We start from the raw sequence: 144179 nt of genomic DNA, 5'->3' as shown, positions 1-144179 counted from the left end.
GTTCGCAGGAAAATTCGATTTTTCTCCTTTCAAATATTGAGTGGAGGTATTTTCCATGCTCAAATAGAGTTTGAACATACCCACTTGAGATTATCTTTGTGATAAAAGACTGCATTTGCTGCGAACAATTATCTGTGGAATAGGTCACAGCTGGCTCTTCTTCCAATGACGTATTTTCTTCACTTAATATCATACACTATTTCCTGGTGACCACCAGCTAACACAAAACGAAAATCAGCATCAGGATCATCAAAAATGTCATCGTCGTTCCCATTTTCCTCTTCAGCGTAATTGCTATTGCACCCAAGCTCCAAAATCTGGATCAGTTGCAGAAATCTTATTCTTCTTAGGAAATCGCTCAATGCTATAGCTGAAACTAGCGAATTCAGGCATATAATAAAACGCTATGAATAAAAAAAATCCGAAATATCAGTTGAAAGGAAAATATGTAGTAATTAGAAACATGTAGACTATTGGACTTACCTAATTATCACACGTAATAAGAAACTTACGGTCAAACAGGCACCAAATTTCGTGCTCAGTTCTAAATAATATACTTTATCGTTTGACAAACTCACACTGATTATTGAATGTTGCTTTACACACGGCAAGCATTAAAGCGAAGACACTGAAAAAGAGAAAGGGTGGTTTTTTGCAGTGTTATCACAGTGTTTAAAATGAATTATGGGTCTGAGAGACAGTTGTTTCGGGTTAAGGGTTAAAATGGAAGCAAGCCATATAGATTCTAGGGCCATGTTCTGGCAGCCATCTTTAAACTGTTTTCGAAATGAATTATTGAAAGGTATTAACTGGATTGCGAACTTTCAATGAGCTAAATTTAAGTCAGCAAATGGAAAAATAAAGACAACCAACATAGAGCTTAAATTTATCATTTTGAATGGTTTGGATTGTTAGCATTGTATTCTGAAGTACTAAATTCTGAAAACATTTTTACGATTCTTAAGATCGTAATTTTTATACAAGTTCATATGTGTGACAGTAGTTGCGTCATCAGAACGGTGGTGGTCAGTGATCCTTCTTCACGTCTCTCATAAATTAATACACGCCAAGCAACAAGGCACTGCCCAGAACCATTGTTCCAGCGGGAGCCATGACTCACAGATTTTCATGGTGTCCAACTCCGGAAATTCTTGCATCTGCGACCAGATGATATCAGAAACGACTTAATAGCGTGTACGTGAAAAACCACACCATTCTCATGAAATTTCAAAGCATTTTTTACCACCACAACAACTTTACATCTGCGTCCATCGACAAAGCGTCCACACACTTCAGTGACTCTCCCTGTCTGTCTTCCCTTTCCTGTTGCGCATGTCACTTTGGAGCTCACCAAGACAATCGCCGAAACCGATTACTAGATTTTCGCAGAATGAATTTTACTTTTAAGTAAGTCGCTGTTTAAATCGTTGGAGTAGAGCAGTCGCTTACAATTAAAGATGTGTGTGCATATTGTGTGTCTATTAAACCGGGGACCTAGAAACGATGGAGAGGCTTCGTCTCGCCGTAGCACTCAGTGGTTCACAATCCCACGACAGGCCACAACAGCAGTCTACCCACCCCACCGCCGCCCCACATCGAACCCAGGGTTATTGTGCGGTTCGGTTCCCATTGAACCTCCCCCCCCCCCCCCCCCTCCCTCTGGAGACAGTGTTTGTGCAGCAATCGCCGACATAGTGTAACTGAGGCAGAATAAGGGGAACCAGCCCGCATTCGCCGAGGCAGATGGAAAACAGCCTTAAAAACCATCCAGAGGCTGGCCGGCACACCGGACTTCAACACTAATCTGCCAGACGGATTCGTGTCGGGGATCGGCACGCTTTTCCGCTCGGAAAGCAGTGCGGCTAGCCGGGCGGGCTATTAAAGATGTAGTATCTTTATCTTTTCATTTTAAAATAATGCATGTGCAACGCCTGCACTAGCAGGACAGAGCGGATTAGGTTGTGGAAAGGGGCCAAAATATGCTGCAGTCAGTTTCACTCAACATACAAACTTTAAACTTTATTCACCAACACACAATATTACAACAAGGTTGCAAAACACTCAAAACCTTAATCGACCTCCTTTGATAAACTTTAGGTTGGCTGAAGGCCACACTCAAAATCCAAGACACAAGGCCTAAGCAAGAAATTGAAATACTAGGTCCTTCTGGAGGTTTCACCCAAGAATATTTTCTAAATATTCATTATAAACAGGCTGAAGGCCTTAGCAATTTAATTTTAATGGAACTTGGTTGGAGGCCGCATATTAGGCAATAAGAAGAGTTTCAATCAAAAGGCAGAATGCCTTATCTTAAAACAAAAGCATAACAATCTTATGCCTTAAGGGAAAGACAAGGACATTAATTTAAGAGACATTAAAACTCGGCTGAAGGCCACGCATCAACCAAATAACTAAAATCCAAACAGGGAAATTACTACATAACACACAAGGAACAGCACACAGAAGTTTCCAAGGCTCGGCCTGGGATTGTAGCACTAACGCCCGTTTCGGTGAGACAGGCAGCCTGTCCAACGACTTCTTAATCTGGAGGCAACCCAGCCGACAATAGCCAACCGACCAATCAACCAAATCAGTTTCGCTCCACGCAACCAGCAAAACGACCACAAAATACACGACACACAGAATATTGGCACCCACACCGACCAACAACGCCTGAGCTGTCGAACTACACGCTGCACTGGACAGCAACAACACGAAGAGGAAAATAAACAGCCTAAATTTACGTCAACGACCAGGGCGGGTAACTGGAACAAATGGTTCAAATGGCTCTGAGCGCTATGGGACTTAACATCTGTGGTCATCAGTCCCCTAGAACTTAGAACTACTTAAACCTAACTAACCTAGGAACATCACACACATCCATGCCCGAGGCATGATTCGAACCTGCGACCGTAGCGGTCACGCGGTTCCAGACTGAAGCGCCTAGAACCGCACGGCTACACCGGCCGGCGGTAACTGGAACGTCAACAGCCACAAGGCAGAAGATGCCGCTGGTGAAACTCCCATAACAAGGAATAATTTAAGTTAAATTTCACAGGAAGACAGTTGGAATCTTAGCCGACTTAAATACACACACGTTGTTGCTTGAGGGAATGTCCCAAAAGCGACAACCAGGATCAAACGAAGAAATGTAAACAGTTGAGGCTCGATTGTATGTTAAGTGAGGGCTACACTTTCACGTACAAGATCGGTGGGCGACGAACTTCGAAATGTAAACAGTTGAGGCTCGATAGTATGTTAAGTGAGGACTAAACTTTCATGTACAAGATCGGTGGGCGACGAACTTCGTAGCACTCGCAAGCAGCACCTCACACTCCAACCGCGCATGTACACCACTCCCTGACTACCCGACACACGACGACCCGGAATTACTATCAGTCGCTCCAGAGGTGGTACAACAGTGCATTTATCGATACTCGCTGCTGCTGCCACTCACGGGCAAGTAAGGGAGGATGTTAGTGACACCAGTAAATGGAATAAGAAAACAAGGTGGCACTACCGTAATAGAAGATGACAAACAATTAATGAGATGAACACGAGCCGTGCACGGCTCAGCATGTATAAAAAGTAATACATTTCACAAGTCTGCAAACGTATCAAACTGTTTCATGATTAAACGATCGATAGTTGTATCGAAATAGATTTTGAAAAAAAAATTTTTTTAATGTGTTTGGGTGTAGTTCCGTTACATGCTAAGTTGTTACCAATAATCTAGTCATCACTTACACCCTTCTGCCTTCAAGGACATCACTTGCTCACTTGCATCCCTTTGACTGTCATTAATTTGACCTTTGGAATGACCCACAACGATGTAACGCAACATTCTGTCCCATTTTCATATAGTACATTAATCAATACAAAACTTTTAAAGATTATAATTCTAAGACAAAAAACGACGCACGAATTATCCTAATTGGACGGAAAGTGGCAGATGTTATGTACATGCACAGACGAACAATGATTATAATTTCAGAAAATCAGGATAATTTATTCAAGAGGAAAAGCTTCACAAACTGAGATAGTCAATAAAGCGTTGTTCCACCTCTTGCCCTTATGCAGGTAGTCATTCGGCTTGGTATTGGTTGACAGAATTGTGGGTCTCCTCCTGAGGGATATCGTGCCAAATTATATCCAATTAGCGCGTTAGATCGTCAAAATCACAAGACAGTTGGAGGTCCCTGCCCATAAGGCCCAAAACTTTCTCAACTGGAAAGGAATCCGGCGACTTTATGCCCAAGGTAGGGTTTGGCAAGCACGAAGGTAAGCAACAAAACTCTACCAATATGTGGGCATAGATAATCGTCGACATACCGCTGTGCTGTAAAGATGGCGCAGATGACAGCCAGAGGGGTCCTGCTATGAAAGGAAGTGGCACCCCAGACCATCGCTCCTGGTTACCAAGTCATCTGGCGGCGACATTCAGGTTGGTACCCCATTGTTGCCTGGGGCATCCCCAGACACATCTTCAGCCTGGAATCTCATTGATTGGAGTAGAACTGTCTTCACTTATGAGTCCCACTTGTAACTGAGCCCTAATAATCACTGAAGACATGCATGGAGAAACTCCAGATATTGGAGGGTTCCAAACAGACTTTGATATAAATTAATCTGCCGCGTGCAACATAGGCCGCAAGATGTTGCCTTTTGTAGCATACAAGATGATGCACGCCTCATTTCCGTAGCATGCCACAATGTTGCAAGATGTTGCCCCAGCATAAACGAGCCTTTACGCCTCGGCTGGGCCTGTCAAGACTGACATTGGGTTGTTGATGACTGGAAACGTGTTAGCTGGTCAGTCGAGTCTCGTTTCAAATTGTATCAAGAGGATGGACCTGGACGGGTATGAAGACAACGTCATGAATCCATGGACCTTGTATGTGAGTAGGGCAATGTTGAAGCTGGTGGAGGCTCTGTAATGGTGTGGGGCGTGTGCAGTCGGAGTGATATGGGACCCCTGATACGTCTGGATGCGACTCTGACAGATGACACGTACGTAAGCATCCTCTCTAATCACTGCATCCATTCATGCCGAGGGACTTGGGCCATTCCAGCAGGACAATGCGATACCCTACACGTCCAGAATTGCTACAGAGTGGCTCCAGGAACAGTATTCTTAGTTTAAACACTTCCGCTGGCTACCACACTCCCCACACATGAAGATTATTGAGCGTATCTGGGATGTCTTGCAGTGTTCTATTCAGAAGAGATCTCTATCCCCTCGCACTCTTACGGTTTTATGGAGAGCCCTGCAGTATTCAGTGTGTCATTTCCCTCGAGGGCTACTTCATACATAAGTTGAGTGTTTACCACACCGTGCTGCAGCACTTTTGCTTGCTCGCGGGGACCTTACACGATATTAGGCAGGTGTACCAGTTTCTTTGGCTCTTCGGTGTTAACCAGATCTTTAAAACAAACGTTATCGAGCTTTAAAAGTGAAATGTTTGATACAGTTGACGAGATTGTAAGTTTACACAGAATAGGACACATTTAATTGTGTTTATATCTTTCCATTTCATCAAATTCATTGAAAACCTTATGTTATGAACATCTGTTTGTTCGACCTACCTTTTAGCACGCGTGAATATTTTTGATTCCTCGAGAGCATTCATAACCTTTCCTTTCTCGCTTGTGTGTCGAATTTGTAGTCCTTTTGGTGGCCTCTGAAATAGTGTGGGCGATCGCTTTCAGATGTGTCGCCACCTTGGACTTGTTGCCCTCAGTCAACGTAGTGTGGACTTTAAATCTGGTGTTGAACTTCCGAAACTTTTGGCAATCGTCACAGCTAATTTTGTAGATTCCAGGCCTTGATAAAGGATCGACTTTGTTCTTTGTGTGGTGCGTATGCTCAGTACGGAAATTGGTATTCATTTTCGTTTTTATTAAAATCCCGAGCGATTCTGTCCGAGATTTTACCAAGCCACAGTGGTGAGGCGTGTTTCGTTTTCTTCACTACTTCATTTTCTTTAGCCAGGGTGATTTTGACGTCAGTTGACGTTCTGCTTTTCTTTAATTTATCTGCATCTATTCTGTGTACTGTCTGTGGTACTAAACCGTTCTTTTAAGCTACCTGTCGCAAATTTCCCAATGGTTTATCTACCTTATGGCGTTCTAATAGAATGCTGTAACTCGAAACAGCATGGACTTGTTCTAGACCGTATTTTTGAGAGTGTAGGAGTATGTGCTTGAAAATGGCTAACGGCCGAAACAGCTGACCAGGGTGTAAATGAGAGTGATTCTATAGCGGCCAGAGTGGAAAACGGAATTCTCCTTCATTGAATGGTAAGTCATTTTGCGGGATCTGGAAAATTTTTTTTCATTCTAGTTTTCCGAAAGGTGTTCAACACCGTACGAAATCGTCGATTAATAATCAGGATCATTGGTAGTATTTTCGCAGATATGTGGTTAGGTCCAAGAATATTTGACTAATAGAAGCCAGTGCATTTCACTGGAAGGCGAGTGTTTGGCAGACACGAAAGTAACATAGCGTGTGCTCAATGAAACGTAAATCGACCTGTTATGTTTTCAGTATACACAAACGGTTTGTGACATGGGATCAGCAGCACTATGAGACTGCTCGCTAACTACTGCTGTCTGTAGGAAACTACACCGAGGTGACAAAAGTCATGGGATACCTCCTAATTACCGGCCGGTGTGTCCGAGCGGTTCTAGGCGCTTCAGTCTGGAACCGCGCAGGTTCGAATCCTGCCTCGGGCATGGATGTGTGCGATGTCCTTAGGTTAGTTAGGGTTAAGTAGTTCTAAGTTCTAGGGGACTGATGACCTCAGATGTTAAGTCCCATAGTGCTCAGAGCCATTTGAACCATTTTGAACCTCCTAATATTGTGTTGGACCTCCTTTCGCTCCACGTTGTACAGCAGGTCGACGTGGCATGGACTCAACAAGTCATTGGAAGTCCCTTACCGAAATATTGTTTCACGGTGTGTATGTGGCGTCCATAACTGTGTTGGTGGTTCAAGATTACGTGCACGAACTGACCTTTCAATTATGTCCCATAAATGTTCGCTAGAATTCATGTCGCATGATCTGGCTGGCGAAATCATTCATTTGAATTGTCCAGGATGTTCTTTAAACTAGTCACGAACAATTGTCACTCGGTGACATGGCGCATCGTTGTTTGGGACCAACAATTCCAAGAGCGGATACAAATGGTCTGCAAGTAGCCGAACATAACCATTTACAATCAATGATCGTCTCAGTTGGACCATAGGACACAGTACATTCCATATAAACACAGTCTATACCGTTATGAAGCCACCACTAGCTTGCACAGTGCCATGCTGACAACTTGGATCCATGGCTTCGAGGGATCTGCGTCACACTCGAACCCTACCATCAACTCCTATCATTGAAATAGGCAGTCATCTGACCAGGCCACAGTTTTCCAGTCGTCTAGAGTACATCAGATATGGTCACGAGCGCAGGAGATGCAACATTGTGTTGTTAGCAAAGACACTTGCATTGGTTGACTGATTTCTCCGGAACGTCCTAATGGATACGTTCATCATTCGTTCCATATTAATTTCTGAGGTTATTTCACGCAGTGTTGCTTGTCTGTAAGCATTGACAACTCTCGGACCTTAAGTGAAGGCCGTCAGCCCTTGGTGAGAAGTAATTTACGATATTTCGTATTCTCGGCACACTCTCGTCACTGTGAATCTCGGAATATTGAATTCCCTAACGATTTCCGAAATGGAATGTCCCATGCGTCTAGCTCCAACTAGCATTCAGAGTCTGTTAAGTCCCGTGGTGCAGCCGTAATCACGTCGGAAGCCTTTTAACATGAATCATCCGAGTACAAATGACAGCTTAGCCAATGTACTGCCCTTTTATACCTTGTGTACGCGATACTCGGTTCAAATGGTTCAAATGGCTCTGAGCACTATGGGACTCAACTGCTGAGGTCATTAGTCCCCTAGAACTTAGAACTAGTTAAACCTAACTAACCTAAGGACATCACAAACATCCATGCCCGAGGGAGGATTCGAACCTGCGACCGGAGCGGTCTTGCGGTTCCAGACTGCAGCGCCTTTAACCACACGGCCACTTCGGCCGGCTGTACGCGATACTACCGCCTTCTGTAGATGTGCTGTCCCATGACTTTTGCCACCTCAGTGTACAGTCTTACACATAAAAAATGAACGCCGGCTGGCCGCCACAGGGAAAAAGTCCGAGTCGTTCACTTAAGACGGCCAATAAAACCGACCGCCCCTGACAACACTAAGTCCGTCCATCTGCACAGTATGGCAACACTGTACGATGCGAAAGTGTCAGGAAGAAGTGTTGTCTACTTCGGAAATGTTGTCGCGTTGCGTGACCATATGGTCTATTGGTAATCGTCGTGGATTCTAAACTTATAGTCGCGTGTTTGCGTCCAACCGTATACAAAAAAATGGTTCAAATGGCTCTCGGCACTATGGGACTTAACATCTATGGTCAGCAGTCCCCTAGAACTTAGAACTACTTAAACCTAACTAACCTAGGGACACCACACACATCCATGCCCGAGGCAGGATTTGAACCTGCGACCGTAGCGGTCATGCGGTTCCAGACTGAAGTCCACACCGGCCGGCCCAAACGTATCACTTTCCTTTTTAACCACATATCAGGCCTCGTATAAAGTTATGAGCATGATTGAACATCGAAGATAATTCGCTTCATATTCTACTTACCAGTAATAACAAATACTTCCAGAAACATTTGCACAGGACACCTCGTGGCTGCGTCGCGATCACAACAGCTTACGATCGAGAGTTTCCTCGCGCTACAGCGGCTACCGTCCACCGGCCAGACGCCACCCGCCGCCTGAAATCGCGCGCCGCCCAGGTGAACGCGGCGCGACGCTGTCAGTGAATGTATCAACTGTCATTTTCAAATTTGAAGTTCTAGTTATCATCTTGCAGTTAAGCATTGGATTTTGCATACTTGAAAATCATGAAATATGGTTAAGCGTCGTAAAATCAGGTCGCAAGTGGAAAAGGTGTAACATCTGCAACACAATATTTACTTTTGGTATATTAGAGGGGTGAATGCAGAGGAGGCAGCTGGAAAGATTTGAACTGTGTGTGGAGCGAATGCTTTTGGGAATAATACGCCAGAAAAAGATATTCTTGTTTCAATAAAGTTTGTTCTGGCATGAATGATTTTCCACATTAAGGAAGTTTCGACTACTGATATAATTAATGGATTACCATTTAGCCATCATTAGCCATCATGCGACATTTGCATTCAATAGGAAAGGTTCAGAAGTCCAGTGTAAGAGTATTGCATGCTCTAATTCGAAACAACAAAAATCAATGGAGTGACTATTATTGCAGTTTTGCTTGAACGTCATCAAGTCGCTCACTGAGTATTCCCATGCAATACTGTTACTGGTGACAGGTTATGATGCCTTTATCGTTAACTTCCTAAGAAGAGCCCTACCAAGAGACGTAATCTCGAGCAAATAGTAGTGTGAACAGAATATTTTCCATCTGATAGCTCCAGAATTGTGTTTGACACTGTGGATTCTTCCCCAAGCGAGTGTCCATCACAGCTGGAATTTGTTGCCTACAATTCAGACACCTTTCGGTCGCAGTGTAAGAAACTCGACCAACAAACCTACATCACGTGTGCTACTGCATGATAATGCACTCTGTTCATTTGAGAAACAGAAGTATCCAGGAGATTGATAGGGAAGTCATCTCTCAGGCACTTGTCGCTCTGATCGTATACTCGTAAAATTTTGCCTTTTCCACTCTTGATCAATCAACCGTCAAGGCAATTCATGTCTAGACATAAGTGCTCTTCAAACTACACTGGTTTAATGACATCGTTAAAACCGGTAGGTTTCTACAGGCGTAGAATTTGTAAACTACTTTAGCATTGTCAGATTTTTTTCAGATATTGTGAAAGATTATACTGTTGCTGATTAAATTCTCTTTGATGATTACTGTTGTGTTCAATAAACTAATGTAAAACGCAATTAAAATATTCACTGTACTAATACAAATTAAATTCAGCTTACTATAGAAACATCACGACGGCAGTCTATCTTAATAGAGCATTAAGTGTGTATTAGACGATTGTGCCTATTTTAACACTATTTGGTAGGATATTAACGACTTTTGACTTCGAAAATGTCTGTATTTACTTCATGTCCTATATCATACTCAATCATTATGAAAATTTGACAGTTCATAGATAAAATTATGTATTCACAACAACAAAATGTATTTCGAAAGAAAACAAGAGTGGTATTATGAATTCTGCAGTCCTGTAAGGTTTTTGTTCTGACACTAAGGGGTACTTAAAGTAGCAAGAATTTTGCTTGAGTGTTGTCTTACGATTCTCTTACTGTGTTTCTATCTGCCTGATTGTAGCTCTGCTACAAAAGAATTAAAAATCTGGTTTTCAGCGAGTCTCGAAAGGCGAACGAAAGCAGCTTGCACCTGGTAGGCAAGCACAGACGTTCAATGAATTCTGTAATTTCAGTTCGATACCAGATCGTTCTAATCGGATTCAGCCAGGCAGTCTTAATGTGGATTTTCGACTACGCCCCTCATCATATGATAGACTCGGTAAATCACATTTCTAATCGGACTGATGAATCTACATCACTTATCTATGACAGGGCCTGAATTCTTATACGCTATGGAAAATACTAATACAATGTGCTTATTACAGATATTTAATTTAAGTATGATTATATGAAGTAAAGAGATAACAATTTATTTACAGGACCACAGCCCCATCCATCAGGGCCAAGGGAGGATAAAGTTGTTGCCGTTTGCTCCCCAATCACCGGACATCAACTTGATAGAGAATATGTGGGCAGAGGTAACGTGGTTATTGCCGTGTGGACCTACAATTGTAAGCGACCTTTTGACGAATATAGAAAACCAATGGTGGGAAGTAAACCATCACGCTGCGCTATCAATGCCCCGACGCCTTCGAGAAAGCTTACGTACTGATAGTGGGTGGGTTGGTTACTAAAAGTGTACTCGTCCACAAACCCATGTAGACAATCATCCGATATCCAGGCAAGGTTTGCTTTGTCGCAGCTCTTGAGCATACAAGTCCATTTACTTTCAGTCTCCTCCTCACAATTCTTACAATGCAAGGTAACTGGAAAATCTCGTCCATTCGACGCCAATCAAGGAACTGATTGGCGCATGTGTTGCTCAACAGGCAGCAGTCGTCACCCTTACTGGAATCAATAACTGTGTGCGTGTTTTCGTGTTCACGCACAATCTGAATCATTCAAAAATGGCTCTAAGCCCTATGGGACTTAACATCTGAGGTCATCAGTCCCCTAGACTTAGAACTACTTAAACCTAACTAACCTAAGGACACATCCATGCCTGAGGCAGGATTCTGAATCATTACTACAAACATTAGAGAGGCAAACAACAGTAAGTATTGCATCAAACATAACTGTAAAGTATTTTAATGCAATGGATAGTTACTACAAACTGAATTTTTACCCAACCCATGTTCTGCATATTACGTTAAGTAAGTAAGATCTCTGAACTCCATAATATTGTTAGCAGAGACAGTGCGCTCTTGTTGTTGCGCCTCCCGACAAGTGCAGCGATCAGCAGTGCCCAATGCCGCCGTGATTTGTTTATGCTGGCAGAGCGTGGACACTGTAGCAGACGCTTCGCCATAAACAGAAAGAAATCACCTTGGCTCTGACTGCAGTGAGCGGACATCACTGCCCGCATGTTCTTACAGTAAGAATCGTGAAGCTCTACTCACAGGTGCCAGGAGCAATTGGAACGGGTATCATGTCGTTAGTCATTAGAATATTAACCAATGATGAAATGTCCACTCTGTTTGAATCCCAAGAAAGTAGGAACCTTCTCACAAAGTAATGTGAGGTGATCTCAAAATATATCCAACTCACAAAAATTAACTGCAGAGCTTTCACGCACGCAGTATTAGCACATAAGGACATATTGTGTCTTGCAAACGTATACTTCATTTTCTGCTTTCACATCAACGCCCTCTGCAAGGCAGTCTGGAACCGCGCGACCGCTGCGGTCGCAGGTTCGAAACATGCCTCGGGCATGGATGTGTGTGATGTCCTTAGGTTAGTTAGGTTTAAGTAGTTCTAAGTTCTAGGGGACTGATGACCTCAGATTTTAAGCCCCATAGTGCTCAGAGCCATTTCAACCCTCTGCCAGGCAATTAAATGTGATTTACAGAGTATCCATGTAGATATAGTGTTGGTGTTGTTGTGGTCTTCAGTCCTGAGACTGGTTTGATGCAGTTGTCCATGCTAGCCTATCCTGTGCAAGCTTATTCATCTCCCAGTACTTACTGCAGCCTACATCCTTCTGAATCTGCTTAGTGTATTCATCTCTTGGTCTCCCTCTACGATTTTTACCCTCCACGCTGCCCTCCAATACTAAATTGGTGATCCCTTTGATGCCTCACAACATGTCCTAGCAACCGATCCCTTCTTCTTGTCAAGTTGTGCGACAAACTCCTCTTCTCCCCAATTCTATTCAATACCTCCTCATTAGTTATGCGATCTACCCATCTAATCTTCAGCATTCTTCTGTAGCACCACATTTCGAAAGCTTCTATTCTCTTCTTGTCCAAACTATTTATCGTCCATGTTTCACTTCCATACATGGCTACACTCCATACGAATACTTTCAGAAATGACTTCCTGACACTTAAATCAATACTGGATGTTAACAAATTTCTCTTCTTCAGAAACGCTTTCCTAGCCATTGCCAGCTTACATTTTATATCCTCTCTACTTCGACCATCATCAGTTATTTTGCTCCCCAAATAGCAAAACTTCTTTACAACTTTAAGTGTCTCATTTCCTAATCTAATTCCCTCAGCATCACCCGAATTAATTCAACTACATTCCATTATCCTCGTTTTTCTTTTGTTGATGTTCATCTTATATCCTCCTTTCGAGACAGCGTCCATTCCATTCAACTGCTCTTCCATTCCTTTGCTGTCTCAGAGAGAATTACAATGTCATCGGCGAACCTTAAAGTTTTTATTTCTTTTCCATGGATTTTAATACCTACTTCGAATTTTTCTTTTGTTTCCTTTACTGCTTGCTCAATACAGGGTGTGGTAGATAAGTAATGAGACTGGCCGCCGCGCGGCGCCTCAGTCGCTCGCAGGGCGGTCTCCACCTGTACGTCACGTGGTGGGGGATCTGAGCTAACAATAGAACCGGTTCGCAGTCGCGTCGGAGCTCTGGTGCAGTGAGGGTCGAGCTTCGCGTATTACGTTGTTTGTGTGCCCGTGACACTTGTGAAAACGCTGAAGATGGATCGCTCGATAGAACAGCGGTATGCAATCAAATTTTGCTTTCGCTTGGGCAAAACTGCTTCGGAAACTTTTGCTATGATTACGGAGGCCTACAAAGAAGACTCCCTATCAAGAGCTCAAGTGTTCCGGTGGTTTAATGAATTTAAAAACGGGAGGGAATCCGTTGAAGACATGGAACGATCTGGACGCCCTTCAACGAGTCGTGTGGATGAAACGGTGGCCAAAGTGAAAGAACTCCTGGACTCCGACCGTCGTTTAAGTCTCAAAATGATCGCCGATGAGGTCTCCGTGAATAAATTTACGGTTCACCAAATTGTTACGCAAGATTTGATGATGAGGAAAGTTTGCGCAAAATTGGTTCCCCGAGTGCTCACCGCCGAACAAAAGCAACAACGAGTGGACGTTTGCCGTGAGATGTTGAATGATTTGGAAAATAATCCACACTTTTTAGACAACGTAGTAACAGGCGACGAATCGTGGACATTCCAGTACGACCCGGAGACGAAAGCCCAGAGCTCGGAGTGGCACACACCGGCATCCCCGCGGCCAAAGAAAGCAAGAATGTCAAAGTCCTGCATCAAGACAATGCTGATTGTGTTTTTTGACAAGCGGGGGTTAATTCACAAAGAGTTTGTCCCTCAGGGGAAGACTGTCAATGCCGAATTCTACGAAGAAGTCCTTCAGCGATTGCACAGAGCCGTCAAACGGAAGTGACAGGACCTTGCTCAACGCTGGCGTCTCCACCACGACAACGCTCCGGCGCACACAGCGTTCCTCGTGACCTCCTACTTGACCCGAATTGGAGTTGAAGTTTTGCCACAGCCACCATACAGCCCTGACTTGAGTCCTACTGATTTCTTCCTATTTCCGAAGGCCAAAAGATGCCTGAAGGGTCATCGTTTCGACGATATTCCGAACATCCAACGTGCTGTCACGAAGGCACTAACTGGGATAACTCAAACGGACTACAGTGGGGCCTATGAAGCTTGGAAAACGCGCTGGCAACGTTGTGTCGACGCCCAAGGCGAGTACTTTGAAGAATATTAACGTTTTGTACAAATTGGATCAATAAATTTGTTTTTCTAGACTGAGTCTCATTACTTATCTACCACACCCTGTATACAGATTGAATAACATCGGGGAGAGGCTACAACCCTGTCTCACTCCCTTCGCAACCACTGCTTCCCTTACATGTCCCTCGACTCTTATAACTGCCATCTGGTTCCTATACAAATTGTAAATAGCCTTTCGCTCCCTGTATTGTACCCCTGCCACCTTTAGAATTTGAGAGAGAGAGTATTCCAGTCAACATTGTCAAAAGCTTTCTCTAAGTCTACAAATGCTAGAAACGTAGGTTTGCCTTTACTTAATCTTTCTTCTAAGATAAGTCGTGGGGTCAGTATTGCCTCACGTGTTCCAGTATTTCTACGGAATCCCAAATGATCTTCCCCGAGGTCGGCTTCTACCAGTTTTTCCATTCGTCTGTAAAGAATTCGTGTTAGTCTTCACTTAAAACGTCCGGGCTGATAGGCCGTGGTCGTAGTATAAAACTCTCCCCTGACGTTTCGTCTCCGACTGCGAGAGACATTCTCGGAGGTACAGCGACGAACTGCAGTTCGAATGAAGTCAAAATGGTTCAAATGGCTCTGAGCACTATGGGATTTAACATCTGAGGTCAGCAGTCCCCTAGAAGTTAGAACTACTTAAACCTAACTAACCTAAGGACATCACACACATCCATGCCCGAGGCAGGATTCGAACCTGTGACCGTGACGGTCGCGCGGTTCCAAACTGAAGCGCCTAGAACAGCTCGGCCACTGCCGCCCGCGTATGAAGTCAGAAAATAAACACAAAAAACTAAAGTTTCTGAGAAGCATATAAGTAATTTCCTCTTCTGATATCGTAACTTTTGTTTTAGTATTAAGTGAAAAAATAAACAGTTTAGGGTCCGAAGCATAATAGGACATCTGACTCTTATCTTAGGCCCTATCGGAAACACAAATAGCAGGGAGCTCTTCCTTCTCTTCTCTAACAGTCTGTTTCCTTTCATGCATCACTACCGCTCATAGATTCTTATTTAAGAACTTGCGGGCTTCAAGTTCTTCAGCAGAATGAACCTTATGTCACTGTGCTAATTACGGTATGGAAAAAATGCAACAAAGACCGGCTCCCCTAGAGCAGTGAAGATATTTGCACATGTCTGTATTCAACAATGACTGACAGCTGCCACAACACTTAACATAATTCATGCTGCAGGCAACACAACTGTGAGTGAACTTCAGACTTCATTTAGTAAGTCGTCAGGAGACGGACAGAAACATAAAATTAACGTCGCTTTCCGAGTCATATTCAATCCAAAATGAGGTGATATTAAGGTACTTGAGTGCTCTAGCAATTACACTTTGATAATTCCCATATCAGTATTCCGACAGCAAAAAGAACCCGTTAGTGTGAAGCCATCAGGAACTACATTAATATGAAACTGCAAGAACTCGAGACAATACGCGGACTCTTCGCTGGGTAACCTCTTAGTGATATTTAGAAGTCTCTCTGTCCTAGGCGTAATGCAAATGAGACTTCACATTCATGAGGCGCTTTCTGCTGTTCTTGACAAACATCAGCAACTTATAATCACTGCGAGTAACAATTGTGTGATGATAATGGTGCAGGTTGTCAGTGGATGTGGCGGTGTTACGCTTTCAAACTACTTACAGTAGCGTTAATTGTGGCGCACATAAGTAACTGAAATGACTTACTACACAGGTACTCCATGTTGCACTTGGTTAAGTGATCAACTCGCTGCAATCCTGCTTCTACTGTTCGTCAATACCTGTATACAGACTATTCGTTATTTGACTAAATATACAATACAATCCGATTGGCATGTATATGACGTGAGTTAGTGTCATTACAAAGCAATGACTAAGGAATGGATGCCGTTGAAGTCCCATTACATTGATGGCAATGTTCGCAAATCACTTGTATTGCCTCAAAAAACAATTGCATCTTAAATATAGAAGGACCGACGCACACTGTCACAGGGCGTTGAAATACAGCAACGGCGGCAGACGAAAATTTGTGACCGACATGGGTACGAACATGGACCTCCTGCTTATTAGGCAGACGCGCTAACCATTTTTTATTTATTTATTTATTTTTAAACTATCTTCATTTTGTTCGGCATTGTTCATTGCGCTTGGTCTGGGCAGACGTTACATGGCATCCGTTCAAGTTGATCGTTGATTCTTTTACAGTTTTTTTTATTACAAAGGGCAACCAGCCCTCTGACCGAACACGCTTGGCTACCGTGGCGGCAGCCATTGGACTATCGGGACATTCCAGTCAGCCTGCCTGCAGGATCTATCTACACACGCTCCTCGTCAGACGCAAATTCCCATCTAAGCCGCATATCACATACGCGGTACCTCCCGTCCATTATTCCATTCGTTGCAGCCACACTGTATTCCCGCGAGGGTTCGGACGATGACGTGCGTGTAACACTGAAAACTTTCGAAGTCCCGTCGAGACCTGAATAATTACAAAAATGGTTCAAATGGTTCTGAGCACTATGGGACATAACATCTGAGGTCATCAATTCCCTAGATTTAGGACTATTTAAACCTAACTAACCTAAGGACACCACACACATCCATGCCCGAGGCAGGATTCAAACCTGCGACCATAGCAGCAGCGCGGTCCCGGACTGAAGCGCCTAGAACCGCTCGGCTACAGCGGCCGGCAGCGAATAATTACACAGGATGTTTCAGGAGTAATAGTAAATATTGTAGGAGGTAGTGGTATTGCAGAAAAAATGCCGTATAAAATGTGTCCAAATTTTATTGAGTACATACAGCTGGGTTCGCATTGTTGTTAGGTTCATTTGGATACGAGAATGTGTATGTTCCTCCAGCATGACGGGGCTTTTGCACATTCTAGTCGTCAGGTGACACATCATCCAAACCTAACATCTTCCGGAAGATGGATTAGTAGATATGGGCACTTTTCTTGCGCACCAAGGTCCCTTTGGATTTTTGCCTGTGGGGATAGTTGATAGCGAAGTCTACATAGAAAAAGTAAACCCAAGAGCCGATTTGATCGTTCGGATTATGAGTAGTGCAGCCCTCATAAAAGAGCGCAAGGACGGCCTCAGAAGAGTTACACGTGGTGTTTTCAAGAGAAGTCAAAAGTGCATTGAAGTTGGTGTTGGAATTTTTGGAAATCAACTTTGAAAGTCCTCATTTCCCTTTGCATTGAGTTTGTTAGAAGAAAGAAAACACAGACACACACAGACACACACACACACACACACACACACCACACACACACGTATTTCTAAAGTGCTATTCGGAAAATGTTTGGTAACTCAGTGATAGTGACGGACCGGAACTGCATTAACCTACGCATTTCACTAGATGTAGTTGTAATTTTCTGAACAATTCATGTTTAACAAGTGACAGCAATTTGGAAAATTTACGTTCGCGAGATGGTTACTTTATGTGTTAATAGCAGTTTCTCTCATCTTTTACTTTGTGGGAAACCTGCTTCTTTCTGCCCTAGCCTACACTAAAACGATGAGTGAATCCTCACATTCTTGATACATCACTGGACGTGCTACTGCATCTGTAGCCAAACATTCAAATCCCGCTGGAAAAGTATATTTCGTCAGATGGTTTTGATCCTCTTCTACTGTCATTGAAAAGGATCACAAGGAAATTAAGTACAGGAATCCTACGAAACCCTTGAGTTCATACTGCGGTGCTGTGCAGATGAAAAAAGTAGTTTTTCACAATTATCAGATGACAGATGGAGTTTGTCATTTCCACTAATTATGACTGCATTATTAATTGTTGGTTCACAGGCGCTTTTTTTGCAGCTTATTGTAATTATTTTTCTAATGATAGAGCTGGAAGAACAGAATCATCAGATTTTAGCCATATGAAATATTCGAATTCACCTTAAGTCTTCACGTTTCGAGCATTGGCAGAATATCCGTCAGAAAAGCTGACAACAGGGAGCTAGGTCATGCCTCTCTTCTGTCGGGTGTGCCAATGACAATGATCTCAATAACAATATTGTACAGCAAAAATACGTTGACAACTCAACCACTGGAGAAGCTCCAAAATTGCGAATGCACTTTCCCGGTTTTGGTCTGGTTAAGACAGTAAAACACAAATAATTGGCGCTGTTATTATTTTAAGACGTTTCGTTTGCACTCAGTGCATCGATGTATTACACGTAATACACTCCAGCCCCTAAACCAGGTTACAGAAATGCGAATAAGACTCTTTGCCATGCAATGAGGATATTCCGACCCTTGCCACCCACAACTTTCAGACGAAGCTATAGTCACTTCTGGGACCACTCACACTACACATCAGCTGGTATCTTTCCTGGTTGTCTAACTGAAACTTGGCAACAGCGCAGAATATGTCTGGCACCTCTGTGACCGACGAGTTACTTCCTTGATATTATCGTGTCATTTCAGTTGAATAATGTGAGTGATTTTCTCTTGAGATATGATATAGGGATATCAGTTAATGCTTTTGAGTCCACGAAAGTCGTTCCACACGGAAAATACAAATACTCTCGTCTCTTACATTGCGATTTATCTGTCATACGGCCTACTGGGCCAGTAAGTGCGATACATTCACTAACTTCGGGATAGCCGGCACGGTAACTCAGCGTGTTCGGTCAGAGGGTTAGCTGCCCTCTGTAATAAAAAAAACTCAGTTAATGGATCAACGACGAACTGAAACGGGTGTTTTGCGACGTCCGCCCCGAGCAGAGACAACGAACGAAAACGAACTAAATGAGAAAAAGAAAGGTAACGTTCTTACCCACCTAATACAAGCTGCTTTCGCTCGGCTTTCGAGACTCGCTGAAAACCAGATTTTTAATTCTTTTGTAGCAGAGCTACAAGTAGGCAGATAGTAACTCAATAAGGGTATAGTTACACAACGCACGAGCAAAATTCGTCTTGCTACATTCAGTACCCCTTAGTGTAATAGTGAAAACCTTATGGGACGGCAAATTTCATAATGCCACTCTTGTTTTCTTCCGACATATCTTTTGTTGTTGTGAATACATGATTTTATCTACGAACTGTCACATTTAAATAATACTTGAGTATGATACAGGATATGAAGAAGATACAGACCTTTTCGAAGTCAAAAGTCGGTAATATCCTACTAAATCGTATTAAAATGGGCACAATCGTCTAACACACAATTAATGCTTTATTAAGATAGACTGCCGTCGTGATGTTTCTGTAGTAAGCTGAATTTAATCTGTATTAGTACAGTGAATATTTTAATGGCGTTTTACAAAATGGCTCTGAGCACTATGCGACTTAACTTCTGAGGTCATCAGTCGCCTAGAACTTAGAACTAATTAAACCTAACTAACCTAAGGACATCACACACATCCATGCCCGAGGCAGGATTCGAACCTGCGACCGTAGCGGTCACGCGGTTCCAGACTGAAGCGCCTAGAACCGCACGGCCACACCGGCCGGCAGCGTTTTACATTAGTTTATTGAACACAACAGTAATCATCAAAGAGAATTTAATCAGCAACAGTACAATCTTTCACAATATCTAAAAAAAATCTCACAATGCTAAAGTAGTTTACAAATTCTACACCTGTAGAAACCTACCGGTTTTAACGATGTCATTAAACCAGTGTAGTTTGAAGAGCACTTATGTCTAGACATGAATTGCCTTGACGGTTGATTGATCAAGAGTGGAAAAGGCAAAATTTTACGAGTATACGATCAGAGCGACAAGTGCCTGAGAGATGACTTCCCTATCAATCTCCTGGATACTTTTGTTTCTCAAATGAACAGAGTGCATTATCATGCAGTAGCACACGTGATGTAGGTTTGTTGGTCGAGTTTCTTACACTGCGACCGAAAGGTGTCTGAATTGTAAGCAACAAATTCCACCTGTGATGGACACTCGCTTGGGGAAGAATCCACAGTGTCAAACACAATTCTGGAGCTTTCAGATGGAAATATTCTGTTCACACTACTATTTGCTCGAGATTGCGTCTCTTGGTAGGGCTCTTCTTAGGAAGTTAACGATAAAGGCATCATAACCCGTCACCAGTAACAGTATTGCATGGGAATACTCAGTGAGCGACTTGATGTTCAAGCAAAACTGCAATAATAGTCACTCCATTGATTTTTGTTGTTTCGAATTAGAGCATGCAGTACTGTTACACTGGACTTCTGAACCTTTCCTATTAAATGCAAATGTCGCATGATGGCTAATGATGGCTAAATGGTAATCCATTAATTATATCAGTAGTCGAGACTTCCTTAATGTGGAAAATCATTCATGCCAGAACAAACTTTATTGAAACAAGAATATCTTTTTCTGGCGTATTATTCCCAAAAGCATTCGCTCCACACACAGTTCAAATCTTTCCAGCTGCCTCCTCTGCATTCACCCCTCTAATATACCAAAAGTAAATATTGTGTTGCAGATGTTACACCTTTTCCCACTTGCGACCTGATTTTACGACGCTCAACTGTATTTCATGATTTTCAAGTATACAAAATCCAATGCTAAACTGCCAGATGATAACTAGAACTTCAAATTTGAAAATGACAGTTGATACATACACTGACAGCGTCGCGGCGCATTCACTTGGGCGGCGCGCGATTTCAGGCGGCGGGTGGCGTCTGGCCGGTGGCCTGTAGCTGCTGCAGCGTGAGGAAACTCTCGATCGTAAGCTGTTGTGATCGCGACGCAGCCACGAGGTGTCCTGTGCAAATGTTTCTGGAAGTATTTGTTATTACTGGTAGGCAGAATATGAAGCGAATTATCTTCGATGTTCAATCATGCTCATAACTTTAGACGAGGCCTGATATGTGGTTAAAAAGAAAAGTGATACGGTTGGATGCGAACACGCGATTATAAGTTTAGAATGCACGACGGTTGCCACTAGACAATGCGCTCACAATTACGACAACATCTCCGAAGTAGACAACACTTCATCCTGACACTCCTGCATTTACATTGTTGCCAGACTGTGCAGATGGCCGGACTTAGCGTTGTCAGGGGCAGCGCTTTTATTGGCCACTGTGAACGATTCGGACTTAGTCTCTGTGGCGGCCGGCTAGCGGTCAGTTTTTATGTCTAAGACTCTAGCTCCAAATGTTTGTGTAAATTAACGTTACCTTGTACAGCAGCAACTTCTCTGACGATGACATTAGGGTTATCGTCAACTGCACGAAGAATTGCCTCGTCCATTGCAGCTTGAAACGTCCCCTTTTTGAACAATTTATACAGGACTGTGCTTAAACTGACACACAATATTTTGTTTGCGCAACGCAATCTGACTTTCAAAATTCCCTACAGAAGAATGGCCCTGACTAACATTAAACTATACCTTTCACAAATCACTTACCTCACAAAAATCTTCGCTGCTCAAGCTACTGCAATACAGCGAGCGCCACTACTGCCAGCTAAATAAAAGATTCAAACTATGGAAGGCACTAACTACTGATAGGGATAGTTAGCAAATGAAAGATATTAATAGAGAACGAACAATGTATTTACCTTGATATCATCATATATAAATATAGCAGTTCATGACAAATTTCAAAACTCCGCCATCTCTCTCCCCACATCCACCACTGCTGGCGGCTCACCTCCAACTGCGCAACGCTACGCGCTGTTCACATCCAGCTGCCGCTGCCCAACACTACAATGGCGAGTATTACAACAATGCAAAGCAGCCACAGACTGCACAAAGCACAGCCAGTGATTTTCATACAGGGGTGGCGTTACCAATAAAAAAACCTAAACAGCCTACTTACATGGAGAGGTGACGTTACCAATAAAAAAACCTAAACAGCCTACTTACAAGCTGTCCTCGTCGTTCTAGGTCTTCCCCAGTCGCGAGTCATAGGCTGGAATGTTCCGTGCTCCCTAAGACGCCGATCAATTGCTTCGAATGTCTTCCTGTCGGGACACCTTCGTTCTGGAAATCTGTCTCGATACAAACGTACCGCGCCACGGCTATTGCCCCGTGCTGATCCATACATCAAATGGGCATCTGCCAACTGCGCATTTGTAAACATTGCACTGACTGCAAAACCACGTTCGTGATGAACACTAACCTGTTGATGCTACGTACTGATGTGCTTGATGCTAGTACTGTAGAGCAATGAGTCGCATGTCAACACAAGCACCGAAGTCAACATTACCTTCCTTCAATTGGGCCAACTGGCGGTGAATCGAGGAAGTACAGTACATACCGACGAAACTAAAATGAGCTCTAACATGGAAATTAAGCATTTCCGGACACATGTCCATATCTTTTCTTTATTTGTGTGTGAGGAATGTTTCCTGAAAGTTTGGCCGTACCTTTTTGTAACACCCTGTATATATACTACTGGCCATTAAGTCTGCTACACCAAGAATAAATGCAGATGATAAACGGGCATTCATTGGACAAATATATTATACTAGAACTGATATGTGATTACATTTTCATGCAATTTGGGTGCATACATCCTGAGAAATAAGTGCCCAGAACAACCACCTCTGACCGTAATAACGGTCTTGATACGCCTGGGCATTGAGTCAAACGGAGTTTGGATGGCGTGTACAGGTACAGCTGCCCATGCAGCTTCAACACGATACCACAGTTCATCAAGAGTGGTGACTGGCGTATTGTGACGAGCCGGTTGCTCGGCCACCATTGACCAGACGTTTTCAATTGGTGAGAGATCTGGAGAATGTGCTGTCCAGAGCAGCAGTCGTACATTTTCTGTATCCAGAAAGGCCCGTACAGGGCCTGCAACATGCTGTCGTGCATTAGCCTGCTGAAATGTAGCGTTTCACAGGGATCGAATGAAGGGTAGAGCCAGGGTCGTAACACATCTGAAATGTAACGTCCACTGTTCAAAGTGCCGTCAGTGCGAACAAGAGGTGACAGAGATGTGTAACCAATGGCACCCCTACCATAACGCCGGGTGATACGCCAGTATGGCAATCACAAATACACGCTTCCAATGTGCGATGTCGGCAAACACGGATGCGACCATCATGATGCTGTAAACAGAACCTGGCTTCATCCGAAAAAATGACGTTTTGCCATTCGTGCACCCTGGTTCGTCGTTGAGTACACCATCGCAGGCGCCCCTGTCTGTGATGCAGCGTCAAGGGTAACCGCAGCCATGGTCTCCGAGCTGACAGTCCGTGCTGCTGCAAACGTCGTCGAACTGTTCGTGCAGCTGTCTTGCAAACGTTCCCATCTGTTGACTCAGGAATCGAGACGAGGCTGCAGGATCCGTTGCAGCCATGCGGATAAGATGCCTGTCATCTCGACTGCTAGTGATACGAGGCCGTTGGGATCGGGCATGGCGTTCCGTATTACCCTCCTGAACCCGCCGATTCCATAATCTGCTAATAGTCATTGGATCTCGACCAACTCGAGCAGCAATGTCGGGACACGATAAACCGCAATCAGCCGGCCGGAGTGGCCAAGCGGTTGTAGGCGCTTCAGTCTGGAACCGCGCGACCGATACGGTCGTAAGTTCGACTCCTGCCTCGGGCATGGATGTCTGTGATGTTCTTAGGTTATTAGTTCTAAGTTACAGGGGACTGATGACCTCCGATGTTGAGTCCCATAGTGCTCAGAGCCATTTGAACCAAACCGCAATCACGACAGGCTACAATCCGACGTGTATCAAAGTCGAAAACGTGATGGTATGCATTTCTCCTCCTTACACGAGGCATCACAACAACGTTTCACCAGGCAACGCCGGTCAACTGCTGTTTATGTATGCGAAATCGGTTGGAAATTTTCCTCATGTCAGCACGTTGTAGGTGTCGCCACCGACGCTAGCCTTTTGTGAATGCTCTGAAAAGCTAATCATTTGCATATCACAGCATCTTCTTCCTGTCGTTTAAATTTCGCGTCTGTAGCACGTCATCTTCGTGGTGTAGCAATTTTAATGGCCAGTAGTATATGCCGTCTTCTGGAGAGTGGAAATGAGACTGGAATAGGATATAGGGTCCCAAGTGGTTGTGGTATTACGATGCCGAAAAATAAAATACAGAGTCGAGGTCGCTCTGTCACGCTGACGTCGTATGACGTAACGACGGCGTCATCTCACGTACTTCGAAGCGCGACCGATTACGGAATTCCCATAAGATTGTTGAGCATGCGTCGGTCGCTGAGTGCAGTTAGCCGACGAAGAAAAGTGCGGGCGCTGGGCGTCAGTCGTCTGCGAGATGTCGAGGAACGCGCACTCCTTGTTGGTTGCGGTGCTGGTGGCGGCAGCGGCGAGCTTGCCCTGCGGCTGCCTCGCGCAGTGCACGGCCTCACAGACCACCGCCTCCGGCACCAAGGCGCCCGCCACCATCTGCAGCGGCGACATGATCTTCGCCGACGACTTCGACGACTTCGACCTGAGCGTGTGGCAGCACGAGATCACCATGTCCGGCGGAGGGGTGAGTGTCGAGCGAACGTCCCTGCAGTGCGCGTAAAATGATGCACGCAGTGAATCTCCACACTAGCAAGACGACATTTCTAACATCTTACTGCAACGACCACTAGCACCTACTCCTTTCTGGTAGCAAGACGGAATCCTGCTTCTACATAACGCTTCGCAACCGTTTTTGTTCTTCTGATTTTTGTTATGTGAAACTAGTTTTCCGATTAGTGGGCCATTTTCAGGGAACAACTGACTGATTTGATCCATTATAAACAGTTTTGAAAGCCTGAGACTGTGGAAATAATAGGTTTGTTTATAAACAAATCTTCCGCTACCAGTCACGATTTTCTTTATTTACTTTTCACACGACGCGTTTCGGGAAATGATTCCCATTTTCAAGTGCGTTTTTTGTGTATATTATGCCATTTCTGTGTGGTGTTGTCGGTGTGTGAGAGTCTGCCTCATTTAGTTGACTTCACTGCAATAAACACGCGATTTTTTAGTTGGTTATCACTCTCTTTGTGAAGTTAGTGGCAAAATTTAGAATAATTTGTACTTACAGTTTTCTAATGCTCCATTTGTGCAGAGTCTCACACACACTAAACATCACACACGACTTGCTGTACATTTTAAACATCGAAAATATTTTACATAAGCAAAACAGTTACAAAGATGCTCTTATCTCTGTGGTCTATTTGCAAGAACATCTTCGTAACTGTTTTGTTTGTGTAAGATATTTTCGATGTTTAAAATGTACAGCAAGTTGTGTGTGATGTTTAGTGTGTGTGAGACTCTGCACAAATGGAGCATTAGAAAACTGTAAGTACAAATTATTCTAAATTTTGCCACTAACTTCACAAAGAGATCGATAACCAACTAAAAAATCTCGTGTTTATTATATGTTGCAGTAAAGTCAATGAAATGAAGCAGACTATCACACATCGGCAACACCACACAGAAATGGCAAATTACACACAAAAAACGCACTTGAAAATGGGAATCATTTCCCGAAACGCGTCGTGTGAAAAGTAAATAAAGAAAATCGTGACTGGTAGCAGAAGATTTATTTATAAACAAACCTAAACAACTGACCAGTGTCTCAAAACGACACTTTTTCTTGGGTAACCAAACATTATATGCAAAGATATTATGCACTTGCGTAGAGCATTGCGCATTAAGCTTGTTTCTTAATGTTGAAATTCACTACACTGCACACCCCACACACACACACACACAAACATACACACACACACACACACACACACACACACACACACACACACACACACACACACACATTACATACATGTAGTACTAAAAGTATTGTAATGGAGCAAGTTGTAAATAAATAAAAAAACATTGAAATTACAATTTACACAATGGACAATGTAAAGCACAATTGTATAATTTAACTACACAGTATGAAAGGCTAAATGATTAAAATGCTAACTTTTGTGATGTCTTAACATTGGCTGAGGAACTGATAAACTGACCACTGTACTTTCATTTTATGCAACAAACAAGTTTTTTTTAAGAATGAGATTTTCACTCTGTAGCGGAGTGTACTCTGATATGAGACTTTCTGGCAGATTAAAACTGTGTGCCGGACCGAGACTCGAACTCGGGACCTTGGCCTTTCGTGAGCAAGTGCTCTTCCAACTGAGCTACCCAAGCACGACTCATGCCCCGTCCTCACAGCTTTACTTCTGCCGTTTCGAGTCTTGGTCAGGCACACAGTTTTAATCCGCCAGAAAGTTTCAAGTATTTTTAAGATTGAAAATTAAACTTTAGACAATGGACGGTATTATACGAATTATTAAAATATACAATATTACATGTTATGTGGTTATGATGGCATAGTTCGTGAGGTCGTGACATTGCTTGAGAACTACTTAAGTTCACTAGTAACTTCCTTTGTGCAACAAACATGTTTTACATTGTGAATTACATTTTTATGTAATGCGCAATGTTAACCACTGTACCCACTTAAAATACGCAATGTTAACGTATTACAAGTTATACTGATGAAGTTTGTGAGATAAGCAAGGTAAGGAATCGGATATTCTATTCTGTTTTAATTTTATGTAGCAGTATGCGTAATTGTGACGGTTTGTGGGTGTGTGACTGGTTGATTGTATCACGTGACACTTACAATTAAAGATGTGCTCAGCTGTAATTGATCATGCCCACACTAACTGCTACACAAAATTAAAACACAATAGAATTTCCTATTCCTTACCTTGATTACCTCACAAACTTCAACAATATAAATTTTAATACTTTAATAGTGAATATTTTAACCAAGTACTGTGTTTAATATTGCCCATTGTATAAAAATGTAATTTACAACGTAAAACATGTTTGTTGCACAATGAAAGTTACTAGTGCTCAGTTATAGTGCTCATCGATATGGCACACTCACAAAGGGAAAATATAAGACGATCGAAATCACTTGTTATGAAAGCTTTATTTATCCTGGATTTTGGCTGGAGCAATTTTCAGACCTCTTCACCTCAGAGAGGCACTTGCCCTCAGCGGCCTCAATTATTTGTTGAATGTCTTCCAATCTTTGCCTTACAGCTCCCTGTGCTACTATGGAAGTTATTCCCTGATGTCTTAGCACATGTCCTGTCATCCTGTCCCTTCTTCTCGTCAATGTTTCCCATATATTCCTATCTTCGTCGATTCTGCAGTGGATCTCACCTTTACTTATCTTATTCGTCCACCTAAAGTTTTAGCACCCTTTGTAGCCCCACATCTCACACTCTTCAACTCTCTTTTCCGGTTTTCCCACATTCAGTGATTCACTTTCATACAGCCCTGTGCACCAAAAGTACATTCCCAGAAGTTCCTTCCTGAAATTAAGACCTGTGATTGATACTATTATACTTCTTTAAATCAGGCATTCCCTCTTTGCCTGTGTTAGTGTAATTCTCATATCCTCCTTGCTTCGTCCATGATGAGTTATTATGTTTCCAGGTAAGTGGAATTCCTTCACTTCACCTACTTTGTAGTCACCAATTACGTTTATTGCTAACCTCATGTCTGCTGCCCTAATTATTTCTGTCCTTTTTAAGTTTACTTTCTGTACATATCACGTGATCATTACAACGTTCATTTCATTAAACAAGTCCTAAAATTACTGCTCGCTTTTGATTTAGGATGGCAAATCTTATCATTTCTAAATGATGGAACCATTTAAAAAAACACTGTAGGCTATGATGCCTGCATTGCATTTTTCAAATTTATTGCGTTGGTGATGCGTGTGTCCCATTTAAAACCTGTTTCGCGCTATGTGGTGACACATACGTGAACGTTTGTATGTGTGGTGTTGCACATCACAACCTGCTTCCGAGTACACATAATGTAAGTAAAAACGCTGCTAAGAAGCTAGCTCCCATAGGGGCCGCCAAGACATGATTAGACTCACAGCAGTGGGTGCGCGCAGAAACATTTGAGAAATATTCCCTCTCTGCAATCGCATATGGAATGGGAAGAAATCATAATACGCAGTAAAATGGGCAGCTCCCCTTTGCCATGCACTTCGCATTGGTTTTCAGATTGTTTATTGTGACATGCCACTTTCAGTAAATGGATAAACTTCCACTAACAAATATAACTACAGATATGCGCCGACTTTTGCAATTGTAAGCACTGAAACGTTCACGTTAAATATTTTTTGAATATCGTAGCTGATTTTATATGTTGGCTCCATTGTCTTCGACGTGTGGTTGTTGTCTCTGTATTTTGCTCTACGAAGAACTCTGAAACTTTTCAGGACTGTAGCAGTTCGACGGTTCGCTAACTCAGAAATAAGAAATGGTCACACATTTCACTCCTGCATATGTAAACATTTCAAACGCCAGGCTGACAAAGTAATTGCTATCTGCTCCCATGAATTACAAACTACAACCATATACAAAACATGTCTACCCTTTATAGACGCCTTCAGACCACTCTCTCTTACAACCACTATCAAACCCAAACGTGAATGACTAACGATTACATTTGTAGGCAAAGAATCTAATTATATACGTTACTGGCAAATATGGTATATAAACTAACTTATACACATTTTTTACATAAATTTAGCGAACTTCAGTGTGATAGTTTCTTGTTTAATAAGTACCAAATTATTCTGATCACATAAAACGTAAGCAGCAATGCATGAATTATGCGGTTTGTACACAAGTACTTCCGTATGGGGCCTTGTCTTACAAATGAAAATACCGATACTGACTGTATATGAGTGTTCATAATATTCATTAGGATTAATTACATTACTATATGTACATGTAGATGTTATAATGAAATACTAATAGCCTCTGTGGAAGAAGGCTAGTGGAACAGATCAAAACATCATTATATGCACTGGACACCCGAGTTGCAGTAACGTATCTTATTTGTACAGCTACTGCATGCTAAAGACATAAAATGTTACTCTAACAGTCGAATGGCAATATTTGTTTTTAAAAACATAAATCCTTAAATTTTCGATGCATAAGGAAGAACATTTCTAAAGTCATTACTAAAAGACCTTTATTTTATATAATTCTGAAGCTCACAGCTTTCTTGTGCTGAATAGAAAACCAGTTTTCTTGTTAAATACGCCGTTAACTGCTGTCGCCGACTGTTTGAACTTGACTTAGTTGTATGTACAAGAGTATATATACTATTGACATAGTTTATATGCTATTTCGGAAAATACTGTTTTGCTCATCTGGATGACTTGAAAATGTATTCAGGCAACCTGGAACTAGTCTTTAATTAAACAAAATGTGAATCTTGCATCTTTAACTGTTTCTATATCGAAATGCGTTTTCAGTTTCACTATTTTGTAGGGGATATCAGCAATAAAATGTTTTGAAAAGGTTTTAAATTATTTGTAAAGTATATTGAATATCGCTAAGTGCTACCATCCTCAAATACTGGATGAATATAGTCAGGGTAATTTGCACGGTTTGAGTTTTGCTGCCTCAATAGACACCAGGTGTAGAGATATGAAACTGGAACTTGCTATAGGTTGTGCTAGCCGTAAGCGTAGGGCCCGTGAGACCGCGTCTGCAGCGCCATCTGCTTCCTGTAAGGGCCGTCGACGAATGTCAACACACAGTAACCCAAGCCCCATACATCGGTATCTGTTTCAAACCCGTAAACATGTCGGGTCTTGTGGCTGCGAACTACGGTTTGCAGACAGCATTGGTTTTCTGTTATCATTTGAAGAAAACTGCCGCAGAATCGCGTCGAATGCTTGTCGAAGCTTTCGGCGAACATGCTCTTGGGGAAAAACAGTGTTTCGAAAAACTCAAAAGTGGTGATTTTGACGTGAGAAACGACGAGCGCGGGAAACTACAGAAAACGTTCGAAGACAACGAATTGCAGGCCTCATTGGACGACGGTGATACTCAAACTCAACAGGAACTCGCGGAACAATTGAATGTGACGTAGACGGGCGTTTCTCTTAGGTTGAAAGCTGTGGGAAAGGTGCAGAAAATGGGAAAACGGGTTCCGCATGAACTGAATGAAAGACAGCAAGCAAATCGAAAGACCGCTTGTGAAATCTGCTCGGCGGATACAAAAGAAAGTCGTTTTTCCATCGAATACTGTGATGCAAAACGGATAATTTTGAGAAACCGAAGCGTCGTAAATCATAGGTGAATCCAGGCACACCATAGACATGTACTGCAAGACCAAATCGCTTTGGAAAGAAAACAACGCTTTGTGTTTAGTGGGATCAGAAGGGTGTCATCTGTTATGAGCTGCTAAAACCTGGTGAAACCGTTAACACTGATCGTTACCAACAGCAAATGATCGATTTAAATCGAACATTACGTGAAAAACGGCCGGAATATGGAAAACAGCAACACAAATTCGTGTTGCTCCATGATAACGCCCCATCACACAGCAAAACGGATCAGGGAAACGATCGAGTTGTTCAGTTGGGAAATACTACGGCATGCGGCTTATTCTCCAGACTTAGCTCCGTCCGATGATCATCTGTTTGCTCACTGGGACACGCTCTCGCTGATCAACGATTCAGATCGAATGAAAATGCACGAAAATGGCTCGCTGACTGGTTCGCTTCAAAAGAAGAATCGTTTTTTTGGTGTAGCATTCATAGCCTGCCGGAGAGGTGGGAGAGATGTATAAATAACAATGGAGATCAAACAACAGACATGTAATTAATGAAACCAAATTCCGGATTCACATTTCTACACCTGGTATATGGCTTTGAACTTAAATATAAATATATAAATATGAACAATATGCCGGCCGAGGTGGCCGAGCGGTTCTAGGCGCTAGTCTGGAACCGCTCGACCGCTACGGTCGCAGGTTCGAATCCTGCCTCGGGCATGGATGTGTGTGATGTTCTTGGGTAAGTTAGGTGTAAGCAGTTCTAAGTTCTAGGGGACTGATGACCTCAGAAGTTAAGTCCCATAGTACTCAGAGCCATTTGAACCATAAACAGTATAAAAATATAAATATAACAATATTAACCCCTAAACATCATTTTATACATCTTAAGTAGCTTATGACACCAATTTAAATTTTTAATTTTCTTTTTAATTGTTAAATTCCGACAGTAATTATGTGGAATACTGAAAATCAAATTCGTGTTACTCCTAGCTGTTCGATATTCAAGTTGCAGCTGTGACCGAGTGACTGTTTTAGCTATTTACTGATGCAGAGTCTGTTATGTTCATTGCTGAAGTGGCTGTTCTTAATTTTATAAAACGTTTTTGCGTTTTCCTCGATACTAGCCTGCGTGGAAACGAGTCCTTCTGGAAATGAGCCGTTAATATCAAGATGATAATTAAGACCACTTTTCTTCCATATACGAGACCAGTGTATAAACAATTAGGTCGCAGCTCTGTACTACCCGGCGTACAGTAGTAGTCGTACGACGGGTGGCAGGCCGCCAGCTGTTAAAAGATCGAGACTATGAACGGCCATGTGCGCTTCCGTGATGCGGCAACCACGTGACAAGCGCAGCCGGTCTTCCTAGCGCGGACCTTGAGTTCTAACGCTGGAACCATCGGTAAAGCTACGTTTTCCTTGTTGCGGGAATTACCCGCAACGAGCTGCGTATAACGCTTGGGAGGCCGTGCTGCCCACTCTGTCCCGCACGTCGCAGCTATTTGCTCGGTTGGAGGAGTGGGGGAAGTCGAACTGAGCATCGGCGTACTTCTCGGCGAACGCTGCAGTATTTGTTCCGCACTCTCGGGCAGCAACAGAGAAGCTAATTGTTCCGATCTAATTATTGAATCATTCACCGGAAATGTCGGTTGACCGCTTCTCTGTCCCAGAGGACGAGCAGCTTATCGAGTTAGTATCCGAACAGCATATTTCACGGAACATGCCTGACTCCGAGTTGAAAAATCAGGTTTGAATTGGGCGGAAACCCGGAGAAAAATGCATGAAATAAGCAAGCAGAATTGTATTATTACATCCAATACGGTACATTTCATTTACATCTACATGGATACTCTGCAAATGACATTTAACTGCCTGGCAAAGGGTTCGACGAACCACATTCACAATTCTCTACTATTCCAATCTCGTATAGAGCGCGGAAAGAACGAACACCTATATCTTTTCGTGCGAGCTCTGATTCCCTCATCTTATCATGGTCATCGTTTCTCCCTATGTAGGCCGGCGTCAACAAAATACTTTCGCATTCGGCGGAGAAAGTTGGTGATTGGAATTTCGTGAGAAGATTCCGCCGCAACGAAAAACGCCATTGTTTTAGTGATGTCCATCCCAATTCCTGTATCGTTTCAGTGACACTCTCTCCCCTTTTTCGCGATAATATAAAACTCCTTAGTAGATCTGTTACATTTTCTAAGTGTCTTACCAATATTACGCAGTCTTTGGTTAGCCTTCCCAACAAAATTTTCTATGTGTTCCTTCCAATTTAAGTTCTTCGTAATTGTAATTCCTAGGTATTTAGCACACATTTAAGTATCTAGGCGTGGACATCACTTCGAGAAATGAGATTTAATCCGAACTGATGAAGAGATTACGGGCGGGAAATACGTGCTACTTCTCACTGAATAGATTACTTTCATTACGGATATTGTCTAGGAATTTAAAGATTAGAATATACAAAACTATTATTCTACCAGTTATGCTGTATGGGTGTGAGGCTTGGTCTCTCATTGTGCAAAATAAAAAGCCATTTCGAGTATTTGAAAACAAAATTTTGAGGAAAATTTTCGGAGCAAAAAGGGATGAAATTAGCGGAGAGTGGCGAAAACTGCATAACGAAGAGGTTCACGAACTCTATTCAAGCCCGACATAATCAGTATTATTAAATCACGTAGGCTGCGATGGGCGTGTCACGTAGCTCGAATGGATGAGGGCAGGGCAGCGCGCAGAGTACTGGTAGGGCACTTAGAGGGAAAACGTCCTGTGGGGAGACCGAGGCGTAGATGGGAGGACAATCTGAAGGCTGGTTTGAGGAGTCTAGGTATTGAAGGTGAATGGAAGGAAATAGCCCAAGACAGGGACAGATAGCGAAAATACGTTGCTGCGGCAATGGACTCTCGAGTCCGGTATGACCAGTGAGTAAGTAAGATATTTAGTTGAAATTACGGCCCTTGTATTCGACCGATTTATCGTGTAACCGAAGTTTAACTGATTCCTTTTAGCACTCATGTGCGTGACCTCACACTTCCCGTTATTTAGGATCAATTCCCAATTTTCGTTTTGCAACTTGTTTCGGTCATCTGATGACTTCACTAGTCGATAAACGACAGCGTCATCTGCAAACAACCTAAGACTGCTGCTCAGATTGTTTCCCAAATCGTTTATATACATAAGGAACAGCAGAGGGCATATAACACTACCAAGAGGAACGCCAGAAATCACTTCCATTTTACTCGATGACTTTCTGAACTTTCTGAACTTTACGAACTGTGACCTCTCTGACAGGAAACCATGAATCCAGTAACATAACTGAGACGATATTCTATAAGTACGCAATTTCACTACAAGCCCCTTGTGTGATACAGTGTCAAAACCATTCCGGAAATCAAGAAATACGGAATCAATTTGAAATCCCTTGTCGACAGCACTCAACACTTCATGCGAGTAAAGAGCTAGTTGTGTTTCACAAGAGCCATGTTTTCTAAATCCGTGTTGACTGTGAGTCAATAGCCCGTTTTCTTCGGGGTAATTCATAATGTTCGAACACAATATATGTTCTATAATCCTGCTTCATATCGGCGGTAATGGTATGGGCAATGTACTAGATTGCTCCTACCACTTTTCTTGAATATTGGTGTGATCTGTGCAACTTTCCAGCCTTTGGGTAAGGATCTTTCGTCGAGCGAACGGTTGTATATGATTGTTACTCAGAAGGGAACCTAATTTGTATACAGTCTGCACCAGAAGATATGCTTTTATTAAGTTACACTCCTGGAAATTGAAATAAGAACACCGTGAATTCATTGTCCCAGGAAGGGGAAACTTTATTGACACATTCCTGGGGTCAGATACATCACATGATCACACTGACAGAACCACAGGCACATAGACACAGGCAACAGAGCATGCACAATGTCGGCACTAGTACAGTGTATATCCACCTTTCGCAGCAATGTAGGCTGCTATTCTCCCATGGAGACGATCGTAGAGATGCTGGATGTAGTCCTGTGGAACGGCTTGCCATGCCATTTCCACCTGGCGCCTCAGTTGGACCAGCGTTCGTGCTGGCCGTGCAGACCGCGTGAGATGACGCTTCATCCAGTCCCAAACATGCTCAATGGGGGACAGACCGGAGATCTTGCTGGCCAGGGTAGTTGACGTACACCTTCTAGAGCACGTTGGGTGGCACGGGATACATGCGGACGTGCATTGTCCTGTTGGAACAGCAAGTTCCCTTGCCGGTCTAGGAATGGTAGAACGATGGGTTCGATGACGGTTTGGATGTACCGTGCACTATTCAGTGTCCCCTCGACGATCACCAGTGGTGTACGGCCAGTGTAGGAGATCGCTCCCCACACCATGATGCCGGGTGTTGGCCCTGTGTGCCTCGGTCGTATGCAGTCCTGATTGTGGCGCTCACCTGCACGGCGCCAAACACGCATACGACCATCATTGGCACCAAGGCAGAAGCGACTCTCATCGCTGAAGACGACACGTCTCCATTCGTCCCTCCATTCACGCCTGTCGCGACACCACTGGAGGCGGGCTGCACGATGTTGGGGCGTGAGCGGAAGACGGCCTAACGGTGTGCGGGACCGTAGCCCAGCTTCATGGAGACGGTTGCGAATGGTCCTCGCCGATACCCCAGGAGCAACAGTGTCCCTAATTTGCTGGGAAGTGGCGGTGCGGTCCCCTACGGCACTGCGTAGGATCCTACGGTCTTGGCGTGCATCCGTGCGTCGCTGCGGTCCGGTCCCAGGTCGACGGGCACGTGCACCTTTCGCCGACCACTGGCCACTGGCGACAACATCGATGTACTGTGGAGACCTCACGCCCCACGTGTTGAGCAATTCGGCGGTACGTCCACCCGGCCTCCCGCATGCCCACTATACGCCCTCGCTCAAAGTCCGTCAACTGCACATACGGTTCACGTCCACGCTGTCGCGGCATGTTACCAGTGTTAAAGACTGCGATGGAGCTCCGTATGCCACGGCAAACTGGCTGACACTGACGGCGGCGGTGCACAAATGCTGCGCAGCTAGCGCCATTCGACGGCCAACACCGCGGTTCCTGGTGTGTCCGCTGTGCCGTGCGTGTGATCATTGCTTGTACAGCCCTCTCGCAGTGTCCGGAGCAAGTATGGTGGGTCTGACACACCGGTGTCAATGTGTTCTTTTTTCCATTTCCAGGAGTGTATTTAAGTTGCTTCACTACTCCGAGCATATCTACTTCAGTGATACTCACCTTGGCAGCTTTTCTTGATTCGAATTCTGGAATATTTACTTCGTCTTCTTTTGTGAACGCATTTTGGAAGGCCCTTCTTAGTAACTCTACTTTGGCAGCACTGTCTTCGACAGTATCTCAGTTGCTATCGCGCAGAGAAGGCATTGATTGTTTCTTGGGAGCATTGTCTTCGATAGTGAAATATTAATTTATTACTTCACTGTTACTGACTCTATCGGCCAGAAAGCTTCCACATGCTTTCGTCATATACTACTAAAAGCAACTACAAAATTATGTTATTGTACGACACATACTGAAGGAGGTACGGCTTGATAAATATTGAGTAGTGCTAAAAATCAACCTTTCTGAAAAGCCCCGATATTTCTCTATTTCAGTAACACAAAATTTTCACTGAATTAAGAAGAGGTGTCAGAAGGTAGTTCTAGTATCACTGTACCATGCACACTGGCGAGCCAGAACATTATGACCACGTGCTTAATAACATGTTGGTCCCTATTTGGACTGCAGTACAACACCCATTCTGCGTGCCATCAATTCTATCATTTATTGGCAGGTTTGAGGAGGCACGTACACACAAGTCGTGTAATTCCCGTAAATAACGGGCCGCTGATTTGTGTACGTCGTGATAGCGCCCGACAGCGACCCAGAAGGATTCCATCGGATTGACATCAGGCGAATTTGGTAGCCAAGACCAACCAGATTTCACAATCATACTCTTCAGATCACTGTAGCACGATTCTGGCTTCGAGACACGGACAATTAGACGGGGTGTTTCAGAAAGGACTTTACAACTTTGGAAATTCATATAAATTAATTCATAGTACCTACAGAGGTGATTGTAGTGTCAATCTGAAGCGAAATAAGTCTCGCGTAGTTCGGTAGTGCCGAATCGCACCGTAAGGAGCTCTAGCGGCAGTTGCGTTTAAGATGGCTGCCTTCACTGGACACGAAGGTGCTGGCTGTGTGTTTTGTTTTGAAGAATCGAAGTCGGCGACAACAGTTCAGCCTAATTTCCGTACCGAAAACGCTAAAGATCCTCCTAGGGGGCGTACAAATTTATGAGTGGCATAAATGTTTTGTAGAAACAGGGTGCTCGGTAAGACACGGGAAATAATCAGGTTGTCCAAGCACATCTGACGACGTCGTGGAGCGATTGAGACAACGTTTTGTCAACAGCCCTACGAAATCGACGCGGCGTGCATCTTGCGAACTGCAAGTCCCAAGTACGACTGTTTGTCGTGTGTTGAGAAACCGTTTGCATTTGAAACAGTACGGATTGACGATCGTACAAGCAATAAAAGACACTGATAAAATTGGTCGCAAGAACTTCTGTGGGGATATGTTAAATCGATTACATAAGGATGAACATTTCGTGGACAAAATCATCTTTTCTGACTAGTCGACTTTTCACTTAAGCGGCAAGGTTAAAACACATAACTGTAGGATTTGGGGCAGCGTAAATCTACATCAAGAATTGCAACATGTTCGTGATAGCCCTAAACTGAACGTTTTTTGTGCGTTGAGCAAGAACAAAGTATACGACCCATTTTTTTTCTGTGGGAGAACCATCAATGGGGTAGTGTGCCTGGATATGTTACAACAATTTTTGATACCACAGATCACGAGGATGACCAAGAACGAAATGTTTACTTCATGCAAGATGGTGCACCGCCCCACTACCTGGCTGAGTCTGGGATTCAGTCCGGAACCGCGCTGCTACTACGGTCACAGGTTCGAATCCTGTCTCGGGCATGGATGTGTGTGATGTCCTTAGGTTAGTTAGGTTTAAGTAGTTCTAAGTCTAGGGGACTGATGACCTCAGACGTTAATTCCCATTGTGCCTAGAGCCATTTGAATCATTTGAGTCGCGGAATTTCTCAGTGACCGCTTTCCAGGTCAATGGACTGGCCGTGATGCGCCAATTGCATGGCCCCCACGTTCCCCAGACCTGACAACATTCGATTTTTTTAAAAATGGGCATATATCAAGGATATCGTTTGTGCCTCCTGTGCCGGCTTTTGTACCTGAACGTAGAGCAAGAATTTACGCCGCAACTGAGCAAGTTACACCTGCAATGCTAAAGCGTGTTTGGGAAGAAATTTACTTCCAATGGGATGTGTGCGGGATAACCAACGGAATCCACATACAACATCTTTAGTTTAAGCTGAAAAAAATAATGTTTCCCTACAACGTAACACTAAATCCAGCTCTATATCTTCTTTGAATAAATTTAGATGAAATTTTAAAGTGGTAAAGTCCTTTTTGATACACCCTGTACTACTGAAAGATGGCATCGCCGTCGAAGAAGACATCAAGCATGAAGGATGCACGTGGGTTGCAGCTGGAATGATGTCTCCGATTACGACCACATGTGCTATGCAAGCATAGTGTAATACTGCATCCGTGGCGCGGTGAATGTCTGTGAAACGCCCCTTTAGAAAAAATTATGAATTACTGTGCTGGTAAACTACGTTATTTGATACAAAGACAGCTGAGTAAAACTAAAAGTACTGAGACAATTCTCTCTTTACTTATTCTGATCATCACTAAACTGATACACAATTTTTTTTTTTTTAGCGCAACGCAATCTTTCAGTAATCCCTACAAAAGAATGGTCCTGACTAACAATAACCTATACCTTTCAAGAATCACTTACCTCACAAATATCTTCGTTACTCGAACTACTGCAATACAGCGAGCGCCAATACTGCCGGCTAAATAAAAGATTCTAACCACTGAAGGGACTAACTACTGATAGGCATAGTTAGCAAATGAAAGATTGTGATAGAGAACAAACAATGTATTTACCCTAATAGCGTTCAAAAGTCATAATATATATAATTTTGCGACATCCAATTAAACAAATTTCCTTTTTCTGAGGGACACACGTCCAGATCGTGCGCTCAAAACTCTGGCATCTCTCTCTCCACATCCACCACTGTTGCCGGCTCACCTCCAACTGCCCAACGCGACGCGCTGTTCACATCCAACTGCCCAACACTACACAAGCGAATATTCCTACAATGAGTCCAACCAGCCGCAGACTGCACACAGCACAGTCAGTGAATTTCATACAGAGCGCTACGTGGCGTTACCAACATCTACATGATTACTCTGCAATTCACATTTAAGTGCTTGGCAGAGGGTTCATCGAACCACAATCATACTACCTCTCTACCATTCCACTCCCGAACAGCGCGCGGGAAAAAACGAACACCTAAACCTTTCTGTTCTAGCTCTGATTTCTCTTATTTTATTTTGATGATCATTCCTACCTATGTAGGTTGGGCTCATAAAAATATTTTCGCATTCGGAAGAGAAAGTTGGTGACTGAAATTTCGTAAATAGATCTCGCCACGACGAAAAACGTCTTTGCTTTAATGACTTCCATCCCAACTCGCGTATCATATCTGCCACACTCTCTCCCCTATTACGTGATAATACGAAACGAGCTGCCCTTTTTTGCACCCTTTCGATGTCCTCCGTCAATCCCACCTGGTAAGGATCCCACATCGCGCAACAATATTCTAACAGAGGACGAACGAGTGTAGTGTAAGCTGTCTCTTTAGTAGACTTGTTGCATCTTCTAAGTGTCCTGCCAATGAAACGCAACCTTTGGCTCACCTTCCCCACAGTATTATCTATGTGGTCTTTCCAACTGAAGTTGTTCGTAATTTTAACACCCAGGTACTTAGTTGAATTGACAGCCTGGAGAATTGTACTATTTATGGAGTAATCGAATTCCAACGGATTTCTTTTGGAACTCATGTGGATCACCTCACACTTTTCGTTATTTAGCGTCAACGGCCACCTGCCACAACATACAGCAATCTTTTCTAAATCGCTTTGCAACTGATACTGGTCTTCGGATGACCTTACTAGACGTTAAATTACAGCATCATCTGCGAACAACCTAAGAGAACTGCTCAGATTGTCGCCCAGGTCATTTATATAGATCAGGAACAGCAGAGGTCCCAGGACGCTTCCCTGGGGAACGCCTGATATCACTTCAGTTTTACTCGATGATTTGCCGTCTATTACTACCAAGTGCGACCTTCCTGACAGGAAATCACGAATCCAGTCGCACAACTGATACGATACCCCATAGGCCCGCAGCCTGATTAGAAGTCGCTTGTGAGGAACGGTGTCAAAAGCTTTCTGGAAATCTAGAAATACGGAATCAACTTAAACAGCCTACTTACATCTGGAGCCGTCGTTTACCTCGATGACGGCGTTTGTGGAGACGGCCATCGACCTGGTGTAACAAGAAACACGATTCATCCGACGAGCCGACGCGTTTCCAATGACGCACGGTTCTGTGCCCAGTGCAATCGTAACTGACGATGTCGTTGGGTCAACATGTGAACGTGTAATGGTGGTCTGCTACAGAGCTCCACGTTCAACAGTGTACGATGAACGGTGTGCTCCGAAACACTTGTGCGTGCAACAGCATTGTGCTTTTTCGGCAGAGATGCCACATATCACCATCTGTCCTACTTTACAGAGCAGTCAAGCCTCTGAACCCCACGTTCTGTGAAGAGATAGTAGTCCACAGACTCTCTGAGATAATAATCTGTCCTTTGTCAGAGCCGCTCATTTCAATGGATTCTCCCATTTGCAAACCATGTCTTATCTATCTGCAGCTCCCATCCGTGTCTGCTCCGCTTGCATTCCTTTTTTACTGTGTCACGTGCCCGCAACGCCTGCAGGCGGCATCCTACGTCGCAGTCAGCAGTGGTCATAAGGCCAGACTGCCTATTGGCTTCTGTGTCGGGTTCTTCGGTAGACGTTCGTCTGATAATTTTTCTGAAATTTCGCCATCACGAGTGGCTGGTATCTTCGGAGTTTCACCCTCCATTCCTCCATTGCTAGTGATGGACTCGAGGCGAGCTCTCGGCCGCAGACTATAAACTGAAGAACCAAAGAAACTGGTACACCTGCCTAATATCATGTAGGGCCGCCCCGAGTACGCAGAACTGCCACATCACGAGGTGGCATGGACTTGACTAATGTCTGAAATAGTGCTGGAGGGAACTGACACCATGGATCCTGCAGAGCTGTCCATAAATCCGTAAGATTATGGGGGGTGGGAGTGGGGGGGAGATCTCTTCTGAACGGCACGTTGCAAGGCATCCCAGCTAAGCTCAATAATGTTCATGTCTGGTGAGTTTGGTGGGAAGCGGAAGTGTTCAAACTTAAAAGAGTGTTCCTGAAGCTACTCTGTAGCAGTTATGGACGTGTGAGGTCGCATTGTCCTGCTGGAATTGCCCAAGTCCATCGTAATGTACAGTGGACGTGAATGGATGCAAGTGATCAGACTGAATGCTTACGTACATGTCACCTGTCAGAGTCTTATCTAGACGTATCAACTGCACACGTCCCATACCATTACAGAGCCTCCACCAGCTTGAAAAGTCCCCTGCTGAGATGCAGGGTCCATGGATTCATGAGGTTGTCTCCATACACGTACACGTCCATCTACTCCATACAATTTGAAACGAGACTCGTCCAACTTTGCAACATGTTTCCAGTCATCAACAGTCCATTGTCAGTGTTGATAGACCCAGGCGAGGCGTAAGGCTTTGTGTCGTGTACACATCAAGGGTAGACGAGTGGCCTTCGGCTCCGAAAATCCATGTCGATGATGTTTCGTTGAACGGTTCGCACGCTGACAGTTGTTGATGGCCCAACGTTGAAATCTGCAGCAATTTGCGGATGGGTTGCACTTCTGTTTCGTTGGACGATTCTCTTCAGTTATCGTTTTTCCAATTCTTGCAGGATCTTTGTCCAGCCGCAGCGATACCGGAGATTTGATGTTTTACCGAATTCCTGATATTCACGGTACACTGGTGAAATGGTCGTACGGGAAAATCCCCACTTCATCGCTACTTCAGAGATGCTGTGTCCCATCGCTCGTGCGCCGACTATAAGACCACCTTCAGACTCACTTAAAACTTGACAACTTGTCATTGTAGCAACAGAAACCGATCTAACAACTGCGCAAGACAGTTGTTGATTTATGTTATAGGCGTTGCCGGACACAGCGCCGTATTCTTTCTGTTTACATATATCTATATTTGAATATACACGCCATTACCAGTTTCTTTGGCACTTCAGTGTATGTACAGTCATGCTCAAAAGTATCCGAACGACCTGAAATGCATTTCGCCTGATTAGTATGCAACCCACATAACGCAGCTGTCTAGCAGGTTCTCTAATCGCTCCTTGGTACAGTCGTTTGACTATTGAAAATGGTTCCAACACGTCACCACTAGAAATCACTACTCTGATCGCAATAACTCTAGATGTAAAGTAATACTACGATACTACAAATATCAGGGAACACGTTATCACAGGTAAGACTGTCCTTAAGGCTTGTAAGCTCACATTTATTACAATAAATGACATACCTGAAATGTTACCACTCTCATTATTACGTCAGACAGGTATTGCACGTAGTAAGTTCGTCGTATTCATGATATCCTCTTCAAAGTAACATACCGTACTTATTATTTAACAAAAAAGGGGATTAAAAATTTAAGTTATTCACGAGCAGCTAGTTGAGAATATGTATGAACTTCAAATGACACGACGAGCCGTCCTGTTCTGCATATGGATTCAAACCCAGGTCAAGCAGACTAAGCAAAGATTTCGTGACTGACGGAAACTAACAGTAATTCCTGATTAGGCACGCAGAGTGTGATATACCTCGATTTTAGACAGTATCAGTTAGCAAATATCAACTTTAAATCGCATAACGCAAACATTTTTAACGGACGCGAATTCCTACCCAGCACCTATTGTCCCTGTTGACGAACTACGAGGGATGTTAAATATTGTTACTTGAATTGCCGTGAGGTAAAGCTTTGTGTTGGACAGGGATTCGAACCCAGAACCTAATCGGACAGATATCGACGCACAATGAACTGTGACATATCCGATTTTCTCGGCAGTAGCTAGATGTTTTAACTGAAATGACAAGAAGAAACATTAATTATTTTCCATCCCAGGACTCCAACCCGGCACCTATCGCTGTTGTATTCTAGAGAAAACGAACGTTAAATATGGGTTTGTTGCACCAGCAGCGACATGTGAGCATGTTTGAACTAGAAATAATATGACGAAGAGTTCAGTGCTGACTGGGAATAGAGCCCACACACATCGTTGTTGACTACACACAAAGAGACGTCAACTACCGAATTTTTCTCCAGCTCGAAATAATATCTTGAACTTACGGTGAGCTCGCAAATAGTTCTGTGTCTCACTGAGAGTCAAAAACATCACATATCGTTAGTGTTGACAACGAATGAAATTACATTAAAAATCAAAATTATTATCCACCAGCAAATAGATGTTCTCATGCTAGACCTTGATAATACATAATGAAATCTTTAGCGCCGGGCCATTCACGCACAGTATGTGGAGATGTTGAGGAATCTGTAGTTTTTAACAAACAACAAATTGTAGCCGAGCTGTATTGTCACGAACGGATCAAATTGCGCGTTAAGCACGGTCTGAGTTGAATTCCAAATTTTATCGACATACAAAAGCTCAGATAAAAGATGGAATAAGTGTCCTGTGAGCCTACGTAGCGTTCGTTTCATCACTAGAAATAAATAACTAGTGTATGAAAGGTTACTGGTGATAGAGTTTCTACATGTCGCCACTTCAGACTTTATTGTGGTTCAACCTAACGTCTTCTTGGTAGAGAAGGAATATCATTTTTAATGTTAATTTCATACCACAATGCCATTATATCTTCTTCACTTGGTGTAACCAGAAGAGAATGGAATCTTTCTCTCCCTATCTAAAAATCATTGACAGAAGTTGCAATCGAACCCAGACCATAGATATACAAACATATCATCAGTCCAACAGACCACCAAACTCTCTTCTCTGCGGCTCATTTTTCTATCATAACACCGTTGCGCCACACTGGTTGAGAATTCTGACACACAGGTTCCCTGTAGTAATTTGCAGCATGTTCAGTAAATTCATTTACTTGGTTGACCGAATCACCATGAACTAGCTGCCTCGGCTACCCAGTGCATACATTCGACTTTATTTTGTAATGGCCGAAATAAAATCACACAACTGCCACCTACATAGAACTGCTAACAGTGTAGGATGCAGAAATTTAAATATTAAGTGTTTCTTTCCACTTGAGGTACTCTATTGCGCTATCTCGTGGTTGAAAACGTCGTGCAGTGCAAATGTGGCATTTCATAAATAAAGTTTTGTATTCCTAGAAACCCAAAATTTGCTTGTCAGCGGCGGGAAGAGGAGTCACCTGTTGTGCAGCATTGTAAGTTTCTCACCATTGCACTATGAGCCGAAAGTATTTTCTTGCGATTTCCTTATCGATGCTTGATCTGACCACTTGTAGCTCTTTCACAGAAGGGATAAAAACGGTGCTGTCAGTGAGACTGGAACTCGAACCGCAACAGATGTTTTTTCACAGGCCGGCACGGTACCACAGAGCTGCCGAAGAAGTACGCGTCTTTGCTTCCACTTACGAGATCAATGGTGGCTAGAACTCGTAACTGCTATTTAAAGGACGAGATTAGTTGCGATTTCCATAAGCAACGACTTTCTTGGGCTGAAAACCGTAAATTTACAATCTTTTGTTACACCTCAAGCGATAATAACTGAGATTATTCAATGGAAATGACAGGCAAAAGCAAGTGAACTTTGAGGCTTAATTCCGTGCACACCAGGAAGTAACTCGTCGATCACAGAGTTGCCAAACATACGTTGCCTTGTTGCCAAATCTCAGTTACAGTACCAGCAGGAAGAAGACGAACCGATGTGATCGCACAGCGGGCTGGGAAGTGACCACAGCTGGTGTCTCCAAGTCGCGGCTGCCACGACCTGGAATACGTGATGCGTCTGATTCGCATTTCTGTAACTAGGTTTAGGGAATATCAAGTGAATTTAGCGAGTCAATTCAGTACCATAGGCGGAAGTGATTGCACTGTCACAGTGTTGCCTAATGTTTGTGACGATGTTGCCAATTCTCAGGTGTGCTAGGAACAGCTCTGTAACAGTATGCGAGGAGAATCCCATGCTCGTGTCATAGGAGGATATGGAGAGGAGGCGCGAGGTTTGGTTAATATGCAGCGTTTTCTCCTACCAGTTGTATCAAACATTCAGGTGCATAATCTTCCATCACGATTACAGTTTCCTACAAAATATATACGAATAAAACACCTAACTTGTAACTTTGTGGCAAAAGATTATTTCAGTTCAATAAAATGTCTTTGGAAACCACTTATGCCCAACTGTCACAAAAGTAAGATAGCAAACACGTTGCACCTCGAAATCGATGGCATCTATGTGCAGTCTTGTGATATTTAAATAAACGTCTTAACGGCACTAAATCATGGTTTGTGAATCGTTTACCGGCCGTACTCTGCCGCATTTCGCTGGCTGGAAGGCAAATAGCTTACTGACAAATTTCACAGAAGGAAAAGGGGGACGAAATGTCTCCCACTGGAAGGTCATGTTGTTTTACTTAAATTATTACAAAATCAGGTAAAACGAACAGTCAGGTTGTCAGTATAAGCACATTCTGTTGTCAGTATGATGTAGCGCTGCCCAGGGCCTGTAACGATGAGGGACCCGTTTTGGTCAGTCATATAGTATACAGAAGTGTAAGAGAGAGCACCACTAAATTCTACAATCAGTATGTATTGCATACACACAGAAATTACTGTTACAATGTACTTATGGAGTCAAATGAGTGAACTGCGTATTTCACGGTGAGACAGAGCACTGGCAAATAGTCTTCGCTACATTACGTTACTTAATCTGGTGTCACTCTGAGCTAGAATTTATGGTCACCAACTAAGTGTAAGGACAATGAGTCGGATGCGGGTTTTGCAACTGTGAAATACTTTCCTACATTATAGAAGCGAATATTAAATTTGAACTAATATTGCGAAAATTTTCTACTTGGATAGCTTAGAATAAAAATCTTTCTGTTTATTGCAAAGGAAAACAATTGATTTTCTAAAACATTCTCTGTCATACACAACTTGAAACAGGTCACGTCGACCAAGTCATATGGAAGAACTGACAGTGACGTATATCGGCAGACAGTAAGATCTCTTGCCTTTTGGTTTAGCAGTACACGGCAGCCATTTCTAGGCAGAAGTAAATGAAGAAAGGCAGCGCGTTTTTGTTATCAAGTAACGTCTTGATAAATTACTTTAGTTTTAATGTAATCTACGAGTAATTGTTGATGTTTGATATTAACATGAAAAGGATTCCGCAGACAGGGAATGAACCTGTTCTTGGGAAACTACTTCTATAGTGACTAAAAGGCATCAACTGATCTCCAGGTAGTGTTCCAGCAGGGGTAAGAAGAAAATGGTAGTAATAATGACGGTAATAATGGAATTATCTGGTAACTTCACACTTCCCAGTGGATATTCTCGAACTAAGAAATTTGCTGAATTTGTGAAAATCTGAGAATGGCTTCACATCGAGCCTATGATGCCTAGAAGAGTCTTTACATCCCGCTGACATGAGAATAGCATAATTTCCGCGTCAAAAGCTTGCTTCTACTTGATCATTTAATAGACTCGCATTTTTTCCACCGTGAGTAATTTTGTAAGCTAAGCACATCATCCGTTACAGCACACTCCTGCGGCTGGGAAATGTGGCCACAATGGTCTGGTGGAACGAACTATCACATGTGCAATGCGTGGGTTCAGGCATTTACTTTTAAGAGGCACGAGCAGATTTACTTTACCTCTGGTAACCTCAAGAGAAAGACGTTATAATCCAGAATCCGCATTAAACATCACGTTCCTTCATTACCAACTGGGCAGAGCCGGTTTACGTTGGGAAATGACATAGCGGAAGTCATGGTAAACAGAAATACAGTCGCCAGTAAACTTACTTACATTAGAAAATTTTATTTTATTTGATGAACCGATAGCCATTTAAAGGAACAGGGCTCTTATTTTACTTGACCTTGATTGAACTAGAGACGTTGAAAAATTTGGTGCTGGACTGTGATTCGAATTCGTATCTCCTCTTTTGAGGATCTGAATCTCTCGGAACAGTATAGTTCAATCATTTCGTTCCTTTTCCCAAGACTGCAATCTTCTCTAGGTCTCCTCCAAAGGTAAGTATGTGGGTCCGAATCCTGATCCAATACGAAAATATTCATAATTCCATTTCAAGCCCTATCACGTGCTAACCGGCCTGCTAGTGAAAATTAACGTGCATTTTTAATGTCTGTTCATGTGTTGCCAACAATCACAATAGGTGACGTTATTTCTGGTCAAACACGCACACATCTTACCGTTGGTGAGTAAGCAACTGATATTTAAGCTATATTCGTGGATGCACAGTAGGTGTGCAGTTCGATTGTCGCTTAGGCACAAAAGTTTGTATCCTTATTTTAGATGCAAACACCTAGCAGCTCGTAAGAAAAACCGATACGTAACATTTCAATTTACTTAGTTAACAATCCAATTACGTGTTGGGTTCGTATCTCCGTCACAGAACTTTACATCATGCACTTCATCTTTAAATGCATGCACACTTTGTTACTTCAGAATGGAGGTATATCAGACATCTTTTGTGGTTAGATAACAGGGACGAAAGGGTCTTGATAGGAGTCACGGTTTATTACAAAATTTGTCGTCTTTTATTTTCAAGTTTAGATTTGGTTACTGGTATTGCCAAAAATTTCGGTAATTCAAGACTCTTCATGGCTAGTCATCAATACGATATGATTAGATTAGATTAGATCAATTCTTTTTTCATAGTTCATGAATACGATTTCGTAATGAAGTGGACCGTGTCATTTTAATGAAAGATCTCTTTACATACCATGATTCAATTTCTTTACAACAATTTTTTACTCTCTCTCTCGTTCTTTTTGATTTGTATCTCTCTCCATCTCTCTCTATCTCACACACACACACACACACACACACACATTCTTTTTTTATTTTTATTTGTTTGTTGTGGTTGACTATCAGCGAGGCACAAAAACGTGTGTGAATGAGTTTCTTAGTTTTGGGTGCGCTTACGAAACAAATATAAAAACAACTATGAGAGTTACTGATGTATGACGCTTAGTTTGCAGTCAGTTCTGAGTATTATTAGTAACTGTGCTCCAGTCCCTAAACCTAGTTACAGAAATGCGAATCAGACGCATCACGTATTCCAGGCCGTGGCAGCCACGACTTGGAGACACCAGCTGGGTCACTTCCCAGCCCGCTGTGCGATCACATCGGTTCGTCTTCTTCCTGCTGGTACTGTAACTGAGATCTGGCAACAAGGCAACGTATGTTTGGCAACTCTGTGATCGACGAGTTACTTCCTGGTGTGCACGGAATTAAGCCTCAAAGTTCACTTGCTTTTGCCTGTCATTTCCATTGAATAATCTGAGTTATTATCGCTTGAGGTGTAACAAAAGATTGTAAATTTACGGTTTTCAGCCCAGGAAAGTCGTTGCTTATGGAAATCGCAACTAATCTCGTCCTTTAAATAGCAGTTACGAGTTCTAGCCACCATTGATCTCGTAAGAGGAAGCTAATACGCGTACTTCTTCGCCAGCTCTGTGGTACCGTGCTGGTCTGTGAAAAAGCATCTGTTGTGGTTCGAGTTCCAGTCTCACTGACTGCACCGTTTTTATCCCTTCTGTGAAAGAGCTACAAGTGGTCAGATCAAGCATCAATAAGGAAATCGCAAGAAAATACTTTCGGCTCATAGTGCAATGGTGAGAAACTTACAATGCTGCACAACAGGTGACTCCTCTTCCTGCCGCTGACAAGCAAATTTTGGGTTTCTAGGAATACAAAACTTTATTTATGAAATGCCACATTTGCACTGCACGACGTTTTCAACCACGAGATAGCGCAATAGAGTAGCCTGTCTCATACATCTTGCTCACCAGATGGTAGAGTTTTGTCAGGACTGGCTCTCCCAAGGCCGTCAGTAGTTCCAATGGAATGTTGTCTACTCTCGGGGCCTTGTTTCGACTCAGGTCTTTCAGTGCTCTGTCAAACTCTTCACGCAGTATCGTATCTCCCATTTCATCTTTTTCTACATCCTCTTCCAGTTCCATAATATGGTCCTCAAGTACATCGCCCTTGTATAGACCCTCTATATACTCCGTCCACCTTTCTGCTTTCCCTTCTTTGCTTAGAACTGGGTTTCCATCTGAGCTCTTGATATTCATACAAGTGGCTCTCTTTTCTCCAAAGGTCTCTTTAATTTTCCTGTAGGCAGTATCTATCTTCCCCCTAGTGAGGTAAGCCTCTACATCCTTACATTTGTCCTCTAGCCATCCCTGCTTAGCCATTTTGCACTTCCTGTCATCCTCATTTTTGAGACGTTTGTATTCCCTTTTGCCTGCTTCATTTACTGCGTTTTTATATTTTCTCCTTTCACCAATTAAATTCAATATTTCTGCTGTTACCCAAGGATTTCTACTAGCTCTCGTCTTTTTACCTACTTGATCCTCTGCTGCCTTCACTACTTCATCCCTCAGAGCTACCCATTCTTCTTCTACTGTATTTCTTTCCCCCATTCCTGTCAATTGTTCCCTTATGCTCTCCCTGAAACTCTGTACAACCTCTAGTCCTTTCAGTTTATCCAGATCCCATCTCCTTAAAGTCCCACCTTTTTGCAGTTTCTTCAGTTTTAATCTACAGTTCATAACCAATAGATTGTGGTCAGAGTCCACATCTGCCCCAGGAAATGTCTTTCAATTTAAAACCTGGTTCCTAAATCTCTGTCTTACCATTATATAATCTATCTGATACCTTCTAGTATCTCCAGGATTCTTCCACGTATACAACCTTCTTTTATGATTCTTGAACCAAGTGTTAGCTATAATTAAGTTATGCTCTGTGCAAAATTCTACCAGACGGCTTCCTCTTTCATTTCTCTCCCCCAATCCATATTCACCCACTATGTTTCCTTCTCTCCCTTTTCCTATTCTCGAATTCCAGTCACCCATGACTATTAAAGTTTCATCTCCCTTGACTACCTGAATAATTTCTTTTATCTCATCATACATTTCATCAATTTCTTCATCATCTGCAGAGCTAGTTGGCATATAAACTTGTACTACTGTAGTAGGCATGGGCTTCGTGTCTATCTTGGCCACAATAATGCGTTCACTATGCTGCTGGTAGTAGCTTACCCGCACTCCAATTTTTTTATTCATTATTAAACCTACTCCTGCATTACCCCTATTTGATTTTGTATTTATAACCCTGTATTCACCTGACCAAAAGTCTTGTTCCTCCTGCCACTGAACTTCACTAATTCTCACTATATCTAACTTCAACCTAGCCATTTCCCTTTTTAAATTTTCTAACCAACCTGCCCGATTAAGGGATCTGACATTCCACGCTCCGATCCGCAGAACGCCAGTTTTCTTTCTCCTGATAACGACGTCCTCCTGAGTAGTCCCCGCCCGGAGATCCGAATGGGGGACTATTTTACCTCCGGAATATTTTACCCAAGAGGACGCCATCATCATTTAACCATATAGTAAAGCTGCATGCCATCGGTAAAACGGCTTCCAGCCGTTCGCAGTACCAGCACAGCAAGGCCGTTTTGGTTAGTGTTGCAAGGCCAGATCAGCCAATCATCCAGACTGTTGCCCCCGCAACCACTGAAAAGGCTGCTCCCCCTCTTCAGGAACCACACGTTTGTCTGGCCTCTCAACAGATACCCCTCCGTTGTGGTTGCACCTACGGTACGGCCATCTGTATCGCTGAGGCACGCAAGCTTCTCCACCAACGGCAAGGTCCATGGTTCATGGGGGTAGGGAGATATACGAATATGGAATCCGCTTGTTGCCCTTCATCCAGAGTTCTCAGTATATCATGTGAGAAAAGGGCTAGCTGAATTTTTCACGAGCGATTCTTTTCAAAAGCATGGTGATTCGAAGACGTAAGGTTCTCAGTCTCAAGAAACTTTATTATGTTTGAACTGAGAATATGTTCATGGTTTATGCAGCAAACCGAAGTTAGAGATACTAGTTTGTCATTTTCAGGGTCTGTTGTTTTACCGTTCTTTTATAGTGGAGTCACCTGCGTTTTTTTCCTGTCACTTGGGACTTCGTGCTGTGCGAGAGATTCAGGATAAAGGCAAGCGAGGTATGGGGGCCAATACCGTGATGCACTCTTCGTAAAATCAAACTGCTATTCAATCCAGACCTGGTGATTTGTTGCTTTCACATCTTTCGTTATTTATCTGCTCTAGGGATGGTTCATACTGTCTTGTCCATATGGGAGTCTGTCTGATGGTCAAAGGACAGCTTAGAATTTCGGCTTCTGCAGGATCTCGAAACGGCGAGTTCGATGCGCTGATAACCTCGATCTGGCCGATATCGAATGCACTGATATCGGACGTCGTGTCGACGTCCACTACCTTGAGCAGTATAAGTCTCGACGACGTATCGCTCACGTGACACGCTGAAGTATGCTTATCTCCGCAGCGAAAAAAGAGCTGTTTTGCTGACAGCATTCATCCCTAATTCAGCTGTTTATAAATGTATTCGAAACACACTGATCTAGCAGAACTCAGTGGCCACCGACCACAGCGAAAATAATGCCCTCTGGTGCAGCTGTGGGTAAGCGACGCTTTAAGCACCGTGCAGGACTACTACACTCCTGGAAATTGAAATAAGAACACCGTGAATTCATTGTCCCAGGAAGGGGAAACTTTATTGACACATTTCTGGGGTAAGATACATCACATGATCACACTGACAGAACCACAGGCACATAGACACAGGCAACAGAGCATGCACAATGTCGGCACTAGTACAGTGTAGATCCACCTTTCGCAGCAATGCAGGATGCTATTCTCCCATGGAGACGATTGCATAGATGCTGGATGTAGTCCTGTGGAACGGCTTGCCATGCCATTTCCACCTGGCGCCTCAGTTGGACCAGCGTTCGTGCTGGACGTGCAGACCGCGTGAGACGACGCTTCATCCAGTCCCAAACATGCTCAATGGGGGATAGATCCGGAGATCTTGCTGGCCAGGGTAGTTGACTTACACCTTCTAGAGCAGGTTGGGTGGCACGAAATACATGCGGACGTGCATTGTCCTGTTGGAACAGCAAGTTCCCTTGCCGGTCTAGGAATGGTAGAACGATGAGTTCGACGACGGTTTGGATGTACCGTGCACTATTCAGTGTCCCCTCGACGATCACCAGTGGTGTACGGCCAGTGTAGGAGATTGCTCCCCACACCATGATGCCGGGTGTTGGCCCTGTGTGCCTCGGTCGTATGCAGTCCTGATTGTGGCGCTCACCTGCACGGCGCCAAACACGCATACGACCATCATTGGCACCAAGGCAGAAGCGACTCTCATCGCTGAAGACGACACGTCTCCATTCGTCCCTCCATTCACGCCTGTCGCGACACCACTGGAGGCGGGCTGCACGATGTTGGGGCGTGATCGGAAGACGGCCTAACGGTGTGCGGGACCGTAGCCCAGCATCATGGAGACGGTTGCGAATGGTCCTCGCCGATACCCCAGGAGCAACAGTGTCCCTAATTTGCTGGGAAGTGGCGGTGCGGTCCCCTACGGCACTGCGTAGGATCCTACGGTCTTGGCGTGCATCCGTGCGTCGCTGCGGTCCGGTCCCAGGTCGACGGGCACGTGCACCTTCCGCCGACCACTGGCCACTGGCGACAACATCGATGTACTGTGGAGACCTCACGCCCCACGTGTTGAGCAATTCGGCGGTACGTCCACCCGGCCTCCCGCATGCCCACTATACGCCCTCGCTCAAAGTCCGTCAACTGCACATACGGTTCACGTCCACGCTGTCGCGGCATGCTACCAGTGTTAAAGACCGCGATGGAGCTCCGTATGCCACGGCAAACTGGCTGACACTGACGGCGGCGGTGCACAAATGCTGCGTAGCTAGCGCCATTCGACGGCCAACACCACGGTTCCTGGTGTGTCCGCTGTGCCGTGCGTGTGATCATTGCTTGTACAGCCCTCTCGCAGTGTCCGGAGCAAGTATGGTGGGTCTGACACACCGGTGTCAATGTGTTCTTTTTTCCATTTCCAGGAGTGTATAAATGATTCATTCGGTTTCAAAGCTCTACCAAGCGAAAAGTATGACTCCAGAATTTCCCTATAGATGGTGCTAGCCTATAGATGGTGTAGGGCCCGTGAGACCGTGTCTGCAGTGCCATCTGCTTCCTCTAATGGCTGACGACGAATGTCAACACACAGTAACCCAAGTTCCATACGTCGGTATCTGTTTCAAACCCGTAAACATGTCGAGTTTTGTGCCTACCAACTACGATTTGCGGGCAGCATTTGTTTTCTGTTATCATTTGAAGAAAACTGCTTCAGAATCGCATCGAATGCTTGTCGAAACTATCGGCGTACACGCGTTTGGGAAAAAACAGTGTTTCGAGTGGTTCAAAAAATTCAGAAGTGGTGATTTTGACCTGATTAAAGACGAGTGCGGGAAACCACCGAAAAAGTTCGAAGACAACGACTTGGAGGCCTTATTGGATGAAGATCATTCTCAAACTGAACACAAACTCGCGGAACAATTGAATGTGACGCAGAAAGGCGTTTCTCTTCGGTTGCAAGCCATGGGAAATGTGAAGACAGTGGGAAAATGTGTTCCTCATGAACTGAATGAAAGACAGCAAGCAACTCGGAAGACCAATTGTGAAATGCTGTTCGTCAGATAGAGAAGAAAGTCGTTTCTCTTCCGGCGCGGTAGCTCAGCGGGTTCGGTCAGAAGGTTAGTTACCCTCTGTAATAAAAATACTGAGTGAACGGATCAACGATGAACCTGAACGGGTGTCATCGGGCGTTTACCCCGAACAAATTCAACGAACAATACAGAACAAAAAAATGCCGACACGGTAGCTCAGCGTGTTCGGTCAGAGGGCTGCGCGCTCTTTGTAGTAAAAAAACTGAGTCAAGGAATCAACGATCAACTGGAAAGGATGTCTTGTGACGTCCGCCCAGACCAAACGCAACGAACTATATCGAACAAAACGGAAAAAACAGGTAGCTGAGTGGTCAGATCGACAGACTGTCAGTCCTAAGGACCCGGGCTCGATTCCCGGCTGGGTCGGAGATTTTCGCCGCTCAGGGACTGGGTGTTGTGTTGTCCTAATCATCATCATTTCATTCATATCGAGGTGCAAGTCGACGAAGTGGCATTAAATCGAAAGACTTACACCTGGCGAATGGTCTACCCGAAGGGGGCCCCTAGCCACACGGCATTTACATTTTAGAATGACGTCAAGTTGTAATGGAATGTTATCAGAGAAGGAGGAAAACGTATGGCAGAAGAAACATAAATAGTAACAAAATGTAGCAATAGATGGCGCTGTAAGCATCATAATTTAACAGTGACCGACTACAAATAACAAATGAATCATACAACAACGCCTAGAGTGTACGCTTGACGTTAAACAAACTACACTACTCAGCGTGAATGGGTGTACAGATGTGATAATGTTAGTTACGTAAACCCATCCACCACGGCAAGGTCATATCATATCGGATGGTAAAAATCGGTATTTAATTGTCGTGAGGCCAAAAACCGCATAAAAAGCATCAATCAAAATCAAATCGGATTATTAATTTCCGTGTGACTGGCGCAAAACATGTTGAATACGCTGTCCACTGTTTTCTGCAACAAGTTGAAATCGAGAAACAGCATGTTACCCAACTGATCGAAGTGTTTCTGGGGTCACGTCCAGAATGTGTTGCGCAATGCGTGCCTTCAATGCAGCTAAGTCTGCCAGCGGAACACTGGACACAACATCTTTCAGACAGCCCCACAGCCAGAAGTCACACGGGTTAAGATCAGGTGATTGGGACGGCCAGTCTGTAGGGAAATGGCGGCTGATAATTCTAGCATTTCCGAAATGGCGCTCCAGCAGCTGCTTAATTGGATTTGAAATGTGCAGAGGTGCGCCATCTTGTATAAAAATGATCCCATTCACACATCTGCGTTGTTGGAGAGCTGGAATGACGTGGTTGAGCAAAAGACACTCATAGCGCTTACCAGGATGTTACAGGTAAAAGGACCGGAAGCACCTGTCTCTTTCTAAAAAATATGGCCCTATGATAAATGATGCTGTAAACCCGCACCACACAGTGACATTTTCAGGATGAAGTGGTACTGGTTGATTTGCGTGTGAATTTTCCGTTGCCCATATTCGACAATTGTGTGTATTGGCGTATCCTGTCAGAGGGAAGTGGGCTTCGTCTGTCCACAAAATCTTCCACGGTCAATCATTGTCCACTTCCACGCGGGCAAGAAATTCTAAAGCGATGATCTCTCTTGCTGGCAGGTCAACAGGATGCAACTCGCGCACATAGGAAACTTTAAATGAATGGCAAAGACGGATGTTTAGTAGAATTTTACGCACCGTGCTCAATGTCCATTGTTTGGGCAATTCTCCGTGCACTACACGTTTGCACACCACCGCTCGTCTCCTCCTGCGTTGCTGTGGCCGCTGCTCCCACTGACGTCGAATCAATTCGTTTCCTCCCTCTACCAGGTTGCACATCAAAAGAACCCGTCTTTTCGAATCATTTTCTCCAGACCCACGGCAATAATCGGACGAGCGCCTTTTTTCAAGCCCTTCAGTGTCCGGAACTTCTGCAGAGCGACGTGCGCACAGTCATCATTCTTGTAATAGAGCTTTACAAGCAGAGCGCGATTCTGCATTGAGACAGTGATGGCGAACGTCGGAGACGCGAAAGAAGGAAAAGCCGTGTACCCGGCGTGTTTATACCAACTTCAATGGGTCGTGTGCAGGACAGGTGTTTTCATTCACACATTCTGACCCATGCAGCGCCAGCTACTGATCAATTTTTACACTATTTTTTTTCTTCTGCCATACGTTTTCCCTCTTCTCCGATAATATTCCGTTCCAATTTGACGTCAATCTGACCAGTGGTGTTATTTCTACAGCGTTTTGAAAGTTTAATTATAATCATCCTGTATTTTGAGAATTCTAAGCGTAGTAAGTCATAGCTGAATGCAGACAAACCATCGACATCCATTGCAAGACCAAATAGCTTTGGGAAGAAGACAATGCTCTGTGTTTTGTGGGATCAGAAGGGTGTCATCTATTATAAGCTGCTAAAACTTGGTGAAACCGTTAAGACTGATCGCTACCGACAGCAAATGATCGAGTGAAACCGAGCATTACCTCAAAAACGACCGGAACATAGGAAAAGGCAACACAAAGTCATATTGCTCCACCTGAAAGAGTGATTTGGTGTTGGCGGCGGTGGGGTGAAGTGGACTGCGGTAGTCGTCGTGGGGTTGTGGACCACTGCGGCTGCGGCGGGGGCAGAGCCTCTCCGTCGTTTCTAGGTCCCCTGTTAACAATCAATACGTATTGCTGCATGATAACTCCCTATCACACACAGCAAAACGGGTCAGGGAAACGATCGAGGCGTTCGATTGAGAAATACTAGGGCATGCAGCTCATTCTCCAGACTTGACTCCGCCCGATTATCATCTGATTGCATCACTGGGATGCGCTCTCGCTGAACAACGCTTCAATTCGTATGAAAATGTACGAAAATGGCTCGCTGACTAGTTCGCTTCAAAAGAAGAACTGCCTTTTTTGGCGTGGCATTCGTAGCCTGAGGAGGAGGGGGGGGGGGGGGGGGGGAGGGAAGGTGGGAGGCGGGAGAAATGCATAAATATAAATAGCAATGGAGATTATTTTGAATGAAATATTGTTTATCAGATTTAAGCAACAGACGTGTAATTATTGCAACCAAATTCCGGTTTCATACTTCTGCACCTGGTATATTTTCCACAGCATTAAATGCACGTATATCACTGACACATGAATAGAACCGTAAACTCACCGAGTTTGTATTTTGCGCTCTGAAAGTGTTCTACGGGTGTCCCTCTGGTCGCACGCCACTCGACCAAGCGGTAGTCAAGTTCATTCCATACCTCACACCTTGTGTAGCAACGTCCCCTCACAGCAGCGGTCATGCTTTCTCTGAGCTGTTCGAGTGTTGGCGGCAGTGCGGGTACGTAAACACGGTCCTCAGTGTACCCCCAAAGGAAAAACTCACGAAGCGTTAGGTCAGGCGACCTGGGGGCCCAAGGGAACAGTGGCCGCATAATCTTCACCACTGCACTCAATCCAGCGATGCAGAAGTTCGTCGTTTAGATTGGGTCGTACATCAGTGCTCGAATGGAGAGGTGCCTCGTCCAGCTGGAAATCGAAATTCTCAGAATCAGCTGTCAGCTGTAGAAACAACTAGAACCGCAACATTTTAAGCTAAGAGGTAGCCGTCACAGTCTTCTAACAGAAGAAAAACAGCCCGTACAACTTGGTCTGTCACACTGCGCCGGAAACATTGACCTTAGGCGAATCTCGTTCATGCGCCACAATTGCATGAGAATGTTCAGTGTCCCACACTCTCACATCGTGACGATTAACCTAACCAGATAAATGAAGGTTGTTCCGTCACTGAATATCAGCTTGGGGACGAAATGTTCATCTTAAAGCGCTTCCTGCACTATGATGCAACATTGGAGGTGCCGGCCGCAATAATCCGGTTTTAATTGTTGCCCCAGCTGTTGACGGTGCGGTTTCAAATGCAACCGCCGTCGCAAAATTTTCCGCGCAGTTTACTGTCTTATTCCAAGTTCATGACTTGCGCGGACCGTTTATTTTTTTTACACTGTGCACTAAGCTTTTTCCTTCGCCCTCTGCACGGTTGCATCTGCCCCATTTGGTCTACTAGTACTTTTCTGTCTATAAAGGTGACCAGTGTCCCTAAACTGTCGATACAACACAGTACTCTGTTTACATGGCGGCTCTTTTCCACAATCCCTGTTACAACAGGTAGATTAGATTAATTATTCATTCCATAGACACATAAAAGAGGGAATCCTCCTAGGTGTGGAACATGTCAGAAACACATTACAATTATGTAATTAGAAAAACATGGGTTTCATTAATTTTAAGGATTCTCAGTCAATAAACAGTAAAATTATGTACATGAATTAAATTTAAACTTCTAATATTTACATGTTTAATACTTACATCTGCTTCCATTAAATCCATCATTCAGACATTTGCTAGTTTCTTGGCTATTACAACCAAGTACTGTCAAAAATTAAATTAAATTATTCATTTCAGTGATCCTCAGTTAAGAACAGTCAGATTATATACAAGATTTAAAATTAAACTTCCACTATTTACAGACTTAAGACTGCTTTCCATACATCCATCATCCACTTGTTGGCTGTTACTTGGCTGTTACAACCAAGTATTGTCAAAAATTAAAGTATAATAAATTTTCATTAAAATGGTCTGCTGCACTTGTTGAGAAACTCATGGATGGAATAGAAGGAGTTGGCCACCAAAATTTCTTTTAAATTATGTTTAAATTGTGCCTTGTCTGAAAGTAAACTCTTAATGGTTGTTGGTAACTTATTGAAAATATGCGTTGCTGAATACTGGACTCCTTTCTGGGCAAGAGTATGTGATTTTAAATCTTTATGTATATTGTTCTTATTCCTAGTATTGATACTGTGTACTAAGCAGTTAGTTGGGAAAAGAGATGTATTATTTACAACAAACTTCATTAAGGAATAAATATACTGAGAAGCTGTGGTTAATATGCCAAATTCTTTGAATAGGTTTCGACATGATGTTCACGGATTTACACTACTCATTACTCTTATTATACGCTTCTGTACTCTAAAACTTTTTTCTCTGTTTGTGGAGTTACCCCAAAATATACCACCATACGATATAATGGAGTGAAAATAAGCAAAATATGACAGTTTTTTAAAATATTTATATCTCCTATGTCTAACATCATTCGCATTGCAAACACAGTCTTGTTTAGGCGCTTTAGCAGTTCGTTTGTACGTTGCTCCCAACTGAATTTATTATCAAGTTGTAATCCCAAGAGTTTTACACTCTCAACTTCTCCTATTTCCTTGTAATCATATTTTATACACACACCAGAAGAAAATCTCTTGGAAGTTCTGAACTGCATATAGTGGGTCTTTTCAAAGTTTAATGACAGTGAATTGGCTATGAACCACTTATTAATGTCAGTAAACATTTGATTAGCTGCCTTGTCTAAATTTATATTTGATTTACTATTTATTGCAATGTTTGTATCATCTGCAAATAAGACAGACTTGGCATCTGGTAATGCAACAGATGACAGGCCATTAATATGCACAAGAAACAGTAGTGGACCTAGTATGGAACCCTGGGGAACACCACATGTAATATTTTTTTCCCAGTCAGATGATGTCTGATTGCTGAAGTGTTGCGTAACGACAGCCTTTGTTTTATATTAGTAAGATATGACTGAAACCACTTTGCAACACTACCAGTGACATCATAATATTTTAATTTACTAACGTCTCGCATATTGTAACACACAAAATAGCTCCTTTCTTCCTTTGTCGGCAGTTTGTCAAGGCACCATGCAAACTCGTTGTGTTTACGGTTCTATTGATGCCTCGTACACCGATGAGCGAAAACATTATGACCACTTGTTTAATAGCATGCTGTTCCACTTTTAAAACACAGTACAACAGAGATTCTGCTTGGTATATATTCTGCAAGTCCTTGACAGGATTCCAGAAGTATGTAGCACCAAACGTATAGCCACAGGTCATCAATTCCCACAAATTACGGGATGGTGGTTTACGGGCACGTACACTGCAGCTAGTGCCCGATATGTGTTCCAGTGGGTACAGATCAGGCACATTTGCTAGGCAAGACATTTGCTTGCTGTCTTTCATTCAGTTCATCCGAAACCCATTTTCCCACTTTCTGCATCTTTCCCATTGCTTTCAACCGAAGAGAAATGGCTTTCTGCATCACATTCAATTGTTCCGCGAGTTCCTGTTGAGTTTGAGTGTCATCTTCATCCAATAAGGTCTGCAATTCGTTGTCTTCGAACTTTTGCGGTGGTTTCCGTGCTCGTGGTTTCTCACGCCAAAATCACCACTTATGAATTCTTTGGATCACTCGAAACACTGTGTTTTCCCAAGAGCATGATCGCCGAAAGCTTCTACAAGCATTCAGTGCGAATCTGCAGCAGTTTTCTTCAAATGATAACAGAAAACAAATGCTGTCTGCAAATCGTAGTTCGTAGGCACAAAACTCGACATGTTTACGTGTTTGAAACAGATAACGATGTATGGAACTTGGGTTACTGTGTGTTACTGTGTGGTTACTGTGTGTCGTCAGCCGTTACAGGAAGCAGACGGCGTTGCAGACGCGGTCTCACGGATCCTACATTGACGGGTAGCATCATCTGTAGGGAAATTCCGGTTTCATACTTCTACGCTTACGTAAGATTTTAATACGGCGCATTTTGCTTTTAAACTTTACAACATTATTTTACTGTAAATGTCGACACAGTCTGCGCAACTCAGCGATTGCAAAGATGGAGCGCTGTCAGTTCTGATTGCGGACAAATAACGTTACGGAAAAATCCTGGAATAGTAGTAACCTCACTCCACGCAGCTAATGAAAACATGCGTACAGCACTCCCATTGATACGATGGAAGAACTGGAACACAGCAGTGTACAGTCTCGTCAAGATTTATGAGATGATCCACAGCAGTTTGGATGAGTTGCTTACAAATGCTGGGGTACAAGTGTATAGCAAATTGTAAAGCTTAGACAGTTTCAGTGTGTATATGGCATAAGTGGGAAATGGTCCAAGAATGAGAGACTTATTATCCGTAAACAGTGGTTTTTCCACTACCACACAATGCTGTGCTTCCTCAAATTAAGATATTTGTTTGATACTAACAGAGTTCTCTTGGCCAGGAATGCAAATAAACCAAAGAGCGTGATTAAAGTTATGTTCAAAGAGTTTGTGTTGGAGCAGAGAGTTTTTTGTGCAGCACTTACATTGCACATTGGTGACAGTAAGTGTATATCTACTTATATTATATTCATTATTGCAAAAATAACATGTATTTAAAATGCAAAATTGACGTGTGAAATTACGATTGGCATTGACATAAACATAGATCATTGTTTATAAAATAAACGCTATAGCTCTGCATGAAGTGCCGGCCTCTGCGGCCGATCGGTTCTAGGAACTTCAGTCCGGAACCGCGCTGCTGCTACGGTCGCAGGTTCGAATCCTGCCTCAGGCATGGATGTGTGTAATGTCCTTAGGTTAGTTAGGTTTAAGTAGTTCGAGGTCTACGGGACTGATGACCTCAGATGTTAAGTGCTTAGAGCCATTTTAACCATCTGCATGAGGTTTTATTAAGTTTTGTGTGTGAATTCCTGAAGGACCAAACTGCTGAGGGCATTCCTAAGGGACCAAACTGCTGAGGGCATCGGTCCCTAGACTTACACAGTCCTTGAACTATCTTATCCTAAGAACAACACACACATCCATGCCGGAGGGAGGACTCGAACCTCTGGCGGGATGGGCTGCGCTATCCGTCACATAGCGCCTCAAACCACGCGGCCACTCTGTATGACTAAGTTAAGGTTTGTGGGCATTTGTGAGGGGGGAGGTGGTATGTAAAGCGGGTGGGAGGAAAGAGTGAGTGTGTGTGTGTTTTGTCCTGAATTGTTTTCAAGTTTAAAGATACTTCGAAATTTTGAAAAATATGGGTTGTTTACAGAGTCAATTTGTCCGTTGTTGCAGAACGGCGAGTTCGAGATCTACGTGAACAACAGGTCCAACAGCTTCGCCAGGGACGGCTACCTCAACATCCGCCCCACCCTGACCTCCGACAAGTATGGAGAGGCCTTTCTGTCCAGCGGCACCATAGACCTCAACGGCGGCTCGCCTGCCGATGAGTGAGTATGCGCCGAAACGCTCGCGGCCGTATAACTGCGTCTATTGCTGAGATTGTAACGATTGACAAATAATCCGTTTACGACTGTGGACATCCACACAGACACGAACTCCGGAGAACTTTTACATAGATGAAGCCCTGAATATTGAAGCTATACCTTGTTATATGAATGTTCATGAACCAATATTCAGTTTTGTAACGCTGTCTGCTGACGAAATAATCGCAGGAGCACACAGTTACAGAAAATCGGCCCAACGTGAAATTAATATGCATAGCTTGTGTACCTGAACATCCAACAGTCTGTAGACACTCTCAAAATCCTCTCAAAATTACCAAGTGTGAATGACGACACCTTGTAGCTGAACACAGTGCCATGAGGTGACTTCCCTAGAATGTTATCAGTATATCTTAATCTGAAAATGGCCTAGCACAGACAAAAAATGGCTTGAGCACTATGGGACTTAACTTCTGAGGTCATCAATCCCCTAGAACTTAGAACTACTTAAACCTAACTAACCTAAGGACATCACACACATCCATGCGCGAGGCAGGATTGGAACCTGCGACCGTAACGGTTGCGCAGTTCCAGACTGTAGAGCCTAGAACCGCTCGGCCACTACGGCCGGCACAGAACACATCTCAGCGAATGATTGTACAACGACATAGTACAAGAATTATATCTGCACGTACTACTACAAAAGCTGTGACTTTACTACCATATGCAGCACAAATTATTGCATAGAAGCATCAATATACACATTACAAAAATCTACCACAGCGAATCCTCTTCCTGGCCTCGTCTACGAAAGTCACCTTCCACAATCTGAAAATTGTACTTGCGGAGAGCGGGATATTTAATACTAATTCGTGGGAGAAACAGTACGTGACTGAATTACTTCATTAACTGTATCGTAGATGATCTACCTCTACATCTACATCCATACTCTGCGAACCACTAAAGTGAATGGCAGAGGCTACGTCCCACTGCACCAGTTATTAGGGCATTTTCCCGGTCCAAACATGTATGGAGCGCGACAAAACTTATTGTTTAAATGCCTTTGTGCGTGCTGTGATTATTCTAATCTTATCCTCACGATCCCTAAGTGAGCGATACAACGGGGGTTGTATATTCCTAGAGTCATCATTCGAAGTCAGTTCTTGAAACTTTGGAAGTAGGCTTTCTGTGGATGGTCTTCGTTTATCTTAAGAGTCTGCCAGATCAGTTCATTCAACACGTCAGTGACACTCTCCCGAGTGTCAAACAAACCTGTCAGCATTCGCGCTGCCCTTCTGTGAACACGTTCGATATCCCCTGGTAGTCCTATCTGGTACGGAACCAATATCCCAGGATAGGTCGCACGAGAGATTCGCAAGCAATCTCCTTTGTAGACTGATTGCATTTCCCCAGTGTCCTACCAATTAACCAAAGTCTGCCACCCACTTTACCCACGACTTAACCTATGTCATCGTTCCACTTCATGTCCCTACTAAGTGTTACATCCAAGTATTTGTATGAGTTTACAGATTCCAGCTGTCACCCACTAACATGGTATTGATAGGATACTATCTTTTTCGTTTTGTGAAGTGTAATTTTTTTTATTTTTGAACATTTAAAGGAAGCTACCAGTCATTGCACCACGTTGAAATATTATCAAGGTCTCACTGAATATTTGTACGGTTCAGTTCAGACTGTACTTCGTTGTAGATAACTGCATCATCTGCGAAAACTCTGAGGTTGCTATTACTATTGTCCGCAAGGTCATTAATACAGAACATGAACAGCAAGGGTCCGAACACACTTCCCGGGAGTACAGCCAAAGTTACTTGTCCATCACTCTCCATCCAAGACAACATGCTTCGTCTTCCCTACCAACAAACAGTCTAGTCACGTTTTTCGTTTGATACCCCATATGATAGCACTTTTGCTAACAGGCATAGTTGTGGTACTGCGTCAAATATTTTTCGGAAATCGAGAGATACTGTATCTACCTGACTGCTCCGATCCAAAGGTTTCAGCATATCATGTGGGAAAAGCACGAGTTGGGTATCACATTATTTATGTTTTCGAAATCCATGTCGGTTGTCATGGAGCAGGTCGTTCGAGATATCTCATTATGTTCGAGCTCAGTGTTAAGGATAATGAACTGTAGTTTTGTGGATCACTTCTGCTACCCTTCTTGTAGACAGGTGTGCTGTGCTTTCTTCCAACAATTGGGCACAGTTTTTTTGTTGGAGGGATCTACGATACATTATAGTTAACAAAGGGGCTAACTCAGCCGCGAACGGGGTACAGAATGTGACAGGTATTCCATAGGCCTGGGGATTTGTTCAGTTGTAACGATTTCAATTGTTTCTCAACGTCATCTTTTTCACTCATCTTTTCGGCTGTGTGAGAATTAAGATACGTCAATACTCCTGGGTTTTACTTTCTAAAGGAATATTTTTAAACAAAGTTAAGCATTTCTGCTTTTGCTTTGCTTCTCTCATTTTCAGTTCCAGTCTCCTCCGTGAGTGACTGGACACAAATTTTGGTGCCACTAACAGCCTTTACATGTGCCCGGAATGTGTGTGGGTTTTGTGAAAGATCATATGACAATATTCTGCTACGGTAGTCATTGAAGGTTTCATGCATTGCCCTCTTTACTGCCAAACACGGTTCCTTCAGTATCTCTCTATCTATAGGCCAATGCTTTCTTTATAACTACTATGTAATAGTCTCTGTTTTCTTCGAAGTTTCTTTAGAGTAACTGTATACCATGGAGAATCTCTGCTGGCGAAGAGATGATTTGGCAAGCACGAAGATAAGTCGTAGAAAACTTCTCCGTGTGCAGACGGGCATTATCTTGCTGAAATGTAAGCACAGAATGGCTGGCCATGAAAGGCAACAAAGCGGAGCGTAGAATATCGTGGAGATTCCGTTATGCTATAAGGGTGCCTCTTATGACAACCGTAAGGGTTGTAAGCGTATTATCATATCTCTGACTTGGTTCCGGAGTATTTTTGCGAGCGCCTACATTGTAGAGTCGGGCACGGGACACGGAGCTGCCATATTGTGTTGTGGGTAGCTCTTCATGGGAAAGGCATTATTATAGAAGTTCAGGTGTGGCTGCAAGTACTATTAATTTGAGGTAATGAAAAATTGGAATTGGATTCAGTGAAAAGTGGGTAAAGAAGTAATTAAGTATGAGCAGTACCGCCGATAACATATTTGAGTGTCCGCCCGTTTGCGTACCGTACCGTACAACATCAATCATCCTCGTCGTGCTCGGCCCCCCAGAATGAAACTAACGTGAATCAGTAAAATAGTTTACGGTGGCCTTGAAACTTTCCCTGATGCAAACATCTTGGCTTGGATGACATGGAGTATAGCTGAGAGTACAGGTCTTCTGGCTAAGGTTCTTTATGGTACTTTGGAGCAAGACAAGGCTTTTACTTTGACTACAAGAAGAAGGAAGAAGCTAAATGCAGACGAGTATCTGTTTATATGGACCAAAGTAGGGAACAATAGCTGTAAAATAAGGATTACTGGTGACTGTATATTCTATTATAGACAATAAAAATTCCCTACCTCATTTCCTTATCTCTCCCATGTTTTCCGTCCTCTGCTGGAATACTGCTGCGCGGTATGGGATCCTTACCAGGTAGGATTGACGGAGGACATCGAAAAAGTGCAAAGAAGGGAGGCTCGTTTCGTGTTATCGCGTAGTAGGGGTGAGAATGTCAGTGATATGACACGCGAGTTGGGGTGGTAGTCACTGAAACAAAGGCGATTTTCTTTGCGGCGAGATCTATTTACGAAATTTCAATCACCAACTTTCTCTTCCGAATGCGTAAATATTTTGTCGGCACCCACCTACGCAGGGAGAAATGATCATCATAATAAAATAAGAGAAATCGGAGCTCGAACTGAAAGATCTAGGAGTTCCTTTTTCCCACGCGCCATTCGAGAGTGGAACGGTAGAGAAGTAGTATGAAAATGGTTCGATGAACCCTCTGCCAGGCACTTAAGTGTGAATTGCAGAGTAACCATGTAGATGTAGATGTAGAAAGGAGAGCAATCAAGTGTCAGAGCCTTGTAGCGAGAGTGGGAACATGCGTTCGGTCATCGCGTTTCCGCAACAATCAGCCGCGTCGCGACGGTTTACGAGCACGGTCGTATAAGAGAGAACTGTGAACTGTAAATTAACTTTTATGAACAGTGTTATATTATTAAAAGAGTCAAGAAGGACTGGCACCAGATATCTGTGTGTATGTGACGAGCGTAAGAACTTTCGTTCGACCATTCGGCTTCCGCATCATCAACAAAAACCCGCGTCATGTCGATTACGCGTACGTTCGTCCAAGTGATAATGGTGGACAAATAATCATCATCATTGCCTGTGTTCGTCCAGACAGTAAGACATTAACATCATCAAGAATACTGTACAATAATACGGGAATGATAATTATGACCCCTCTTCAAATTAGCAAGAATGTTAATTGGCGCCAACACTTAGTGTGTAAAAAGTACAACCTGTGATTTTCTGATCGTCTCAGAATATAATTGTCCATACTAAACGTAGGACGGTGGTGTGTTTTTGGTGTTGAGTGGCCCCCATAAATCGGCTTCCATATTTACCCTACTGGCCATTAAAATTGCTACACCGAGAAGAAATGCAGATGATAAACGGGTGTTCATTGGACGAATATATTATACTAGAACTGACATGTGATTACATTTTCACGCAATTTGGGTGCATAGATCCTGAGAAATCAGTACGCAGAACAACCACCTCTGGCCGTAATAACGGCCTTGATACGCCTGGGCGTTGAGTCAAACAGAGCTTGGATGGCGTCTACAGGTACAGCTGCCCATGCAGCTTCAACACGATACCACAGTTTATCAAGAGTAGTGACTGGTGTATCGTGACGAGCCAGTTGCTCGACCACCATTGACCAGACTTTTTCAATTGGTGAGAGATCTGGAGAATGTGCTGGCCAGGGCAGCAATCGAACATTTTCTGTATCCACAAACGCCCGTACAGGACTTGCAACATGCGGTCTTGCATTGTCCTACTGAAATGTAGGGTTCCGCAGGGATCGAATGAAGGGTAGAGCCACGGGTCGTAACACATCTGAAATGTAACGTCCACTGTTGAAACTGCCGTCGATGCGAAAAAGAGGTGACCGAGACGTGTAACCAATGGCACCCCATACCATCACGCCGGGTGATACTCCAGTATGGGGATGACGAATACACGCTTCCAATGTGCGTTCACCGCGATGTCGCCAAACACGGATGCGACCATCATGATGCTGTAAACAGAACCTGGATTCATCCGAAAAAATGATGTTTTGCCATTCGTGCACCCAGGCTCGTCGTTGAGTACACCATCGCAGGCGCTCCTGTCTGTGATGCAGCGTCAAGGGTAACCGCAGCCATGGGCTCCGAGCTGATAGTCCATACTGCTGCAAACATCGTCGAACTGTTCGCGCAAATGGTTGTTGTCTTACAAACGTCCCTATCTGTGGACTCAGGGATCGAGACGTGGCTGCACGATCCGTTACAGCCAAGCGGATAAGATGCCCGTCATCTCGACTGCTAGTGATACGAGGCCATTGGGATCCAGCTCAGCGTTCCGTATTACCCTCCTGAACCCGCCGATTCCATATTCTGCTAACAGTCATTGGATCTGGGCCAACGCGAGCAGCAATGTCGCTATACGATAAACCGCAATCACGATAGGCTCTAATCCGACCTTTATCAAAGTCGGAAACGTGATGGTACGCATTTCTCCTCCTTAGACGAGGCATCACAACAACGTTTCACCAGACAACGCCGGTCAACTGCTCTTTGTATATGAGAAATCGGTTGGAAACTTTCCTCATGTCAACACGTTGTAGGTGTCGCCATCGGCGCCAACCTTGTGTGAATGCTCTGAAAAGCTAATCATTTGCATATCACAGCATCTTCTTCCTGTCGGTTAAATTTCGTGTCTGTAGCATCTCATCTTCGTGGTGTAGCAATTTTAATGGCCAGTAGTGTACATACATAATTTCAGACAAGCCAGCAGCAGTGTGGCGCAGAAATAATACGACCGGCGCGGTAGAACCAGGTACGTGGCGTGGAGAGGGAACACGGTCAAAACGAGAATAAGTTTAAGGATCTCCCACCAGTTGTACCCCCGGGACATGTTACAGGCTCCTACTATGAAAAGAAACGACACCTCAGGCCATCATATCTGGTTGTCGGGCCATTTGGCGGGCGACAGTCCGGTTGGTATCCCACCGATATGTCCAGACACGTCTTCACTGGTCAACAATGATCGGTATGAAGTGAGAGTCATTATAGGAAAGAAATCCACTTCAGTCAATGAGATCCCACGTCGAAGAAGGTCTAGAGACGGCCGCGGTTGTCTAGCGGTTCTAGGTGCGCAGTCCGGAACCGCGCGACTGCTACGGTCGCCGGTTCGAATCCTGCCTCGGGCATGGATGTGTGTGATGTCCTTAGGTTAGTTAGGTTTAAGTAGTTCTAAGTTCTAGGGGACTGATGACCACAGATGTTAAGTCCCAGAGTGCTCAGAGCCATTTGCACCATTTTTTGAAGCCCCAGACAGCGGTGGGCTGCCAATAGGTCGCCAGATCTCTCCCCAATTCAGCACATTTGGAGCATTATGGGCAGGGCGCTCCAACCAGCTCAGGATTTTGACGCTCCATCGCACCAGTGAAAGGGAAGCAGTGGTTGGGAAGGGAGTGAGACAGGGTTGTAGCCTCTCCCCGATGCTTTTCAATCTGTATATTGAACAAGCCGTAAAGGAAACAAAAGAAAAGTTCGGAGTAGGTATTAAAATCCATGGAGAAAAAATAAAAACTTTGAGGTTCCCCGATGACATTGTAATTCTGTCAGAGACAGCAAAGGACCTGGAAGAGCAGTTGAACGGAATGGTCAGTGTCTTGAAAGGAGGATATAAGTTGAACACCAACAAAAGCAAAACAAGGATAATGGAATGTAGTCGAATTAAGTCGGGTGATGCTGAGGGAATTAGATTAGGAAATGAGACACTTAAAGTAGTAAAGGAGTTTTGCTATTTGGGGAGCAAAATAACTGATGATGGTCGAAGTAGAGAAGATATAAAATGTAGACTGGCAATGTCAAGGAAAGCGTTTCTGAAGGAAAGAAATTTGTTAACATCGAGTATAGATTTAAGTGTCAGGAAGTCGTTTCTGAAAGTGTTTGTATGGAGTGTAGCCATGTATGGAAGTGAAACATGGACGATAAATAGTTTAGACAAGAAGAGAATAGAAGCTTTCGAAATGTGGTGCTACAGAAGAATGCTGAAGATTAGATGGGTAGCTCACATAACTAATGAGGAGGCATTGAATAGAATTGGGGAGAAGAGGAGTTTGTGGCACAACTTGACCAGAAGAAGGGATCGGTTGGCAAGACAGGTTCTGAGGAATCAAGGGATCACCAATTTAGTACTGGAGGGCAGTGCGGAGGGTAAAAATCGTAGAGGGAGACCAAGAGATGAATACACTAAGCAGATTCAGAAGGATGTAGGCTGCAGTAGGTACTGGGAGATGAAGAAGCTGGCACAGGATAGAGTAGCATGGAGAGCTGCATCAAACCAGTCTCAGGACTGAAGACCACAACAACAACAATCGCACCAATAGGACGAACCTAGAACCATATCCTTCAGGAGGACATCCAACAACTCTGCCAATCAATGCCAAGCCGAATAACTGCTTGCGTAAGGGCCAGAGGTAGACATACACATAATTGACTCACTCAATGTGTAAAGATCTTTCTTTTGAATAAATAACCCATTTTTTAAAATTATAATCATTTGTTTGTCTTTACGTATACCTCAAGTCTGCCGATTTCCGTCCCATTCGGGCAATTCCTTCATGATAGGTCTTCTTTTTTTTTCTTTGTTAGAACGTATTTCGCGTAAAATGATCACGACAAGAAAATCGGAGAAATTACTCATACAGAAGTTTATCGACATTCGTTCTTGCCCCGGACCATTCGTGAATGGAACAGGGAGTGGGGTAAATAATAATGGAACGCCAGCAGTATCCTCCGCCACACACTGTAAGCTGGCTTGCGGAGTACACTGTGGGGAGCATGTTGCATGGGAGATTTGAAATGCTTGCTAGTTGTTGTGCTCAGTCTGCTAGACTCGTTCAACTGACAGGGACGTTTCGGTAATACCGAATACACTGCCAGTAGCATTAAATACGAAATGAGGGTAGCAGAAAACAAGCCAGGGGATAAGATCGTACCACAAAAGTGTTGTTAGCGAGAGAAATGAAATGAGCAATGAGAATGGGGCATTTCAGTCAAAGTCAATCCTTCTGTTACTGAGGCCCTATTGACCGATAGGGCTTGCATGTTTAAACAGTTTCACGAGTTCTTTGGAGCTCACGAAATCTCTAAGTCGGCTGACGACGCTCTTTTGTGTGGGAGGCAATTTTGGGACCTCTAGCGCTGAAATGCTTTTTGCATCTGTTTCGTGTTACTGAAGTTAGTGATTCATGGTGACGGATAAAGTTATTCTGTCAGTATAGACGGTCTATTAGAATTCACAAACGCGTGTCTTATGCGCGTCTGTGGTGTTCTCATTGGTTCGTAAATGCTGCAGCTTAACGCGTGAGCTGGTGGTCATTCGCCAGATGACGATGACTGATGATGTTCATATCCTTAAGGCGCCAAAGTACACGGTTATCAGCGCTCTCACACAAAATAAATACAACCGTATGTGGTAAAAAATGGATCGAAACAACAGTAACCTCTAAAATGAAACAGGAAGGAAAAGGAATCAAACTTATAGGATTTGGTATACAACACTGAGTTATAGATCATAAAAAAATAGCATGAAACACAGATAAAAAGAATGCGGTGGAGGTCTCGTATAAGACTGTGGAGCTATTAACTAGCTGGATGTTGATCTGATGAAAGATTTGAACTTGACGAGGTGTAATTAAAACAAAGATTATTTGAAGTTCCTATTATTTTTGATGTGGTTTCATATCTACCATGCCGTGAACTGTTTTGACTTTATGTAAGCTTGTAATGTCAAATGGTGACAACTGAGCTATTATTCTAATATTTTTATTGCAGTATGTTGTCACATTTGTCTTTGTAATGTTGAACAGTTTCGTTCAATTCCGAGCATCTTCAGGTCTGTTAAAACATATGAAAGGCAAGCTAAGTGTGATCTTAGATAAGTACTCTGAAGCACCAGTGTGATTTGCAGAATAGTTACGTAAAGGTAGATAAATGTAATAATGTAACGACACCCGCTGTAGTTGCTCAGCAAACCGTCGCTTTTATATGTGGTGTGCAGCGTCTATATGTCATTAACGTACGTACATTACAATTATTATGAATTATAAAGGAGTGTGGAAAAGCATGTTAGGTGTTATCGAAGTTAGGTGTTATCGTCTTCTATATGTGGTACATCAAAACGATAAAGTTTTTGTGTAAGAACAAAAGAAACGGGGGCTCTTAGCTTCTTTGAGTGTCCTATTCGCACCCTGAATCGCTACAGCAAAATTCCCCTTACGCTTGCTCTCGCAAAGTGGCATGACGTCACATGCTTTGAATACCGAAGTACAGTTGGCTGTGGTCGATTGCCGATATCCGCTGCTGCTATCACAGCATGGTGGAAGACACATTGTCTTCAGTACCGGTATCCAGATCAGGGTTGCCAGGTATCCCGACTCTTTGGGACTGTCCGAATTTCCAATCGAAAACCCGACTTCCGATCGAACCCTATCAGGATAGGTAAAAATCCCGATCACTCAAAAATGGACAACATTCCATATAATATTACGGTCTCTACTTTAAACTGTTCATTATAGGTTCAAAACTGACGGGCAGTCTTGTAAAGTTATTGATATTTAAAACTCTGCTTCTAGTTTTAGTCAGAGAACTAAATTGGCGGGCGTTATTCAATAACCGTTGTTTTCGAGTACCGAGTCAGAAGTAGATCATGCCAGAGCATAGTCATTGCCTGCAAAAACGAATAAGTAGTGTTGTGCAGTTTCGTTCCTCTGAGGCATCCTCCATCGTCTATAAGACAGTAAACCAGGATCGTGTCAAAATATTCGAAAGAGAATTGGTCAATTGATTGCAGAGTGGTATAGACTACCTTGACAAATGATATGACTTTGAAGAGAGCGTGTACAAAGCTTCCAAACCATTTTCATTTACAGGGAAACAATGCTCACTTTCAGAATTCGTAGAAGTGAGTTCTCGATGTGAACTTCGTGTGAACGAGAATTTGATGTTCCAAGAGTGTGTGCAATTAAACGCCTTACTCAAGGAAGAAGAGGAGAACTTTTTTAAGCTGAATTCTGATGACAACTGGATGGAATTTTCTCGTCTTTATGAAAACTGTGAAACCTTATTCAGAGTTGTCTGTTTCGTGGTTTCTATTCGTTATTTCAGTGCTGCTCCGTCATGAATTTGTTCCTGATAAACACTTGGCGAGTTGAGAGAAACCCGCTGTCCATGATTACATTAGAAGCTGAATTAACTGTGAAGATTGTTTAGTCAGTTAAGAGCCTGTAGTTTCGTCGTTTCCTCGACGGGAAAGAAGGGAAAATGCAATTAAGGAGGCTGAAAAGCGGGCAGAAATATCGATAAGATAAAACACAGTGCTTGAATTTTAGCCTAAGTGAGTTTTGTCTAGGTTTCGTAAAAAATCCCGGTTTTGTTTAAAAATAAACCTAGCAACCCTGATCAAGATGTCAATTTCACGCCCTCCTTCTTCTTATTGAGATTATTGGGGTGTTTAACAGTCTCTATGGCCTCTCCGTATGGCTTTTCATGGTATCCGATTGTGGCTGCGAGTACTTGGGTCCTGTCAAAATGAATGTGATGCTCTCTTGGTTGCAAAGCATATTCCGCAACAGCTGATATGTTGCCCATGTGCTGTGTTAGTCATTTTTTTGACCGTTATTTTTGTAGTACCCACGTACACCTCCCAACAACTACGTGGACACCTACAAATTCCTGTTTTTTCTAGAAGAGCACAAGTGGAATTACAGAAGAAGGAGATTGACAGACCAGCTGTTGCAGGACATACTTTGCAGCCTGGAGACCACCACATTTGTTCTGACAGTACTCAGGTACTGCAAGCCACAAGCGGATACCATGAAAGGCCAAAAAGATAAAAAAATGGTTCAAATGGCTCTAAACACTATGGGTCTTAACATCTGAGGTCATCAGTCTCCTAGACTTAGAACTACTTAAACCTAACTAAACTAAGGACATCACACACATCCATGCCCGAGGCAGGATGTGAACCTGCGACCGTAGCAGCCGCGTGGTTCCGGACTGAAGCTCCCAGAACCGCTCGGCCTCCAAACAGATAAGCAAAATAGATTGTTAAATACTCCAGGAATTTCTGCAGGGAGGACATCGGAGCCAACGGCTTGCTGCACCAGTATCCTCCCCATCATCCACGTACTGCTTCCCGCACAGTGCATCCTTCATTGAGCCAAACAGATGGAAGTCGGAAGGTGCGAGATCCGGCCTTTAGAGTGGGGGAGAAACAACAGTCTAACGAAGTTTCGTAAGCTGCTTTCGGGTGCGTAGACTTGTGTGACGCCTTGCGTGGTTATGAAGAAAGAGAAGTTCGTTTGTATCTTCTGGCGACGAACACGGTGAATGAGATCCCTCAGTTTCCTGAGGGTAACACAATACACTTCAGAGCTGCACCACGAAAGACGGCATCAAACAGTCCCAGAAGACGGTCGGCATGATTTTACTGGTTGAGAACAGCTTTGAACATATTCTTCAGAGGAGAGGTGGTGCGGCAACACTCCATAGATTGCTGTTTTGTTTTCTCGACGTTCTTGCGATGACAACAGACGCCTCGTCCAACGACTCACCGAGCTTTTGTTCACTGCCAGTTCTCCGTAAATATTCTGTAAGCGCTTCTTAATATTCCTGATGCTCTGGTTTTCCGTCAAAAGAAACTCAATACAGCTCTCTGCCTGAAAAGCACCTCCATTACAGACGTATTTTGAAAGCTAGCGGGTGTTCAGTAAGTAACTATGCAGTTCATAATTTGTCGTATTAAAGTCGTGGAAGTTGTAAGAGATTCTGGAAGTGATCCCCTTGAAATTGAAGACCCAGCTACATACGTTTCTGGAGGTTCTTGAAGACGTTGTGCAGGACATCGTGGGTGATGTTGCGAATGTGACGTATCAGTGCAACATGGAGTTCTTGTATGGTGTGTGGATTGCCTTCATAGAAAGTAATCCGTTGGAGCCAAGTTGGGTGAACACGGTGGCCAGAGCCCTCGAGAGAAGATGTGATCACCAAAGATGTCCTTTAAAACATCGCCTAATGGGTAGTACGTGCAGTCGCTCCATCATGTTGGAACCAGGCATTCTCAGTTTCTTCCTCATTCTGTTCACCTAGGAAGGGCTCCAGAATGCAGGTGCAGTACCGTTCTGCATTTATCGTGTCCTGGAAGAAGATCGGCACAATGATGCGTTTACGAGTCACAGGGCACCAAACACCAGCCTTTTGATCATGCAGTGGAGACATCTTAAATTCATGCGGATTCTCTATAGTCCACACACGACTATTTTGGCTATTCACGTAAACGGAGAGGTGAAATCACCATTGTCCTGCAGGAAGGACAGAAACCAGTTGCAAAAGTTCACACGCGCCGGGCGATCGGTGTCTCTCAGTTCATGACGACCGACATTTCGTACGGATACATGGACAGTGACGTCCGGAGAATGTTGTGAGCGGAACTCACTGACACGTGGGCCTGCTGAGCTAGTCATCTAACCGATTTCTTTGGACTTTGCAGCATCATTTCTTGCACTTCCGCCACCTTCTCTTCGGATGTGGATGTTTATGGCCTGCCTGATTTTGGAGCATTATGAACGCTTGCGCTCTTTCGAAACTTGGTGATGACGTTCCGTACAGCATTGCGGTCAGGCATCTTCACTCCTGGGAACTTTGCTGCAAATGCAGCTTGAACTGCTGAGGTAAACTTGTCTCCATTGCAGGACACATGCTCTACAAGAAACGCTCTTTGTTCAAAAAATTGTTCAAATGTGTGTGAAATCTTATGGGACTTAACTGCTAAGGTCATCAGTCCCTAAGCTTACACACTACTTAACCTAAATTATCCTAAGGACAAACGCACACATCCATGCCCGAGGGAGGACTCAAACCTCCGCCTGGACCAGCTGCACAGTCCATGACTGCAGCGCCTAAGACCGCTCGGCTAATCCCGCGCGGCTCTCTTTTTTCAATCGTATGCATTATGACCTAGATCACAATGATGTCACACAAGACGTTGGTCTTCAATCAAACCGGACCTGTGAACAAATACAAATACTTAGTCAGACATGTTTCAAATATGTTAAACAATGGAAAATGTATTAATAATTGACAATCATATCAGTCATTACTTAGCACACCGCAACATGGCACTGCACAGTTACTTTCTGAACACCCGGTACATATGGGGCATCCACGTACCGAAACTTCATGAAACTATAGGGACCGAAGTGGAAATATTCCACGATTTCGCACGAAAAATTTCTCATTTTTTCAACCGAAACTGGCCGAGAAAAAATGTGTTGCTTTTCTTATTGAACACGCCTCACTTTTTTGCCTTATAGTTACAAGTAGTGTTTAAGTCATTTAACATCTGCCAGTCAAACCTACTGTACTTATTTCATTCAGTTACTCGTAGTATGAATGTCGCTAGCTACAACTGCTTCACGAAGCGTATTTATAAATTTCTGTACATTCCTGAGCAAGTTATTTCACTTTGAGAGACGTATATAACTATGTACACGTTTCTTTTCCGCTGTAGTTAATTGAGGTTTCACGTTGGCTTCTGGTTAGGAATTGTTTCTCTGCATATTCCAGTTGTTTCTTCTGGCGGCATAGTGCGTATCGATCATTGTCGGCGCAGGTGTATTTCCTGTGAGCACGCAACTGATATCTTTACACCAGATCAACGATGTGTTCTAAAACTTACAATTGGTATCAGTGTCGCTACTTACAGATGTATTTGCGACCTTTGCTAATGTTCCGGTGCTGGTTGTTTCACTAAGATAAAAGTTTTCGATTGTACACAGGCTTCTTTTCTCTGTAGTCGTCTCCTGACCCTTCATATTAGCTGCTGATTGAGAACTACTTCACCACTTAGCCCAGGTACAGCTTCCAAGCCCATGATACGCTTCGGACTTCGTTTTCGCCGACAGGTTCCCTGCTAGCATGCTACTGACCTCACCACATCTGTTCCGGCGATTAGTTGCTAAACTCCCCACCCATAGCGCCAAATGTCGTTTGTATTTTATTTATCACTAATATGTAGGGTATTATATGATAGTGAAAGTGAATGCCCTGGTTGTGGGCACTTATAATTCCGTTTATATTTTATTTCATGTCCGCCTGCTTAGCTGGGTGGTAACGTGCTTGCATCCCACGTAGCAGGGCCCGGGTTCGATTCCTGGCCGGCTTGGAGATTTTCTGTGCACTTGGACTTGGTGTTGTGTTCTTATCATCATTTCATACTCATCACCGGCAAGTTGCACAATGTGGCGTCGACTGAGATAAGACTTGCACTCGGCGGCTGAACTTCCCTGGATGGGGCCTCCTGGCCAACAATGCCACACAGTTCATTTCATTTTGTTTCATTACTTTATCTTACTGTTAACCCTCCCCTCCTCCCCCGCACCTCTCACCTGATAGCAACCTGAACAAGATGTGCGTGTCATCAGCTGATGAGCATAAGTTTTTTCAGGATGTCTGCATTTGTTGTTAGGTGACCTTATACCATATTTCTACAAGTACTCTGATCCATGTGTAAGCACTCATGACCATTAACGTATTTTATTATTGTGTTACATACACTGAACAGCCAGAATATTACGACCTGCGAGCTACTATCAATATAAACTCGTCCAGGCGATAGCAGCGTCAGCCGCGCGGGATTAGCCGAGCGGTCAAGCCGCTACAGACTGTGCAGCTGGTCCCGGCGGAGGTTCGAGTCCTCCCTCGGGCATGAGTGTGTGTGTTTGTCATTAGGATAATTTAGGTTAAGTAAAGCGTAAGCTTAGGGACTGATGACCTTAGCAGTTAAGTCCCATAAGATTTCACACACATTTGAACATTTTTGGTAGCAGCGTCACCTGGCGAGGAATGACTGCTAGTCAGGCACATGCACGGTGCATGTAATATCAGTGAGTGTACTGTCTGCAGGTAGAATGGGGAAGGTGCGCGATCTATCTGAGTTTGACCGAAGGCAGATTGTGGTGGCCTGGAGGCTCGGCACGAGCCTCTCGCAAACCACAAGATTTGTAAGATTTGACGGATGTTCGAGGAGTGCTGTGGTGATGTTCTTCAACAAGTGGCGAAACCAAGGGGAAACCATGTCCAGACGACTTGGGGTTAGGCGGCCACTCCTCATTACAGATGCCGGACGTCGTAGGCTGGGCAGACTGGTGAAACAGGACAGGCGGCGAACTATGGCGGGACTAACATCAGACTGTAATGCTGCGCAGAGTACAAGTGTGTCTGAACACACAATGTATTGAAAACCCCTAACGATGGGACTCCGCAGACAACGACCAATGCATGTGCCGATGTTAACGTCACGACATCGGCAACTACGACTGAAATACGCACGTGACCATCGGAAGTGGCCGTTAGCGCAGTGGCAGAGTGCTGCATGGTCTGATGAATCCTGATACCTTCTTCATCGTGACGGAGGAAGGGCGTGAATCCGTGTCTTCCAGAGTAACAGCTACCTGACACCTGTACTGCGGGATGAACAAGCTGGCGGTGGCTCCATTATGCTCTGGGGGAACATTCACGTAGGCATTTGTGGGTTCAGTGGACCTCGTGAAAGGCAACATCATGGCCAAGGAGTATTATACACTGGTTGCAGACCATGTACACCCTTTCATGATGATCATGTTTCCCCGACAGCAGTGACATTTTTCAACAAGGTAATGCAAGGCCAGGAGTGTGACGGAGAGTTTCGAGAAGCACAGAGGCGAGTTCCAGTTCATGTGCTGGCCCCCCAATTCATTGGATCTAAACCCACCTGAGGACATCTGGCCGCGCGGGATTAGCCGAGCGGTCTTAGGCGCTGCAGTCATGGACTGTGCGGCTGGTCCTGGCGGGGGTTCGAGTCCTCCCTCGGGCATGGGTGTGTGTGTTTGTCCTTAGGATAATTTAGGTTAAGTAGTGTGTAAGCTTAGGGACTGATGGCCTTAGCAGTTAAGTCCCATAAGATTTCACACACATTTGAACATTTTTTTGGACATCTGGAATGTGATCGAACGTGGTGTCACAGCCCCCTCCGCGGAATTTACAGGAATTAGGTGACTTAAGTGTGTAGATGTGGTGCCAGCTCCCTCCAGCAACCTTCAAAGGCCTCCTTGCTTCCATGACTCGACACATCGCCGCTGTTACCCTTGCCAAAGGTGGACGTGCTGGCTATTAGGTAGATAGCCATAATATTCTGACTGATCAGTGCATTGTTCTTGTATTTTTATAAGATTACAGTACTACATACACATGCTAATTTTTGATGCTCGATAATAACATGATAATTTTAAGAATGTGCCACCTCTTTATCTTTAAATGTTTAAAATTTTTCTTCTTTAAGATTCATATTCTTACCTAGCTTACATTATGTGATCAAAAGTATCCTGACACACCCTAAAAACATACGTTTTTCATATTAGGTGCACTGTACTGCCACCTACTGCCAGGTACTCCGTATCAGCCACCTCAGTAGTCATTAGACATCGTGAGAGAGCAGAATGAGGCGCTCCACAGAACTCATGGACTTCAAACATGGTCAGGTGATTGGATACCACTTGTGTCATACGTCTGTACGTGAGATTTCCACACTCCTAAACAACCCTAGGTCCAATGTTTCCGATGTGATAGTGAAGTAGAAACGTGAAGTCACACGTACAGCACAAAAGCGTACAGGCCGATCTCATCTGTTGTGTGACAGAGACTGCCGACAGTTGAAGAGGGTCGTAATGTGTAATAGGTAGACATCTATCCAGGCCATCTGACAGGAATTCCAAACTGCATCAGGATCCACTGCAAGTACTATGACAGTTAGGCGGGAGGTGAGAAAACATGGATTTCATGGTCGAGTGGCTGCTCATAAGCGACACATCACGCTGGTAAATGCCAAACGACACCTCGCTTGGTGTAAGAAGGGTAAACATTAGACGATTGGACAGTGGAAAAACGTTGTGTGGAGGTTAGGTTAGGTTAGTGTTTTTTAACGTCCCGTCGACAACGAGGTCATTAGAGACGGAGCGCAAGCTCGGGTTAGGGAAGGATGGGGAAGGAAATCGGCCGCGCCCTTTCAAAGGAACCATCCCGGCATTTGCCTGAAATGATTTAGGGAAATCACGGAAAACCTAAATCAGGATGGCTGGAGACGGGATTGAACCGTCGTCCTCCCGAATGCGAGTCCAGTGTGCTAACCACTGCGCCACCTCGCTCGGTAGACGTTGTGTGGAGTGACGAATCACGGTACACAATGTGGCGATCCGATGCAGAGTGTGGGTTTAGCGAATTCCCGGTGAACGTCATCTGCCTGTGTGTGTAGTACCAACAGTATAATTCTGAGGCGGTGGTGTTACAGAGTGGTCATGTTTTTCTTGGAGGCGGTTTGCACCCCTTGTTGTTTTGCGTGGCACTATCACAGCACAGGCTTACACTGATGTTTTAAGCACTTTCTTGTTTCCCACAGTTGAAGAGAAAGTCGGGGATGGCGATTGCATCTTTCAACAGGATTGAACACCTATTCAGCCCGCATCTCGTGGTCGTGCGGTAGCGTTCTCGCTTCCCACGCCCGGGTTCCCGGGTTCGATTCCCGGCGGGGTCAGGGATTTTCTCTGCCTCGTGATGGCTGGGTGTTGTGTGCTGTCCTTAGGTTAGTTAGGTTTAAGTAGTTCTAAGTTCTAGGGGACTAATGACCACAGCAGTTGAGTCCCATAGTGCTCAGAGCCATTTGAACCATTTTTGAACACCTATTCATAATGCACGGCGTGTGGCGGAGTGGTTACACGACAATAACATCCCTGTAATGGACTGGCCTGCACAGAGTCCTGAGCTGAATCCTATAGAACACCTTTGGGATGTTTTGGAATTCCTACTGCGTACCAGGCCACACCGACCGATATCGATACCTCTCCTCGGTGCAGCACTCCGTGATAATGGGCTGCCATTCCCCAAGAAACCTTCCAGCACCTGATTGAACGTATGCCTGCGAGAGTGGACGCTGTCATCAAGGCTAAGGGTAAGCCAACACCATATTGAATTCCAGCATTACCGATGGAGGGCGCCATGAATTTGTAAGTCATTTTCAGCCAGGTGTTCGGATACTTTTGTTCACGTAGTGTAGATTTATTTGCGGCATATTTCCCTATACGGTCTTCTGAAGAAATGCAGCAGGTACGTGAAATAGATAAGGAAATAAAATGTCTTTTGTGCAACTGGTTGCTGATTTTTTTTCAACAGTAATACACATACAAGTGATGAAATTGGATAATGTATTAAATATGAGGCCTAGTCACAGAGTAACATACGTTTTGAAATAAAAAATTAAAAATATACAAAAACCAAATTTAATATATTCATTTTAAAGGTAGACTCTTAAGTTATTTTTCCAGATAATTGCCATTCAAACTGAGGCACTTAAAATACTGTGGCACAAGTTTTCAACACCGTCTCTGTAGAAATGTGTCTCCTGCAATTGCGGTCACTGGTTTATACCGGCATTTAGTTCCGCGGCAGTAGCAAAGCGTTGAGCAGCGAACCATGTCTTCATTGCTGGGAAGACGTCGTCGTCATTCGGCTTAAAATCAGGGCTGTGTGGAGGATGATTAAAGACGTCACATTCAAAAGCCCACAGGAGCTTTCGGGTACAATTGGCCGTGTGTGGGCGTGCGTTGTCGTGAAAAAACTAAAGTTTTGCGCTAAGTTTTTCCTGACGTTCGTTTTGTATCGCCCAACTTAACTTTGTCAGTGTTTGACAACATCTGAATGGTTTAAATGGCTCTGAGCACTATGGGACTTAACTTCAGAGGTCATCAGTCCCCTAGAACTTAGAACTACTTGAACCTAACTAACCTAAGGACATCACACACATCCATGCCCGAGGCGGGATTCGAACCTGCGACCGTAGCAGTCGCGCGGTTCTGGACTGAAGTGCCTAGAAGCGCTCGGCCACCGCGGTTGGCTTGACAACACCTCTCGGAGTTAACTGTTGTGTCACGTTCAAGGACATCAACGAGAACTACTGCCTTAGAGATCCAAAACACAGTAGCCATGATCTTTTTGCTGACAGCGTTTGCAAACATCGACTGCATTTTTGTTTCACAATTAACACACGTCACCAAAGTCTCGTCCCCGGTTCTGATACACATGATAATTTTGTTACCATTTTTCTTGTAATCTTCAAGGAAGGTCAGCGCTGCACCTAATCTCTGTTCTTTGTGGTCTGCTGTTAGGATTTGGGAACTCACCTACCACAATGTTTGTTGTAACCAAGCTTCTCGGCCACATTTTTGTGCACCAAACTCTGTGAAATTTGAGGTAATATTGCGAAAGTTCCGTAATCGTGAAACGACGATTTTCACGAATTTTATCGTCGATTTTCATCGCCAGTCGGTCTGTCACAAGGCTAACATCATCGTGAAGACTGATACCGCCATTTTTAAAATCAATGCACAATTTCCTCACTCGACTTTCACTCACTGTTCCTTTTCCGGGCACATCACAAGGGCAGAATAAATTTTAATTGGTCTGCAGTTTTTTGCAAACGATAACCTACTCACAGAACGCATCTCACAAATGGAGGTATTTTCTATTTCAGCGCACGTTTTAACACGTCACAGAAAGCAAAACAGTAGAGACACAGACCATACACTACGACCGCTGGATGCATACAGCACCAAGATGGCGGCTGTAGCTTTGCCCACCGCCGCGACAGACCAAAATGTCAGTTACTTTGTAGATGGCCGCCCTCGCGTATTACAACATATGTAAATTCCTTGTCGATCTGAATGCAACATTACTTTTAACCAGATTTGCTATATAAAAAAAAGACAATCACTATAAACTCACAAGCAGAGAAACTAAAACAACTGCGAATGCCCCTTTCTAGTATGCCAACTCTACTAAAGGCCAAGACGCTGTTCAGTTGTCTCGAGTTTGGTGCTGAGCCCATTGGTCTGGCCGGTGTTGCAGGTGCACCAACCCGTTGGTCAACGGCTGCTCGCGCACCGGCACTGCTACCAACATCCTGAACCCGGTGACGTCGGCGCGCGTGCGCACCGTCAACTCCTTCAGTTTCCGCTATGGCCGCGTTGAGGTGCGCGCCAAGATGCCCGCTGGCGACTGGCTCTGGCCCGGTGAGTAGGCCTGCTTGTCGCTGCCATCCCCACCTGCCACCACTCCGTGGGTACGTATTTACACGAGGAAGCAGCGTCTGCAGAATGGCGAAGCACCACTGTAGGTGTTCCACAGGGGTCGAAGTTTGGTCCACTCTTGTTATATATGTAAACTGCCACACACACACACACACACACACACAAAAGATATGAAACACCCAAGAGGAGGAAGCGAAATGAAACTTGATGGGCTGACAGAGCTTGTCATATCATTTCATTTCAGCGATACCAAAATCAAGTCAACTTTACAAGGAAGTTGCCACTACGAGCTCACCTGTCAGTAAGATGATGCAGCCCCTCTAGCCTGGATGTATGTACCGATTGTGAATCACTCCATAAAGCCATTGTATCTTCTCTTGACCTGCAACTATTCTTTACAGATCCCTGATATCCTGGGCACTGGCAGTGGGATGGAGTTGACTTCCGAGCTGGCCCAATGCATTTTCCACTCGGGTCAGATCTGGAGATGTTTCTGGCCTCAGGAGCGCCTGAACATCATGTAGAGAGTTCACAGACACATGTGCCATGTAATGGATATGAAGTGGCCCCACAACGCTATCATATGAGAGTAAGACTTGATGATGATGATGATGGTGTTTTTTTTTTTTTTGGCGCACTCAACTGCACGGTTATCAGTGCCCGTACAAATTTCCAATCTTTGCTCAGTCCATTCACGCCACATTCACGAATGATGATGAAATGATGAGGACATCACAAACACCCAATCATCTCGAGGCATGTGAAAATCCCTGATCCCACCAGGAATCGAACCCAAGACCCCATGCTCAGGAAGTGAGAATGCGACTGCGAGACCATGAGCTGGGGACAGTAAGACATGAGGACACAGAATGTATGTAATGTAGTGTTGTGCCATCAGAGTTCGCTCAAATATTACCAGATGTGGCCTGAAGTCATACACAATGGATCCCCACACCATGTTTCTCCAAAACGTTGGAGAATGAGATTTCTCCCCAGGTCAGCACCAAATTCACAGATGAAGGTGTTCTGGAGTAATGCGGAATCACAATTCATCACTGAACACAGCGGGAAGCAATTACTTGGCAGACCTTTCTTCCCATTCAAGGCACCACTCCAAATGCAGCCGTTTGTGTTGTGGTGTTCACCACAATTTACTCAGGGGTCAGTAATTACCTAGTCCAGCTGGCATTAGTCTCCAATAGTTGGTGAGAAGTGACATGAAACATTGCAGGGAGATCATTACTTGTTGCTGGATGGCAGATGAAGGGGATGAAACTGTTGAGGTCATTGGACCCTAGGCTTAGACACTACTTAATCTAACTGAAACGAACTTACACTAAGGACAACACACACACCCATGCCCGATGGAGGACTCGAACCTCTGATGGGGGGAGCTGTATGAACCATGGCAAGGTGCCTCAGACTGGGTGGCTGGCAGACGAAAATGAAAAGGGATTATGATGGGCTTCGTGCACTTAACGGCAATCCTTCCTTATGGTGGTCACAAGTAGCCGACTGGAACCTTGACCACGAGTCTGAGTGCTCTCACATACGCACGCATTCAAACACTGGGCCACTGTCACATCTAAATACCCCACAACTCTGGATACTGCACGACCCGACCATCCTGCCAAATGGTCATCCACAATGACCCCTTTCAAACTATGTCAGATGCTGATACCACTGTCTTACGCAATTACATGACATTTCCATGTCCTTCATAGTGATTGCATCTGACGCTGTTCACGCCCCTTATGTAGCCTACCAAGTTTGACAACGACACTAATGACGAACAACACCAGTGCACTTTGGTAGCTGTTTTACCTGTCACAAAGAATTGCAATTCTGATCGTTTAATACCCACCGATGGTGTATCCCTGTACAAAGCTACGGAAAAAAATGCAGCATGAAGGAATTACCCGAATGGGACACAAATCGACAGATGTGATGTACGTGTACAGAAAGAAATGATTTCAATTTCAGAAAAAAATACGCGATTCATTCAAGACAAAGAGCTTAACAAGCGATAACTCGTTGGTCCACATCTGACCGTTACGCAAGCAGTTATTCTGCTTGGCACTGGCTTACAGAGTTGTTGGATTTCCTCCTGAGGCACATCTTGCCAAATAATATCCAACTGGCGCGTTACATCGTCAAAATCTCGAGCTGATTGGAGGGCCTAGCCTGTAATGATACAAACATTCTCAATTGGGGACAAATACGACGACTTTGCTGGCTACGGTAGAATTCCGCAAGCACGAAGATAGGCATTAGAAACTCGCGTCACATGCGGTCGGGCATTATCTTGTTGAAACGTGAGCCCAAGATGGCTTGACTTGAAGGGCAACTAAATGGGGTGTAGAATATTGTCGACGTACCGCTGTGCTGTAGTCCAGCAGATGACTAGCAAAGTGATCCTGCCATGAAAAGCAATGAGAGTCCAAACCATAACTGGTTGTTGGGCCTTATGGTGGGTGACAATAGAGTTCGTATGCCAAATCTGCAGGGGCGACTCCAGAAACGTCTTCACTCGAGTAGAACTGTGTTCAGTATTAGCCCACTTCGAAATGAGGTGCGATGACCAGCGAAGACATGTCTGGAGATGCCCTGGACAGCGGTTGGATACCAAATTGATTCTCACCCGCCATACGGCCCGACAACCAGCAGTGATGGTCTGGGGTGTATTTCTTTTCATAGCAAGACCCCGTTGGTTGTCATCTGCGGCACAGCCGTACGTTGACGGCATTCTACGCCCCGTTTTGGTACCCTTCATGCCAACCGTCAGGCACTTACGAGGGTGAGTCAAATGAAACCCTTAAATTTGTAATAAGAAATCGAAATTTCGCGCCGTTATGCTGTAAGTTGGTAAGCACGCTACAAACAGCGTACAGAATGGCCTGTAGGTGGCAGCATAGTGCAGATGCAGACATACCGTCGCACTATCAGTATAAAGATTGTTGTTGTTGGTTGTTTTGGGGGAAGAGACCAAACTGCGAGGTCATCGGTCTCACCGGATTAGGGAAGGACGGGGAGGGAAGTCGGCCGTGCCCTTTCAAAGGAACCATCCCGGCAGTTACCTGGAGTGATTTAGGGAAATCACGGAAAACCTAAATCAGGATGGCCGGACGCGGGATTGAACCGTCGTCCTCCCGAATGCGAATCCAGTCTGAGTATAAAGATGGCCGCCCCAATTGCGACTTGCACCATGGAAGAACAGCGTTCTGTTATTCGGTTTTTGCGTAGTGAAGGTGTGGAACCTATTGTAATTTATCGACGAATGAAGGTTAAGTACGGTGATGCATGTTTGTCACAGTAGCAAGTCAACGAATGGAGTAGGAAGTTCACAAACGGTGTGACTTCAGTGGAAGATGCTCCTCGTCCAGGTCAGGCACAACGAGTTGTGACTCCACAGAACACTGCAGCAGTTCAAGCCATAGTGAAGGAAAACCGCCGAGTGATACTGAATGACATTGCAGCATGTTTACAGGTTATTCAGGCGTCAGCACACCACATTGTCCATGATGTGCTCCAGTTTCACAAAGTGTCTGTAAGACGGGTGCCACGGCAGCTGACTCCTGAAATGAGAAAACGACGTCTTGATGCTTGTGAAGAACTTCTTCGCCGCTTTGAAGTAGAAGGTGATGGCTTCCTTGCAAGAATCGTTACTGGGGACGAAACCTGTGTTCACTTCCACCAACCGGAAACGAAGAGAGCGATCAAGGAATGGCGCCATTCCTCATCACCAAAACCAAAGAAGTTTCGAACAGAACCACCAGCTGGGAAGGTTATACTGACTCTCTTTTGGGACGAAAAAGGCGTCATTTTGGAGCATTACATGCCTAGAGGGATCACTGTCACCAGTGCATCGTACACATATCTCCTAAAAAATGATCTGCGGCCTGCAATCAAATCAAAGCGACGTGGATTGCTGTCAGCAACATGACAATACAAGGCCCCACACTGCCCGTACAACAGTTGCAACAATCACAGACCTGCATTCTGAGTGTCTTCCTCATCCACCATACTCACCAGACCTTGCCCCAAGTGATTTCCATGTGTCTGGACCACTCAAAGACGCAATGGGAGGAAAGAAGTTCCGTTCTGATGAAGAGGTACGCCAGGCGGTGCATAAGTGGTTGCGCGGACTACCAAAAGAATTTTTTTCTCAAGGAATTTATGCACTTTGTAAGCGCTGGAGGACTTGCATTGAGCGTGAGGGAGATTGTGTTGAAAAGTGATACAGATTCGTACCACGTCTGCACAATAAATAATATTTAAAAAAAAATTTAAGGTTTTCATTTGACTCACCCTCGTACATTTTAGTAAGATAATGCCCAACCGCACACGGCGAGAGTTTCAACTGCTTGTCTTCCTGCTTGCCAAACCCTATCTTGACCAGAAAGGTCTTCTCTCTGCCCAACTGAGAACGTTTGGAGCATTATTGGCATGACCCTCTAACCATCACGTGATTTTGATGACATAACGCGCCAGTTGGGCAGATTTTGGCATGATGTGCCTCAGTAGGACATCCAAGGACTCTGTAAATTAATTCCAAGCCGAATAACTGCTTTCATAAGGACTAGAAATTGACCTACCCGTTATTTACTTGTTAGATTTTTGAAGGTCTTTTTCATGAATGAATCACCCATTTTCTCTGAAACTGTAGTCATTTGTTTCTCTGTACTTGTACATCACATTTCCCAATTTCCACCCCATTTGGATAATTCCTTCATGGTGCGTCGTTTTTTCTTGTCTTAGAGCGTACTACAAAAGCAAAAAATTAGAAAGAAATATGTAGGTTTCTAATGTCATTATTTCAGTTCCAAATATATTACTTGTTCAAGAGCTAAGTGAAATGGAATATCAGTTCACGTATAGTAAATTTTGCATTACAGTAGCCTCCTTCAACTCTTCGATCATGCGCGAAGCGCGTAAAGTAAATAAGTGACAGCACGCCATTCGCTATTCAGCTTAGTACGATACTTCTATCGACGTCCACGCCGTTCGTGAGGAACAAAAGGAACCACCGTCACAACCAGATCGTGTAGTAAGGAATATTCCGTTCTGTCATACGATCCATGTTGTTCCTTAGGGGTATCTAGACCCATATTAAAATATTTGTCTTGAGGATTTATTTTTATGCGAGCGAAACAGGCCGCTGCCTAATACGCGTCTGGAAATATCGAGACTCTGCAAGTGTAACTTATCACTAGGAAAGAGTAGTTAATTTACTGCACAATACTGCAATGTTGTTGAGCAGTATAATATCTTTATCATCTTTTGTTGCTTTTTATACGATTTTACATGCCGTTTAGAAAATATTTTTTCTCCTTAGATGTTATTAACTTTTGAAATATCTTGGCCGGCCGGTGTGACCGAGCGGTTCTAGGCGCTTCAGTCCGGAACGACGCTGCTGCTACGGTCGCAGTTTCGAATCCTGACTCGGGCATGGATGTGTGTGATGTCCTTAGGTTAGTTAGGTTTACGTAGTTCTAAGTCTAGGGGCCTGATGACCTCAGATGTTAAGCCCCGTAGTGCTTGGAGCCATCTGAATTTGAAATGTCTTGCTTTTCGACAAGAACTTACATCTGTCAGAGACAGGAATGTTTGATGCGGATTTTATCTTTTAGAATGAAGCAATAAATTAATGATTCCGATAAAACAATCTCAAATTTCGTTTGATTTCAAATATTAGTATCGAGGCTTAAGAATTTTGAAGCACATCCGACCTCGTAGTAAGTAAAGCTGCAAAGGATAGTCATTTCGACTACATAATTTCTCACGAGTAGACATTCTAAGGCGCTAGGTTCTGTGACTGAAGATCGACCTCTACATCTACGCTATTCTCTGCAAATCACTGTAAAGCGCATGACAGTGCGTACCTCGCATAGTGCCAGTTATTGGGTCTTCTTCTGCACCACTCATGGATTGAGCGTGGGAAGAACAATTGTTTACATGCCTCCGTACGTGCTGTAACTAATCTAATCGTGTCCTCACAATCCGTGTGGGAGCCGTATGTAGGAGGTTGTTGTGTAACGGTACCACCGACCACCTTAAACGGCCATCGATGCTAACGCTATACCTCTGTGGTGTGACCGGGAGATAACCTAATGGAGACAGAACAATCAAGCTGGGATTCTTTCCCGAAACACTCCAGCAAATTATAACCAACAGTAGGCGGTGGGGCAGGAACAGACGTTCTCCCAGCAAAAAAGCAACTTGTAACATTACATATTAAAGCTGGTCGCCAGCCTAATTAGGCATCTTGTGTCAAGCAAAATGTTAAAGCAGAAGGCAGTGCTAAGGCTGGTCTAACCTTCCTTGACACACACATACACTCTTTCATTATATCTGTTCACATCACAACACATTAACCTAACCTTGCAGATAAATGTGCTAGTAACAAACAAATTGCCAATAACCTACCTTACAACACCTTACAATGCCTAGTAACAACACGTACCTTAAATGAATTAGGTGTAACACATGAAACTATTAGCAATACTGAACAGGGAAAAGCTTGAAATGATTCTGAATTTAAATCAGGAGGTCTGCTATCGATCATAATCTATAGCTTCATTGCTTGGTACAGGGTCTCTACGCCTGAGCACTAACCAACTTGCATTACACTAGATAACACAGTAAATTGTTCTTTCTTAAACTCGCTTTTGAAGCAACTAAACAGAATGTAAATCTAACAACTCTGGCTCTGAAGGAGCTTCATTAACAAGGTAGACTAGTACATGAGGACCCTTAAACTTCCATGGGTTGAAGAACCACGCTCATTAACTGAACTACACCAGTATGTATGAGAAATCGTAAGCATTCTTATCATTAATTATTAATTAAGTAAAGCACAACAAACTATAACTCTTTAAATAACAAATGTGCTTTCATAAGCAGTCTTTTGATCTAATCAAAAGTATAATTGGCTGTACACATGACAACACCACATTAGATTCAAGTTCAACCACTTTCTCATAGTAAATTAGGACGCTTGGAATTAAATTTACTGGGGTAGGATTCCTGTCCAGGTTTGTGATTTGGGTTAATCACAGGTGTAAGATAGAGTTTTTAGTAACACCACGATTATTATTAAAATCAACCAAATTTCACAAATACCTGGTTCACTTAAAGAGTGCCAAATATAAACAATTTAGCGGAAGGCTGGTGCCACTGGTGGTGCAATTCGCAGTGGCTGTTAACCTGGCGGCGATGCAGTCATAGCAGTACTGTTGGCCTCGCCCTGTTGCAGATCTTCTTAACGTCGGAATTATACTTTTATAGGGACAAAAACCATACTGTGATAATGGTATCACAAGATGAAGCATCCGAGGCCCATAAATACTGCCCTTAAGCTCTTCTGCAGAAGATTACATGGATAGATCACGTAACTAATGAGGAGGTATTGAATAGAATTGGGGAGAAGAGAAACTTGCGGCGCAACGTGACTAGAAGAAGGTTCGGGTGGTAGGACATGTTCTGAGGCATCAAGGAATCACCAATTTAGTATTGGAGGACAGCGTGGAGGGTAAAACTCGCAGAGGGAGACCAAGACATGAATACACCAAGCAGATTCAGAAGGATGTAGGTTGCAGTAGGTACTGGGAGATGAAGAAGCTCGCACAGGATAGAGCAGTATGGAGAGCTGCAACAAACCAGTCTCAGGACTGAAGACCAGAACAACAAAAAGCTCTTCTGGCCTCAAAACCCCAGGAATATGAGCCATAATGATCCGTTACTGCTAACGAGGTGTTAACCACAGCACTACTCAGCCCAGACTCCTTCTCGTCACAAAGGACGAGTTGCCACTTACGCGCCAACCACACCTTTTCCACTCCGCCAGGCTACTTCCGTAGCTGCGGGGCTACCCTTCATCTTTTACATTCAACCCTATGTTCCCTTTAATTATGGACCAAATCATTTACATTACATTACATAACGATAATTTCAGTAGTTATTTAAATTCACAAGCATAATTTAAACTACATCGTTCAAAAGTTGAAATAAATGGAATAGGTATACATAGTCAAAAAATTTCCATGTTAGATACAATATTACACCGAAGCAATACTATAAATTGACAGAGAAATATCGATAAAAATACAATATAAGTTGAAAATAGGTGTTAAAGTTGTATGTTCTTAGATCACTATTTAAAGCCGGTTCTTCAGACTCTGTAAGTTGGCTTTCTTGGGAAATTTTGCGACTATCTTAAAGTATCTGACAGGTAAGTTTATCCAACATATCTGTGACAATCTTCCATGGGTTATCCATCCTGTGATCATTCGTGCGGTCTTTCTCTGTATACGTTCAGTATCCTCGGTTACCCCTATTTCGTACAGATCCCACACACTTCAGTAATATTCTAGGATGAGTCTTTCGAGTCATTTGTAAGAAATCTCCTTTGTAGGCTATTTGCATTCCCCATTGCTCTACAAAAAAAGTCTCTTGCTTTACCTATGACTCAGCCTATGTAGTCATTCCATTTCATATACCTGCAAAGTTTTATATCCAAGTATTTGTATGAACTGAGTGAATCCAGCTATGACTCGTTGATACTATACTCATAGTTGTGAAATGCGCAATTTTATATTTTTTAACATTTAAAGCAGTTGCCAATCTTTGCACAACTTTGAAATCATATCAGGGTCTGACTGAATATTTGTACAGCTTCGCTCAACTGTTTTTCGTTGTAGATATCTGCATCATCTGCAAAACGTCTAGGGTTACTATTAATAATGTCCGCATGATCATCAACACACAACTTGATCATCAAGGAGCACAACATGCTTCCTTGCGGTACACCAGAAGTTACTTTTACATATGGCAATGACTGTCCATCCAAGATAGCGTGTAGCGTCCTCCCTATCAAAAAATCCTCATTCTGTTCGAGATACCTCATTGTGTTTGAGGCAGACTTATACAACGCATGGAGAGTCTGGGGTACAGCAGGACGACCACGAACAAGTTTGTCAAGTATGTCCCACATATGCACGATGGGGTTTAGGTCGGGATTCACTGCCGGCCATTCCGTTACTCCAGTTTCCAGGCATCGCGAGACACCCCTGACGACGCCTGTCACATGGGCCCTGGAATTAGAACGGACTGTGGGCCACCAACGTAAGCAGTCATCACCACATGGTCCAACAGGATCTGTTCGATATACTGGCTGGCGGGAAGGCGACCATGGACAACAACAAGATCTGTATGGCTGTCTTCACCGATACTTCCCCACACCATCACAAAACCTTGGAAATCTGGTGATTTTCTGGTCAACATCTGGGCGATACCGCTCACCACAGGTCTCCACACACAAACGCGGCCAACACTTTGCATCAGAGGGTATCTGGACTCTTCTGTGAATAACACATTTCGCCAGTGACGAAGTTGCCAGTTGACATGGGAACGGCAGAGCTGAAGGCATGCTGTAAGATTTTTTTGTATCAAGCGGGTACTCTAAGAGGACGTATAGGTGGAATGTTACTTCTGGAATGGTCCTTCCTTGTAACCTGTTCATTACAGTCTGATCGGATACTGTGGCTCCAGTGGCCAGTCTCAGGTCTGTCCTGCGTTGTTGTAGCGGTATCTGTGCATCACCACAATGCAAAGATGGCTGAGTATCAGTCTCGACGTGGGGTTGTAATGCTTCAGTGACCTCCAACTCGCCCTGTGTAGAGTGCCCACGACCTGTGGATGACAGATGGAGACAAACTGGCATCTGCAGCAACACGACGGAGAGTCTATCACTTTTGGTTCAAACAAAGTACCATAGCAACTTGTATTGCATTAAGCTGTTGCATAGCATGTGCTTGGTTGAACACAACATCCAAAAATGACAATTACCATCTTTGTACCTCACTAGAAAACACAAGCACACTGCTTATGCTCTTCCTTCTGAAAGATCACCTTACACTGTCGTACACGAAACAGACAATACATGGCGAATGATTTTAATTGTTGCATACATTGAAAACGAAAATCTTAAGGAATTAAGACCACAGATAGCGTCTGTACCAAAATAGATATGACATACTGGACATTGATTCACGTGTTCCTCTAATTCTTTTGAATAGTGTATTTGTTGACTAGCGTTACACACTGTCAGAAACAAAATTAGTACACTCTTTTGGAGTTTTCCGATTCACTCAAGATTTATTGTCGCAATAGTGCATATGGAGTGCATGAAATGATTGGGTTTACAGATTAAATGCAGAAGCAGTTCTTTGGTACCAGGTATGGACCCACGCTGACACACTCAGTACATGGTGCAACCTCGATGGGCAGCAGTGCAGGAGCTGACTCTGGCATCAAGTCGATCGTACAGATGGTGAATACTGTCCTGGGATACGTTATTCTACGCCTGCTCGACCGGATCACGTTGTTCTGTAAGAGTTGTTGATGGGCGAGTGTCGCGAATCAAGTCCTGTCGCATCATATCCTACACCTACTCGATTGGGGACAAGTCTGGAGATGTTACTGGCCAGGGAAGTTCCTGCACGTCTTGCAGAGCACGTTGAGGTTCACAAGCAATGTGTGGGCGGGTATTATCCCGCTGGAACAACAACACATTGCGAGAACGCCAGAAGAACAGGTCTAACACCGTGCTGCACGCACTAAGCGCTGGTTAGCGTCCCCTCGAGAAACAACAAAGGTGAACGAGAGTTGTAGCTTATTGCACCCCAGACTATATAGCGTGGGATGGGGCCAGCGTGTCTTGGACAAATGCACTCAACGAGATAGTGCTCATCAGGACTACAATGTATTCACAAACGACTATCACTTGGGTGTGGGCAGAATCTGTGTTCATCGCTGAAGACCACGGCGCGCCATTCCATCTTCCAAGTTATCCTCTGATGGCACCAGTCGAGCTGCGGACGTCGGTGCTGTGGCGTGAATGGAAGACGGGCTAGAGGTGTGCGTGCCCGTAGTCCCACTGCTAATAACCGGTTAGCAACAGTTCGTGTTCACATGTCTGGCCTCACAAGCCATCTTATCTGTCTGTGGTAGATGTACGGTCTGCCACTGCTGCCCTTACAATACCTGGCGGGCGTTTGAGCTGCTTAGACGTCCAGAACCACGTCTACAGTTGTGAGAATGTTTTTCACGTGACCACTGACACCGGCAACGTTATACAACTGACGCAGCACGTCCTAGTTTTCTGGACACAATTTCATCATTTGCAAACTTGCTCAGATGGATGTGGGAAGTATGGGTGCATCTCTGTTGCACGACTACCTTCTTGCTGCATGCATATACACCACACTGAGCCTCCTGTCTGTACACTACTGGCCGTTAAAATTGCTACACCGCGAAGATGACGCGCTACAGACGCGAAATTTAACCAACAGGAAGTAGATGCTGTGATATGCAAATGATTAGCTTTTCAGAGCACTCACACAAGGTTGCCGCCGGTGGCGACACCTAGAACGTGCTGACATGAGGAAAGTTTCCAACCGATTTCTCATGCACAAACAGCAGTTGACCGGCGTTGCCTGGTGAAACATTGTTGTGATGCCTCGTGTAAGGAGGAGAAATGCGTACCAACACGTTTCCGACTTTGATAAAGGTCGGATTGTAGCCTATCGCGATTGCGGTTTATCGTATCGCGACACTGCTGCTTGCGTTGGTCGAGATCCAATGACTGTTAGCAGAATATGGAATCGGTAGGTTCAGAAGGGTAATACAGAACGCCGTGCTGGATCCCAACGGCCTCGTATCACTAGCAGTCGAGATGACAGGCATCTTATCTGCATGGCTGTAACGGATCGTGCAGCCACGTCTCGATCCCTGAGTCAACAGATGGTGACGTTTGCAAGACAACAACCATCTGCACGAACAGTTCGACGATGTTTGCAGCAGCATCGACTATCAGCTCGGCGTCCATGGCTGCGGTTACCCTTGACGCTGCATCACAGACAGGAGCGTCTGCGATGGTGCACTCAACGACGAACCTGGGTGCACGAATGGCAAAACGTCATTTTTTCGTATGAATCCAGGTTCTGTTTACAGCATCATGATGGTCGCATCCGTGTTTGGCGACATCGCGGTAAACGTACGTTGGAACCGTGTATTCGTCATCGCCATACTGGCGTATCACCCGGCGTGATGGTATGGGGCGCCATTGGTTACACGTCTCGGTCACCTGTCGTTCGCATTGACGGCACTTTGAACAGTGGACGTTACATTTCAGATGTGTTACGACCCGCGGCTCTACCATTCATTCGATCCCTTCGAAACCCTACATTTCAGCAGTATAATGCACGACCGCATGTTGCAGGTCCTGTACGGGCCTTTCTGGATACAGAAAATGTTCTATTGCTGCCCTGGCCAGCACATTCTCCAGATCTCTCACCAAGTGACAACGTGTGGTCAATAGTGGCCGAGCGACTAGCTCGTCACAATACGCCACTCACTACTCTTGATGAACTGTGGTATCGCGTTGAAGCTGCATGGGCAGCTGTACCTGTACACGCCATCCAAGCTGTGTTTGACTCAATGCCCCGGCGTATCAAGGCCGTTATTACGGCCAGAGGTGATTGTTCTGGGTACTGATTTCTCGGGATCTATGCACCCAAATTGCGTGAAAATGTAATCACACGTCAGTTCTAGTATAATATATTTGTCCAATGAATATCCGTTTATCATCTGCATTTCTTCTTGGTGTAGCAATTTTAATGGCCAGTAGTGTATTAAAGGGTAGACACAGATGACCCTCTGGTAGCTATGTAACTACGCGATCTATTGGAAGACGATGTTGAAAACATCATCAGTATATCTACCATCCCCCAGGCGGCATATGAGGTCATCAGATCAAAATCGACATCGTCTTTCCAGGTGTACTAATTTTTTTTCCAGCAATGTATTAAAATTAAGAATGACAAAGTTATTAACAGCAGCTATGAAAATTACCATATCTGCAACATATGGATCGGACTCTCCGTTTATGTAAAGGATCAAGTTGTAAACCAATCTGGTACATTATAAAACACCGTACCTTCAACCTATTCAGGCAATCTGGTTAGATGTAACAGATTGCCTGTAGACTCCCCTATGGCCAGGTGAAATGGGCAAATAAAGTAGTATTGCTGGGCACTCACTTTTCTGTCTTGCAGCCATCTGGCTGCTGCCGCGCTACAACAAGTACGGTCGGTGGCCGGCGTCGGGCGAGGTCGACCTGTTGGAGGCTCGCGGCAACCTGGGGCTGACGCTGGGCGATACCAACATCGGCGCCGAGCAGGTCGCCTCGACGCTGCACTTCGGACCCTACTACCCCTTGGACGCCTACAAGACGGCCACCTTCTCGCAGAACAGCGCCACTGGCCAGGGCTACGACAAGGACTTCCACTCCTACCAGCTCGAGTGGACGCCAGGTGGGTAGAAGTCGCTCTGGAGCAGTGGTCCCTCTAAAGGGTAAAATGACATTGTCTCAGGGGAAAAAACTAAAGGTTTTGATTATGTTTTGGTCACGAGACTAAATTATTTTTAAAAGATTATTACTGTTAACACTAAAGATGGCAACACTCATGCACTACAGTGACTATTCTACCTGTCACAGACAATTGCGACTCTAATCATTTACATACACTTTGTGATCAAAAGTATCCGGACACACCCAAAAACATACGTTTTTCATATTAGGTGCATTGTGCTGCCATCTACTGCCAGGTACTCCACATCATCGACCTCAGTAGTCATTAGACATTGTGAGAGAGCAGAATGGGGTGCTCCGCTAAACTCACAGACTTTAATTATGGTCAGGTGATTGGGTGTCATTTGTATCATATGTCTGTACGCGAAATTTTCTCACTCCTAGACATCCCTAGGTCCACTGTTTCCTATGTGATAGTGAACTGGAAACGTGAAGGGACACGTACAGCACAAAAGAGTACAGGCCGACCCCGTCTGTTCACCAACAGAGATCGCCGACAGTTGAAGAGGGTCGTAATGTGTAATAGGTAGACATCTACCCAGACCATCACACAGGAATTCCAAACTGGATCAGGATCCACTGCAAGTACTATGACAGTTAGGTGGGAGGTGAGAAAACATGGATTTCATGGTCGAGCGGCTGCTCAAAAGCCACACGTCACGCCGGTAAATGCCAAACGACGCCTCGCTTGGTGTAAGGAGCGTAAACATTGGACGATTGAACAGTGGAAAAACGTTGTGTGGAGTGACAAATCACGGTACACAGTGTGGCAATCCGATGGCAGGGTGTGGGTATTGCGAATGCCCAGTGAACGTCATCTGCCAGTGTGAGTATTGCCAACAGTAAAATTCTGAGGTCGTGGTGTTATGGTGTGGGCGTGTTTTTCATGGAGGGGGCTTGAACCCCTTGTTGTTTCGCGTGCACTATCACAGCACAGGCCTACATTGATCTTATAAGCACCTTCTTGTTTCGCACTGTTGAAGAGCAATTCGGGGATGGCGATTGCATCTTTCAACACGATCGAACACCTTTTGATAACGAACGGCCTGTGGCGGAGTAGTTACACGACAATAACCTCCCTTTAAGGGACTGGCCTGCACAGAGTCCTGACCTGAATCCAATAGAACACCTTTGTGATGTTTTGGAACGCCGACTTCGTGCCAGGCCTTACCGACCGACATCGATACCTCTCCTCAGTGCAGCACTGCGTGAAGAATGGGCTGCCATTCCCCAAGAAACCTTCCAGCACATGAATGAATGTATGCCTGCGAGAGTGGAAGCTGTCATCAAGGCTAAGGGTGGGCCAATATCATACTGAATTCCAGCATTAGCGATGGAGGGCGCCACGAACTTGTAAGTCATTTTGAGCTAGGTGTCTGGATACCTTTGATAAAATAGTGTACCTGTCGATGGTGTATACGTGTTTGAAGTTACATTGACATCTGATCATATCTTCTGTGTGCTTTACTTTTTTTTATCAGGTATTGTATGCAGGGTGATTTTTCCCACCATGTACAAACTCTAAGGATTGATGAGAGGATGCAGAACGAAAATGTCTAATAAACGTATGTCCAAATATGTATGGTTTTCAAGCTGGAGACAATTTATTTAATTATACATTGTTACAGAGACTGCGGTGTAATACGCACTGTACCATTCAGCCACAGTAACAGTATGTGTTGAAAATGATTTCCATGTGCCTCAACACATGTGTATACGCACCATAGTATGTTCTGTCTTATAAGTTCACAGTGGCCAGGCTGCATCCCAATAGTGCCAAAGGCAGCATGAATACGCTGATCCAGTGTCTCCACATCTGGAATGGGCTCTGTATACATGATACTTTTGAGATGGGCCCATAACCAGATATTGCACTGTTGAAATCTGGTAAACGAGTGGGTCATGCAACTGGGCCCCCTCGTCCGATCCATTGACCAGTGAAGACACAACTGAGATGTGTCTGGACGTTAATGCCAAAGTGGGCTGGAGCACCATCATGTAGTATCCTACGGATCATAAGTGTCACTTCCTCTAGCAGGGGAGGCAAAGTCACCTGTAAGGAACGCCAATAGTTCGATTCCGTAAGGTGACGTGGAAGAGAGACTGATCCCAAAATACGGTCGCCAGTTATCCCAGCCCACACATTCTGGTTGCACTGATGCTTATGATTCGCTGTCACCATACCATGGGGTTATGCATATTATTCAGCAGATGACTTATAAAAGCTGAAGATACCACTCTGCGTAAAGATGGACTCATCTGTGAATAGGATGGATGACACAAATCCCAGACTTGTGGTTGTCTGATGAAGAAACCAGTGACAAAACTGCTCCAGACGTGGAAAGTCTGTCTGTCGCTAGTAAGCGCTGCACACGCTGTGAGTGGTAAGTATAGTAACAACTGTCATGGAGAATGTTCCACACGGTCATCTGGCTTACCCTGTACTGACGGGCCAACTGTCTGGTGCTGATATGGCGGTTGCCTTCCATAGTGTTAAACACATTTTCCTCCAGTTCTGGTGTCCGAACGTTTCTGGTACGTCCTTCATGATTTCGTGTTTCCTGTCTCAGACAAACGGTGAAACGCTGTTGTAAAAATTGAATGATGTGGTTGTTGTCGGCAGGGATAGGTCTCCTGATATAACCTTGCTGCCTGCAGCCCACCGCCATTTGCCTTTCTGTAAGTAAACACCATGTCTGAAAGTTCTTGATTCTTATACAGAGTCATTGTGTACAATGCTGAATCACATACACTACAAGGTGAGTCAGTAAGAGAAGTGAATTGGACACACCATTACTAATTGCTATGGCAAGGGAGTGCACTAGGGCATGATGTATCAGGAACAGTACCTCCCTCTAGGAGGGAACCATGCGTACGGTAACTGTGGCTGCGTGGTACAGTCTGTATTGGACCGCAGTCTCTTAATAAAGTACGATTGACTAAATGATCTCAATCATAGAAACCATGCACTTCCGGACATTAATTCGTTAGATCATTTTTGTTCCGTATTCTCTCATTGATCAATCCCTAGAGTTTGTACATGGTGGAAAAAGTCACCCTGTATACTAGATGGCCCATGCATGCCACTCTCTACTGACATTAGTTAATTCTATAGACGCCGAAACCTTTGCTTAAGCAGAACAGTAAAGGGGACTCCACACTAACAAACAGGAGACCCTGCTAAACGTTAAGACCAGCGCCTGAAAACGAACACTTTAAACTATAACTGGTCCTATAGTTCGACGCTAGAAAACTTGCTTGCTGTAAGAGAGTTGGCGGGTTAGAGTCCTAGGCTCGAGATAGGTGTCTGTTGCGGGCTTTCAAAAAAAATTAATCAACTACGTACCCTCAGACTCAGAGCTGAAATATTAAATGTTTTGGCTGGTTTCGTTGTCTAGGGGCTGGGATATGTAGTTGCCGCATTATAACCTAAATACTGCTGAGTCTACAGTATACAATATGAATATACACATGAATCGAACGGTCGAAGGTTCCTATCACTTGGCAATTGCCAGCACTCGTCCTGTGCGAACCGATGCTCCTCCCCCACTTCCATAGTCTCTCCATTGACTTTGGTAGTCGCCTACTTTAGTAACGAGCGCTGTGATTGGCTAGAGCACTCCCGTCATGTCTCCAAGACAATGCACTCACAAAAATGTTGAACTTTGAATGTAACATAGAAATTAATGAGTGAAAGGTTGCAATTAAATAAAATCTGCAGGAACTATTTTAACGACGTTGAATGATGAGTATGAAAGCAGAAGTATCTTTAAGAATGTCAATTATTACTGTAAAACGCTTACTGGTGTCGATGGTCCAGCAATTAAATGAAATATAAGTTGAATAACAGGGGAACAATAGACTCCTACTTCCGTAATTAGCTATGAGCAACAACATAGCTCGCGAGATATTCGCTTTTAAACACATACTACGTCTTCACTACAGAAGCCACGGAAATATCACAAGTGCACCAGTCGGCACTACGAAATATTTTCTATCTCCCGCAACCACGCGCAAACTGCTCAACACTCTCCAAGTATTTCCTGCAATCTTCCACCACGCCTTCCCGTCCAGCACTCGTCCTGTGCGAACCGATGCTCCTCCCCCACTTCCATAGTCTCTCCATTGACTTTGGTAGTCGCCTACTTTAGTAACGAGCGCTGTGATTGGCTAGAGCACTCCCGTCATGTCTCCAAGACAATGCACTCACAAAAATGTTGAAACACTTCCGAAATACTGGATTTACATTTAAATAACTTGAAATTAAATAAATATTCCTACGGTTGGACCATAAACACGCTCTAACACACGTTATTAAATACATAAACGGATTAAATAAACATATATCAAAGGAATAGAAACAAAAGTAGGCCAGTAGCCTAATGCCTCTGTGCTTTCTAAAACACAGTAAATATGTGACCAATTTCTTCATGAATAGTATATATCGGATGTAAACAAAGACATAGACGAATAAATATATTTATAAGCATGCACGTACTGTTTTTCGTGTAACTGTGGAGTACTTATGGCCTGACGCGATCAGTAGTAATCGGCCACTTTGACCTCCAATAACTCATGTACTATTCAAGTTACATGCCTGTAATTCATACCAATTTAGGTTTACACTAATAGCTTTCTAAAGACACGTCGATCGACAAAATCGATTGAACCGTTTAGACTTTGGAAACTCGTTGCTGGGTGTTACTTCTATAATTTACTATCAGATACTAAACTTTGAACTAATAAAGATATTGAAAATCTGATAACACCATCAGAATTTTCGTACAGGTAATGGTAGTGTAAATGTTTCTTTTCAAGGTATCATGATTCCTGTGGTTATTATTAATTTCTACATGAACTGTGAAATGTCTGCCACTATGGTTTCACAAAATCCACCATCTTTGGCACACCCGGCATACAAATCTCCTTCATCAACACAAAGCACAGTCCTCAACACAGTGCCAACATGGAATTCCCAGCCACGCGACCATGCGCTGGGGCTGCCCCTCTTGCTCCGGCTAATGTTCGGTACCACGCGGTTGCTGACGAGCCCCGGCTTGCCGAGTGGCCCGTACGGCCACGCCAAATACGAATTTAGAATATTTTCAGGGCGCCACAACTCGGCCGTTACCTCACCCTGTGCAGAAGAATGATTGTCCTTGACCAAAACAATACGCACAAGGGCCAAAGCTTATTAATTACCTGTTTCAAGGCATATCAGAATATGACAGCTAGTTTGCTAACAACACATAATGCACCAATTCGTTCAACACAATCGACAGTATTAAATAAATACTATCATATCTTTGATTGCAATAGAGAATAATGAATATAATGAATGTCATAAATATTGTTCCTGTAAACCTATGTTACAGACTGACAGATCTTTATAATTGCTTTATTCGTAACACAAATGTTTAAATGCATGTCCACCTTGTTGTATCCATTGATGTATATTTATGCAAATACTGAATCGCAAGCATGACGAATTTGTTCTTTTGACATATCTCGATTTTTCGGTTCCGTTTCGTAAAGCCTGGCTTTCATTTAACCCAATAAGAAAAAAATCCAAGTGTCTACTGACGGTGGCGTCATTGACGAAATATCATTCATCTCCTCATAAAATCTGCCTGTCTGGATTTACGAGACGTCCGCTGAACGATACCCAATTTTGGAAATAGTTTCCATATAGCTGTTGTTGTAAGTGCAGCTTAAAGGGTTGCCATTTTCGATCCTCCAGAATCCTTTGTACCGAAGACCTCGATATCCCCAGGTGCGCTGGAGCTCTTCTTTGTTCTAATTACGATGAGAAATAGGTATTAGTGAACGAAATCTAATGAATTTCATAATATTAATAATAATGACCATATTATTATTATTATTATTATTATTATTACTATTACTATTGGTGAATTCTCCCCAGAAATGGAAGATGTTAAGCAAATAACTCGATCAAATTTTTCTTTAAGTTTTTCATGTTCTTCCAATAGGTTTTCATTCTTTCCGAAAAGGCTTGTTTACGATCATCCGACCACTTTGGTTTCTACTTTTGGTTGCTCTGATGTAACTTCCCATTTGTCTACTTTGTGTCTGAACGTGTCGCTTTCTATAATGTCGTCTGGTTCTTATGTTTGCATTTGTTAGGTCGTTTCGAATGTCATCCATCCAGGGTGGGGAATTCTTAACTGAGGTTACATAATCTATTATTCGTCAATCGATTTCTGGTAGCCGGCTGCGATGATCAAAGAATTTCATTCGTCTTTTCCTAATATCAGTTTCGATGTTTGAAAACTTTTCTGTTCTTTTAATTGATTGTAATCTATAACCATCTTGGCTATGTCTTCTATACAATTTTCCTGATGATCTTTCTCTCTTCTTTTTTGATGTCTTCAAGTCGTTGTTTTCTGTTAATTGTTAGTGTTGCACTTGCGTATTGCTGCTTTTATGACAGTATTGTAGTGTCGAATTTTTGCCCCTCTTGACATTGATTATTTTGTTGTAGAGGTTTGCACTAACCTTAATCCTTTTTTAATTTTTTGGAGGCGATGTTGCTGTGAGATTTTTTTCAGTACCTGTCGGTTCGATGAATTCTCCAACGTATTTAAAGTATGGAGCCCTGTTAATTTTACCATATTTCGTTTTCAAGCTTGCAATTTCTGTTTTTGAACAAAACATTTCAGTTTTCTCAAATGAAATTTGTATACCTTCTTTTTCTGCCCATTTGAGTATTTCCAGCTGTTTGACTGCAGTCTGCTCATCCTCTGTTAGTATCGCCAGGTCGTCCGTAAATGCAAGATATGGTATACAGACGTTGTTTTTGGTAATGCCCAGTCGAATTGGCTTCCAAACCCCACATTTATTAAGTTCCTTCTACCATTCTTCCATAACTTTGTCTAGAACTACCTTGTCTTACACCTGTTTGACTGTCGAAGGGTTCTGAGATCGCCCTCATAAATTTTACTTTAGATTTCGTGCCAATTAGTATTTATTTTATGAATTCTCGTCTTTTGGGATAAGCCCCTCTCTTCTAAAATTTGGAATAGTGAGGGCCTGTCTATTGAATCGTATGCTTTTTTGAAATCTGCAAATACTACAGGTTTTTGTCTGAGAGCTCGCATTTTGAGTATGGTTTTGATGTTGAAAATTTGCTCCGGACATGATCTATTGGGTCTGAATCCTGCTTGATATTCTGCTACTTTGGGTTCTGATTGCTGTTATGTTTTATTCAAGAGACAAGCTAATAGGATTTTGTAGGTGACTGGTATTATTAGTATTACAGGTACAAATAATACTGCAACCTAAATACAATAACATGACAACACTTTCGTTTATACTACGTTGCACGTACGCGATATTTTCATTTAACATTCCGGGCATCAACGGGTGCGTCTCGGATCGATCTTTCCACGACACTTTGTACCTGAAAGCCTTCTCCGGTTCTTAAGCGCATCTCTGCATGTTTGAAAACATGTACAGAAGGTAGACCTCGCGTTGTGAATTCAGTCTTCGGGACTCAGCTGCATTGCGATGCGTCTGCCCGTAGATAAGTGTCATATAGGTGTAGTCTTCGCTATAGTACATTACGGTTGTTACCTGTTTCATTGTAAGATCTGATTCAAACTGCGAAAAGATGGCCGCGCGATCTTATCAGTGCGGAACGGGGCCAACGAAATATACGGGCGCCTACAACGAACTTATGACGTCACAACAGTAGTGTGCGGCGCCGTCTGTTACGAGAGCCTGACAACTATCAACTATTCCTGTGGCCAGCCAGAAAGCGATGCAGAACATACTGACCATAGTTTCCAGTCTGCAAGTCCACATTATTGTCCAGGTCACTGAAAGAAATGTTTCTATTCTCTATTTACTCATCGGGATCAGGAGCTATGATTATAAATGAGGATTTTGAGTTCTAATTGATAGATATGTTTGATAAATTTTCATACGCACAACATCATAGTATTCCTGATGTTAATACTAATAAGTCTAATGTCTCTATCAAAAACAGCATTATGAGCAGTTCAGAGGCGACCTCTACGGTAAGTCCCCAATAAATGATTTTTCGCCCTGACTTCGAATAATCTAAGTTAATTGCTCGCCACAAATGTGGAAAATAACGTTACTACTTGCCACGCGGTTTTGTTATCATTACGGGCGGCGCCGAACAGTTACTTCCGCGAAATCTAAGCGATTCAGGAAGTTGTACTGCCCTCGCGAGTTCACTTCCTATTCGTACCGAAAACATGTGTTTAGTTTCAGTCTGGCTGTGTCGTCACCCGAGGGCTGCTCGTAAACCGGCGTTTGACTGACGCCGACCATATGGTAGCTGGGTGCGAAATGAAGTTTCGTACTCCGGTGAGTTGTAGGATGAGCGGATCACGCCTTTCCTACTTCTTCCTGGGGGTGTTGGACGTTGTCTTCTCGTCTGAATCTTCTTCACGGTTGCGTTGCTTCTATTAGTTCTTCTGGCTCATGTTGCGGAGTTCCTTTACACCAGCAACAGGTCTGGCCACCTTGTGGTCGGGTGCCAATGCACTTGGTTGCCCAAGTTGCGGACGAGGTCGTTCTCCGACATACGGGCGGTCGCATAAAAACGATGCGCCACCTGCCGGAATCGGTGTTTGAGCAGCGGGACTCCCGCTACTCTGTGGAGATCTCCGGTGCTGAAAGTCTCCTGGCAGGTGAAGCGCTAACCTAAGCGCCTTGTTCTGGACATGAAGTCGCTGCCTCTCTGGCCGTATTTATAGAGGGTGTCACAAAAAGGTACGGCCAAACTTTCAGGAAACATTCCTCACACACAAATAAAGAAAAGATGTTATTTGGAGTTGTGTCCAGAAACGCTTAATTTCCATGTTAGAGCTCATTTTAGTTTCGTCAGTATGTACTGTACTTCCTCGATTCACCGCCATGATTTCATACGGGATACTCTACCTGTGCTGCTAGAACATGTGCCTTTACAAGTACGACACAACATGTGGTTCATGCATGATGGAGCTCCTGCACATTTCAGTCGAAGTGTTCGTACGCTTCTCAACAACAGATTCCGTGACCGATGGATTGGTAGAGGCGGACCAATTCCATGGCCTCCACGCTCTCCTGACCTCAACCCTCTTGACTTTCATTTATGGGGGCATTTGAAAGCTCTTGTCTACGCAACCCCGGTACCAAATGTAGAGACTCTTCGTGCTCGTATTGTGGACGGCTGTGATATAATACGCCATTCTCCAGGGCTGCATCAACGCATCAGGGACTCCATGCGACGGAGGGTGGATGCATGTATCCTCGTCTAAAATTTTTAGAACGGAACTGACGGTAGAACATTATCTATGAACTACAACTTTCAAAGACTTTGTATTGATTGTTATTTACATCAAAGTCTTGAAATTTGTTATAGCTCTATTACTTAATGGGTTTAGTTAGTGCTATAATCAAAACTCTCTATCATTGTGTGTGTACTGTGTATGGAATTGGGGACCTAGAAACGATGGAGAGGCTTCGTCCCACCGTAGCCCGCAGTGGTCCACAGCCCCACAACAGGCCACAGCAGTCCACCCACGCCGCCGCCGCCGCCGCATACAGAACCCAGGGTTATTGTGCGGTTTCGGCCCTCAGTGGACCGCCCCCCTCTTGGGGGTGGTAGAGAAATTATGGTGTACGCATACGTGGAGAAAGTGTGCAGCAATCGCCGACATAGTGTAACTGAGGCGCAGTAAGGGGAACCAGCCAACATTCACCGTGGCAGATGGAAAACCGCCTTAAAAACCATCCACAGGCTGGCCGGCACACTGGACCTCGACACTAACCAGCCGGGCGGATTCGTGCAGGGGACCGGCACGCGTTCCGGCTCGGGAAGCAGCGCGTTAGACCGCTCAAAAATGGTTCAAATGGCTCTGAGCACTGTGGGACTTAACTGCTGTGGTCATCAGCCCCGTAGAACTTAGAACTACTTAAACCTAACTAACCTAAGGACATCACACACATCCATGCCCGAGGCAGGATTCGAACCTGCGACCGTAGCGGTCGCGCGGTTCCAGACTGCAGCGCCTAGGACCGCTCGGCCACTCCGGCCGGCTTAGATCGCTCGGTTACCAGGTTGGGCTACTCTCTATCATTACTATAAATAATACTTAATCTACTAATACAGACGTTTTCGTTCGATATTTAGTTTTCAGTAAATTTCTCGGAAACTATGAGAGATAGCTCGATGGGGTCACGCATTTACTGTTTTTATGTCGAACTGAAGCTTCATACAAATTTTTGGCTTTCGAGCTTTATTATTTAGCGCCACTTATTTTTCCTAAAAACGTTGCTTGCAAGTGAAATTCTGTTCCGATCAAGTTGAAACTTGCAACAGTTAATTTTGACATACATTTGCACATTCTGACCGAATTCTGGCTTTCTAGCTGTATTATTCAGCACCACATGTTTTTTATTTAAAACGATGTATTTAGGGAAACACATTCATCTTATCACTCTGAGATTTGACAATTTATACATTAATATTATGAAGCATATGACAAAGTTTGGAAATGTAATTTTAATTTTTTAATTTCATTCTTAATTATGGTGCATTACTTGTACGCTACGGGTTATGGTGACGTGGTGTTAGTAGCTGTGAACTGGGATAAGTCCCGGCACACACGCTCACCTCTGTGTCTCTCAAATGATACACCGCTTGTTTCACCATAGTAGGCTTGTCCGCCAAACTTCGGGAACTCTCAGCTCCTTGCAGGGCCCATGCGAAACCAATCTTTAATTGAAAAGGTACCCACTAAAGATCTTCATTTTGCCGTCTGCTATCGAGAACTTGCCTGTACTTAAACGCGCAGTCAACAGTTATTAAACTCGTCTGAATTAGTTAGTCGCTCCCCGCTGTAGACGGCTGCACGCACTCGTAAGACTTGCTGTGTCACGTGCTGTGACGTAAGCGCCGCGGCCCGTCTTTGTAGTGGGCCACGAGATTGGAACCAGGAGGAAAACGCACGCAGACGGCGGCACAGCTCGGTGGAGATTCGCTTGTACGTGCACTTCCCCACTGGACAGCAGTGGCGACGCTACCCTTCTTGCACTAACGTATGCGGGAAACATAAAACTACAGACGGCGGCTTGTGTGGGCCACCTGTTATATGGGGAGACAACAAAGACTATGTTGTATATCATAATGGCAGGCCAAGTGACTTTTATTGATTGCTGCACTTCACTTCCAAGTGAAGGGGTGTTCTGGCAATAGTTCACTTCCTCGAAGGATTGTCACGGATCCTTTCGAGAACCGCTGTGTGAACGTCTTCGTGGTTGGAAAACCTCTTTCCGCCTCAGATGTTCTTTCAGACTACTGAAAAGATTGCCTAGCCGTTGTGGTCTGTGGTCCATGTCAATGGGGCTTCTAGTATTATAGATGTTGCTGTTCACTCACATTTAATCAAATATGACTGTAATGATGTCTGGCAGTGTTTGCCGACAAGATAAAGAATGCAACCTATAACACTGGACTGCATACTCACGGCAGTTCTACTTTGCCGTTTTTGGTACGACTTGGAAAGAGAAAAAAATTAATGTATGATCGCCGATGCGTCGGTTCTCGATTGTGTTCAGGAGACGTAAGGTTTGATTACGCGAAGGTGGTTTCTTGACTGACCTTTGTCCCGGATTGCCTTGATGCAATCAGAATCTTCGATGAAAATACCTAACGGACCTATCTGAATATTAAAAAAAAAAAATGGAGATGAATGGAAAACAGTGAAATTTTGTAAAAAGTTATCAGATTGGAAATTGAACACATTAATGTCCTCCCTAATACAATCGAGATATCGCGATGAAGAGCGAACCTGTAACAAAGCTTACATACATTGAAAAATCATGGTGAGTTTAAAGAAAAGAATAAGCAGACATTTTCTGTAAAGTGAAGCATCAATATATTCTCAAAGAAAAGGGCGTTAAACTAATAGACACTAACAAATATACAATGAATGCAAAACTTACATTTTTATGTTTCTCTCATGCTTGGAGCAGTCCAACAATCGCTGAAAAATTAAATGTTCTGGCGTGCGCGTAAGTACTTTTTAGCATTACACGGTTTTGCTCGGTGATTACATGGTTTTTGACACTAAATAAAATATAACTTGCAGCGGTGCTACACGACACGTCTTAACAAATCGACGACCAAACGTAAAAAGGTAATGACGTCTCTAGAACATTTCTTAACAAACGATGGATTGCTCTTTCAAACGTTTCGCACCTTATTGATATAGAGCGCTGTGGCAATGATTTAAATATCTGCGCCCAGCAGGTCATAGTGTTTCTTTGAAATATTTTAACGCTAGACGTGCATCTCGGTGTAGGCGCACATTATAAAGTATTTCGTCTCTTTACACATGCGCTGTGATGCTTAATATCTTTACAACTACAGCCCGATGGCTGTTCCTTTCTTTTATGGTAAATATCTCACTTGCAAAGTATCTGAAATACAATAGTACACTACTGGTCATTAAAATTGCTACACCACAAAGATGCCGTGCCACGGGCGCGAAATTTATCCAACAGGAAGAAGATGCTGTGATATGCAAATGATTAGCTTTTCAGAGCATTCACACAAGGTTGGCGCTGATGGCGACACCTACAACGTGCTGGCATGAGGAAAGTTTCCAACCGATTTCTCATATACAAACAGCAGCTGACCGGCGTTGCCTGGTGAAACGTTGTTGTGATGCCTCGTGTAAGGAGGAGAAATGCGTACCATCACGTTTCCGACTTCGACAAAGGTCGGATTGTAGCCTATCGCGATTGCGGTTTATCGTATCGCGACATTACTGCTCGCGTTGGTCGAGATCCAATGACTGTTAGCAGAATATGGAATCAGTGGGTTCAAGAGGGTAATACGGAACGCCGTGCTGGATCCCAACGACCTCGTATCACTAGCAGTCGAGATGACAGCATCTTATCCGCATGGCTGTAACGGATCGTGCAGCCACGTCTCGATCTCTGAGTCAACTGATGGGGACGTTTGCAAGACAACAACCATCTGCACGAACAGTTCGACGATGTTTGCAGCAGCATGGACAATCAGCTCGGCGTCCATGGCTGCGGTTACCCTTGCCGCTGCATCACAGACAGGAACGCCTGCGATGGTGTACTCAACGACGAGCCTGGGTGCACGAATGGCAAAACGTCTTTTTTTCGTATGAATCCAGGTTCTGTTTACAGCATCATGATGGTCGCATCCGTGTTTGGCGACATCGCAGTGAACACACATTGGAAACGTGTATTCGTCATCGCCATACTGGCGTATCACCCGGCGTGATGGTATGGGGTGCCATTGGTTACACGTCTCGGTCACCTCTTGTACGCATTGACGGCACTTTGAACAGTAGACGTTACATTTCAGATGTATTCCGACCTGTGCCTCTACCCTGTGAAACCATACATATCAGCAGGATAATGCACGACCGCATGTAGCAGGTCCTGTACGGGCCTTTCTCGATACAGGAAATGTTCGACTGCTGCCCTGGCCAGCTCATTCTCCAGATCTCTCACCAACTGAAAACGTCTGGTCAATGGTGGCCGAGCAACTGGGTCGTCACAATACGCCAGACACTACTCTTGATGAACTGTGGTATCGTGTTGAAGCTGCATGGGCAGCTGTACCTGTACACGCCATCCAAGCTCTGTTTGACTCAATGCTCAGGCGTATCAAGGCCGTTATTGCGGCCAGAGGTGGTTGTTCTGGGTACTGATTTGTCAGGATCCATGCACCCAAATTGCGTGAAAATGTAATCACATGTCAGTTCTAGCATAATATATTTGTCCAGTGAATACCCGTTTATCATCTGCATTCTTTCCTGGTGTAGCAATTTTAATGTCCAGTGGTATATTACACGCTCCATCTCGATCAGCACAATCCATGTCTGTGCGCGCATCGGTCAAATAGCTGACTGGCACTGTTTCACTACGGTTGGATGCGACGCTACTACTGCTCGTTTCAACTCTGGACTACATTTCCGTTTACCACCCGATTTCACTCGCACACTGTGTATTATCCATACCGCAGCAGAAGTGTGGCCGCGGCTAACCAGGAACATGTAGTCTCCTCTGACAACGCGCCACAGTTGATGCGCAATGGTCTTATCGTAGGAGACATGTGTAGCTTAATTTCTATAGTATCTTGCTTCGTCCAAATGTTATTCTGTCCAAAATAAGGAACTCTCAACACATATGTTCTCAATTTCTGTGTAAATTTACTTTTACTCTTTACTGGACTTTTTCACGTCACTGGGTAAATGGTCAAACATCTTTATCTCCAAGCATCTCACTACTTTCTGCACTTTATCAAAACTGAGTAGAATCTTGTCTACACTGTATTGGATCATATTATTTTTCTTTCTTTTCTTATATACAGGGTGATTCACGAAGATATGCATATGTTTTAATATGTTATTCTACAAGTAAAACTATAGAAAGAAGTTCATTTAAGCATACGTCCGCAAACGTTTAGTTACGGAATTACGGCTAATAAAAGAGATTTAGCCTGAAATTTAGGAACTTCGCCAATATGAAGCCATTGCCAAGCTGTACGACTTTAAAGTAAAGCACGATTTCCATTTATCTTGTTGTTATTGGTCTGGTGAATCTAATAAAACACGTCCCAGACGTGTATCTGCAGTAGTTTTCCAGAACATCCAGAGAAGCAAAGACGTAATTTCGTAAAAAATTTTATTTATTGACTACTTGGCCCATTTTTTTTTATAAATCCCAGATAACTGCACAAAGTTTTCAACAGAAGTTGTAGAGAGTTTAATTTTGGAGTAATGATGGTAATAATATGAACTGAAACTGTATGAATGTGTCAGATAATCTGCTTCTATTAATACCATAGCACGTGAATTGACGTTAAACCGGAAAAAAGCTCAGTGTTGAGGAAATTGCATAGTGCACATACAATTTCACAATACATTCACAATAAATGTTCAAAAATGTCCCCACCGAGTTCAATGCATTTAGCTGCATGTGTTGTTGCTCGTTTCAGTTTCACAGGGTTGTTCTTAATTTCGTCTGCTGCATTCATAATGCGAGCAAGTAATGCCTCACGTGTATTGACTTTGTTCTCATAAACTATGTCTTTCATCCATCCGCCGTATTGTCTGAGGCGCCTTGTCACGGTTCGCGAGGCTGCTCCCGTCGGAGGTTCGAGTCCTCCCTCGGGCGTGGGTGTGTGTGTTGTCCTTAGCTTAAGTTAGTTTAAGTTAGAATAAGTAGTGTGTAAGCTTATGGACCGATGACCTCAGCAGTTTGGTCCCATAGGACTTACCACAAATCTCCAATTTCCAGTTTCATCCATCCCCATATACAAAAGTCCGTTGGTATTACATCGAGCGATCTGGGTGGCCACAGACGTGTAGCACAACGGCCAATCCATTTCTGGGGAAAATGTTCATTTACATGTATAGTAACGGCATTGATGAAATGTGGAGGCGCGCCCTCATATTGAAAATACATTTGAGTCAGGTAGCAAGTGAAACATCTTCGAGCAAGCGCCAGTTAGACGTCCTAGGAAAATGACTGGTCCAGTAGTGTGTGTGTTGAGTATACCACACCACATTTTCGTGCTAAATCGCTGCTGGAAATTGCATGTGGGTTTGCTTCGGATCATACGTGCTCGTTATGTAAATAGTTTATACCATCTCGAGTAAATTGTGCCTCATCAGTAAATAAAAAGTATTTGTGTAACTTCCGATTAGTATTTAACCAATTGCACAACTCCAAGCAAAGGGCAGTATCTCTCGGATGTAAATGATGCACTTTATGTTTATGGAAAGGATACAAATTATTATACTTCAGTGTACGCCGAACCTTAGATTGTAAAATGCCTAATCGTTGAGAGATATGGCGGGTACTGGTACCCGGGCTACGTTCAACAGCGTCCATAATATCCTCATCATCGTCTTCACGTATCGAGCACTCGTACAGATTATGAACGCTAGGTAGAGAACCTGTCTCCCGTAACATTCGAAATACTCCGCTAATGCTTCGTGCATTCGGAATCCGAGTTGGATAATGTACGCAATATTCTTTAACTGCAGAACCAACATTACCGTCACATTTGCCATAAAGATACACCATATCGGCGTATTCCTCTGTTGTAAATTTGAAAGGTATCCCTGTTTCATAAATAATCTACAAACTACAACAGTTACTACGTGGTTTCACTTAAATACACTGTTGTTATTATGTTCTTTCACTGAACGATACAGAAAACTAATTTGTTTCAAGATTACGAAACGACTGAAACAACTCACTAACGGTTGCCAACAATGACGTAAACGTTTCTACATTCTTAATGGAAAGTAAACAAATTTACTTCGATAAAAATCTTTGCTTAACTGGATGTTCTGGAAAACTACTGCAGATACACGTCTGGGACCTGTTTTATTAGATTCATCAGACCAATAACAACAAGATAAATGGAAAGTGCTTTACTTTAACCTCGCACAGTTTCGCGATGGCATCATATTAGCGAAGTTGCTAAATTTCAGGCAAAATCTTTTATTAGCCGTAGCTCCGCAACTAAACACTTGCGGACCTATGTTTATATGAACTTTTTTCTTTAGTTTTACTTGTAGAATAACATATTAAAATATTTGCATATCTGGTGAACCACTTTGGATAAGTTATATGTAAACTGAATGACCTATGAATCAAAGACACCGCCAAAAGTAAATTAACGAGTTGTTTTGTGGCAAGGATAATGTTCTGATACATCGTTAAATATCTGTATGAAATAATAAATACGCTCTTCTATTTAGTAATTCATGTACACTCCTGGAAATGGAAAAAAGAACACATTGACACCGGTGTGTCAGACCCACCATACTTGCTCCGGACACTGCGAGAGGGCTGTACAAGCAATGATCACACGCACGGCACAGCGGACACAAAAGGAACCGCAGTGTTGGCCGTCGAATGGCGCTAGCTGCGCAGCATTTGTGCACCGCCGCCGTCAGTGTCAGCCAGTTTGCCGTGGCATACGGAGCTCCATCGCAGTCTTTAACACTGGTAGCATGCCGCGACAGCGTGGACGTGAACCGTATGTGCAGTTGACGGACTTTGAGCGAGGACGTATAGTGGGCATGCGGGAGGCCGGGTGGACGTACCGCCGAATTGCTCAACACGTGGGGCGTGAGGTCTCCACAGTACATCGATGTTGTCGCCAGTGGTCGGCGGAAGGTGCACGTGCCCGTCGACCTAGGACCGGACCGCAGCGACGCACGGATGCACGCCAAGACCGTAGGATCCTACGCAGTGCCGTAGGGGACCGCACCGCCACTTCCCAGCAAATTAGGGACACTGTTGCTCCTGGGGTATCGGCGAGGACCATTCGCAACCGTCTCCATGAAGCTGGGCTACGGTCCCGCACACCGTTAGGCCGTCTTCCGCTCACGCCCCAACATCGTGCAGCCCGCCTCCAGTGGTGTCGCGACAGGCGTGAATGGAGGGACGAATGGAGACGTGTCGTCTTCAGCGATGAGAGTCGCTTCTGCCTTGGTGCCAATGATGGTCGTATGCGTGTTTGGCGCCGTGCAGGTGAGCGCCACAATCAGGACTGCATACGACCGAGGCACACAGGGCCAACACCCGGCATCATGGTGTGGGGAGTGATCTCCTACACTGGCCGTACACCACTGGTGATCGTCGAGGGGACACTGAATAGTGCACGGTACATCCAAACCGTCATCGAACCCATCGTTCTACCATTCCTAGACCGGCAAGGGAACTTGCTGTTCCAACAGGACAATGCACGTCCGCATGTATCCCATGCCACCCAACGTGCTCTAGAAGGTGTAAGTCAACTACCCTGGCCAGCAAGATCTCCGAATCTGTCCCCCATTGAGCATGTTTGGGACTGGATGAAGCGTCGTCTCACGCGGTCTGCACCTCCAGCACGAACGCTGGTCCAACTGAGGCGCCAGGTGGAAATGGCATGGCAAGGCGTTCCACAGGACTACATCCAGCATCTCTACGATCGTCTCCATGGGAGAATAGCAGCCTGCATTGCTGCGAAAGGTGGATATACACTGTACTAGTGCCGACATTGTGCATGCTCTGTTGCCTGTGTCTATGTGCCTGTGGTTCTGTCAGTGTGATCATGTGATGTATCTGACCCCAGGAATGTGTCAATAAAGTTTCCCCTTCCTGGGACAATGAATTCACGGTGTTCTTATTTCAATTTCCAGGAGTGTATCTTCACCCTTTTGTTTCGGGAAGTGGTAGCGTACGGACGTTTGCTTGGACCCGTCGTACCAGCATGGTTAAAAATGTGTATTTTAACCATTCATTAAAAGTTGTTACAAAAGAAATATTTGTTCGCACGCTTGTAAGTTCAACTCCTATCGGCTCATTGTTTCGCTCGCCGCCGAGATCCTTCACGAAGAGGTTCGGTGCAGGCAAGAATAGTTAACGCCGTGTCCGGAGGAGCGTTCCTGCACCGACATTGTCACATTCAAGATTAAACACAATGGAACTAATGTGAATGCAGTGACTCAGACTTGATAGGTACCTGTTGAACTTGGTTTACTTACGCTAAAAGTATTGTGCTTCGTGTGTTTAATAACTTATAGACACATCGATAATTTCAATGGCTGCGGTGATTATTTGGTACCGCACACTACTAGAAGCAGAAATACGTAATGCGAATTATGTTTATTTACCCTGAATGTAAATGATACTCAAGGACTGTTGATATTGATATCAGTTAAAGTTCACGCAAGAGTGTGCACAGATTCATAAATTACCTTCAAAATTTTGCTCAACTATTCTTTCCAATCAGTTTTTTTCAGTTATTCAAGAAATTATAACCCATTTCCACATCCCTATTCAACACCTGTTATGGTTGTTTGCAAACTGTCGTAGATTGTTGACAACAAACTTCATAAGGAAGTTAATGTTCGGTAAGGCTGTTCTCAGTACAGGCAATTATTGTTTAAACTGCTATTCACAAGATGCTCTAGGCTGTTCACCACATATTAACCACATAACAGGTGTCTGTGAACAAACACTTTCCCCTGTGAGGAGTTGATGTCACCACAAGAAATCAATGAGTCAACTTAGGAAAAGTGAGTTTTTTATAATTCATCTCCACTCTGATATCATCCTTAGTGCAAAAGTAGCAGAACTTCGAAGTTTAAGGAGATCTGCAACATGCGAAATGCGGTTGTGGTTCGTATCAGAACAAACACTTAAAAATTTAGGTTATTTTTTTATTAAATTTTGTTGATTTTCTCCCATGCAGCTATTGTTAACGATCTGGTAAGACTTTGGTAGTAAAAAATTGCATATATTTTGTTTCATTTAATTTCAATGACTGTGAATTTCTTTTATAGCACTCTGCCGACAGCAGTATTGTGCATAAAGGACGATGAATTGCATGACTATCACAAAACTCCTCAACGGAGCATCTCACCATTTAAAGTATCAGTTAACACTTTGCTGCCTGAAGGCGTGGCAGTCTACTCGCTATCTGTTAGATATTTTATTAATTTCATATCGCACTTACCATTTTTAGTAGTATATCATCTCGTAATTCCCTCTGTCTTCTTCAAACATAGGTACACGTTTCTTGTAATTCAGTTACATAGAAACTGTAGATGTAATACTAAGAAAGCTGTTTTTAAACAAATTTATTTTTTCTGAAAATGCAGAAATTTTTTGTCATTCGTAAGAAATAGTAGACTATTGGGTTGAAATCAACGAATATATGTCAATAATGAACAGGAACGAGCAAAAATTCGTAAAGTCTATGCTGTATTGAATTATATTGGTTGCTTTACTGAATGTGTTACATATTATTACGCAAATGATTATGATGAAGACATACTCTCGGGTATTTCCGAATAATGTATCATCATCTACCGCCGGATATATTATCTTCACCTTTTATCGGTGTCACACACTTCATTATCATTCGCTTAATCAGCTGCAGATAAGTAAACATGGGAGAGAGGAAGTATTTTTCAGTGGACCTTAGTCCATGGATGTTTAAATTTCAATTACCTTCATGGGGCGATGTTGTCTTGAAGAAATTCTGACACATCATCAAAATATTTTGTACACTTGTTGTACTCGTGACGCAAAGTTCTACACAAGGAAAGGAAAGAAATGTTTTATATATTAAAAAGTTCCCTTTCTCAGATTTTCAACAGTTGTGCGAGAGTCTAAGAAAAAATTCTTCTCATACAGTTTGAGTAGTTATCACAACTGAATTTTTATTTTATTTTAGCAGAGATAACCTACTCCTATTGAAATGATCAGCCTCCATTACCGCTGTAGGAGTGAAACAGAGTCTATTGTATATGACATACGAAAAAGTCTGCTATTTAAGTACAGCTATTTGACATTTCAAATTCTAGTGATACTTGCATTCTGAAGCTAATATTATTGTATTGTACTTTATTATAATGTACATTTAATATGTATTTATTTCACACACTTTTTTAGAAGTCAAATACCTTCATTCAGTCGTTTCGTTTTGTCATATCACTACTCCATGTTCGTACCATTATTTCAGCTTTTAGTGGGTTTTTCTCTGTAATTTACAGACTACATGAAGTTCAGTATTGATGGTACCGAAATAGGAACGGTTACTCCTACAGATGAAGGTTTCTGGAGCTATGGAGAATTTAATACAGATCTACCAGCGGCTGAGAACCCATGGAGATACGCTACTAAAATGGCTCCTTTCGATCAAGAGGTAAGACACAATAAATTTCTGACTTCGCCTCTTTTTGTGAGGCATGCGCTAAGTTCACATTTAAGGTTCTTACAACCCTATGATACTTATCTAGCAATTAGTCTTTCAGTAGCTTCTCAAACTGGTCTTTGACTATACATAAGACTAAATCATTCGAGGCGAAATTTGAACACTCTTTGTGGTCCACAGTATGTGGCATTACAATGAAGAAGGAATGTACAAAATATATCTCTGTGTATCAAAGGAAACATCACTGAAGTTATAAGTATGCAACTTCTTAGACTACAGAAAGAGTCAGTCAGACCCGGAAACAGTAATAGTGAAGGGAAATGTCGTTCAAAGATTATGCAGTATTGTGTTCATATGTGAGGAACAGAAGCTATAACTTCAGTTCCACGCTTCCTAAGCAGTCGACAGATATACTGCAATGTAAATTACATCAAGTATATGTTTCAAATAGCTTTACGTTTCAGTAAAAGATAGTAAATTACGATGCTCAAGTTTTATCTGTAGACATCCTGCTATCCACTGAAAACGCAAAGAAGAATAAGCAATCTGAAATGTGGTGAATAAGTGACTGAGCATAGCGGCAAATGATAAACGTGATGTGTGGCATTTACTTTCACGAACAGGTAATAACAGAGCTGAAAAAGAAACAGGAGCGAAAAGATTCTGAAGAAAATATAGTTTCCTTGCGAGGAAAGCAGTACACAAGATATTTAGGCAACAGATATTGCTAATCTTTCTCACACCATATCAAGAGGAACTGCCTGAAAGATCCCTGAAAATATAGAAGTTCACATATTGCTGCAGATTCCTTTGCTCAGACCAAGATCGTGACAGAGTTTTGAAATTTGTTCTAACACTTCTTACGTTCATTCAAAGATATTACTATACTTCACTAAAGAAAAGATGGAATGTTTTCACATATACGTTGCATTTGTAGGTTTTGCGTTTTTCGTCGTGCATACGAGAGACTTACGTCCTTCTTTTATCAGACAAACATGTGCTGTCGTGTCTAATCTTATTACTGGAATTACTTATGAACAAAGTATTTCATTAGGGTCTGAGAATATTCAAGAACATTTAACAAACATCATAAATATATAGAAGCAGTAATAAATATAAAATTCATCGATAATATATTATTTCCACAACTTCCATAGGCGAATATACGAGCCCATCACATATAAAAATACGGTTTTTATAAATGTTTTGCGACACGGTAACTATTTTAGATCTATATTTCTAAGTCATTTAGTTGTGATCTTCATTTTTATGATAGCACATACTCAGTTATGTAAAATATTTTCAGTACTACATCATCATTAACCTGGCTATTGGAGGAACAAACGGGTACTTCCCTGACTACGCACTGAATGCTGGAGGAAACAAACCATGGATCAATACGTCACCCACGGTAAGACGTATTTTTTAATAATGTGCATTGTAATAGGGTTATCTAGTGCGCAAATTTCTCCCAACAGTGGAAGATGGCAAGCCATACATTCATGAAACCTGGTGTGCAAATGTAAGAGATGAAAGATTTTATCATTACATCAAACATTATACACATACAGATCACTGACATTATTTTTATGACTTGAAAATGTTGGCTTCCAAAAGTCACAGCCACCATGTAAAGGTTTACAAACGTGAGTTTGTAGCTGACAGTAATTCTTAATCCCTCTTCCAGGAGGTAACAAACACTCCACGATTACCAGGAGCGAAACGTCAGCAACTGTCCATTTCGCTGATGCCTGAAATTTATGTAATTTTTTAATTAGTATTCTGTTTCCACTAGAAGAAAAAGGACGGTTAGAGTTTACCATCCCGTCGACGTCGAGGTCATAGTGACGGAGCATAAGCTCGGACTTCGAAAATATGGGGACAGGAAATCGGCCGTGGTAGTTTTCAAAGGAACCATCCCTGTATTTGCTTGGAGCGATTTAGGGTAATCACGGAAAACTTAAATCTGGATGGTCGAACGGGGGTTTTGAACCATTTTCCTCCAGAATGCGAGTCCAGCGTGCTGATCACTGTGTCACCTCGCCCATTGTTTCCTCCAGAGAACATTATTTTGGAATGTATGAAAGAGTTCGTCTAATTACTTCGTTCCTGTATCTCAAGGCGAGATGCTTTTAAATACTGTCTCGAAATCTTGCAGGAAATCCAAATGGGCTCTACTTGTATGATAAGTACACCAGCGGCAAAACACAATCAGTACCTTCACTGCGTGATGGCAATGTTAATGGTATTGATAACGGTACTACTAAAGCGGACTTACTGAAAACATTTTGCCAAAATTCCTTCACCAAACAAGACGAAGTAAATATTCCATAAATCGAATCAAGAACAAGTTCTAACACATATAACTTAGACGTAGATAAACTCGGTATAGCCAAGTAGCTTAAATCAATTAATAAAGGCCAGGCGTCGCATCCAGATTGTACACCGGTTAGGTTCCTGTCGGAGTATGCTGATACAAAAGCTCGCTTGTAGAAAGATTCGGGAACATACCTTCACCGAGGAGTCAAGCAGTATATTGCTCCCTCCTACGTATATCTCGCGAAGAGACCATGAGGATAAAATCAGAGAGATTAGAGCCCACACAGAGGCACACCGACAATCTTTCTTTCCACGAACAATACGAGACTGGAATAGAAGCGAGAACCGATAGAGGTATTCAAAGTACCCTCCGCCACACACCGTCAGGTGGCTTGCGGAGTATGGATGTAAATGTAGATGTAGATCTGTACCCAAAGATTGGAAAGTTGCACAGGTGACACGCAAGAAAGGAAACAGGAGCAATACGTTAAGTTACAGACCCATATCACTAACGTCGATTTGCAACAGGATTTTGGAACATATACTGTGCTCGAACATTATGATTTACCTCGAAAAAAGACTTAGCCAAAGGTAGCCACATAGCTTCAGAATATGGAGTACAGTCTCAGTTATGCGACTGAATTGGTGATTTCATGTCAGAAAGGTCGCAGTTCGAAGTAACTGACGGAAAGTTATCGAATAAAACCAAAGTGATACCTGGCGTTCCCCAAAGGAAGTGTTACAGCCCCTCTGCTGTTCATAACTGATATAAACGATTTAGGAGACAATTAGAGCAGCACTCTTTAGATTGTTTGGAGATGATGGTTTCATTTACCGTCATCAGATGATCAAAATAAATTGCAAAACGATTTAGATAAGAAATCTGTATGGTGCGAAAAGCGGCAATTCCCTCTAAATAATGAGAAGTGCGAAGTCATCTACGTGAGTACTAAAAGTGTATCGGTAACACCGGTCGCCTTAAACGACAATCGATGCTAACGTTATACCTCGACGAGGAATTTTTAAGAAGTAGTGACCGTGAGGTAACCTAATGCAAACAGAACAATCAAACTGGGATTCGTTTCCGAAACACTCCAGCAGAGTATAAGTAACAGTAAACAAGTGGGTCAGGGAACAGACGTACTTCCAGCGCAACAGCAAGTTATAGCATTACATATTAATATCGGTCAGCAGCCTAATTAGGCATTCTTGTGTCAAGCAATATAATAAAGCAGAAGGCAGTGTTAAGGCTAACCTAACCTTCCTTGAGAACACTAAACTCTTTCCTTGTATCTATTCACACTACAACATAGTAACCTAACCTTGCAGATAAATACTTTATTCTTTACTCGACCGTAGATCATTTCAGACAACGATATTTGACACTTCATGTGTACATAAATCTCAAATATAAATAGCCAATTACAAAAAGATAGTACACATGCATATATTTTATAGAATTTTAACAGAAAATGTCATTAAAGTACATAATAAAAAATGTATACTGACACACTATTTAATTTTTTACTTCAAGATATTCATTAACACTGTAAGGGCAAATATTGATCAGATGTCTTTTTAATTTTATTTTGAAAAGAGACATACTCTCTATCATCTTTACACATTGTGGTAAACTGTTGTACAGTATGCGCCCAGCATTAACCAGTTCTTTGTCAATTTTAGCCGATTTCCTTATATATTATAGTCATTTTTATTCCTGTATTATGTTCATGATATTCTCTGTTTAGCAATGCAGTGCAGTTAATTTTTAAGTGGATAATTGTTTGTGATGGTACTGTTAAAATTTTGAGCTCCCTGAATTTATTGCTGCAGGGTTGTCTAGGTGATACTTTCGCGAAGCATCGTAGGGCTCTCTTTTGTAATCGTCATATACTTTGTGCACATTTGCAGCATTTCCCCAAGCCAGGATGCTATATGAAAGGTGTGAATGGATTAGTCCATACTACATTGTTTATAGAGTGTGTTTGTTTACTGACTTTGGCATTTTTCTCATCAGAAATATGCTTCAACCTATTTTGCTGCACATGTTATTATTTTGATGCTCCCATATCATATACACTCCTGGAAATTGAAATAAGAACACCGTGAATTCATTGTCCCAGGAAGGGGAAACTTTATTGACACATTCCTGGGGTCAGATACATCACATGATCACACTGACAGAACCACAGGCACATAGCCACAGGCAACAGAGCATGCACAATGTCGGCACTAGTATAGTGTATATCCACCTTTCGCAGCAATGCAGGCTGCTATTCTCCCATGGAGACGATCGTAGAGATGCTGGATGTAGTCTTGTGGAACGGCTTGCCATGCCATTTCCACCTGGCGCCTCAGTTGGACCAGCATTCGTGCTGGACGTGCAGACCGCGTGAGACGACGCTTCATCCAGTCCCAAACATGCTCAATGGGGGACAGATCCGGAGATCTTGCTGGCCAGGGTAGTTGACTTACACCTTCTAGAGCACGCTGGGTGGCACGGGATACATGCGGACGTGCATTGTCCTGTTGGAACAGCAAGTTCCCTTGCCGGTCTAGGAATGGTAGAACGATGGGTTCGATGACGGTTTGGATGTATCGTGAACTATTCAGTGTCCCCTCGACGATCACCAGTGGTGTACGGCCAGTGTAGGAGATCGCTCCCCACACAATGATGCTGGGTGTTGGCCCTGTGTGCCTCGGTCGTATGCAGTCCTGATTGTGGCGCTCACCTGCACGGCGCCAAACACGCATACGACCATCATTGGCACCAAGGCAGAAGCGACTCTCATCGCTGAAGACGACACGTCTCCATTCGTCCCTCCATTCACGCCTGTCGCGACACCACTGGAGGCGGGCTGCACGATGTTGGGGCGTGAGCGGAAGACGGCCTAACGGTGTGCGGGACCGTAGCCCAGCTTCATGGAGACGGTTGCGAATGGTCCTCGCCGATACCCCAGGAGCAACAGTGTCCCTAATTTGCTGGGAAGTGGCGGTGCAGTCCCCTACGGCACTGCGTAGGATCCTACGGTCTTGGCGTGCATCCGTGCGTCGCTGCGGTCCGGTCCCAGGTCGACGGGCACGTGCACCTTCCGCCGACCACTGGCGACAACATCGATGTACTGTGGAGACCTCACGCCCCACGTGTTGAGCAATTCGGCGGTACGTCCACCCGGCCTCCCGCATGCCCACTATACGCCCTCGCTCAAAGTCCGTCAACTGCACATACGGTTCACGTCCACGCTGTCGCGGCATGCTACCAGTGTTAAAGACCGCGATGGAGCTCCGTATGCCACGGCAAACTGGCTGACACTGACGGCGGCGGTGCACAAATGCTGCGCAGCTAGCGCCATTCGACGGCCAACACTGCGGTTCCTGGTGTGTCCGCTGTGCCGTGCGTGTGATCATTGCTTGTACAGCCCTCTCGCAGTGTCCGGAGCAAGTATGGTGGGTCTGACACACCGGTGTCAATGTGTTCTTTTTTCCATTTCCAGGAGTGTACATAGCCACTGTTACACCTAGAAATTTATAGCTGTCTGTCTCATTTAGTTCTAGAGCTCCAAGCCTGACTGTGATGTAGCCCAAAGCGTGTTTTTATTTGCATTTATCTGCATATATGTTGTTTTATTTCCATTTATAAAGAGGTTGTTTTCCATGAAATAATTGTTTCCACTTTTCATATTTAGCGAAGCATTTTTTTGCAGGTCATCTGTTGTAGAACTGATAACAACAAATGAAGTGTCACCTGCATACATGACTACATTATCAGATACTGATTTGGGCATATCATTGACATACAAAATGAAAAGTAGTGGATGAAGGATGGATCCTTGAGGAACTCTTTATTCTACAATTTCAAAATTTCGAAAGACATTTGTAATATTATTTTTCACTTTTTGCTTTATTTCTACAAAATGCTTTCTATTTTCCTAAAGCGATTTAATGATGTCTACTGCTTTCTCCCTTATACCATAACAATGAAGATTTTCTAATGGGATGTCATTATGTACACAATCAAATGTTTAGATACGACCAGGAACATACTACAGACATTCTTCTGTTCATCAAGTTCTTTAGGTACAAGTGTTATGAAATCAGCTATTGCTGTTTTGGTAGATTTACACTTTCTGAATCCATGTTGTTTCTCGTTGAGAATGTTGCATGTTTGTATAAAATGTAATATTCTCTCTTTTATTATGGTTTCTATTATTTTAGAGAGTACAGATTTAATAGTTATAGGTTTGTAATTTCCTGGATTTTCTTGCAGCCTCCTTTATGTATAGGGATTACTTTACTCATTGTCACGCACATTGGAAATATTCCTTTTTCTATAGATAAGTTTATCAGACAGGTTAATGGCTTTAATACCCATCGTAAACAGCATTTAATTAGTTTAGAGGAAATACCATCTAGTCCCTCAGTGTTTTTTGTTTTTAAACTGTGTGCTATTTTTACAATTTCTCATTAATTAGTTGGGGTCAGAAATAAGCATTTTGTCTCATATGGGATGTTTATTGCGTTTATTTTGGTAGTATTATTTTGAGTTATTAATTTGTCCACAACTTCAATATAATGTTTGTTTAAAAATATTGCCGACATTTTGTGCATCTCTGAGTTCCCTCCCATTTACCTCAAGTGTCATGTTATCAGTGTATTCCACCCTACACCTTTCCTCTTTTCATTTATGAGAGACCATATGGTCTTAGTGATATTTGTTGAGGTTGCTATCTTGTTTTCTTAATATGTCGATTTAATCTCTTTTATCAGTTTGGTATATGTTTTCTTCTTTTCCTTTTATGCATCGCTATTTTCTTGGGTTGGCCTTAACTGACAATTTTCAAACATGCTTTTCACCTCTTTTCTTTTTTACCTCTAGTGTGACTCAATTTTTATTCTTATTCTTATTTATTTCTCTATGTACTAATGCACATGCAACATCTATCTAATGCTCTTAACGTTTTGCAGAATGATTCCCATCCTTTATCTAGGTTTTCTGTTAAGTATACTTCACTGAAGTCTTTGGTTTCCAATAGCCTTTGTAGCCTATCTATGTTTGTTTGCTTAGTTTGTCTAATCTCTGTAAATGTTTTTTCTGGCTTTCCTATGTTACCTGCTAATTCAGCTTCTGCACCATAGTGGTCTGCAATCGTCGTGTTTATGACCTGTACTGTCTGCCTGCTCTTTTGTACATTAGTGATCACGTGACCTATTAATGTTCCTGTATTTTTACAGTATCTCGTGGGACTGTCTACTGCTAAATAAAGTGCATAAGTTTTAATCAGATCTTGAAAATTCCTTGTATAACAGTTGTCTTTTAGTGTGCTAATATTTAGGTCACCAGCTACAATTATATAAGAAATTCCCTGCCAGCCTTATCGAACAGTACTCCTAATTCTTTTAGAAATCCATTTATCTGACTGTTTGGTGATCTGTAGATACCTATAATCACATCTTTTCCCCCATAATATGTTGTCTGTATTGCTGCAGTTTCAAACAGCATTTATGTACAGTTGTCTACTGATTATGGAATGATAACCTCTATTTTACTGTGTACATAGACTGCCATCCCTCCGCCCTTATGTTCAAATCTGCAGAAAGCAGCAACTTTTTGATATTCCTGTATGTTGTAAACATTAATTTCATTTCCTTGCAGCCCATGTTCTGACATAATAAATATATGTGGTAACTCTGAAGCTAGAAGTACTTCTATCTGTTCTAATTTACTAGATGCATGCTGTACATCCTGCTGCAAGATTCTTATATTAGAAATACTTGTGTTGACGTTTTGAGTTTCTGTGGAGCCTACAGGTACAAAAAGTCCTGCTCCTTGAGATGCTTTTTCTTCTTTGTTGTTTCTCCTCTCTCGTACCTTGCCTGAGTGACCTCTGTCACAGTTTCTTCACCTGCAGATGACGACACTATTCCTTCTGCAGGTGTCGGCACTCTTTCTTTTTCTGCTGATGATGACACTGCTTTTCCCTCCTCTGCAGGGTAGAGTGATGTTTTCTCTTCTGTTCTTTCATCTTGTGGTTGTTTTAACTCTGTTACTGGATATAGTATTGTATCTTCTATTTATTCCCTCAATGACAATGGTATAGGCCTATGTGCCTGTTCTTCTGTGCTGCTAATTTTTTCTAATATCTCTTTGCACAGAATTTGTTTACTATAGTTGTTTGTGTGCAGGCCATGCTTTGTGAAATGTTCTCTCACTGAGTTTTGTTGCTTCAATAAATGTAACATTAGAGAAAAAGCTACATATCTTCCTCAATTTTATGTTAATGTTAACGATTTCTCTGTTTACACATGAAACTTCTATCAGGTCATGCCTGCGCGGAATGCTTCCGACATATACATCGGAATATATAAATTTTCCTAAAGATTCTCTTACAGCCCTGGTTGCATTTACTTTTTCGTTCTTATATAAATCGTTTCCTCCCCCAATAATGACCCATTTGGAATCTTTTGAACTGTTGTTTCACAGTCTTTTAGAACTTCATCTAGAGGTGCGCCAGGATGGGTAAAACCAGTTACTTTTAGTTTAGTTTGCATAGTGGCCATAATACCTGCTAAGCCTATTCCGTGGCTAGTTGAAAATATGTAAACATCACCTTCCTTATTTTTCTCACTTGGTGCAAGATTTCGCGAATGTTTAGTATTTTCTCGCTTCTTCGAGGTACTTCTTGGAGATGTGAAATCATTTTTCTTATTTCCCTGGTTGACTGTATCTTCATTTTTATCTAGCGGATCATATTTGTTCGTTGTTTTCAGTTCGAACGTTTATCGTTTTGTTTCACACACCAGTTTTTTTTAGGCATAGAAAATGGCTCATTTTCCACTTTTTGTTCTTTTTTGATTTCATTTATCACTGTTTCCAGATTACTTACATATCATTTTGCACACAATAATCCCTGTTCTAATGTAGAAACTATCTTTCCTTCATGTACACTACCATGTTTTTGTAAATACGCCATTCGCGAACAGCTGTCAGTTACACCACAAACGCGTTTTGTGTTTTCTTCGTCGAAACGTGAGATACACTTCGAATGAATCCATTTTTGGCACACTGAACATAGTCAAATACCATTTGAAAGTCTTTCACTGCATAAATTCACTTTATATTCATGATATAGGCGTTTTTCACGGAGCCACTTACTAAAACTTCTGTACGAGCCGCCATCTTTGCTACTGACTAGCGCTATTAGCTAATAACTAGTAAGTCAGACAAACAGATGTTCAATGAAATAGCAAACAGTAACATATGCCTCTCAACAACACGTACCTAAAATGAACTAGATGCAGCAGTTTATAGAACCAAGCACTAACACACATGAAACTAGTAGCAATACTGATTTAAATCAAAGGGTCTGTTAATGATCATACTCTATAACTTTATTGCTTAGTAGAGGGTCTCTATGCCAATGCATTAACCATCTTGCAATAGAACAGCCAACACAGTAAATATTTCTTTCTTAAACTCGGGTTGAAGCAGTTAAACAGAATGGAAATCTAACTACACTGTCTCTGAAGAGTCTTTGCTTTACTTCATTATTAATTACGTAACGAACAACAAACTATAACTCTTTAAATAGCAAATGTGGTTTGATAAGCAGTCTTTGAATATACACTCCTGGAAATGGAAAAAAGAACACATTGACACCGGTGTGTCAGACCCACCATACTTGCTCCGGACACTGCGAGAGGGCTGTACAAGCAATGATCACACGCACAGCACAGCGGACACACCAGGAACCGCGGTGTTAGCCGTCGAATGGCGCTAGCTGCGCAGCATTTGTGCACCGCCGCCGTCAGTGTCAGCCAGTTTGCCGTGGCATACGGAGCTCCATCGCAGTCTTTAACACTGGTAGCATGCCGCGACAGCGTGGACGTGAACCGTATGTGCAGTTGACGGACTTTGAGCGAGGGCGTATAGTGGGCATGCGGGAGGCCGGGTGGACGTACCGCCGAATTGCTCAACACGTGGGGCGTGAGGTCTCCACAGTACATCGATGTTGTCGCCAGTGGTCGGCGGAAGGTGCACGTGCCTGTCGACCTGGGACCGGACCGCAGCGACGCACGGATGCACGCCAAGACCGTAGGATCCTACGCAGTGCCGTAGGGGACCGCACCACCACTTCCCAGCAAATTAGGGACACTGTTGCTCCTGGGGTATCGGCGAGGACCATTCGCAACCGTCTCCATGAAGCTGGGCTACGGTCCCGCACACCGTTAGGCCGTCTTCCGCTCACGCCCCAACATCGTGCAGCCCGCCTCCAGTGGTGTCGCGACAGGCGTGAATGGAGGGACGAATGGAGACGTGTCGTCTTCAGCGATGAGAGTCACTTCTGCCTTGGTGCCAATGATGGTCGTATGCGTGTTTGGCGCCGTGCAGGTGAGCGCCACAATCAGGACTGCATACGACCGAGGCACACAGGGCCAACACCCGGCATCATGGTGTGGGGAGCGATCTCCTACACTGGCCGTACACCACTGGTGATCGTCGAGGGGACATTGAATAGTGCACGGTACATCCAAACCGTCATCGAACCCATCGTTCTATCATTCCTAGACCGGCAAGGGAACTTGCTGTTCCAACAGGACAATGCACGTCCGCATGTATCCCGTGCCACCCAACGTGCTCTAGAAGGTGTACGTCAACTACCCTGGCCAGCAAGATCTCCGGTCTGTCCCCCATTGAGCATGTTTGGGACTGGATGAAGCGTCGTCTCACGCGGTCTGCACGGCCAGCACGAACGCTGGTCCAACTGAGGCGCCAGGTGGAAATGGCATGGCAAGCCGTTCCACAGGACTACATCCAGCATCTCTACGATCGTCTCCATGGGAGAATAGCAGCCTGCATTGCTGCGGAAGGTGGATATACACTGTACTAGTGCCGACATTGTGCATGCTCTGTTGCCTGTGTCTATGTGCCTGTGGTTCTGTCAGTGTGATCATGTGATGTATCTGACCCCAGGAATGTGTCAATAAAGTTTCCCCTTCCTGGGACAATGAATTCACGGTGTTCTTATTTCAATTTCCAGGAGTGTATTAAAAAAAATAATTGGCTGTGCAAATGCCAACACAGCATTAAATTCAAGTTCAATCACTTTCTCATGAGATGAAAACTGACAAAACTTTGTAATTCTGATCAAAGTGCATGAATGCAACAATTAATAATTTTTTCGTTTCAAATTACTATTTTCAGGCAGCTTTTCAAGTAAGGCAAATTATTTAAGGAAATGACTGCAGATTGATTTAAATTTGCACTGGAAATGGAGTATTTCTGAAATTATAGAACTGAACTTTAAACACTGTAACTCCACACATTAGAAAGCAGTCAAAACTATTTTTGCAGCTGCCGAATAAGTCTTTCCATAATAAATTAGGCCACTCGGATTTAAATTCACTAGGATAGGATTTCTATCCAGGTTTGTGATTTGGGATACTCACTTGCGTAAGATGGAGTTTTCAGCAACACTACGATTATTATTAAAATCAACCAAATTTGACAAATACCTGGTCCATTTACAGACTGCTAAACATAAACGATTTCGTGGAACGCTTGTGGCACTGGTGGCCTAATTGGCAGTGACTGATAACATGATGACGATGCAGTCATGGCAGTACTGTTGTCCCTGCCCTGTCACTGATCTTCTTGGTGTCAGAATTATATTTTTATAGGGCCAAAACCATGCCATGATAATGGTATCACCAAATGCAGCATCCGAGGCTCATGAATACTGCCCTTGAGCTCTTCTGACCTCTATTCCAAAAATATGAGCCACAATGGTCCGCTACCGCTAACGAGACGTGAACCCCAGCACTGCTCAGCCCAGACTCCTTACCCTTCATAAAGGACGAGTTTCCACTTGTGCGACAACAACATCTTTTCCACTCTGGCAGGCTACTTCATTAGCTGCGGGGCTTCCCCGCATCTTCTACATTCAACCCTACGTTCCCTAACTGTGGGCCAAGTCATTTGCTGTACATTATATAATAATCATTCCATTAGTTATCTAAAATCATAAGCATAATTTAAACAACATCGTTTAAAACTTCACATAATTAAAATAGGTATACATAGTCAAAGAATCTCCATAACAGATACAACATTCTACATAAGCAACAGTACAAACGGACATAGAAATAGCGACACAGATACAAAATAGGTAGAAAATGGGTGTTACAAATGGAGTCCGCAAAATTCCGGTTACACGATAAATGACAAATCTAAATTTAGCTGAATACGTAGGGACTACAGTTAAGAATAACTTGAACTGGAACAATCACATAGATAATATTGTGGGAAAACAAAAGAAAAGACTACGATTTAATGGCAGAACAGTTACAAGACGCAGTAAGTCTGCTAAAGAGACTGCCTTCACTACTGATCCGTCCTCTGATGGAGTATTGCTGCGTAGTGTGGGATCTGCATGATACAGGATTGACGGAGGCTATCGATAAAGTGCGAAGAAGTTACTATCGAGAAATATCGGAGAGAGTGCCACTGTTATGATACGCGAATTGAGGTAGCAGTTATTAAAAAAAAGTGTTTTTCGCTGCGGCGGGACCTTCCCATAAAATTTCAATCACCAACTTGCTCCTCCAAAGCGAAAATACACTCCTGGAAATTGAAATAAGAACACCGTGAATTCATTGTCCCAGGAAGGGGAAACTTTATTGACACATTCCTGGGGTCAGATACATCACATGATCACACTGACAGAACCACAGGCACATAGACACAGGCAACAGAGCATGCACAATGTCGGCACTAGTACAGTGTATATCCACTTTTTCGCAGCAATGCAGGCTGCTATTCTCCCATGGAGACGATCGTAGAGATGCTGGATGTAGTCCTGTGGAACGCCTTGCCATGCCATTTCCACCTGGCGCCTCAGTTGGACCAGCGTTCGTGCTGGAGGTGCAGACCGCGTGAGACGACGCTTCATCCAGTCCCAAACATGCTCAATGGGGGACAGATTCGGAGATCTTGCTGGCCAGGGTAGTTGACTTACACCTTCTAGAGCACGTTGGGTGGCACGGGATACATGCGGACGTGCATTGTCCTGTTGGAACAGCAAGTTCCCTTGCCGGTCTAGGAATGGTAGAACGATGGGTTCGATGACGGTTTGGATGTACCGTGCACTATTCAGTGTCCCCTCGACGAACACCAGTGGTGTACGGCCAGTGTAGGAGATCGCTCCCCACACCATGATGCCGGGTGTTGGCCCTGTTTGCCTCGGTCGTATGCAGTCCTGATTGTGGCGCTCACCTGCACGGCGCCAAACACGTATACGACCATCATTGGCACCAAGGCAGAAGCGACTCTCATCGCTGAAGACGATACGTCTCCATTCGTCCCTCCATTCACGCCTGTCGCGACACCACTGGAGGCGGGCTGCACGATGTTGGGGCGTGAGCGGAAGACGGCCTAACGGTGTGCGGGACCGTAGCCCAGCTTCATGGAGACGGTTGCGAATGGTCCTCGCCGATACCCCAGGAGCAACAGTGTCCCTAATTTGCTGGGAAGTGGCGGTGCGGTCCCCTACGGCACTGCGTAGGATCCTACGGTCTTGGCGTGCATCCGTGCGTGGCTGCGGTCCGGTCCCAGGTCGACGGGCATGTGCACCTTCCGCCGACCACTGGCGACAACATCGATGTACTGTGGAGACCTCACGCCCCACGTGTTGAGCAATTCGGCGGTACGTCCACCCGGCCTCCCGCATGCCCACTATACGCCCTCGCTCAAAGTCCGTCAACTGCACATACGGTTCACGTCCACGCTGTCGCGGCATGCTACCAGTGTTAAAGACTGCGATGGAGCTCCGCATGCCACGGCAAACTGGCTGACACTGACGGCGGCGGTGCACAAATGCTGCGCAGCTAGCGCCATTCGACGGCTAACACCGCGGTTCCTGGTGTGTCCGCTGTGCCGTGCGTGTGATCATTGCTTGTACAGCCCTCTCGCAGTGTCCGGAGCAAGTATGGTGGGTCTGACACACCGGTGTCAATGTGTTCTTTTTTCCATTTCCGGGAGTGTATTTTGTTGGCGCCCGCCTGCATGGGGAGAAATGATCATTGTAATACAGTAAGAGGAGTCAGAGTCAACACAGAAAGATTTAAGTTTCGTTTCTCCAATGATCTGTTCGAGAGTGGCATGGTAGAGGAATAGCTTGAAGGTGGTTCGATGAATCCACTGCTAGGAACTTCATTGTGAATTGCCGAGAAGTCACCTAGATGTTGATAATATGCAGATGTTATTTGCACAGGTGTAAACCTGAGATCCTCTAAAGAATCGAGCTCTCATGTATAAATTAGCTTCAGACCTCTGATTACTTTACAGATGAGTTAATATATTAAATGAGTATTTGACGAAACAATGTAAGCAAGGAAAAGTTTAGGAAAGGTTTGAAATTTCGTTTAAAGATTGCTGGAAGTCGCTAAGTGCACTCATTATGGAACACAGGGTGAGTGTAGCCTGGGTAATTTGTGCTCCATTGTAAGCAAAACTTAGTTTTTCGAGCATCTCAAAGTTTATGACGTCATATCTCTTGAACTAAGTATCGTACAATGACGTAATTTCGCGGTTCATTCAGTGGTATATGTGGGTACTGCCTGAAAAATGTGGTACGATTAGAATTACTAATAAGAAAATAATAAATTACAATCTCACGCCTGATGCGGTAGTTTCATAGTACGAACAGTGAACATGTAACTTTTTTCCTTTCGTAATTTTGCGGGGGAAGTCTACGAGAATATGTTTTGTAAAGGTTTGAAAAACGACGTATTGAAGTTATTACAAATCACAAAGCGATCTCATTCTCAAGCACTCATTAGTCCGTGAGAATAAAGAGCCAGTTGTGTTTCTGAAGAATGATACTTTCTGCATCCCTGCTGACTGTATGCCAGTAGATCGCTTTCTTTGTAATGTTCGAACGCGGTATATGTTCCAAGAGTACACTGCGAATCGACGTCAGTGATATGAGTCTGAAATTCAGCAGATTACTTCTATTTCCTACCTCTCGTAATTGCTTGATCCGCGCAACGTTCCAGTCCTTAGGTATGGACCTTTTGTCGAGCAAGCGGTCGTATATGATCGATAAGTATGGAGCTACTACATCAGCACACTCTAAAAGGAACCTAGATGGTTTGCAATTTGGACCAGAAGATTTGCCTTTATTACGTGAATTAAGTCGCTTCTACTTCTAGGTTGCTTATGTTGGCAGCTGTTTTTGATTCGCAGTCTGGGATATTTGCTTCTTCTTCTTTGGTGAAGGAATTTCGGAAAACCATGATAAGTAATTTCGCTTTAGTGTCACTGTCATAGACAAAATTACCATCGCTGTCACGCAGTGAAGGTACTGGTTGTACCTTGCCGCTGGTGTACTTTCCATAGGATCGGAATCTCTTTGGATATTCTGAAAGATTTAGAGACGGATTTTAGTTATGGAAAATATTTAAAGCATCTTGCATTGAAGTCCACGCATTATTTGGAGCTTGTGTAAAACGCTGTAAATCTTGGGGATTTCACATTCTTTTAAATGTGGCATGTTTTTGTCGTTGCTTCCGCAAACAGTCCTCTGACCTGTTTTGTGTACTGATAGTTCTGTCTCTTGTAAATTTATTTGGTCTTATATTAACCCATTAAGTGCCATGATCCTCATTTGGGGATTTGTATTTGTAACGGAAATTTTGCAATTCTAATAATGCTGGCATCGAATGCTACCATTCCCCGTTGTTGTCTACACCTTTGTCGATTGCTTGCATTGAAGTTTCGTCAGTTGTTGTTAAACGAGTGAGTTGTACACTTTTATTTCTGTGAAGAAGCTACATTTTTCAGCGTTACAAGAGCTGCATATTTTCAAAACAGTGTAAGTTACATTATTATGTAAGTAAATTCCAATATCTGTGTACAGTCATGTTCTGTAATGGTTTGAAAAGATGTTTATGGATCGTTTATTTCAAAGATCTATTTCATTTTTGCATGACAGATGTGTGACCATCGATCCCCATTTGCGGCTCATGACAGTTTCCATGTAAAACTTTATTTTGCTTTTATTTGCTCCTCAGGCACAATGAGTCACTACGAAGCTCTTTATATGATGGAAATTGAAGAAATTGTAAATGACCCGAACTTCATGGCTTCTTATGGTGATCATGGTGATGTGAATGAGACCATTGACATTGTCGAGCTCCCTCCAGATCGTGTAGATGAGATGTCTGACTGTGAAGATATCGACGAAAATATGTTTGAAAATACTGTTCCATCTGATGTGCCAGGTTCCTTGGAAATTCATGTCAATGGAAAAAAGGAAATTGAGGAACATGAAGGCTAACGAAAGAAGAAAGTGAAGGCTATTATCACTTCTAATTGGACAACAGAAGATGCGACTTACTCTAAAACCTATCCTGACACAACAAAAATTGAACAGCGAAAAGCCAGTTTGGTAGCAGCACTAAAAGGAAAATCTGCTGTTGAATGCTTTGATGAAAAGGTATTGAAATTGATTCTCAGTGAAAGCATCCGATATGCTGCACAGAACAATAATCATAGCTATGAGTTATCCAATGGATGCATAAAAAAGTTCATAGATATACTACTCTTCACTGGATATCATGCTCTTCCACAGGAAAAACTATACTGCAATGAAGATGAGGACTTTGATACAAGGTGTGTAGCACAGTGCATGAATCGCAACAGATATCTGGAAATAAAGCGCCACCTTCATTTCAATGATAACACACATATGAACAGAATTCCACCAGACAAAAAGGATAAACTTTTTATAATTCGTCCGTTTAATAATTTCATGACATTTCAAGTTTTCTCCGAGGGTCTGAGCATTTATGAGTAAATGGTACGATATTATGGACACCATTACCTAAAACAGTTCATTCGCGGGAAATCAATGAGGTATGGGTTCAAACAGTGGGCCATGTGATGTTCTCAAAGCGGTTTCTGTTACCATATGTCAGTCTATGAAGAAAAATGGAAGGATACAAGTGATGTATCAGTTCTGGGACTTGGCGGATCAGTTGCGTTGAATATGATTTCTTTCCTGCAGACTCTTGAACTTCACAAAATACATTTTCATAACTTTTTCACGAGCTTCCGTTTGATGAAAGAGCTCTCAGAAATGAGAGGGCAACTGGAACTACCTTTATGAACCGAATGAATAACTGTCCTATAGAACCTGAGAACAGCATGAAGAAGAAATGGAGCATATGACCATCGATTTGAATGGTATACGGAAATAGTGGCAGGAATGTGGAAAGGTAACAACTGCGTAAAGCTCTTGACAAACTATGAGACAGTGCATCCAGTAAGCCAAGTAAAGGGATGGAGCAAAGCTGAGAATAAAGGTATGCATGTTCCACAGCCAAGAATGACTTCAGAATATAACAGTCATATGGAAGGAGTGGACAAACTGGACAGGAATGTGCAGAAATATCGTGCGAGAATTTAAGGTAAGAAATGGTACTGACCATTTTCACGAATGCATTAGATGTAGCGTTGGTCGCGCATACGTCATCTATTGCCTCTCGAATGAAAATATTCCACTGCTTCAATTCTGGAGGATGGTGGCAAGGGAATATCTTCTTCAATCACCTGTTGCTTCTGATCCGAAAAGGGCAGGACATCCATCATACCCAAAATCGTCCCTTTCACGTGTTCCAACTGAATTCAGGACTTCTGGAAACGGATATGTGATTGAATGCGCAACACTGGGGAAACAAAGAAAATATGCACTTTGCAAGAAAAATGTGAGGAAACAGTGTTCTGTAGGCAATGTGGGACTCTATATTGACTGTTTTGTTGTCTAGCTCAAAAAATAAAAGAAAATGTGTAAAGAGATCGATTAATATGAATCATCTATTTCAAGGTTATTGAATTTTTTTGTTTTATATTTCTTTTCCTCATCTCTATGTTAATCTAATAACACTGAAATAAATGTAGATTGAAGAAAAAAACTGGCGGTTCATTTTTCTTTAGCATAAAAACGTTACCGAAATTTGATTTTAACCAAACTTCGCAGTCTGTATTCCTATGCTTATTCTAACATGTTGTGGGTATAACACGCACAACAATTATAATAGAAGACGAAAGATTTAAAAGGAGGAAAAAAAAAAACTTACAAGGGATGGTATTGGTGAGAAAGAAGTACGTGTTTCAAAGTGGCCAACCTCACTTTTTGTTTCTTTTTCAAACACGCTAGGAGCTTAAGGCCAGGTTCTCATTCAATTGGGTAAAAAATAGGCAAAGTTTGGAATTTGTTTTTTGAGGCAATGAAAAGACTTGCAGCGGATCTGTTTTAGAATTATGATTGATCATACTTTGAACATCATTTTAGATTTTCAATACAAAAAAAGCAATATGGCGCCCATAATTATGGTTTGATCAAGGGCCTGCAAGTTTTAAGTAAGCAGACTGTGGGCAGTTTAGCTCGTCAGGAATTATCTGAAATCTAAAATGGATAACATCAGTCGATACTATGTTAAGTTTACTCGAGTTTATAACTAACTACGATGAGATGACCTTAAACTTAACGATGTGGTGCTAACTAGAACTTTGAGTTCGATTTTTGAGGATTTCCTTCATTCCTTATGGCTTTGCAGAAAATAGTTACTATTAACAAATTTCATATATTATTGCTATAAGCTCCCAAGAAAAGTATTTGCTTTTCAGGAATCAAAGGTAGAAGTTAATAGGTACAACATTTTATATTTAATACTGCAAGCATTTTTGAAAACTCTTTTCTCGAGAAAAACCTGTTTAAATTTTAGGAAAAACTTTTATATGTATTATTAGTTCAATTTTCATAATAACCACAAGTTATTATATATTTTTGATGTCGGTGAACACAAATCTCAAGTTGGATTTTCAAAATTGAAAACGGCTAATCCAAATAGGCGCACAAATGTTATGTTTAAGCCACTTTTGACAAAAATTACCTACGATTAGTCTGCAAGACCATTTTGAATGAGAACCTGGACTTAATTTCACAAAAACGTTTTTATTTTTTCTGGTTTTAGCATGTACATCGTTTTTGAGCTTCATTTTCGATAGAACTATACATAAATCTCGTTTATAGTCACTATTCGTGATTTTTAATTTTATCTCGTACTTAGTATCTAACTAAATTACACTGTTCGATTCTATGCCCTGTATCTGTGTTCTGTTTGTTTATTTCCAGGCACTTACCGACTTCTGGAACGGGCGTGACAGGTGGCTGCCTACGTGGAAGCTCGAAGAAGGGGGTGCTTCTTCCCTCCAGGTTGATTACGTCCGAGTCTGGGCTCTCTAAAAATACTGAGTGCAAAACTCACACAACACAGTCAGTGTAACTGATTCAGCGTTTGCTAAACACTCTGAAGGATTTATTATGCAGCAATATTATCAATTTGTTTTTCAAATTTTCAGGAACCAGGTACCTTTTTTCCTAAATTAGCAACAATACTTTCTAATCCCATCTGTACACTGACTGTTGCAAATAAAGGTTATAAAGACAAGAAAATTATATATTAAACTCGTTAAAATGTGTAAGTAACCTGTTTTGTGATGCTGAATTTTCCTTTACTTAATGTGTAATTCATTACAGCTCAAGAATTCAGCTTACAAAATATGACGACAGGCTGCCACTCACATGCAGTAAAATCATGGATTTAACTTCGTTCATCATATTAGATGATTCAGGAAAGTGTGCAGCTGTGTCACTGATGATTTAAATAATGAAAACTGCCCCAGTTTCTTATGCTTTGGTGCTTAGGACAGCGCGCTTCGATAATTTATTCTCATTTTCAAGTGCGTATGTTTACATGAATAAGTCTGGTGATGTTTGCACGTGTAATTTTCTGTCTCTATTGGTTTTTTTTTTTTTTTTTTTTTTTTTTGCGGTTAGGCCACAATATGAAAATCATACAAAATGAATCTTCGAATGTTTTTAAATGTTAATGTTAGAGATTGAATTTTTGTTGGTCTGCTTACAGGTATTGGTCCTCCTCCATTATGCAGAACATCACATACACGCAAATCATCATTTATACTGTTGGTTTACAAAACATGCTACAAAGACAATGGTGGTTGCTGTGTAAGAACACAAGAGCTGTGAACATCCTAACTTTCGACACCCTGCAGACTTTTTTTTCTTTGAACGCTGTTAAACGTAACATAGATGCTGCAATCTGGAACATACAGCACTTAAATCTGCCACACTACTGCTCCTCTAGACTCCGTGAAACTTGGCATCAGGATCGCGAGCATAACTTCTGTTATGCACGTTTTGAGGAACTTTTGCACATGCGCAACTAGCGTGGCGTAAGTCACTGCCTTATGGGCCAAATGCATACAGATTTGATAAACAACGTGCACGGTTCATGATGTGCACAGCTAGCCGTTACCACTCAACTAGAAGCTTACGTCGGTGCCACCAGGTGATAGCGCAGAAGATATTATACATGAAAATCAGGTGTATTGTGAGCTGCATCTCTTACGTATTTAAACAATCATACATAAGGATTGTCTGTATCATGTATTGCTTGCAACGAACCATTATGTCCTGCAGCAAGGTACATTGGTTTTATTCTCTACGCGATGTTGTAATGCAGAATCAAAATCTATAATTAAGAGGCCAGTTGGTGCAACTCCTGCAGGAGGTTGGAACTCCCTACCATAGGATACACCTGCCCAAAATGGGTCACTGCTAGGAATATCAACCGAGTTAAGCTGAACCGAAGCAAATGTCAGCTTATTGATAATCTGTCTAATACGAGGGTTGCCCAGAAAGTAAATTCCGATCGGTCGCGAAATGGAAACCACAGTGGAAACCAGAAACGATTTATTTGCAACAGTTAGGTACACCTTCCACCTACTTCTCTACATAGTCGCCGCTCCAAAACGCTGCAGGAGCGTCTTCATTGCCCCTGCAGTGTGCGGCCGAGAATTGGCATGAAGAAGGAACTGCTCGACAGTTGTGTTATGTGGGCTGCATGACACAGGTGAAATCTCTAACCGTGCCCTCTTACTTGGCGGGAGACGCTATTCTCTACGCAGCTTTACTTGCTCACTGTTCACTCAGAACTGAAAAGAGCGATGCGACACGATCGACGGGCATACTAGAGACACTGCCCAACACATCTGTGCAAACCTTTACCGGATTTTCCCAGTGGTTTCCAATTCGCGACCGATCGGAACTTGCTTTCTGGACAACCCTCGTATTTTCTAGGTTGTTCTTAGTATAGCCGGTGTTCTGTTCTATGGGGTATTGAATCTCTTCTCTATGGTAACTTTTCCCTTGTGGCAACACATGCTAGCTGAATTGTCACTGAATTACGCTGCAAGCAACGTTGCAGGGCAATATTCTCACATGTGGTCTACATTACCAACACGGTGTGTTTCCACTTCATTGTCTTTAAGGAACAGACGATCAGAACAATATGGTTTTGGTAGTTTATGTAGTTGCCTTCTTGCACTGGTACCGGGTGATCAAAAAGTCAGTATAAATTTGAAAACTTAATAAACCACGGAATAATGTAGATAGAGAGGTAAAAATTGACATACATGCTTGGAATGACATGGGGTTTTAGTAGAACCAGGCGCTCCATCCCATATTGCTAGACGCGTGAGAGATCTCTTGCGCGCGTCGTTTGGTGATGATCGTGTGCTCAGCCGCCACTTTCGTCATGCTTGGCCTCCCAGGTCCCCAGACCTCAGTCCGTGCGATTATTGGCTTTGGGGTTAACTGAAATCGCAAGTGTATCGTGATCGACCGACATCTCTAGGGATGCTGGAAGACAACATTCGACGCCAATACCTCACCATAACTCCGGAGATGCTTTACAGAGCTGTTCACAACATTATTCCTCGACTACAGCTATTGATGAGGAATGATGGTGGACATATTGAGCATTTCCTGTAAAGAACATCATCTTTGCTTTGTCTTACTTTGTTATGCTAATTATTGCTATTCTGATCAGATGAAGCGCCATCTGTAGGACATTTTTTGAACTTTTGTATTTTTTTGGTTCTAATGAAACCGCATGCCATTCCAAGCATGTGTGTCAATTTGTACCTCTCTATCTACATTATTCCGTGATTTATTCAGTTTTCTAATTTATACTGACTTTTTGATCACCCTTTATTTTGATGGGGGCGAAGTAGGTAAGTTGGTGACACAGAGTCTTCGTCTTGCACTAATTTTTGCCGTTGAGCTTCGAAGCGGCTTTGTCTGCAACCTCGGTGGGCCTCTTTACCTTGCTGAAGTCGAAGTTGCCTTTGTTCGTTACTGTGTCTGGCACACCTTCTTCTGCGGCCTTTAACGCTTTCCAGTGGTATGGCACGCCCTCGCGTTGGAGGTCTCCCTCTCGGTCTGCACATTGCATCCCGTGACATCGCGGAGATCTGAAACGCAGATGAAAAAAGTCAGCGGAGATTTGACAGTTTTCGATTGTTTTTTGGAATTATCTACTTGTTAACATAAATTAATAAGAAACAAATATTCCCAGCAACAAAAGTTTGTTTTACCTTCACTCGTGATGCATATTAATGGTATTGAAACTAGGAAAAGTGTAACGTAACATTCCAAACACTGTAAGGTAATGAATTAAAAGTTAAATAAGTTATAAAACAAGTTACGAAAGTAAACCATACTTACCAGTGATCATGAAGGTTGATACAATTTAGTTTATTCGCGCAGTACACGACGCTTGCTTAGAGAAAGTAAACAACCGCTGTTGTGCATAGTAGTAAAATTAGATTGTCCATAGACACATCCTTCTAAAGTCTTTATATAGACGTCTGCGGCCGAAACAGCATCATAGACGGCGCTTGCGTAAAGTATCAAAACAACTGCAACAGCTCTCGTGCATGTTAGTTAAACAGATTGTCACTAGACGGCACAGCCTACATTGCTTTTTTATAAAATTGTTTTCAAAATAATTTTTTTTAACCAAAACAATAAATTTAAACTTCAAGGGATAGGCAAAATAATGTGAACACCTGTATTTAATTGGGAATGGTGTATAAGGGGTTTGACCCCAGTTTGCCAGTAGTACAGTTGTGATTCATCGTGGAATACTAGCATATAGTGATTGTATAGTCTCCAGTGGAATGTTATGCCACCATTCGATCAGAACCTCTTCTAACTCCTGTAGCGAAGAGGGAGGGAGAAATCTGCTTCGGAGTCTGCGCTCCAATACCGCCCACAACGGTTCGATAATGTTCAAGTCCGGAGACTGTGCTGGCCAGGGAAGGCGCTGCGGTTCAGTTACACGCTCCTCATACCACGATTGTACTGTCCTGGATGTGTGAATAGGTGCGTTATCGTCCTGAAATATGGCATGATTGTTGAGGAACAACATTTGAATCATGGGGTGCACCTGATCACCTAAAGTGTTCAGATAGTCGTTAGCTGTAACACGGCCTTTGAGAGTAATGATGGGACCAGCAGAATCCCATGATATGGCTATCCACATCGTCACAGTTGCACTTCCATGCTTGACCGTCGGAATCAAGCAATCAGGATTGTAGGCTTCTTATGGCGTTCTCCAGACGTTGGCTCGGCCCGATGTTGACGGAAACGTTGACTCGTCGGACCATATGACGTGTTTCCACTGATAAGCTGTCCAGGATTTATGTCCCTGACACCATGATTTACGTTTCTTTGCGTTGGTTGTCGTCACTAATAGTTTGGGTATAGCAGCTCGTCCATGAATATTCGCTTCATGGAGTTCTCGGCGGACAGTGTCGACAGGTGCGGGGTTTCGAAGATGACTATTGAGCTATGCAGTCACTTTAGCCGCCATAGCTTTGTGTTGTTTGGACATAATTCGTATTAGCGTATGACGATCTCTGTCATTTAGTTTTGATTTGCACCCACTATTACGTTTACACGATGATGCCTGTCATGACTGTAGAAACAGTTGCTCTTGAAACATTGAATAAGTTGGCTGTCTTGGTTACTGATGCTCCAGCTAACCAGGCCCCCACAATTTGCCCTCTTTGGAACTCTTTTAGGTCTTTCTTTGGACATGACCTCGACCTCTGAATGCAAATACGAAGTGTGCACTACCCGTAAACAACCTGCACCACTGTCTACTCCATACTGAACACGCACAGTCCAGCAAGACACGTGCCTTACCTGCGTTGTTGACCGTCAGACACAACCATCCCATTACTGTTCACATTATTTCGCCTATCCCCTGTATTTGTGTATCTTTCATCATTAGCGGTGAACGAGGACTCGAAAATGATGTCCCAGTCATTAATATTAATTAAATAGTACGCGAGATATGGCTTACCGACAGAAATACCCCACTGAGAAATAATATACAGTTCATGGTCCCGAGTTCGAGTCTCGGTCCGGCACACAGTTTTAATCTGCCAGGAAGTTTCATATCAGCGCACACTCCGCTGTAGAGTGAAAATCTCATTCTGGAAAAATCCCCTAGGCTGTGGCTAAGCCAAGTCTCCGCAATATCCTTTCTTCCAGGAGTGCTAGTTCTGCAAGGTTCCCAGAAGAGCTTCTGTGAAGTTTGGAAGGTAGGAGACGAGGTACAGTCGTGCTTGGGTAGCTCAGTCGGTAGAGCACTTGCCTGCGAAAGGCAAAGGTCTCGAGTTCGAGTCTCGGTCCGGCACACAGTTTTAATCTGCCAGGAAGTTTCATATCAGCGCACACTCCGGTGTAGAGTGAAAGTTTCATTCTATATACAGTTCATGATTGCGGAGTGGGGCTGAGTGGCACTACGTTTTGACGTAAGTACTCCTCCAGCAGTAGCTGTGCATGGAAGCTCTTGAGGGCGTCTCCACGGCGATGCCCCTCATACGTTGCTGCGTCAGCCGACTGTCTTTAAATGTGGTTCCATTGCGAGACAACAATTTCGCCAAGAGACCTCGTTCTTCGGATGACACCACGCAGAGGACCATCGTAAATCGCGTTGAATTTAGTGTAATTATTGTCTTTGAACGAAACTCATTTCTATTCGTGTCACTGCGCATTTCTGTCAGTTACCTTCTGTAGTATACTGTAGCATTTATTTCTGTGTATGGTTCAAGTTTCATCGAACTACTTGAGCTGTTGAACAGAGTGGAATACAAATTTGAGAACGTAATGTGCTCCACAATTTAAATCATAGCTTGAAATAAATGAATCAGATATGTTTGTCAAAGGCGTCATCATTGGTTTCTATGAAGGAGGAAATATTGATATACGAGGTCTGTTTAAAACATTCAGGAACATTCGTAATTTCGTGCCAATGGCGTGTTCGAGCGAAATGCGGTTGGCATCCCTGCACGTTCCTGTTTTTAATGTATAACAGCCGGAAGTTTCATTGTTGTTTGTCTGTTAGTTATTGTTCAGTGATGTACTGAGTAGAGCGTTGCGTCGCACAATTTGTGAATTTCGAGATGACAGAGTTAGAGGAGCAACGCTTTTGCGTTAAATTTTGCTTGAAACTCATGAAAAACATTACAGAGGCACATCAAATGATGCAGGAAGCCTACGGCGATGAGTGATTAAGCATTAAGGTATTACGAATGGTTCACACGGTTTAAAAATGGCCGAACGGAAATTAAAGATGACCCTCGTTCAGGTCGACCTTCGACGTCTACCGATGATGCTCATATCAAAGAATGTCAACGACATTTTGCGTGTCAATCGAATACTGCAGGAGAATTTAACATTTCAGTTGGGTCATGCCACGATATCCTGACACAGCGTCTTGGAACGCATCGTGTTGCCGCTACGTTGGTCCCACGGATCATAAGTGAAGACCAGAAAGCAGCAATCTGTGAAAAGCTTTTGGATCATGCAAATGAGAACCAGATTTTCCTTAAGAGAATCTTAGTGCTGATGAGACGTGAGTCTACGGTTATGATATCGAGACGTTGGAGGAACAAGATTTGCAACGATAGAGGAGATAAAATTCGCAGACGGCACTTCAGGTGATACAGCAAAAGGCGCACCAAGACTGCTACTGGAAGTGGAAACTGCGTTGGGAGCGGTGTATCAATTGTGGAGGAGAGTATTTCGAAAGAGACCATGCACAATAGGTAAAAGGTAAGAGTAGAAGAATTTTGTGGACAAAATTCCGGAATTTTTTGAACACGTTGCGGCGCTGTGCGTTTCTTTTTACTGCCCTGCCAATGTCCAGCAATGTTCATTTGTCTAGCTAAAAGCTATAGTAGAAAATACTAGATCACTACTGTCTATTGCAGGTCGCAACATACATAGAATTGTCCGGTAAACGGGATGTGGCTAGCTACTGAAATAAAAGTTTTAACTTGGCAATGTAAATTTTCAGGTGTATTTTTACGATAAAGATCACAGTTAATACTGCCAAGCCCGTACTAAGTGTCTACACAATGTAAAGCTCCCACGCACACCACAATCACACACGTAGCCAGTTTATGGTATTTACACCCGTTACCGAAGTTAACAGAGTTTACTAGATCGTTTAGTTACGAAAATGCTCGCTCAAATGTTGTGCACTCTGCCCTACACGTAATATCTGCTCCAGTCTTCGATCGCACAACAAGCCACGCGGTTTTAACTAACAGTCAAAAGCAATAATTTTGATATTCTGTCCGAAATTCCACACGACTTACACTATACCGTTCACTTAAATACACTTTGTACTACTTCGCGAACTCGTAATTAGCATTTTTCCGCGATTTTACAGTACTTTCGTCGGAGCTGCTTTCAATGAGATGTTACTAGTTCGAACCCTCAGCCGCGGCTCCCCTAGATCACACCAAAGGCTTTGTTCCCAGCATAGATTGGCGCGAGCCTACATTTTTCTGATTGGCTGATATCACAAACAGCAAATCAGGTTGTAGTATTATCCCGCGCTAACCCGCGATTTACTTCAATGACCAATCATAGTAAAACATTTCTTTCTATGGCAATTGCTAGTTAAATAAATTTAGAAAAGTATCAAATATAAAATTACTCCTTCCGAAATTACCGATTAATTTGTGTTCTACTCACGATTTATTAGTACCATAAACTGACTGCACATTTAATTATGGTAAATCCCCTGTATAGTTTAACTGGTACTTCGTGAATAAACAAAACAATTTTTCATTTACTTCTGTTCTTCTTCACTCATACAACACTCACACTGCTAATTACTACACATATACTTCGTGAATAAACAAAACAATTTTTCATTTGAAACTTCCTGGCAGATTAAAACTGTGTGCCCGACCGAGACTCGAACTCGGGACCTTTGCCTGCGGGCAAGTGCTCTACCAACTGAGCTACCGAAGCACGACTCACGTCCGGTACTCACAGCTTCACTTCTGCCAGTACCTCGCAGGAGATCTGTAAAGTTTGGAAGGTAGGAGACGAGGTACTGGCAGAAGTAAAGCTGTGAGTACCGGACGTCGGTAGCTCAGTTGGTAGAGCTCTTGCCCGCAGGCAAAGGTCCCGAGTTCGAGTCTCGGTCGGGCACACAGTTTTAATCTGCCAGGAAGTTCCATATCAGCTCACACTCCGCTGCAGAGTGAAAATCTCATTCTGGAATTTTTCATTTACTTCTGTTCTTCTTCAATCATACAACACTCACACTGCTAATTTATACACATATAAAACAATTATAATTATGCAAATACATTAAATATTAATCAAACATAACTTTGCAACATTGTTTTGACTACGACTGCTAGTACTGTCCGTCAACTGCTGATCTCTGCCGCCTACTAGTACAACTACGTGCAGCTCTGTAACTCACAAGGGAACCTCCC

The 144179-nt window shown here is 43.4% G+C and overlaps 1 protein-coding gene across 1 annotated transcript; it reads left to right on the top strand.

Moving 5' to 3' along the window:
- The first annotated feature begins 24571 nt into the window (after window positions 1-24571).
- LOC124605806 (beta-1,3-glucan-binding protein-like) lies at window positions 24572-135983 on the top strand. Its single transcript, XM_047137709.1, has 7 exons — window positions 24572-24790; window positions 61346-61500; window positions 81760-81923; window positions 95057-95314; window positions 115959-116110; window positions 117426-117530; window positions 135634-135983. Exons 1-7 carry the CDS (start codon window positions 24572-24574, stop codon window positions 135742-135744), a joined length of 1164 nt encoding a protein of 387 aa, XP_046993665.1. The 3' UTR covers window positions 135745-135983.
- The last annotated feature ends 8196 nt before the right edge of the window (window positions 135984-144179 follow it).

This window comes from Schistocerca americana, chromosome 3 (assembly GCF_021461395.2).
Source record: "Schistocerca americana isolate TAMUIC-IGC-003095 chromosome 3, iqSchAmer2.1, whole genome shotgun sequence".
Taxonomy (NCBI): Eukaryota; Metazoa; Arthropoda; class Insecta; order Orthoptera; family Acrididae; genus Schistocerca; species Schistocerca americana.
This window is presented reverse-complemented; position numbering and strand designations above follow the sequence as displayed.

Bases quoted from the DNA above. Each gene is read 5' to 3' on its own strand.
- LOC124605806 (XM_047137709.1), top strand. From the start codon at position 24,572: ATGTCGAGGAACGCGCACTCCTTGTTGGTTGCGGTGCTGGTGGCGGCA. The intron at 61,501-81,759 runs GTGAGTATGCGC...CCGGTGTTGCAG, and splicing joins GGCGGCTCGCCTGCCGATGA to GTGCACCAACCCGTTGGTCA. The intron at 116,111-117,425 runs GTAAGACACAAT...AAATATTTTCAG, and splicing joins TGGCTCCTTTCGATCAAGAG to TACTACATCATCATTAACCT.